The 121,896-nt window shown below is 37.6% G+C and overlaps 3 protein-coding genes across 4 annotated transcripts in view; all 3 read left to right on the forward strand.

Moving 5' to 3' along the window:
* Window positions 1–35,413, forward strand: part of LOC145978153 (uncharacterized) — an 86,942-nt gene extending 51,529 nt beyond the window's left edge. The window contains exons 16-31 of the mRNA XM_083110593.1: window positions 3,587–3,692; window positions 4,746–4,820; window positions 7,784–7,865; window positions 8,722–9,040; window positions 9,683–9,926; window positions 10,730–10,935; window positions 11,868–12,041; window positions 14,416–14,612; window positions 16,169–16,364; window positions 17,024–17,221; window positions 18,342–18,489; window positions 19,861–20,017; window positions 23,977–24,147; window positions 26,736–26,934; window positions 30,281–30,386; window positions 35,053–35,413. Coding sequence (XP_082966719.1) covers window positions 3,587–3,692; window positions 4,746–4,820; window positions 7,784–7,865; window positions 8,722–9,040; window positions 9,683–9,926; window positions 10,730–10,935; window positions 11,868–12,041; window positions 14,416–14,612; window positions 16,169–16,364; window positions 17,024–17,221; window positions 18,342–18,489; window positions 19,861–20,017; window positions 23,977–24,147; window positions 26,736–26,934; window positions 30,281–30,386; window positions 35,053–35,152 — 2,678 coding nt within the window. The 3' untranslated portion in view covers window positions 35,153–35,413. The remainder of the gene's footprint in view (window positions 1–3,586; window positions 3,693–4,745; window positions 4,821–7,783; window positions 7,866–8,721; window positions 9,041–9,682; window positions 9,927–10,729; window positions 10,936–11,867; window positions 12,042–14,415; window positions 14,613–16,168; window positions 16,365–17,023; window positions 17,222–18,341; window positions 18,490–19,860; window positions 20,018–23,976; window positions 24,148–26,735; window positions 26,935–30,280; window positions 30,387–35,052) is intronic.
* Window positions 35,414–40,509: 5,096 nt separating this feature from the next.
* On the forward strand, window positions 40,510–111,716 carry Pxd (Peroxidase). 2 transcript variants are annotated; one of them, XM_083111069.1, is made up of 14 exons: window positions 40,510–40,693; window positions 75,380–75,568; window positions 78,014–78,284; window positions 81,110–81,318; window positions 87,750–87,923; window positions 92,335–92,525; window positions 94,605–94,803; window positions 96,614–96,811; window positions 101,784–101,931; window positions 104,811–104,961; window positions 106,237–106,407; window positions 107,340–107,538; window positions 109,302–109,407; window positions 111,529–111,716. In XM_083111069.1, the coding sequence occupies exons 2-14, from the start codon at window positions 75,400–75,402 to the stop codon at window positions 111,614–111,616; spliced, it is 2,274 nt and encodes a 757-aa protein (XP_082967195.1). In that variant the 5' UTR covers window positions 40,510–40,693; window positions 75,380–75,399; the 3' UTR covers window positions 111,617–111,716. The 2 variants fall into 2 exon arrangements, with proteins under 2 accessions (XP_082967195.1, XP_082967196.1); XM_083111070.1 differs by lacking the exon at window positions 40,510–40,693 and adding an exon at window positions 65,722–65,981.
* On the forward strand, window positions 47,188–49,314 carry LOC145978155 (uncharacterized). The gene is made up of 2 exons (XM_083110594.1): window positions 47,188–48,013; window positions 48,527–49,314. Exons 1-2 carry the CDS (start codon window positions 47,188–47,190, stop codon window positions 49,312–49,314), a joined length of 1,614 nt encoding a protein of 537 aa, XP_082966720.1.
* Window positions 111,717–121,896: the final 10,180 nt, after the last annotated feature.

Raw genomic sequence — 121,896 nt, forward strand, 5'->3', positions numbered from 1 at the left:
ACTATAGCTTCAATTTTCAACATATCGAGTGATTATTGTTCATTCGTTTTCCTGTTGCGTTACACACAATATGGCGGGCAAATCTTGACTAGCGTTGTCCATGATCACTGGGTGTGCAGTGTTTCCAACCTTCTTCACTGAAAAATACCTACTTTCGTGTTACTGATTTTGTATTTTTTTCCAGGTTCGAAAACCTCACGAACCATTCACGGATAGCCCCACGAACCATGCACGTAGCCCCACAAACCATTCATAAATAGCCCCACGAACCATGCACGGATAGCCCCACAAACCATTCACGGATAGCCCCACGAACCATTCATAAATAGCCCCACGAACCATGCACGGCAAGGTTAGGTTAGGCAAACAGTTAAAATTGTCATCCTCAAAATTGTCATGTTCTTGCAAAAAAACGGCGTGGTTGGAAACACTGACCGGGGGTTACATCATCGAACGCACGAAGCATTTGGTTCACGTAGTAGAAGGATATCAGAGAGACATTAATCTTCAAAAATACATGATTTAACGGCGATATAAATTAAGCGATGGGAAAAAAACACTTCCACGACCTTTCAAAAGTGTACCGAAAGTCAGTTCGGTAAGTAATTGCTCCTGTAAAATTGAAGAAATACGTTTTCCGGATACTGAAATTTTACCACTGCCTTTACTGTACTTAAGAAACATAGCAATCATATGCCAAGATACAGAGTTTCGTTCTAATTGCAGTATTATCGAATCTAGTTGTTTATTTACTTATGGGATGAAATCTTTAATTATATTTTGTTGTGAAACCTAAGGTTTTTCATTATATCCATTACTATCTACAAACTTGCATTTTATACTTCTCACGAAATTTACCTATTCCGTTTCGACAATGAGTTTGAGTTGGTGTTTTAAGTCCACTTTATGCACAGTAAGGCTAATCGGGACTGGACCTACAGTTTAAAGTGGGATCCGAACCACTTGTGCCTCCACCGGGTATCGAACCCGGGACCCCTCGATTACAAGGCAATGACGCTACCACTGCGCCATGGGGGAGGCCCTGTTTTTCGACAATGAATACAACCTGGTTTGGGAAGGGGCTGTGGCTCATTCTGCTCCCCCCTTGGTTGGCGCCATTCCTTAAGCAACCTGTCTTGCTATCGAACCTAGCGTATGCACGTAAGACGCAGACCCTGTGTGGAAATGGTGTTCGCATTAACTTGAATTTTGTCCAACAGGTGGCAGGTCGTACAAAATTATATTTTATATGTTAAAAAATGAATTTTTTCATTTATAACAATGATTTTTAGACGAAATAAGTTTAAAAATTATGATACAGTTACGTATAAATACATTGTTTTTCATTTTGCAAATGTCTGTATCTGTTTAAGATTTCAAGTTATAAAGTGCAAGTCATTAGCCAACTAATATAAATAAATAAATAAATAATTGAAACCCCTGAACAAAAATTATGCATTAATATTGTTTTAATTTTTGGAAGAGAGCACAGTTGATATGTTCTCTACAAAGTAACATAAAAGTGCAAGGAAAATATTGATTGTTTAGTATTCTTGTGCACTTACGTCTGCAATTTTAGAACTTCCATCCTGCTAATAAAATGCAAAGGAGGTCCATTGGTTCAATTTCTTAATGCAGGGTGATTTAAAAATCCCTTAACACCACATATAAAATGTAGAGTTAGGCTGGGTACAATTGGTTATGATAGAAACAAGTTAAGCCTAGGGGGAACCACATTGGTGTTCGCCATATTGAATTCAACTAAACTAAATTAAATTGGAAGGGGTTGATGTGACATATCAAATCAGGCTAGAATTTCCCGAGAAATGCAATAGCGATGTTTTTTCAACCTATCTTTAATCAGGAAAAAATTAAGATTGTGATTGTAACAAATGTAGCCTATAATTTTCCAGGAGTGAGAAAACAGTGCCAGAATGCTCCAAACGCTCCGAGATCATAATGCTGTCGGGGGAGGGAAGTTCACGTGCCATTACAAATGATTTTAATCAACGACACCCCCATCGAGATCCAGTGTCGCATGTGACAGTTGCGCAATGACTCCAAAAGTTCTGGGAGACACGATCAGTTAACGTCGTGTCTACGTTCCACCCCCTCCCCCTTCGAAAATAAATATTTCGTACAAAATCCCTGTTGCGAGAGGATTTTCTTCAAATTGACACAATTCTTCATGGTCTCCATACCTACTAAACATATTACAGCCATACTCAAGCATCGGTGTTGTTATGTTATGTTATGAGTTATTGGAGTGGTGGATACCGTATAATATGCAAATATCGTACACTAAATATATAAATTTATTTTTCACATTAATTTTGGGGGGACGCGTCCCTACCGACCCCCGGTAACGACGCCCGTGATACTCATCTGCTTGTCCAGGGAAGAATCGGGACATGAGTTAGGTCCACTTCAGACGAAAACATTTCCTTTCACATTTTTGCTAGCATAAATGCTTCCAAAAATGTTATAGCAGAGATAGTACTTTAGACGGAAGCATTTCATGCATTCATTTTGCGATTACAATATAAAATACATACAGCACGAAAGGCACGTCGAGTTACGCCATCTATCGTCAGTGCATGGTGCTTACATTTGAAACAACTAAAATATTCTTCCATACGTGTACTGTGTAAGTTACAAAGTATGTATTTAAGCAGTGCCATTGCTTTTGTACCTAATACCGTTTTATACGAAACGTTATTCCTCTCGGTTGAATAGTTATCGGCTTTTAAACATGTGAAGTGATACATTGTTTACATCTCACGCGGCCGCCATTACAGCTGCACTCGTGACCTAGAACTCGCTTCTGATTGGTTATGCTACGGAAATAGGACGGATCCTATCCTATCCTTTACACGGTAGCATTTTGGCACAAATGTTAAGTAATATGCTAAGGAAAATGCTTTCGTCTAAAGCCATTCTTAGACAATGGGCCTAAAGGCACGAATGATCCACTTCGCCTTGTAAACATGTTTATTTCCCCTGTTTTTAGAATTGTGTCGTGACTTTGAAGGTTATATATCCTTTACTATATCTTAAAGACTTATCGTACGTAATAATAAACTTACTTGCGTTATCCAGAATTATCTAATGTATACTTTTTATTTGTGCCAGAGAGTGTGCTGCATTATATATAATGGTAATTTTATAGATCTTGCAAACATCAGAGCGATGGAAAACAAGATGTAACGTAATAAAAAGCAATGCAAAAACGCAAAACAAAATACAGTTCAATTAAACGAAATAATGCACAATGCTGAAAACACCCAAATGCCAACTTATTTTCAGAAAGTGTTGTACCAATTATAATGCGTATTTGACAAGGGTTTGTTGTGGGCCGAAACACGTCCGCTCAATAAAGGTTCGATATTCTATTCTATAATCTAGAGGAAGGTTCTTGGCGAAATATTATGCGCTGGCGTATTGTCGTGTTGAAAAACACGTCTACTCCGATGTAATCACAATTTACATTTTGAAACAAAATCTTTAAGGATTTAATACATATACATTTGAGTGATCATAATATATTTTTTTAATGTTAAATTTTATTTTTGTATTTTCCTTACAGCCCAGCTAGCAGAAATTAAGAGAGTGACCCTATCTAGAGTCCTGTGCGACAACAGCGACAATTTATCGTTAATGCAACCATATGCTTTCAAGAAATTATCGCAATTGTAAGTACATTGTTTAAAACCTCTTTTTTCTGCACAAATTCGTCTAGGTTATTAACATGTAATTGTAACGTATAAATTCAGTTTTTAATATTCTGAAGTTCATATAAATGCACCTTTGAGCCTAAATGAAAATTTTTACTAACCGGTTCGTCCTCTACATATTTTACATTTCTGCATTCTAATTCATTTGCAGTCTTACACAGCAATGAATGTACAGCGTGAGTCAAAAGTCCCAGGACACCCTAATAAGTAGATTTTTATCTTTTGGGTCATCTGAAACAACTTGTGTATGCGGTGAAAATTCGTGATCGGCGTCATCTTGAGCAACCTATCGTGGAGGCCTGTCACAAAATTACTGCAGATACTCTCTTACAAGTGCATGACGACTGGATCAGGGGCATGCGGCTTTGTGTTCAACATTTGATGTGACCAATGTTTTGTTACATAACTTTTGTACCACACCAGATAGGTCCAATATCTTTACGGAAACGAATTCCTGAGAAAATTTCAATGCATTTTGATATGCCGCATGACCACCTTTCCATTAAAAATTTTTGGATCCAAGATGGCGGGCTCCAAGATGGCGGGCTCCAAGATGGCGGCCACATTCCTGTCTTACCTAAAAAAGTTCGCCCTCAGCCCCATTCTTTGCTTGCGACCTCAGATCTTTCATTTGTCCTTCCGTTTTCTACTTATTAGGGTGTCCTTGGACTTTTGACTCACCCAGTACTTTATACAACATCTAGTTCATGCTTCATATTATTAAATTTTTCTTTCTTGCTTTTCAGAACTACATAGTAGTTTAGGGCCAGGAGTTATACTAACTAATTATGAACAACTCGGTTAGAATACTTTAAAATATAAATCTCTTGAGTGTTTGGCGTTTAAGACACCTTAGTTGTCTAAAATACTTAAAAAGAAAACTCATTCTTCATAATAGGTGGTGCACAAAAATGTATACTTACTTTAAATTATTTGTAACAAATAAACTCTAAACACAGCTTAGAAAGCAGAATGGTTTAAAATTTAATTAATATGGATTTCTTCTTTTAGGACAAACCCATTGGTCCCATGTGAAAGCGACGCCATTCCAAGGGTTAATCTGTTACACTGGCAGGAGACCTTTGTGTTACCAGTCTTCCACTGAACTGCCCTAATGTTTTAAAACGTTTTATACAATTTATTATATCGAAGTAACTGTGAAGATAAAAGAAGTGGTTGTGAAAGCTTTTACAAGTATCTCATAATATAAAACATACGAAACTCTATGGTTCAGTTCTTCAAACAAACAAAGCAATAACACTTCAAAAGAAATTCGAGACACGTTTATGATTTAGCCAGCTTCATATGGATGCATGTGTTCAAGGTATCTAACTGTTTTTTTTTAAAAAAATATATAGTTTATAACGGGCCAGAATAACTATTTTACATGAACGTGTATATTAATTTATTTATAACATAAATATTCTTGCACTGTTTTTAATATTATTGACCAGAGATAGTAACCTTTTGCAATATTCTGTATCTGTTTGTGGAGAGGTATTTGAGCGTTGTTTAATTGAAAATAATTGTATTCGTATATTTTTCTCAGCTGTCTGCAAATATCAAAAATATGATAAATACTCGGATTTACAGTATAGTGCCCCCTGTTACTATAACGAACAAATAGTGTATTTTCCATACAATAGCTACAATAAAAGTAAGTGAATCAAGTGATGGAATTATTGAATGTTTAAAAATCTTAGGCATAACTGTTTCTAATAACGTATACTGTTCGTATTTCTTATTGTCGTAAATGCAATTTTTGTATGCACAATTTGTACTTGTTTCGTAACAATGTTTAACAATTTGTAGGGGACAGATATTTACATGTGAAAATACTCGTTAAAGTGAAATTGTGCCAGGGTGGTGTACAATAAAGCAGATATATCCAAGTTCAGTCAGATATTACTTAACGACTTGCTAGAATTATGAATACACAAAATTGTAATTGAAGTCTGAATAATAACCTTGAAGACATTAACGGGCATACTCTATTCAGATTGAGAATCCTCATATTTAAACGTAGAAAAATTATAATAAACTGTATTTTAGTTTAAACTTGAACAAAAGACTGAACCCACAGTTAGCGGACTAGTTTTGTCGAATACAATTCCTTTATTGGTAGATCTGTACCTTCACATGTGACGTAATTATTGATTTCCGTTCCTTTAATTTGCACAAAATGGATATGAAATGCAATCACAGTTTACTTATTAGCAGACTGGAAATAATTGGGTAGTTGAGGTATACATATTCAGTTGCGCATAAGGGGTGATACAAAGATGGCGGATATGCGCGTTCCGAACTGAATCTTCAGGAAGACTGACTGTATGCGAAATAATTTTCACCTATAGGACTGTATTTACAATAGCCAGCGAATTCAATTTAATAATGTGGATAGATTACTAAGATATTTTCACGAATTACACAACTCTTCGGAAGTTCTGAAACGTAACTACACCAGAGAGTTATCCTAACCTTATTATTTTAATAACACTATAGTAAATAGATTTAACACAGTTAAGTTAACAAGAATAGTATTATCTCACTAGCCAACTTGTACGTAACAGCAGCAATACAAATCCTGCCATCTACAGTGTATAAAATAAAATATTCAAGAGAGATTACCCAAGTTGGAGTTTTCGGCTTCAAGTTGGGCCAATGTTAAAAAGCCTCCATTTGTAGTCTGCTAATTTGAAATCAAACAAGGAATCACTTGACAGGTTCAGTTTCAACGTAACAGTGTTACGGAGCAACGAACTTTATTTCCAGTCCATTATTGCTGTAGCTATTAAGTCAACAATGGTCTTTTACAAAACATAATAACCTATCAATAGAATTTTTCACAAACTAAACCATAACGGCAAAATGATAATATATAATTTCATTGTCAAATTTCTACCAGTTAAATGAACGTAACGTTTAGAAAATTAAGCTTCTAAAAGCTTCTACAGCCACTTTAAAGATGTCTATATCATTAAGTTCCAATTTCAAGTATCACATGTTCACAGTGGCGCGATTGGGTGTCAAAACTGGAGGAAAAGAGGACAATTTACTTTCTCTTAGTACACAAGGCTTAGTATTAAGGGTCCATAGTACGGGGCAAATATGAGGGTTACTGGCCCCTCACGTCCCGTAATCGCCGCCACTGTAGATCTATACAACTACATTGTTACACGAAATGTCAACATACAAAGATTGATGAAATAACTTATGTAAATTTTGTATTTTGAAACAAAATTAAAAGTTATAATTTTATATGTTGTAGTTTTTTTTATAAATTATTATTAATGCAATAACTTTGGTACAAGTATATCAAATCAATTCCTAACGACATACAGGTGATGTGATTGTAGCACAGATAAATAGTTTTCTTGTATAGGAAGTAATAATTATTTATATTAGGAACTCATTTTCAACTTCAATTTGTTCGTCATGATCTTCTCTTGACATGACATCGTACCTCTACGAAAATTTGGTCAATAGATGGCAGCACAATATTAGCGTTCTCTTTTTCTGAATCAATTGCGAACTAAATGCAAAGAGAAGCTCCGTATAATAAGACAAAAGGCATAGATCCACTTTCGAATAATGGACCCGTTTATTTGTTCACAAACGACTCGCAAATGGTTATTAAACGCTTCTAACAACATAAGTGCACGACTTCAATCACACCTCTTTTTATGACCAATCAGAGAGATCTTTGTACAAGGTGCAATATAAGTGTACAATTTCAAGCGTACAGAGAGAACCCATTCATTCATCTTCGCACTTACGACGTGCAAACTAGATCCCGCTTTACTATTAACTCATTGTTTTGAACTGTCTCTAGAAAGTTAATGATATTTTCCTCTACTTTGTGTACGAGACAAATGATGAACTAACGCGTCGACGTTAGTAAGGCTATGAAAAAAGATATGTTCCTGCTGCCAAGTTGAACGACACGAGTTCTGCTAAATCAAAGAACGTAACGCAAGGGATAAGTTGCGTTGAATCAAGCAAGAATTTCTGGTTCCAATTGTATGAGGGAAGTTCTGTTAAACCACAAGAGTTTCTGTTTCCAACTACAAGGGTTTAATTCTACTTCTGCTGAAGCAGTCTATAACTGTTTTATGTTGCCAAGTACAAAGGGTAAGTTATATTAAACCAACACACAAACGTGCATCCTCAAAGTACAAGAGTTAAGGAGTGTAAGTTAAATTGAAGCAAGCGACAAGAATATCTGTATTTGAATTATTATTTTTAATAATAGTGACTAGAGATAATATTATATCTAATTATTTTTACCCTTGTTTAAAAATTGGTTAATAATATAGGAAGTTCTGAATATGTATGTTCATAAGGTGTACGAGATAAGCTGTTGAACCAAACAAGAGTTTCTGCTGACAAGTGCAGTTGGAAAATTCAATTGAACAAGACAAGCATTTCTGCTACCAAGTGTACGAGGTAAGTTGTTGAACCCAACAAGAGTTTCTGCTGACAACAGTAAGAGAACAGTTCAGTTTAGACAGCCAACAAAAATATGGACAGTGTGTTTACAAACACTGCTGTCTTCTTAATGTAAGAATCAAAAGTTAGCAAATATTAACCACGACTTGGAAATATTATACAGTGGAGAGAATTTTTTGAGTTGTGAATCATTAAAAAGATAAACGCTTCCAAGAGCTAACGCTACTTTAACTTTTGAAAAGATTCAAAACATACTAAAAATTACATTTTCGTATACGGCTAGATTTATTTTCATTATTATTAGGACAATTTTATAAAAGTCAACGATAGCATGCATTACGATTTTTTAATTCTCACTATTACTTTCTAATATTTCAACACAGTTGCATTTTCTGTAAATATCAATAATTAATTTCTTCTTTTTCTAATACTGATTTTCTTTATACCAGTCTCTTTTAATTAAAGTAAATGTGAAGCGGTGGTAAATGTAGTGCATACACTTGTTTTCCGTGTGCAGTAATTTTGTATCTTCTTACAGAGATTCATCGTGATGATAAGAACAACGCTTGCTCTTTTCATTTTGTTAATAACATCACTAATCCATAGCTCAGATAAGCATAATCCCAATAGCACTTACACGAATAGAACCGGATTTCTATTATGGCTTCACAACCACATCAGCAATATCATTAACACAAGCCAAAGCACAGATTGCATCAGTGCAGGAGGGTATTCAGGTCAATGTGTGAAGCTGACCAAATGTAATTTCACGTATTTGGAGTTGGTACCACTGTTGAGTTCGCCTTGTACATTTTCTTCAACTGGCAGAGGATTTTGCTGTCCGCTACACAAACTAAGTAAGTATTTTTACTTCATGTATATTCATTAGTTGCTATTTATAACTTAAATGAAATATAGAGCATTTACATTTAGACTATAAGACGATAGGGTATAGAATATGTAAATCTCGTTGGTTGTGTTTAAACTACCTACGAAAAGATACAGGAAACGTTATTTAAGCTGACAGATTAATAACAGATTTCAGTTTAGTGTTGAAAATTGTCAAATAGAAATTTTTGTGTAAGTATTTTCTCAAGATTTTTTAAAGAACTTAGCGTCTGTAGTTTTTGTGCATATACTAAGTAAGCGTTCAAACTTTTGTGTACCTTAATCAGAATTAAATTAAAATATGGAATTTTTTATTTATTAACTTGCTTTTCGTGTAATTTCTCAAAGTAGTATTTACAATAGGATTTTCTAAAGTTCTAAATGTCTTTTAATGCGTATATTCTCAGGAGAGCTAAATATTATGTTAAAATGCTTGCATGATTTCTCACTTAGGTTGGAACTTTTTGTGTATTTTCTATATGTAGTACACAAAAGAATTTACCTTTTTAATTTTGACTTTTATGTAGACTATGTAATCTAAAGTAAGAATTTACTTAGTGAACTGTTAAAAATTGTCAATTTTTGTGCACATTTCTTCTTAATCTTCTTAGTAAATCCTTCCAATGAGAATCTTACTGACGACACTGAACAGCTGAGGGAAGCAATCACATTCGCAGAAGAACAAATGCGTCAAATCTCTGCTCTGGAGGAGTTCTTGGTAACGAATGGGACATTCGTGCCCATCCAGGAAACAGATGGAGGGAACGTGCTCCTCTTCCAGGGCGATCCAAAAACTGGAAATTTGAGCTGGAAGAGCTGGATTTTGATCGAGGCTTCTCACCATTTATCCCAGAGGTATGACATTGTTTATGGTGTCGTGTAATGGTAATGTATATAGGCTACATACTGGTCATACTGAATTTGAAATTTGGTACAAATTTCAGCTAATTCTGATATTCTTACCTATTCGTATTAATACCTACACCTGTCCAAGTTCCTTGAAGACTTACACATTAATGCTACAGAATCTCGTAGATACATTGGAGATATGGAATTACTTTACAACATCTTGAAAGAAGAGTTAAGATGCAGCATCCCACTTCACAAGAACTTTCCCTCAGAGAGCTTGGACATAAAGTATGGATCAAGAAAACCTCCACACTGCAACTCACAGACTCCCATACAACGTTCCTTATTCCATAGGAAATGCTAAAGAATATGTTTAACATAATCTCAAACCACATACATATATCTTCATCTGTTATTCTTCTTTTATCACGAACCTACAACAAATTATACACAAGTAATGATATTGCAAACAGCTTTGTTTAATCTTGATACTGTTTTTGTTTTCTTAACACTACCCTACTGTTATTACTTCCTTCAGGTTTAAAATAGCTTATGCTGTTCTCGAAATTACGTTAAATAAATAAATATTTGAGCTCTGCACCATTTTTAAGTTATTCAGTTTTGTAAACAATATGCTATTGAAAGTTGAAGAAAGACTTTGCTAATTGAGCTAAATACAAACAAATATATCAGATATTCAGGTATAATTGATTAGCAAATTATACATCCATAACAAAAAAATAATGAAAATTATGAAAAAAAAACCTGTTCTCTCTATTTTAATATAACTGTTGGTCTTATTTTCACAGATCTGTCTCAGAATTGGCTAATGCCAATGTTATGAAACGGGGTCTAAGTGCGACATCTGCCGGACACTTGTGCCCAACTGAGCCCGTCTGCAACTCATCTGCTACATACCGTTCTGTTGATGGATCCTGCAACAATCTTCATCATCCTATGTGGGGACAGTCGAGGACTGTGATGCAGAGGTTGTTACCAGCTAGTTATTCCGATAGTAAGAGCATCATCATTATGCTAAGTCCATACTTATGTTTAAGGGTGTGCGGGATCCCGAAAAGTCGAGAAATACCGAATGGTCATTTTAAAAAATCGTTATTTCTCGACGATTTCTGCATTGCAAATGTCTGGAACGTATCGGAAATTGTTAGTTTTGTACCAGAAATGCAAAAACAATCATTCATAGTGAAAATGACGTGTAGAACTCGAGATTTCCAGAGCTTCGGAAAAATTTTAACATTTCCCGTCTCGAAATTGCGAATTTTTTCCGTCCCGAATGTCGGGATTTAAAAAATTTCCCGTCCCGATCCCGTCCCAACCCAAAAAAATCTGTTCCGCACACCCCTACTTATGTTATCATAGGCTAATAGAACTGGATTTACCTGTTCCGGGATTCCACGATTGCAAGGCGAGAGCGTTGACCATATGTTGTCAAGACAACTCACAATGAAAGTAATCCTTAGTAATGCCAATTATTATCACAACTTTTTCATTGTTAACAACTATTATTGAATAATATTAGCTATTATTAGTAGATAATATTCATGCTTTGCTCACAAATATATCAATATATTGTTGAATTGTTGTTTTAAGTCCACTTTATGCACAGAAAGGCTAATCGGGACTGGACCTACAGTTTAATGTAGAATCCGAACCACTATGCCATGTGCCTCCACCAGGTATCGAACCCGGGATCCCTTGATTATATATATCAATATATTAGAAGCTAATGCTATGTACTTAATTTCTCATTTTTTCTGTTCTAATTACTCACAATTGCTTATCATTATTTATGACTTACAACGTATGATATACAATAGATCAGATAATAGTATTATCAGAAAAAAATACATTAGTGTAATGATACTAATGTATTTGTGTGAACACGATGATCATCATGATACCAATGTATTTTTGCTCTTAAACCAGGAATCTTTTCTCCCAGAGTGAGTAAAGATGGCGGCCTTCTTCCAAGCGCTCGACTGATCAGCATGAAGATAGTTTCTGATCAAAATAGACCAGCAACCGTTGAAACCCTCGCATTGATGCAGTGGGGACAGTTCATTGGCCACGACATAATCCAGAGTCCTGTTTACAGAATGGGTGAGCTTCTAATCCAATCTAACCGTTGATTCACGATACAATTGAATTTACACTCTACTTTATTATTATTATTTTTTTCAAGTATTGAGGTCTTGCAAGAATAAAATAATAAATGTAAACTCCGTACCAGCTAACTGTAGACCAGGCGAACGAGAACAAGTCTCTGCGCAAGTAGTGGCGCAAGACGGCTTCACCAATGAAAAGTGAGAGAAACGGATTGTGTAATGGGCGACGGGAGTTACCCGATTTCCTCGAGAAAATCTGCAAGCGTTGCAAACTTTTGAACCGTACGGTTGGCAACGCTGAGCTTTCACCATTCGATTTTTCTCCTCCTCCTCTGCCGATATGCGCGGCCCTGTTCTACAACTAGCTGGGACAGGGTATAGCAAGTCATGAAATAACTCGCATGATAACGTAGTTTTTACTTTAGCCGTAGATGCCTCTGGCCATTGCTATCTGGTGGTGCCATCTAGCGCAATCTTTGTGAACTACCTCTAGGATCTACACGACCAGCCCAGCGTGCATTGAAATATAGTATGAGGAAAAAACAGTTAGTGTCAAAGTTTAAGTCCACTTTATGCACAGATAAATCCAGATTAAATTGGAATCCGAATTACTGTTATATGTACCTGCACGGGAGGTGGTCATTAAATATACGGTGACAGTGTAATCGCTGCACCCTCAAAGTAATGTCAGACGGCCAAATACGTTATTTTTTACAAAATTCCAAATATCTGTCTTTTTCATTCTGTGCTTCTTTTCACAGCATTGAAGACAGACCAATGATTTTGTCCACACAACACAACATCTCTGTAATTCCCCAAATTTTTCGCAATACCCCATTAAATTTTTCACAAAGGCCTAGCCATTTTGACACTAAATTGACCCGTATCCTCCTAAAACGACTTTACATCCCCAGATCGAAAATCCTGGATATACCCCTGATGCGGACTTCTATTCGGGTGGTTCACATTCAAATCCCGTCTTCGTCCATCCTATGCTTTTTTTCTGTGGTTTTTCCCAGTCATTCCTGGCAAATACTAGTGCAATACCGTCTGTTAAGGCTCTGGATTCTTTTTCGTACTTCCCTGTTACGCTTCTTCTATTGTCCTCTCCCTCCCTCCCCTTCTTTTGGCTCTATTTATGTTCATTGTTGGATATCCAGTTATGGATCATTTCTAGCTATGTATTAGATATCCAGAAACGGATGTATTTTGGATATCCAGTTTTGGACAAGATCTAGGTATGTTTTGGATATCCAAAATTGGATGTGTTTTGGATGCCCCGTTTTGGACAAGATCTAGATATGTGTTGGATATCCAGAAATAGATGTATTTTGGATATCCAGTTTTTGACAAGATCTAGATATGTTTTGGATATCCCAAATTGGATGTGTTTCGGATTCCCCGTTTTGGTCAAGATCTAGATATGATTTGGATATCGAAAATTGGATGTGTTTTGGATGCCCCGTTTTGGACAAAATCTAGATATGTTTTGGATATCCAAAATTGGATGTGTTTTGGATATCCCGTTTTGGACAAGATCTGGAGACGTATTTGATATTTGGAATTGGACAACGTTTCTGACTGCCAGTTCTATACATGTTTGGGCTATGTATTAGATATCTAGAATTGGTCGAGTTTCAGATATCCAGCCGGACCCTGTGACCGAGTGGTGAGCACCTCGCGCTGCGACGCCAAGGATCCCGGGTTCGAATCCCGTTAAGGTTTGGTTGTTTGTGAATGTCCATTCATCAATTTCATCATTTCATCACTCATCACCATCTTCGTAAATTAGCCAAGAGGCACAAAACGCGAAGTAAAATAAACTAAGTCAATCAATCAATCAATTCAGATATCCAGTTATGGATATCCCCTAGACGTCCAATGGATATCCAGAATTGAATATCCAGAAATTGATATCTAATGGATATCTATAATATCCATGGATCTGATCTGGACATTGTGGCTATCCAATGGATATCCCTTGGTGATTTGTGCTGTATGGGTAAACTAATGATAGAAAGAAGTGACATTTCTTAAATCAACCGAAGTACCCTCACCGGCAATAAAAGTGGAACACCTAGATCCTGAAATAAAAACTTCCCTGCAAGGCCTAACTCTCCTACAACGATGAGTGAATTTTAATAGCAAATTTTCAATGACAAGTTCTACCACCGCCATAGAGATAGGCAACACACATAACGCCTTGCAGGGAAGCGAGCGTTTCAGGATAAAGGTGTCGCATTTTTACTGCCGGTGACCGTACGAGAAGCAATGTGAACAGTTCCTGGGCAAAGGTCTGAAAATTTGTTTCTGGCGGGTGGTGTTGCTCACACAAACTCTTAAACGGTCGATCTTATTCCTGCTTCCAGGTCGGAACCAAAGTGGTATCACGTGCTGCACGATGGATGGGAAAAAGCTTCGGCCACAGCAACAGCATCCGGCCTGCTTCCCCATCTCTATTCCCAAGGGAGACCCCTTCTATTCCCAGTTTGTTCAGCGCTGCATGAACTTCGTGCGTTCAATGACAGGCATCACAGACGAATGCATCCTTGGGCCAGCTGAGAAGGTTGCGCCTTTTTCTTATCTTTCTATTCTCTCAAACATTTGAATATTCCATGTTTAGTGCCTGTTTACATGACGTCATCACTAGTAGGCCACATCAGCAACACAGTCACAAATATGTGTTAAATTTAATGTAATGTTAGTACTTACATAGCGAGCGTATGTGTGTGTGTGTGTGGATGTAGTGAAATAGTTTATATATAATGTTATCGCATTGCAACCAGTGATGTGCCGTAGACTATAAGTTTACGTCTACATGCGTTGCCTACACGTAATCTACACGTAGAGTACATTGGGTTGTAGTTTACATAGACTACGTAGACAATCTAAAGTGCATTAAACTTAATTTTCAAGGGTTTCATGAAAGAAAAGTGAAATTTTCAACTATACTGGTTCCTAACGAAATGAAAAGAATCTTATTTACAACAAAATTTCTCTTCTCTTGTATTATCAACTATGGAAGAAGATAAATAGTATGCAAAAAACAATAACAGATGGCAGTCGTGAGGCAAGAGTGGTATTTTTCCCATAAAACACTAGAATATTTCCTATATTAGGTTTCTTCCTAGGTGAGAAATTGTTCGAATTTGGAAGAAAGAGTATGAAAAGTTCTTCTCACACATCAGCAACTGACACGCAGTATAATTTTATTTCAATTCCACGGCGCCCTTTTCTAAGTTATCACCTTTCGCCATGTTGTTTACATAGATTACGTAATCTACGTGTATAAAGTAGTCTACGTGTAGAAGGTAGACTATCGTTGTTTACGCGTAGACGCACATCACTGATTGCAACACATGACTTACCGGTGATGACGTAACATGTAGACAAATAATCTGTACTGGCCTTCTTATAAGAAGGTTGTGTTCGAGCTCAATAAGACTAAGACCAAGATCTTATTTGTGAAACTACCCAATACCAAGTTTTCTCACGAAATTGATAAGAACCTTTTTTGGCCGATTTAAAAATCTGAAAATTAACAACTGCACTGTATTTAAATTTCATCACGATTGGACCCCCAAGATTTTGTTTCTTATAAAATTTCAAAGAAAGCGGTCGTTTTTAAAACACACAAAAAACGACACTTTTTTGTTCTCACGAGAATAAAAAATTGAATTCATACTCGCAAAAAAATGTTTACCATAGTTTAACGCATAATCGAAAAAGTAAATTTTGATGTAACTCGTTTTTACGTAGGTCTACTGGTTAATTTTTATTTAGAATCCAAACTCAAGTATACATAATTTCTAACCCTATAGTAGATAGGGTCTACTACAGTGAAATCCCGATTTTACGTTAGCGCTCTCCACCCGCCATTATACATTCAATCTTCATTTCCCCAAAATAGCAAATGTTACAAAATTTTCCCCCATTTTACATTTAAATTTTTTTTTAACGTAAAACCGAGTTTCCACTGTATACATTTCAGACTGAAATAACAACAACAAAAAAACAAGGAAGAAATGAAAGAGAAAAGTCAAATGCATGAAGCGTTAGAATTATAATTGTTGTAAATACTGAGGGACCCACGTCACCAATTCTCCGCATATTTCCAAGCAGATAAATCAAGCCACGTCCTGGCTCGACGCGTCCATGTTGTACGGCAGCAATGATGAGGTTGCTGATAGACTTCGGCAGTTCTCTGGCGGCCGCCTTCTGATGAAGGCGAAAGACAACAGGGAATTCCTCCAGCATGTCCAAACTCCAAAGAGCTCCTGTCGTGTGACGTCAGATAAAGAGCCATGCTTTGCCTCAGGTAAGCATCAATGATGGAAATACATTTTTGGAGACGTTAGAAACATTTGTCACAAAAACAACAATGTCTAATGAAATTTGTATCGTACACAAAGTAACTATTCTACTGACAGTTAAGCAACATTTTTCCTTACAGTTTCTGTGCAATGAAATATGAAACTTAACACTGTTGATTAAACATAATTACCCTTAAAATACTTTCCCAGATTTGTAGCTGTAAGTGAACAATTTTGTGTCACGGGTGGAACAGACGAAACACTGCTTCTTCACATAATAAGAACATATGATCATTTGTGTGAATTGTCAAATGATGAAAAATAAATTATTTAAGACAAAGATAGAAGGAAATTGACCTTTGAATATTCTAATGGGGTTGGGGGAAATTTAACAGTTAAAGGAAAAATTACTTGTTTTTTGGTGTCACGGGTGGGACACAATAGAAAACAAAGGTGAATCAAAGAGTTAAAATAAACGAATAATATGTAAAATGTACTTTCTAACTTAATTATGTGTAATACTTGCAAATGAGAAGCCTAGATCGTTCACTCACAAGATAGAATAAAGTTACAGCGTTGCATTTAATTATATATATATATATATATATATATATATATATATATATATATATATATATATTCTTATTTGTTTCTATTTGAAAAGGCGATAGCAGAGTGAACGTCATTCCAACATTAGCAGCGCTGCACACTGTATGGTCCAGGGAGCACAACAGGGTAGCGTCTGGGCTGTCCAATCAGAATCCAGAATGGGATGACGAGAGACTGTACCAAGAATCTAGAAGAATTGTCATAGCAGAAATACAGCATATCACCTACAAGGAGTGGCTGCCATTGATTTTGGGCAAGCCATCGTTTAATGATTCAACATTGATGTTATTCACTGAATATTACTTCTATATCTTTCTTAGAGTCAAAGTTGAAATTTATTTTGTAAAAGTTAAAGCTGTCCCTTGTGCCGCCCCACTCGTTCTCGATATTGGTTATAGAAGAGGTGATGTGATCAGCACCACTCGCCGGCTTCCTTTCCTCCCCCAAGCTTCCCATATAGAGGCCCAGAGCAGCTTTGTTGAGATAATTCACACCTGAAATGGATGTAGAGGTAAAAAATATTACTTTATATTAGTTACCAGGAATTTTCACTCCATTTATAGTAATACTGTAAAACAGAATTATTGCAATTCAGCAAAAGAGTTTCAGAAATAATTGGCTCTTGGGGTTTGCTTCCAATTCTGTGTAACATAATTGTTTTTTTCTAATTGTATGAAGTGAAAAATTCAAAAGATTGTGCACTAAATATTTTGCTGCATGAAGCCTTCTCCCTCCTCCAAGAATGAATGCTGGTTGCTAAAAAAAAAAAAAATCCAATTTCTTCTTATAGTTGCTTATTGAAGAGATTCATACCATCCTGATTTACTTTCCAGATCCAGCGTGGATCATGTTTGAGGTAAAAGTTAATTTCCTTTCGGTTTGGACTAGCTAACTTAGTCCGTTCACCCTGTGGCATCATAAACGAGTGTATGCGTTATAATTGGATGATTTTTCATTAATTAAGAGTTATTGAAGCACCTAATGGTACTGACCTTCAAATAAAAAGACTCTTGAATTCAATTCAATTCATAAAATAAATATAAAATAAGCAAATATAAAATAAGTATGCAGAATTACAGTCGTGTATAGTAAAGGTTAACACTAGCACAAATAATATAATATCTGAGAAGTTCAGAAAGAAACAAGCAATAAATATATCTTTCAATTTTGTTATTTACAGAGACAAGTTATAATGTCTGTAACGTTTATTAAGAGATCCCAGTATTATATACAAGTGAAAAGACAGTGCTGCCATCTGTAATATGTATCTTCCAACATTGTTTTCAACTATGACGTCAGTGTTATACACACTTCAATTCGCAGAGTTATTTGTTATGCACGTGCCATTCTGATGATGTATTTAATATGTTTAGGTAATGCCTACGTTAAAGACTTAGAGATTCTACCCCGAGAACAAGGATATTCAAATGACTACGATGGTGGAATGAATCCCAAAATCATTAGTTCTTTTGCCGCAGCTGCCTATAGGTTTGGACATTCTCTTATACAAGGAACAATTAAGTGAGTACACAATTGGTCTAGGTTAAAATTAAGATCTATTTGTGTATCAGTGTGTTACGAAAAATTGTGGAGATTTGGTCATTGTTATACAGCTTCTCTGTTTAAATTATATGAAATTAATATAAGTTTAGTTAAAAATATAAAAATACAATCTATAATAATTACTTTTATAAGTATTTATTTTTAAATGCGTAGTTGTGAGTGCCTAATGATATATTTATATATTGTCAAATGTCACTTGCTTTATGTTGTATCCATTGATATGTACGATATTGAAATGACTACATTTAGCTGTGTATGGTTGAAGGTGGCTCAATGCCCTTAATGAACTGAACTTTCGAAACAAATACATACAGTAAAAAAGATGGAATTTATGGAATTTGCTTAAGATATGAGAGTGAGAGTGTAGAAGGGGGTAAACGAGGATGCAACTAGTTTTTGTGCCCGGCAATTTTTATGCTACAAAATGGAGACCAGATGAAACTTAAAGCACTTTATAAGTGGGACCTAGGACAAACGGAAACATCTCACTAGGGCACTTATTTTTTCAAAGTAAACATTTCCATGTATTTTTTATGTTCCTTAAATCCTATTTATTAAGATATGTAAATTTTATATGGTCCCTCTTTCTTTTGGTTTCTGAATAAAGACTATAAGTGAAAGAGAATGGATCAGACAGAGAGAAAGGGAAAGGTGAGAAGAGATACAGTGACTGAGAAAGAAAGAGAGAGGGATAATCAATCAACGAAGGAAGAAAAGAGAGAAGCAATCAATGAAGAAAGAGAATCAATCAACAAGGAAGAAGAGAGAGAATCGAGAGAGAGAGAGAGAGAGAGAGAGAGAGTGTGTGTGTGTGTGTGTGTGTGTGTGTACGTCAGTGAACGAAGAAACGAAGAAAGAAAATGAGAGAATCAATCAACGAAGAAAGAAAGAGAAAGATAATCAATCAACGAAAAAAGAAAGAGAAAGATAATCAATCAACGAAGAAAGAAAGAGAAAGAGAATCAATCAATAAAGAAGGAAAGAGATAGGGAATCAAACTACGAACAAAGAAAGAGAAAGAGAATCAATCAACGAAGAAAGAAAAAGAGAGAGAGAATCAATAAACAAAGAAAGAAAGAATGAAGAATAGAGAGAAACAGGGACGAACAAACTACAAGTAAAGAGAAAAGGAAAGAAAATCAATTTCTTCCATTTTTATAGAGAACATAAAGTTATCACTAAGGTAAATGTGTCTATTGTTGCTACTTACTGTTTGTTACTACGTTGCGCATTTTTATTTGTTTGTTTCAATAACAGTCGAAGAGGTCCAAGCAAATATGTTTTTCATTATTATTATTATTTGACAATAATGCATGAACTCTCCCTTAGTTTGTTGAGCGAAACCAGGGATACGAACGGCACACTTCAACTTCTAAATGAATTTAACAAACCTGGAGTTCTGGAACACACTGGAAACTTCGATTCCATCATTCGAGGTCTTGTGACACAGAGCAGTCAGAAATCTGACAACTTCTTTGCTAAAGATGTGAGTACACAAGTGTTTATATTATTTATGCTCACATATCATATTCTGAAACGTAACACTAGGTGTCACGGCGTATGGATAATCTTAACCATTTCTCTTTTGAATTAATTTGATAAGCACCAGGAAACTTTGAACTCAAATAATTTGTGTAATTGATATAAAGATAAAACTAGGTTCAAAAGGATGGCATTATGTTTTATTGTGCAAGTTAATTCTTGAAATTACTAAACTTTCGTAGCTATTGATATGTTTTACATATTAATTCTGGACAACTAGTTCCTGATACCATATAACTTTAGTTGTTACACGAGTTTTTTTATAGTTTTACAAAATATACCCAATAGGAGGATTATTATAAAGAAAAATATTAAATATCAATTTTAAACATTGTTTAGTTTAATTCTTCTTCATGGTGTAAAAAACTAGGTAAATATGTACTTTTGTAGTCCAAATATAGCCTCAAGAAAATATTCCTACCACTTACCTCTCTACTATTCTAATGAACCTTTTACATAGGTAGCTTCACTGAGATTACTTAATAAACGAGTATAGGTTTCGAAAAAAGAAAGATTACAAAGTTTTTGATACATGTTGCATTTATCTATACAGGGTGGCTCAATAAATCACTTAACACCCCCAGTACAAGGCCACTGCAGCGCGCAACATGGAAATGGTGATGACCAATCGTTATCAGGCCAAGGGGGAACCACATTGACGCCACCCACACGGTCGGCGGCCATCTTGATGTCCGCCATCTTGAATTCAACTTCAGAATTTTAAATGGGAAGGGGGTCGTGCGACATATCAAAATGGGCTAGAATTTCACGAGAAATGCAATGGTGAAGGTTGTTTCGACGTATCTTTAACCAGTAAAAAGTTATGACTGAATTCTTGTACCAATTTGCTCCTTTTCGAGGTGTTAGAAAAATGCCTTAAAATTTGTTTAGCGCTTCGGTAATGCATCGAGATCAAAGTGACATCTATGGAGAGACGTTCGCATGCCATTGCACATTATTTTAATCGGATACATCCATGAAGAGCTGTGCATTATGAATGGTTGTCGCGAACAATTTACAGTGTGACGCTTCCATTGAATTAAAAGTCCTTCACAGTGACAAGGCTAATGTTGATGTTCATAAGGAAGTTCATAAACAGAATATTCGATGATTTTTATCTGATAACACATTTTCGACAGATCAAAGCTGAATGGTTAGTGTTGGTAAATTAATGGTGTGGCGTGCTGTGTGGAACACGATTGGTTAGTCAATTTTTCATCAACGGAACCTTAAATGCTTAGGGCTACTTGGATTTGTTAAATAAACAGTTTTTTTCATCCTTGCTTATGGAAAAAGGTACTTTTTACAGAGTTTTTTTCAATAGGGAAGAACACCAGAACACTTATGGGAACGTTATGAACCAGTTTTTGTCCAAAGTTAGTTATCAGATGACAAGGGTCACATATTCTGTTTATGAACTTCCTTATGAACATCAACATTAGCCTTGTCACTGTGAAGGACTTTTAATTCAATGGAAGCGTCACACTGTAAATTGTTCGCGACAACCATTCATAATGCACAGCTCTTCATGGATGTATCCGATTAAAGTAATGTGCAATGGCATGCGAACGTCTCTCCATAGACGTCACTTTGATCTCGATGCATTACCGAAGCGCTAAACAAATTTTAAGGCATTTTTCTAACACCTCGAAAAGGAGCAAATTGGTACAAGAATTCAGTCATAACTTTTTACTGGTTAAAGATACGTCGAAACAACCTTCACCATTGCATTTCTCGTAAAATTCTAGCCCATTTTGATATGTCGCACGACCCCCTTCCCATTTAAAATTCTGAAGTTGAATTCAAGATGGCGGACATCAAGATGGCCGCCGACCGTGTGGGTGCGTCAATGTGGTTCCCTCTTGGCCTGATAACGATTGGTCATCACCATTTCCATGTTGCGCTCTGCAGTGGCCTTGTACTGGGGGTGTTAAGTGACTTATTGAGCCACCCTGTATAATGAATTTCAAATCCCCTTTGTATTTCATAATTGTTACTCTAATTAAGTGTTTGACCGAGAGAGTTACTTCAGCCTAGTTGATTGGTCGTCACAGAATGTTGACGTACCTAAATCTATACATCTTGGGATTTCCTGATAATTACGATGGGTTTTTGATTTTGTTTAAAGTATAAAGTAAGAAGTATAAATTAATGTTGGGAAAACGTGATATATTGTGTTTGAAATGTAACATTTACCACATAAACAAGTATAACAGGCGTGTTAAAAAGAGAAATACAGATACTGAAATTCTTTAAAACTTGGATTGGTTTTAATTTAGCAATGGACAATGAATAATTTAACATACCTTGAGTGGTATCTTGTGTATGTTAATGTTTTTTTTATCAGCAGTGTGTTTTGGTAAAGGAAGGTCTTATATTATTACCAATCTTGAAGTTCCCTAAGGATATCATGGGAAAGCAAATGCCCCATTTTGAAAATATCCTTGCGCTCTCTACTTGAACTGTTAAAATCTTTTGCTGATAGAATGTACAAGTAGGAACCTTATCTGAGCATGTTACTACGTCATATGCGTTCTTTTGCATCTACAAATGCAAACATTAAGCACGATCATACGTGAAATTCGACACTTTAGTTACAGTCATTAAAAACACATTAGCACCCCCTTTTTGACGTATATCTCGACAGCCGCAAGTCTTAAAAGTGTCTTCCTTAACGTCTTGGTTCTGATGGTCGTGGGATCAATACCCAGAGATTCGAAAACAACTTGATATCCAAGTCTAGCCGGTTTGAATGTGTCTTATATAACACAACGGATTATTACAGTGGCACAACTCTTAAAGTTGAAATGGTTGTGTATCATGTAGCGTATTTTGGGTAATACGGAGAGATGGATATTGACTGTTACTTTTCGGATACAATACATTCTGCACAACGTGCACCCAAATCATCAATGCTGGAATCAAGAAAAAAACATAAAAAATTAACAAAAAAATCCAAGATGATATAGTTTGGCATATTAAGAAACTGGCATAATTTTCAGCTCTTCCAAATTTTCTGATTTTTTATCAATTATTTATTTTATGTTATATTTTTCCTTATTGTTATTGCATTTTATTTCAGTTTCTCTGTTTTGTGTATCCTTCTTTCATTTCCTATGAGTTCTATTCAATCTTTTCATTGCATTTCTTTAATGTTCTACTATTTATTTCAGTTTCTCTCTTTAATTTCACTTCTCTTGTGTACGCTTCTTGTATTTAATTTAATTTTCACAATTTCCCTATTATTTCCATTTCACACTTTCCTCTCTCTTTCCATTTAATTTGTTTTCCGTTATTTCATGTATTTCTCACCCATTTTTTACTCTAAAGGTTGGTCCAAAAAAGGTAACCGAAAATAAAACCGTTTTTATGTGATCGGTTACCTTTTTGGGCCACCCTGTATAATTGACCAGGTTTCACAATCTTCTCTTCAACACTACTCTGTCTATCGCTTCAAATTACATAAGTTCAATTGATCTAGTATCGAAAGACACTCGTCTTAGATTTGAGATAATGAATTCATCCATTATACAGGGTGGTGCAAAAGTAAGTTGGCAGTAGTGTTGTTATTTTGTTATAGTTTGGAAGGTTTCTCTTCACTTCTCGCATACCGTCTCTGCATTTTCATATTTCCAGCATTTCTTCAGGATCCACATTCTGTCCTGGACAGTCAGGTTGCCGCCATTACGAATCACCAACCTGTAAAATACAAAAGAAAGATTGTCAACTTACTTTTGCACCACCCTCTATATTCTTATGCTCAAGATTTGTGTAAAAGTACAAAAAAAATCACTACTATCATGTCGGACAGGCTTCTACAACGAGAAAGTTGTATACACACTTTATTAAAGTAGATGGATGATACATATTAGATATTTTGAGACGTATTTTCTTTACTTGAAGGTCACCAACCACTTATTCGAGGGCGACAAACCTTTTGGTTTGGACCTCCTTAGTATGAACATTCAGAGAGGGCGCGACCACGGCCTGCCACCTTACAACGACTACAGAGAATTATGCGGTTTGCCCAGAGCCTCAAACTTCGAAAACTTGACTACAGAAATACCAGTACATGTAAGTATGCAAGTTTGTATGTGTAATAATCGCGAAGCGAGTCAATTTGTTATTTATGTCACTTAGCACTCCATACACATATGTTGGTGTCTCTTTATATCTATCGAGATGGGAAACTTCATAACAGTTTTTTTTTAAAAAATATTGTTCAATTAGTTATCCTAGCTACTGATGCACTTTTGTGCATTAACCGTGTATTTTTTTACACGTTTTTTTCTGATTTTCTCAGTGCATTTTTAGTGTATCGCAGCTGGTAAAAGCACTTTAGTGTATTTCTGTATGTATTTTGATGCATCAAAATTGCGTCATCATGAGGTTTATGCTCTTTAATGTATTACTGGAGTCCACATGCTTGTCATTTGACACATTTCGGGATCTGTGATGATATAACTACATCCTTCAGTTGTACTTCTGTACTTATTGTTTTCTTATGCACCTCTTAAGGATATATGTGGAGGTTTGACGGGAAATTGTGTAATTTATTTCCTCTCATTAAAATGGTAATCTACCTCTGGATCTTTTTTCTTCAATATAACCTTGAAGAATTAATTTTTCTAGATCAGTTTCACCATGACGTACCCAGTGTGCGTGTAAACGGAGGGGGTGCCGGGGAATTTCCCACAAAAGAAAGCCCGGCAAAATAAGATTATCTTTTTTTTTCCCAGGAATGTTTTAATTCCCTTCAAGAAAAATAAAATTGAAAGCATGTAGTATACCATTTCTTAACTAGGTAACAGAAACGCTTCCATTAATGACCCAGTCATCAAAGAGTTCTCTGCCTTATTGTGGATTAAAGGACACCATTCTTAAACTGATCCAAAAACACAACAAGCTGTTTTTCACTTATGTTTTCGTGGCATAGTGCTCATATTTTACATGTATTAAAGTGTTCACAGGAAACTTGTATGGAGGTTAGGTGGACGTTAAGTTTAGGTTAGGTGGACGTTAAGTTTAGGTTAGGTGGACGTTAAGTTTAGGTTAGGTGGACGTTAAGTTTAGGTTAGTTGGACGTTAAGTTTAGGTTAGGTGGACGTTAAGTTTAGGTTAGGTGGACGTTAAGTCTAGGTTAGGTGGACGTTAAGTCTAGGTTAGGTGGACGTTAAGTTTAGGTTAGGTGGACGTTAAGTTTAGGTTAGGTGAACGTTAAGTTTAGGTTAGGTGGACGTTAAGTTTAGGTTAGGTGGACGTTAAGTTTAGGTTAGATGGACGTTAAGTTTGAACTTGTCAATGGAAATTTGGTCAAGTCTTCGTGTTACTATAGTAGATAGCTCATTTTGTGTAGGAGTTGGAGTATTCTTGGAATCAGCGGCGGCGATTGGGTTCCAAAACTAGGGGGCGCAAGGTTCCAAAACTAAAGGGGGCAAGGTGTCAAAACGGGGGGAGGACAGTTTACTTTCCCTTGGTAGATAAGGTTTAACATAGTGCGGGGGCAAAAGCAGGAAAAATTGGGGGGCAATTGCCCCCCTTGCCCCCCTAAAGCCGCCACTGCTTGGAATGTAAATATACTGTTTCTAAATTACGTGTAAATGTTATCATAAGATTTAATCAAATACGTTAGAACCTAGGTACCAGGTGGTTATAATTAAAGTGACGGTGTTCAGAGTGGTACAGCACGGGCTGTAATGAGAGTAGCAGTCTGAAACTTCGTAGATATGCTAATGAAGCAATGCGCTCGCGAATTATGAAAAAAAATAAAAGTTCCAATTCTCGCCACCAGGGTAAAAAATGGCGCTGTAAGCAATCAAAACGTGGAATTTTCCGAAACTCTGACGTCAAAGTCGGTGACATTGCCTAACCATTGTGTGAGCTCCCTGGTTGTTGTTGGTGACGCTTGTTGCTTTTTCCTTTAGTAATGTTCATGTAATTCGAATAGTGAAATTGTAGCGATATTTTATTACAAAGGGTATTGTTTTCTGCGATTTAGAGTGTTTTTCCTGTAACTATACCAAGTTTTGACTGCTTACAGCGCCATTTTTTACCCTGGTGGCGAGAATTGGAACTTTTTTTTTTTTTTATAATTCGCGAGCGCATTGCTGAATTAGCATATTTACGAAGTTTCAGACTGCTACTCTCATTACAGCCCGTGCTGTACCACTCTGAACACCGTCACTTTAATTATAACCACCTGGTACTTAAAACTGAGAGATAATAGTTAAGTTTACTGACTGGTAAACACAAATTTGCACCGCCCCCAAGAAAACTAACCCCCGAAGAAATCACAAATATATCACTGAATTGGCACCCCCTTCAAAGCAAGAAGATTAATTCGTATAGAGGGCGCACCATTCATACCCATCGTATGGACGCCAGGGGTCCAGGCTTCGAATCCCGACATGAGAATGGGCGTGTCGACACATGTGGCCATTTTGCAGCCTTCAGTGTGTACTGGGAAATATCCCTTTATCTAAAATATTTGCCTGAGAGTTCAACACTTGAGAAAGTTTAAAAGGGCAAACTTAAACAAGGAAATAAAATAAATCAAATTATCAATAAATAATGTTCCTTGTAGAATGTATTCATTTATTCAATTTTGCTTGTCTTTATCTTCTACTTTTTAAATTGGCTGTTAACCTCTTCTGGTTATCCAGATCGTGAATAAGGTGAAGAGGCTGTACAGAGACGTCGAGGACATTGATCTTTACATAGCAGGAGTTTGCGAGCGGCCGACAGATGGTGCTGTCATCGGCAAAACGTTCAGGTACATCGTTGGGGAACAATTTAGGAGGCTGAAGATTGGAGATCGATTTTTCTACGAGCTAGGAGAACAGGTTCATTCATTTTCAGAAGGTAAGCTTTCTCTAGCAGTTTCTAGGGAGATTATCTTCATTTCTAGTGGGCGAAACTCACAATTAATTGTCAATTGGCAAAGATTAAATAGGGATTTCCAACTTTAAGTTTAGAATTAAGCTGTCATATAATATATTGGGTATTATTAACATAGAGCATTTAATTGCCTCCGTTAAAGTCTAGAAGAAAACGATCACCCTTAGAAACGTCCAATAAAGACAATATGTCGTACATACAGAAAACTAAATGCACCAAATCTATTTGATGAACCAGAAACGCATCGATTGATGCACTAGAATGTGGTTTTCTGGTCTCTTCCAAGAATCAGGTTTAATGTTTGATGCATTTATATATACCGTTTGTAAAGATAACGCCAAAGTTCATCGTATGATGCAGGTGAGTATTTCTTTATATGCCGAGCTGACTTTAACGCGTTTTGTATGCACCTTCCTGTAAGTTTCTTGATGATGAACTTAGGGCCGGTTTTTTCAATGTGCGGTCAATGTTCGGGTTGGGCAAATAACTTGAAGTTACAGCAATTTTGGGTTTTTCCATTTGCGGTCAGCTCTTCAACTGGAGGTTAAATGGCACTGAACTTGATCCTTGCATCATCTGGAGGTCAGCGAGATGACTCGTAGTTGGGAATAAACATGCCTGGTTCATCGGAAGACGATCTCCACCAGACAGTTCCTCAGGCAACGAGAAATAATTCAATAAAAAATTACATTAGTTCAAAAATAAACTTGTTGTGCTTGGCAGAATTGAAATGTAGTGCGCAGTAACAGGTAAAACAAAGGAAGTGGTCGTTAGACTGGTGACATCTTTTCTATCGTGAAGAACACAGTTGATTACGCAGTGGTGCGTAGCTAGCACAGGTGAGACGTACGATGATATTATGTACATGATTGGGTCGTGCTGTTAGATTGGGACGAAAGCACAGAAAAACCACTAGGTTATCATTAAATTCAGTGTTGAACTCGACAAATCTAGGCGTAAGTTTCCATTCTTCACCGTCTTCGCGTTGTGGTGCGACGAAAGAGGTCTGTAATGGTGTAACAACTTGGATCCTCCATCATAATAACGCGCGAGCGCACAGGTTTCTCTAGGTGACTGAATACCTAATCCAGTATAACACATCGATCCTTTCTCAGCCTTCGTACTCACCGGACTTTGTTCCAGCTCATTGTTACCTGTCTCAGAAACATTATCAAGAGGCGTAGGTTCATATATTTGCAAGAGATGGTTCTTTATGAAAGATTGCATTTCGTGTGAAATAAATGTTAGCACAAAGGTTCGGTTTCATTTAAATTATATCACGTATAACGATCTTCCCTTTTCCTCTAACCTCGGAAGGGACGTAGAATAAATCGTCAGTTATTATATATGTAAATAGTGATCGCCTCCCCTGTAATGTCTAAAATTCAATTCTCACCCCGGAAATGTTTAACAATTAACGCTAATTAACCTTCAATTATGAGCTTCATCTTTTTAAGTAGTGATTTGCTTTGATTAATGATTGAGTGAACATTGTTCTATATCCACTTTATGCTCAGATCAATAGGGACTGGACCTACAATTTAAAGTGGGATGCGAGCTACTGTTTAATGTGCGTCCACCATGTATTGAACTCGGTACCCCCTTGATTACAAGGCGACCACGGTAACATGTTTGAGTTGTAACTTACTTGCAGTGGCGGACTTCGGTTCCAAAACCGGGGGGGCAAATACAGTATATTTCCCTTAGTAGATAAGGTTTAGCATAGTGCGGGGGCAAAAGTGGCGAAAAGTGGGGGGCAACTGCCCCCCCCTCGTCCCCCTAATCGCCTCCACTGGTTACTTGTGAATTGTACAGCCAATAATGAGAATGGTCAGGAATTTCTAAAATTTCTCTGGGTATAGTTGATTGATTGAATTAGGTTAATTTACGTCCCTTTTCATCCGCTTCTGGCTAATCGCGACGATGAGGATTGAATGATGATATAATAAAACGGGTGAAGGAACAATCACAAAGATCATCCATGCCCAGACCGGGAATTAGCGCTTTGTGCTAACCCCTCTGCCACGGAAGTAGGCTGGCTCTCTGTGTGTACTGATTTGCTTAGGCACTTGTGACTTATCTCGACAATGGATGATTTGTGTACATTTTTGATTCGTTTGAGTAAAATTTGTAACTTGTGTGTGTAGTTTTGTGAATCTATGCCCGTTTCGCCTTTTCCCGTTTCGCCTTTTCCCGTTTCGCCTTACGACTTATCAGCACATACAAACAGGTTGATCTTCAGTGGTTAATTTAAGGCGAAAGAGGACTTCCAATTTCGCCTCAAATTGACCACTGGGGATCAACCTGTTTTTATGCGCTGGCGAAATAGGCCAAGGCGAAACGGGAAAACACGCACGAGGTTTGTGAAAGTTCTGTTCAATTCTAACCATCTTTGGTCAGTTGTGATGTGTTTACTCACAAGGGAGGTTATCTAAGTGTCCCCCTTCGATTTCCATGAAACTTGGTAGGTGCATAGAGGGGCCCAACTTGGTAGGTGCATAGAGGGGCCCAAAGGCAGAAATAAGTGTTTTTTTTTGTTTCGGCTAGAAAACTGTTTTAGGGGACAAACCCCCCTCAAATGTCAAGATTAGGAGAAATTGAAGTGGGGATCTGACCCCGAAACCACGTAAATATGGCATAGGAAGAACACGCACATATACGTAATTGGAACATACACAGCACAGAGCTGTGTTTGCCAGTGGTATGCACTTCATATCTCAAGTGTCCCACTTGTGTGTCTGCCAGTACTATTAGCACGGAACTTCAACCGCCATCGTCCCTCACGAAAGCACTTGCGTTTGGTACCGACAATCCTACAGTTCTGTGCTGTGTGTGTTCCAATTATACGCGTATGTGCGTGTTCTTCCTGTGTCATATTTACGTGGTTTCGGGGTCAGATTCCCACTTCAATTTCTCCTAATCTTGACATTTGAGGGGGGTTTTGCCCCCTAAAACATTTTTTTTTAGCTGAAACACAAAAACACGTATTTCTTCCTTTGGGCCCCTCTATACACTTGCCAAGTTTCAGGGAAATCGGAGGGGGACACTTAGATAACCTCCCCTTTCAGTGCTGAATTGATTTGGTAGTTGTAAATCGTATGACATGTTTGGACAATTGTAACCCATTGTGAGTTATTTTGTAAAACCTGAATGTTCATTTCATAAGTGTAGTAAATTACATGGACAGCCAGAATCATATTGGTATCAATCGAGCATTTTTAGTTTTGGGGAATTGTTTGTAAATATACATTAATCTGGAGTTTCAATCTATGATATAATGATGAAGAGTTCCTCTTCAATTGTTTAACAGATCAACTTGGTGAACTCAAGAAGGTGACATTGTCGAGGGTCCTCTGTGATAATAGCGATGACTTGAAGTTTATCCAGCCAGCAGCATTCCAGAAACCCAGCCCTCGGTGAGTTTAGTCTAAGATATTTTTAGTAGCGTGGATGGGGATAGAGAGAGAGAGAGAGAGAGAGAGAGAGAGAGAGAGAGAGAGAGAGAGAAAGAGAGAGAAACAAGGGAGAGGCAATTTGCCTGTTCATAAAGCGAACATAGAGAAAAAGGAGTGGTAGTTAGACATATATATGTACACAGAGATAAAGCGAGAAAGAAGATATACACCTAGATAGAAGTAGATATACAGAGAAGGGAGATAGAAATGTAATAAGAGATGGATATCGAAGACAGCATTAAAGAGGGAGACAGAAATTAGGCAAGGACGCACGCACAAATGCAGAGGATGAGGAGAAGAGATGAAAGCAACTTGAATCAGGAAGAAGCTTACATGCAAGAGGCGCGAGAGAAAGATGCACTGAGAAAAGATAGAGACAGATAAAGATAGACGCGCAGGAAAATGTAAAGTAGGGAATGGGACAGAGAGATTAACCTGGTGTAATGAATAGAAAGTTTACATAAACGAAACAGAAAAGAAAGATACAAGAGAGAAATGCAGACAGCAAAAAGTAGATTAATATCAAAGAGAAGAAAACATGTTAGCATCAATTAAAGGACAAGAAGAAAGCGAGAAGATAAAGAGGAAGACGTACTAAGAAAGAGAGAGAGAGAGAGAATTAAGAGAAGGGGAGAGAGAGATAAGTAAGGGAAGGATAGAGAGAGAGAGAGAGAGAAAAGTAAGAGAAGGAGAGAGAGATAAGTAAGGGAAGAAGAGAGAGAGAGAAAGAGAGAAGTAAGAGAAGGATAGAGAGAGAGAAGTAAGAGAAGTAGAGTATATCTTCTTTCTCGCTTTATCTCTGTGTACATATATATGTCTAACTACCAGTCCTTTTTCTCTATGTTCGCTTTATGAACAGGCAAATTGCCTCTCCCTTGTAAGTAAGGGAAGGAGAGAGACAGAAGTAAGAGAAGGAGAGAGAGAAGTAAGGGAAGGAGAGAGAGAAGTAAGAGAAGGAGAGAGAGAGAGAGAAAGAGAGAAGTAAGAGAAGGAGAGAGAGAAAAGTAAGGGAAGGAGAGAGAGAGGGAAAGAGAGAATTAAGAGAAGGATAGAGAGAGAGAGAAGTAAGAGAAGGAGAGAGAGAGAAAGAGAGAAGTAAGTGAAGGAGAGAGATAGAGAGAAGTAAGGGAAGGAGAGAGAGAGAAGTAAGAGAAGGATAGAGAGAGAGAAGTAAGAGAAGGAGAAAGATAGAAGTAAGGGAAGGAGAGAGAGAAGTAAGGGAAGGAGAGAGAGAGAGAAGTAAGATAAGGAGAGAGAGAGAAGTAAGGGAAGGAGAGAGAGAGAAAGAGAGAAGTAAGAGAAGGAGAGAGAGAAGTAAGGGAAGGAGAGAGAGAGAGAAAGAGAGAAATAAAAGAAGGATAGAGAGAGAGAAGTAAGAGAAGGAGAGAGAGAGAGAAGTAAGAGAAGGAGAGAGAGAGAAAGAGGGAAGTAAGAGAAAGAGAGAGAGAGAAGTAAGGGAAGGAGAGAGAGAGAAAGAGAGAAATAAGAGAAGGATAGAGAGAGAGAGAAGTAAGAGAAGGAGAGAGTGAGAAGTAAGGGAAGGAGAGAAATAGAGAGAAGTAAGGGAAGGAGAGAGAGAGAAGTAAGAGAAGGAGAGAGAGAGAAGTAAGAGAAGGAGAGAGAGAGAGAAGTAAGAGAAGGAGAGAGAAGTTAGGGAAGAAGAGAGAGAGAAGTAAGAGAAGGAGAGATACAGAGAGAGAGAGAAAGAGAGAAGTAAGGGAAGGAGAGAGAGAGAAGTAAGAGAGGGAGAGAGAGAGAGGGAGTATGATTAGAATCTGTAACATTGTATGAATGAATGGTTAGGTAAGGAAGAATAATTTTTCGATATAGTTCCATTTATCTTTTTGACGTCCCTTTCCTGCCATTTTCGGTTAGTCGCTACGATGAGGATGACTGATGCAATGGTGAAGGAACAAACAATATTAAGCCCATGCCTGATCAGGGTTTGAACCCAGAACTTGTGGGTTCGTAAAGCGTTACGCTGCCCACTCCTCCAACGCATTTAGTCTTTACGAAGATGAGAAAGAATGAATGATGAAATTGTACTTCAACATTCGACGTAAGTATGAATTTGATCTTATAGTGGGTTCTGGTTTAGAGTGGCGATGTGTGACGACATGTCTGGTTCGACTACTATTTGTCCTATCATCCACATCAATCATCCACGATAACCCAGTTTACTTAAGGTAAAAGCGAGTGAACAAAAGTTAACAATTTCAATAGGTAGAAATGCTTAATGGTTCAACATGAACTCGTGCATTTGCCCCCAGTCATGCAACGCAAATGCAGGAAGTTAAGGCATACCGTTCCCTCCTACGAAACAATGATTAATCACGTTATAGAAATGCGTGACTTGAAATTTAACAATAATCATTGAAATGTTAACAGAATCGACCTATACCAGTTCTCGAAATCTCTACGCCTCAGACACGTAAAAGTATTCTCGAATACCAAAAATAGTCATTTTAAAAAGTTCATAACATTTCTTTTCCAAAAATGAGCATTAAAGTTTCATTGCGTTTTGGAATAACAGTTGATAAAAAAATTACATTCTTAGACGTAATAGATAATAATCATAATAGTGAAAAAAGTGTCTGCAATTATTCGTCCTACAATTACTGCAATCTTAAGAAATACTAGGAAAGATGAAAATATAGTGCAAATAATTGAACAGCGACATCTTTGTTACACAAACGAATAAAACTTCATGCACAAAAACTTCATTCCCATTAATCCCTTGTTTCACCTGTTTATATGCATAGCCTATCCCTCGTTAAACAATGTGTTTTTCTTTATCACAGCTGTATGAATACTTGCAAGCATTTATAGGACAAACTATTTTCAATCAACAGACCCTTTTACGCAGGAGATATTGCATCAGCACAAGTAACTATTTTGTGCTACAGGAGTACATATATTATTCTCCACTCATGACGTCACTGATCCGAGATACGTAACAAAACGTTAAACTTAAACTTTAACAAAGGCTTCAGGACTCCTTTAGCAAAGAACTCTGATATACCCTTAGACCTTATATTTTTCACTTCGAATACTGTATTAAATTACGCAAAAAGAGCATCTCTACGATATTTATAAATGTTATTGATATTGTATTACTAGAATCGCTACAATTCATTTCCAAATAAAGCTAAGTTACTTTGAATTCTTAACATCTTAAAATAATGTTTCCAATCTTTCAAAAAATTCAACAAATAATATTATTTTTATGTTGTGTAACATATTAGGCTATATGTTTGTAAATTTCAACTTGATGTTTTAGTCAACCTTTTCCAGATCTTTAGCAACGTCTGCCCAACGCTACATCCTTGTAATAAAGGGTTCCTGGGTTGGAATCTAATTTTAAACTGTAGGCCCAGTCCCGGCTAACCTATTTAAGAATCAAATGTACTTGAAACAGATGTTTAGCAACAATGTAATAGGAATTAATAAGAATAACAGTAAAATAGTCACATATATTAATGATCGAACGAAACTCGTAAGGGCAAAGTATCTGCGGTTGCTCAAAATTTTGAACTTTTAAGATTCATTTTAATACTCCATTTTATTTTGATGCATTAAAATGCATCGTATCAGAAATTTCAATGAACTACGAACCAAGACAAACAACTACATGCACGGTTGCTTCATTTAATGCATTCGAATAGCATAAATTAAATTTGACGTTTTTCAATTTGCTTGCGTAATTAGTTTACAGAGCTAGGAGATAGAGGTGTAAGGAGTGACCCTTTCAAAATACACCCAAATGTAAACCTCTCTAGCACGGACTGCGTTTTGCAGACTTGCGAGTCTCTGGCGTCGGGACTCACAGCCAATATAATCCTTTGTGGCCCTTTTCTTCGGGCTGTCTAAAGGTGTTTGTGATTGTCCTTTCATTAATTTCATGTCGATCACTTTTCACCCTCATCTTCTCGATTAGGCAAAAGGGGCATCAAAGTGAAGTAAATAAAGCAAATACAAAATGCAATGTTTGTTTGTTCTGTCACCCATTTAATCAATTCATCATGCATCAACATCATAACAATAACACGAAAAGATAGAACATAGATTATACATGATATTAGAGTAGTACGTGCTACCATGGATGTCTGAATGCAAAGCACCAGGTGTTCATTATTAAATTTCCCCTACTCAGAGCCATCTGTAGCCTGTTCGAAGCATTAGATTGCGCTGAAACTTGGTATAGAGGTTATAGAGACCATGAGGAAGCGAATGCTGACGGGGATAAAAATAGTTCAAATTTTCACCACCAGGTGGAAATGTGCGCTGGAATCTGGTGCAGACTGAACAACATTCCTGGAAAAAAATCGTGCAACCATTCATCATGCTATCTTACGCTTCCAAAGGGGCATTCACGTTGACGGTGCGCATATCGAACGCTTCCGTGCTGACATAAACTAAAAATAAAGTTTTGCATGTTCGACTTCTATTTCAGCGCCATATTTCCATCTGGTGGCGAAAATTTGAACTACTTTTTTTACGTCGGCATTCGCTTCCCTATGGTCTCTATAACCTCTACACCAAGTTTCAGCGCAATCCGATGTTTAGAACGCGCCCCAGAGCGGTCTAAGAGAGGGAAGACATGATAATATCAGTGATCTCTTTACAGGAATCTGCTAGATTCTTGCAAGAATGAAACCATCCCGTCCCTCAACTTCGTCCATTGGAAGGAAAAGAAAGAGCAACAGCCCACAAAACCACAGAAATGACCTAGAACGACGTTGAGGTCAACCATCGCAGTTGAAGATCGTCTGTATAGAGGGAAAAAGCGATTTAGAAACTTTCCACAGTCTTCTCGTGTCGCTCAAGCATGACAACATACACTCACAATTCTTCACTCTTGTTGGAACATTGTGTCACGTTGGTACATTTTTATGGAGTATTTCCAAATTATAATTTCAATGTTTATCCAGCATTGTTTCTGAGGGTCTTTTGTGATTTGTTAAGTGGTTTTAACATTAAATGTTCCACAATAATTTCTTGGATTTTCTTAATCGTTGAAGTCATGATGAAATATGATGCAGAAATGGTATTTTATCAATCAAAATTAGTCTCCAAACATTCTCTTAGTAACCGAATGTCTTCACCACTTCTTGAAAGAACACAATTGCGTAGCATACTAGAAGTGAGGTCATACCGTAAGAAAAGTATTACGCAGTGCCTTCATTCCGATATTGTGCCGCTTGAACGCGGCACGTGTAGCGACTGCAAGCACACCTCTTCCTATTTCCTTTTCCGCTCTATACTTCTTTCTCTGTCTATTTCCTTCTCTCTTTTTCTTCCTGTCACCGATCCCCGTGGCGGAGTGGTTAGCACAGGGCGCTACAACGCCAGGGTTCCCGGGTTTGAATCCCGGCCTGGGCATGAGTGTTTGTGAGTGTCCCTTGGTGAATTTCATTGTATCATTACTCATCACGTCTTCGCGTTAGCCAAAAATGGCAGAAAAGCGAAGTGAAGTAAAACAAATCAATCAATCTTCCTGTTTCTCTCTGTCTGTAATTATTTCTTTCTCTTTAAACTCCTTTTCTTGCTACATCTTTTCCTCTCTTTCCTTGTTTCTCGTTTATCTATTTCTTTCTTCTCTCCTTCATGCTTTCTTTCCTTGTTTCTTTATCCTCTCTTTCCTCATTTTTCTGTTTATCTATTTATTTATTTCTTTCTTTGCATGTCTCTCTTTCTCTCCTTATATATTTCATCATGTCTTCCTCTGTCTATATTTATTTCTATTTCTTTTAAACTCTCTTTCTTGTTTTTTTCTTTTTTCTCTATGTTCATTTCTTCCTTGTCTATCGATTTCTTCCTTTGTATCTCTTTTTTTCTCTCTTTCCTACTTTCTTCTTGTCTTCCACTATATGTATTTATTTCTGTCTCTTTTAAGATCTCTTTCTTGATATTTGCTTCTTCTCAATTTCCTTCTCTCTGCGTTTTCTTTCTTTCTTTCTTTCTTTGTATCTCTTTCTCTTTTCTTCCTGTATTTCTCCATCTGTATTTATTTTTATCTCTTTCATACTCTCTTTATATTTATTTTTATCTCCTTCCTTCTATCTCTGCGTACCTATTCCTTTCTCCCATTTTATCTCTACTTTCCTATCTCTATGTGTGATTTTTGCTGAAAGTTTCTCATGTAGAATGATAGGGTAGATAGAGTCGTGGGATAGAGCCAGTCCTCACCCATCCATCTCACTCTTAATTTCTCATAAGATTTTTCTTTCTCATGTTTCTATTGCTATTTGATTGTCACTCAAATGCTATCGCCAAAGGCAGATTTCTTAAATCAAATCCTGATTTGAAACGGTTTCTTCCTCCTCTCAGTTCATTTTATGCACATATAGGCTAATCGAGGCTGGCGCTACAGTTAGAGGTGAGATCCAAATTAGTGGGAATTACACTTCTACTTGAATCCCATGCGATGCTCCCTTGAAACACAAGGTGGCAGGGTTTCTTACTTCACTACTATCGTATCTTCCTTTGTATGGCGTTACACACACAATTTATGCCATTTGGAATCAAATTCGTAAATTCATACGTTTTATACATATACTTCTCTATCATACAATACAATCAACAAGAATATAAACCGAAATTATGGCCGATTTAGCCCATGACTGCATTCTTAACTTTCTAATATACAAAACTACCTAGTCATCATCAGAAATAAATTTGTAAACTGAAAGAAACTTTGGTAACTTGTCATTGACATATTAACATATATGTGGTCAATAAACGTGGTATTCACATATGCTACAACAACTGAGACCCCACAGAATCCTTCCCAAGCATGTGTTTCATGCTGCCATGACATACAGGGTGATTGATTCAAATCACTTCCTTGATTGAATTATATTGAACAAATTTACATGACAATGTTTTCATATGCTCTTCACGTGTTTACCTGCCCCATGTAGCCTGTACAACAAGTGTCATTGCAGCAAAGTTTTCTCCTTTAAGAAAATTTTCTATTTCCCATATAGTGTTAACATTTCTTGAATCACCCCATGTAACCAGGCGGTTTTAGATTCGAGTCTTTGGAGTGTGAGTAATTCACTTTGCGAATCTTTCCTATCGTAATAATGCTTACTTTATGCATTTTTAAAAGCTTAACGCTCTACATGTCTTGTATCAAGTTCCTTGGTGCATTCATATCTCGACTTGCCGTCCACGTTAAGGACAACATGATTCGTAAAAGTTTCTCAGGAGCATTCTTATTAAACAATCAAGTTAATACTTGATACATGTTCGTACTTGCACAGCCTTGATCTACTTTGTGGATCTTTGCGACAGTTTTAATTAGTCTCGTAGTTAATAAACAATAATTATAAGCCTCTGCTGCTCGAAAGGCCGAATATATCCCATGACCTTCACGTAATACCAAAGTTACTGCTTTGTTCTCAGTTATTTAGGAGAGGTACTAACTCAATTGTCTATGAACACGCTTGTAATCTAAACTATAACAATTGCAAGAATAGTTGCTCCAACAGGGCCTCCACCCCGGGAGCCGAACCCGGGTCTTCAGTCAGATGCCTTACCGACTTTATAAAAATATTATCATTTGAACTATTAGTTTTCATGCGCTTCATATCTTATTCAATTCATTCATCTTTACAACAACAAACACGCACGTTCTGTCTTACTGGATGAGATAGCTCTACAATTAGGATTGTACACTGTATAATAAAAGTAAAGTTTTCCCCTGTACTGTCATGCACACAGAACACAAATATATTGACAGAGCTCATACCACGTGCCTGCAAGACAGACCAATAAAAACGTTTTGAGTTTATTTATCCATCCGTACCAGTTTTGTGCCTCAGCATTCCATTAAACGTGACCATTGTGTTTCAAATAGGAACAATAATTTATGATAACCAATATATTACTGGAATTTCATAATTTGCTCAGGTTTGAGGCTGTTATAGAAGGAAACTAGGAAAATAACATGTTTCTTCCTAACCTAACCTAAACTATTTATCACTAACCAAGCTCTTAATTTCCACCGATGTTAATTTTTAATTGGTTATTTCTTTCCCATTTTAGGAATGCGAGCTTAATCTTGCGATATAAATCTATTCTTGTTCCTACATCATATTCCTTTATTGTACTGTGGCTCCATCTTTACTTCTCCTGCAGAACAATTCAGCATTTGATAGGCCTATATAAACTTGCATCTATCCATTCTCACAATAGCTCTAAGAGAATCAACTCCTCAATATGATCCTATTTATGCGTCTATAACCAGCATCAGAATCTTCTATGTCGTCATTTATGGAACGTAACAAGTGAAAGTCGCAACTCAAAGCAAGAGATCTCCCTATATCCTTCCGGTTTGACAGTCGTATGTAAGAAATCTTAAGGAATTAACTGCAAAATCACACAGTTATCTGGCTCGAGAGAGTAAAGAAAGAACATTAAAAGCGTCGGTTGGACGGAAATAAGAAGACGCTTGCTTTCTCGAGGTATATTCATGCGTTACATAATGCGTGTGACACAAGAGGGGTTTCTTGCTTATTTAATGAGCGTGTGTGTGTGAATGCCCGAGACTTGGATCTCTTTTAACTGCTTTCTGAGGAAGCTAAGGTCCTCGGAATGTAGGGTAATTAAAGGAAGAACGAAATTCGTAACTGGGAGGGATGGTAGCAGCGGAGCCTGGTGTTCACACACACGCGCGAACTCCCCCCTACCTCCCACACCTACTCAGGAAGGAAACTTAGTCATGACCATGTGTTCCCACATTGATGTGTTGCTTTTGAGCACCATTTTCCTTTCGTTGCGGGATTTTTTGGCACTGTATTAGTAATAAATAGATAAAAATCCCTTTCGTGTACGTGTACTGTCATTGGTATGTGTAAAATGAAACAGAATGTATTTAAACGTGATGCCTAAGAAGGAGAAAGGCACAGTGAGTGTGAGAGAGGAAGAAATACATAGAAAGAGAGAGAGAGAGAAGTGACCAGGAAGAGAGAGAACGAAAGGCAAGGGGAGAGAAAATAGAGAGAGAATGAGGGAACATACGAGAGAGAGAGAGAGAGAGAGAGAGAGAGAGAGAGAGAGAACATGAAATAAAAAGAGAGAAGAACAAGCTGCAAAAGGGTAGCTAAAGAGTAAGAAATACGTAAGAGGCATGTAAAGAATGCATCAGAAAGAGGCTTACAGAGTGAAAGACAAAGGAAGAATCAATGAGAACAATATGTGGAGTGGTAGAGAATGAGAAAGAATTAAGGGAAATACAGAAAAGGATACTGAAGAAAGAAATAGGTAACGGGAACAGAGGAAAAATGAACTTAAAATGTAGAATAAAGGAAGAGAGAGAAAGCAAAAAAAAGAAGAAAGAGGAATAGGCAAAAAATTAAAGAGGTGTAAGGAACAGATGCATGCATGAAACAATAAGGAGAGAGACAGAGACAGAAATAAAGAGAAAATGATAGGAAAAGGAGAAGATAAAGAGAAACGGAAAATAAAGGAGATATAGAGGACAAAGGAAGCAATGAACGAAGAGAAGTAGAATAAAAAAAAGAAAGAGGGGAATATAGAAAGGAAAGAGGGAGGAACGGAAAATGAAAATGAGAGAGCAAGGAAGATAGAAGAGATATAGGGAACATATGAAGAATATAGAAAATGAATAAAGATATGTAGAAACATGATAGAGAAATTCAGTGACAACCCTGATTGACAAGCCAGCCCAGTCCATCTGTCACTGGCTCCCCCCGAGATAATATTCCCGTCCCCTCTGCCTCCCAACCTGGCCAAAATTTTCTGCTGACGCCAGTGCTGCGAATAAATAAGGAGAAGACGAAGGCGGAAAAAAAAGCGCCCACAAACAAAACAATATCGGCAAACAAGTGGAACAGCATTGCAGATCCTAGCTCTACCATTTCGATCCACAGGCGTGAACGCTTGAACCAGAAAAAACGTATTATCTGCACGAATTTCGATTTCCTACCGCAAGAACATGGAGTGGGGGAGAAACAGAAGCGCGAAAAAAAACACCCAGTGCAAAGCGGTAGCACGGTAGTGGGAGATATGAGCCGAGGAAAAAAAAAACACTGCTCACCAACGAAATACTTTCACCTTCATTTACCCACTCGACCGTGAGGTCGCAAGCACGAAGCAGCCAGATACAACTAAGCGCCCCAAATGTGTACGGGTGGTTGAACAGTGGATATAGTTGCTAGTGGTTATCCCCAGATGCCATTAAACCAGTAAATTAATTAGGAGACGAAATTTTCACGCCTTTGGTGCTCACAAGAATTGAGGTAGGTAATGCATTGTTAGCAATTTTTGTACTTTTTTTTAATTTGTCACGATTGTTGAGTTTATCATGCTGTGATTGTTGAATTCCTGAGTATATCGGCATTATCTCATTAACAATGTAGCTGTGAACTCGATAATAATTGTTCTATTGTTGAGAATGTCACGTTCTCTTGCCATTGTGCAAAATTGATTCAATTTTGTGATGACAACCAATGTGATTGTGAACTGACGAGGCTGTGGTTGCTGAGCACGTTACGTACTCTACTCCTCGCCTTAAGAGGCTCTGGGTTCGAGTAATGGCATGCTTGCCAATTGGGTTGCGTTTGTTCTTACATCAAATTTGACCTAATCATTATTCATTTCCAACATCGAATGTCACGATCTATTGAATTGGCTTATTTTAAGTTGTTTCCTGGCACTTTTAACTAATCGCGACGATGAGGATGATTGATGATATGCTGAAATTGGCAAGGGACACGTACGGACACCCATGCCCAGGTCGGGATTTGAATTAGTGACCTCTGTGCTAACCACTCCGCCACGGAGGTATGCACAAATCACGACTAACTTAAACCGGAAAAGCAACAGCAACGATGGATGCACTTCCCATACAGCACAAATCTCCCAGGGACATCCATTGGTTATCCACAATGTCCAGATCAGATCCATGGATATTATGCATATCCATTGAATGTCCATTAGATATGCATTTCTGGATATCCATTGGACGTCTTAGGATATCCAGAACTGGACATCTAAAACGACAAATTCTTGATATCTAATACACAGCCTAAACGTGTGTAGAACTGGTTGTAAGAAACATTGTCCAATTCCAAATATCCAATACGTCTCCAGATCTTGTCCAAAACGGGATATCCAAAACACATCCAATTCTGGATATCCAAAACATATCCAGATCTTGTCCAAAACTTGATATCCAAAATACATACAATGCTGGATATCTAATACATGTCTAGAAATGATCCAGAACTTGTTATCCAACAATGAACATAAATAGGATATGTTTCGAATATTAGAAAATGGTAGGTGTGTGCGGGATCCCGAAAAGTCGGGACCGGGATCGGGGAAAAAATTTCCGTCCCAATCCCGACTTTGGGAAATGAATTCCGGACTTTTCGGGATCCCGAGCAGTCGGGAAATACCGAATGGTAATTTTTAAAAGTCGTTAATTCGTTTTCTGCACTGTAAATGTCTGGAACTTATCGAAAATTGTTCGTTTTTGTACCAGAAATGCGAAAACAATCACTTAAAGTGAAAATGACGTGTAGAATTCGAGATTTACAGATCTTCGGGAAATTTTGAACATTTCCCATCCCGAAAATTTCCCGGCTTTGTCGGGAAATTGCGAATTCTTCCCGTCCCTAATGTCGGGATTTAAAAAATGTCCCGTTCCGACCCGAAAAATTCTGTCCCGCACACCCCTAGAAAATTGTCATAGTATTCCCGTTGTGTATAGTTTTTTATACTTTATCTTGCAATTGAAATTGCATTGAAGCATTAGCGTTTCTAAACTTATTTTATTGTTATATTTAGTGATTTAATATTTTTCTTCTTAGAATCAGAAAATTTCGATTAAGTCTTACTAAACGCTACAATACAATCGAGACTCAAATCGAATAAATCCTACTTAGCTCAACCGGGGAAAACCGTTCCTTATATACGTATATATATTTAGCATAGAAAGTAGCAATGCACATCATTTTGAGTTCGTGTGTTTTACGCCTGAGGCCTGAGTGAATCAGAAGCTTGTGACTGTTGTTGGTGAGCGTCTTGTCATTTGCTACTATCAGCGATTGAAACTTTTTAAAATCTTAGAATCAGAAACGCTACAATACACTGCATACAAGAATCGGGCCAATGCTCGCTTATAGCATCACAAATCTCCAAGGAATATACCCAGATAGCACACAAGCTTGCGGAAAGCTTACGATAGTAAGCTTGAAGTAATTATGTGGTACTTAGCGTGGTTGGGTACATTTTTAAAAAATATAACAATAGACACACCCATTTGATATAACAATAGAAATACAGTATGTAACATTCTTATTCGTACACACGGATTTTCAAAGAAAATGCTTTAATATCTGAAAGGAAATACACTCTCTTGAAATTGTTTCTTTACAATTCAATAACTAATATCATTAGGAACATAAAATCTTACCCAAATTCTTTAACCAATGACAATAATAAATTAAGTGAATCTGAAAGAGAAACATGCCATTTTTTGTACAACTATTCTATTCGTACACTTAATAACATAAAAGGAAAAAGTATATTCAGAGCATTTTGACTGACAGTTCCAATACTTTGATGCGTTTTAATTACTGCTTGACACCTGTTCTTCATAGAATGAACCAGTTTGCGACATGTTTCAGAGCTTATTTTATTCCACTCGGCTTGCACAACAGTTTTCAACTCTTGTTTGGACTTGACGCCTGCTTTATGGACTCGCCTCTTCAAAATTGCCCATAAATGTTGAATGGAATTTAAGTCTGGACTTTGAGCTGGTGTTTGTAGTAGTTTGGGCACATTCCGTATTAGCCAATTTATGTTAACTCGCGCCTTATGCTTACTGTCATTGTCTTGTTGGAATCTGTAGATAGGCGGCATGTCCAGTTTTTGGGCACTCTGCTTTACATTGTTCTTCAATATGTCCAAATAGACATATGCATCCATGATACCATCAATAAACTGGATGGTACCAACCCTTTGGACGACATACAGCCCCAAATCATTAATGACCCACCACCGTGTTTAACTGTTGGAACTGTGTTAATGTGATCATTGTCTTTATTTGATTTTCTCCAGACCCTATTTATCCCATCTGACCCGTATATATTAATCTTGGGGTCGTCTGACCATATGACACTATCCCAAAATTCCTGGTCCTTGTGGATGTGCTCTTTCGCGAATGAAAGTCTATTCCTGCGATTCACCTTATTTACATACGGCCTATTTCGTGGTATTCTGCCATGATATCCATGCTTCCACAAGGCACGTCGGACAGTTTGATCGGACATCATCTTGCCAGCAACATTTTCTACTAACGGTCGTAACTGAGGAACACTTAGTCGGGGGTTTTTTCGCACTCTTTTTAAAATAAAGCGTTCATCACGTTTATTCAACCGTCTCTCATTTGGTTTTCTCGGCACATTCTGTTTTGAACCATCCTCTCTAAATTTGTTTACTATGTATTGAACTGAGGAGAGTGATTTATTGACTGTTTGTCCAATTTTTCATAACGAATAACCTCTAAGGGCCAAATTTATAATATCTTTCAGATCGGAACTAAGTTCCTTCACCTTGCCCATTTCGAACACGCTGATAGATAGACGATAGGCCTACAACAATACCTACGCCAGCATTCCGCTTGACGCGGAGCGCACCTGCATGTTCAAACTTGTTACGAAGTTGCAAACTGCACGAAATCGCCCGAATAGCGGTGCCGCTGTATGCGAGGAAGATTGAAACTTTTGCCTGTACGAATAACAATGTTGCATGAAACAGCGTGTTTTTCTCTTTTCACACAAATTATATGCTCTTATATGCACTTTGAACATACATTTTTATTGACATTTGTTGGTGAAACCTTCATTAACATTAATTTCCAGGTATATATGAAAATGATTATATTTACTAGTAGATATGACATTTTTTTCTCTCGGAAATTCTATGTGTACGAATAACAATGTTACATACTGTACTCATTAGACATAAACAATAATGACAAAATGAAATAAAAACCGAAATACAGTGTCATGAAGTGGAATGTGGACACATTATGATGATGTTACCTGCAGTCGCTAGATGGCACTCGCAAAATATATAAAATAAACTTAAGTTTTCGTAACACAAATAATGGTATATTTGATTATAAATATAATAAAAAAATGTGTTTTAATACTCTTCGAAAGATGTGTGAACCTTAAGCTAGAAGGATGAGAAGAAAATGTAATGCAATGACTAAAATGAATCTCCCATGACCAACCCTTCTGTTTCATGACTATATAATTAGGAGCTATGTGTGGTGGAGAAAAACTTTTGAGATACAGATTATTCTAACTCTGCTATGCTTTATCGGCGTGCATTACTGTGAACGGTGTAGCACACGCATCGGGAGGCTTTGCACGCTCAGGGCATTCAGGGTCAATCAGAGGCACGTAGCGGCGCTGTAGGAATATCTGACTACCATTTCATTTTTTGGGTTGATAGTTCAAATCAACCCTTTCTACGAGTGCGGTGAAGTCGTGGTCACCGCCAAAAATAATCTTCCAAGGCAACGCTTTTGCTCTGCAGTGGCACTCATACGAACTGGTCTTTATAAGAGATAGGAGGGCATTGAATGTTCCTTCTTGTCCCACCCCTCGGAGTGGTGACATAGAAACGCAGGTTCCTAGACCTCTTTTATAACGTCTACGAACTACTGCAATGTCAGCCAGACACAAGAACCTTCCCTTTAGCCCTTTAGAGGGATGGAGCACCTCAAAGCCAGTTCAGCAGGCAAAATGACGCAGTCTACGCGTATCAATTACCGACCAGCGAATTTTCTGGTTCCTTGGGAAAACAAGGAGTTGCATTATCGCAACCTACACCCACCACAGATAAGGCAGCCCTCACATTCGAGGAATCTTCCAACCAACCTTCAGCAGAATTTACACTTGTTGGCCGGCATCGCCGCCAAAGGTCACTTGGACAGTCTCGCCCAACTATATGAAGGGAGACATCCAACAAAACTACAAAAAACCATGCCGTTATCAACTCACGTCCCAACTTCAAATACATTTGCACCCCTGGCACAAGATTCCTCAGGTGACATGGAGATCCCCCAAGAAGTGAAAACGCAACCACCTCCAACAACTCAACCTAAGAAAGTCCCAAGGCCTCCACCTATTTCCGTTTTCGGAATTAAGGAATCTTACGCCTTCACCTCTACTATAAGCAAGACGCTTAGTCAACCTCCTCACATACAGCACAATAGAGAGAAGGTCACCTTCCAAGTATCAACCAGGGCAGATTATGATAAAATAATGGCATTTTGCGACCAGACCAAACGAGAATATGCCACCGGCATCGTTCGCAGTGAACGGCCTGTGAAGGTGGTAATACGAAAACTACCCATCGATACCTGTCTGGGCGACCTGGAGCAGAACCTGAAAGACAAGAACTATACACCTATATCAGTTCACCAAATGTCTCGCAGAAAGAAGGACTCAAATAAACGAGTGTTGATGCCACTCTTTGTGGTGTCGCTTTCAAGAAACTCCACTACTCACAAAAATATACAAAGAAGAATATCTTCTTGACTACAGAATTAAAGTACAGGTATACAAACCACCCACCACACTGCAGTGTTATCGCTGTCAGCGAATGGGACATGGTCAAACCCAATGTAAAGCACTGCCCCGCTGCCTCAAATGCGGACAGGGACACTTGACAAGGGCTTGTCTCAAAACAGACACCACTACCCCAGCCAAATGTGCCAACTGCCAAGGTGATCACCCCGCAAATTTCAGAGGATGTCCAGTGTTCAAAGCATACACGGACGCTCAAACTTCCACCAACAAGAAGACCCAAAAATCTCCCCCAATCATCACTTCTCAACAAACACCTGCAACTTCTGCAGAAACCACTTCTTCACAACAAACCTCGACAACATACGCAGGCGCAGCCTCTCCGTCCAGACACACCCCAACCAAAACCATCACCAAGGAGCCCCCCTCCACAACAAATATATCAGAATCGACTTGGGATGACACATAAGCTTCAGATATTAAACTCATTTTTGAATTCTTCAAAGGAACGAATCTAAGCAAAATAATACCACATGTTAAAAGAGGTATTGCTCGTCTTACCTCTGCTACGGACACAGCCACAAAAGCAGCCGCATATATCGATACCATTGCCGAAATGATTGACGATGGCTGTTTCTAGTCTGTCGAAAATTCACCACTCACTTACCATCATGGCGTGGAACGCCGATGGGTTAAGAGGGCAGAGACATACCCTCATCCACTTTCTTCAACAAGACAAAGTAGACGTAGCACTGATCAGTGAAACACACTTCTCCCACACAGTCAAAGGCTGGAAATTGCCCAACTATCTCATATACCGACTGGATAGAATTGGAAGGCCGAGAGGCGGATTATTATTAGTAGTAAAAAGGGACTTTCCATCTCAGCAAGTACATGTACCGCCTTTGTACGGTCTAGAAGCGCTAGCTGAGCGCATTCTAACTCCCGGAGATTCACTCATTCTCATGGCTGGATACAGATCTCCTGTTGCGGGACTTGTACCAGATGATTATGACAACATAAGTAAACTAGGCAATAAAGTGGTTCTTGCCGGAGATCTCAATGCCAAGCATACATCTTGGCATTCACGGTATCCCAATAATGCAGGTGACCTACTGCATGACTACATACTTTGATCCACCTTCACTATACAAGCACCCCGGGAACCCACTCACTATCCGAAGATGGGTGGCAGACCTGACGTGCTAGACGTAGTCATGAGTAAAGGGGTGCCACTCCTCACAGACCCGTACGTAATCTCTGCTTTGGATTCAGACCACGATCCTGTCATGTTCCAAGTCTCCCACCGTACTCTTACTCAAGGAGTACCACCCCTTCTAAGAAGCGAGACAAATTGGGACAAATTCAGAGGGAATGTGAACTCACTTCTCGATCTTCATGATAGGCCTCAGACACCCCAGCAAATCGATCAGTCAGTATCACATCTCACCCACTCTCTGCTCAAAGCTGAGGCAGAAAGCACAGAAGTAACACAACTACACCGATCGTCACAAATGACAGGCAGTCTTCGTCTCCAAATGTACATTCAGTTAAAACGGTGGGCGAGACGAAGGTGGCAACACACTAGGAGTCCCACATATAAAACTCTTTGGAACTCTCTCTGCTCCAAGGTGAAAACCCTCATTCAAAAAGAAACTGCACATCACTGGAATGACACACTTAGCGGCCTTTCAGTGAATGATCAGCGTATATGGAAATATACCAGGGCATTTCTTCGTCCCAAGGACTCATCACACACCAGAGTCATAGAAGGATCAACCGGAATGTTACATGAACCACAAGATCAGGTTGAAGTCTTTGCAAATGCTCTCGAAGAACAATTCACTCCAAATGCAGATCCATCAGATGAGCATACAATCGCACATGTAAAAAGGGCGATACACACCTTTACCACCAGAGAAATGGAGCACATGCCAAAGCTGACGTCACCTCGAGAGGTAGAACGCCAAATCCGAAGACTGCCTAAAAACAAGGCTTCCGGGCCAGATGGTATACGACCCGAACTGCTGCGACATCCCACTCGCAAATTACGTGTATACATTACATACATATTCAATGCCATCCTACAACTAGGCTACTTTCCCACTGCATGGAAGAAGGCAAAGGTAATAACATTGCCCAAACCTGGAAAGAGTACTCTCAAACCGGAGAATTATAGGCCAATAAGTCTCCTTTCACACCTTGGGAAACTCTTCGAAAGAGTATTTCTCTCAAGACTCATGACACACGTAGAAACCTCCTCGCTCCTACCACACCACCAATTTGGTTTTAGAGCTTATCACAGTACCACCTCTCAGCTGGTCCGTGTGGTAGACTACTTCACAACGGCATTCAATAGAAAACAGTTCGCAATAGGGGTTTACCTAGATATAAGCAAGGCTTTTGACTGAGTCTGGCACTCTGGTCTCATATATAAACTATTACGGCAAGGTTTTCCGGATTGCTATGTCCGACTCCTCCAATCTTACCTGAGCAAACGCAGTTTCTTTGTCTCCTTCTCAGGTGCAAAGTCCCAAACCCGGCTCATATTAGCAGGTGTACCTCAAGGAGCAGTACTCTCTCCACTATTGTACACGCTATATACAGCAGATGTCCCAACTTCAGAGAGATGTTTCCAAGCCACATACGCTGACGACACCGCATTCTTTGCAGCCAGTCGTCGAATAGCCTTATGCTACCGCTACCTTCAACAAGAACTCGATGAGTTCCAAGCGTGGGCTCGCAAATGGCGTCTGAAGGTGAACACCGGGAAAAGTGTATGTGTCATCCACACAAAAAGAAGAAAGTATGAACTCAGACAACTTTCATACTACGGACAAGCAGTGCCACATGAAGACAAAGTCAAATATCTAGGGGTCACCCTAGATCGAGGACTCACGTTTGCCTCTCACATCCAAGATGTGGCCAACAGAGGACTACGAAAAGTATTTGCACTTTTCGTTATGTTCGCATGTCCGGAACTCACACTACAGACGAGGCTACATCTACTCCAGATGTACATCATTCCAACATTGATTTACGCGGGCCCAGCCTGGCAGCATGCCGCCTATTCACATCTTAAACGATTGGAACGGGTGCAAAGCAAAGCAGCTCGGATCATCTCAGGCCACGACATGTATACACGCAGCACCCAAGTTTTGGAGGATCTGGAATTAACTCCAGTGATCCAGCAGCTTCGAGACGCTCACCAAAAATTCTGGCAAACCCTGCCGAGACATACAAATCCGGAAATAGAACATATGGGAACAGCGAATCCCTTCAGACACATATATGCAATGCCACGGCCATGAAACATAATTTCCATATGAAGCATTCCTTGTGTTACGACAGTTGCACACACAAGATCCACGTATAGCCACAGGCACTTTTCATTAATCCCACACACACTTCATTTATACAATTTTCATAGAGTCAAGGGCCAAAACAGCTCGACACTCAACTTCAAAACGTCAGATTTATGCCATGCCATGCCATGCCATGGTGGAGAAAAACAGACAAAACTTCACTGATCAGTGATCGGTTAGTTCGTATGAACTTTCCAGCCTGATTATTACCAGTGCGTAGTTAGAGATCGGTTAGTTAATTGAACGCTCCAGCCTAATTATTATCTACTTTTGTGGGAGTAGAAAAAGGTTTATTATCCATTTTGCCTTGACTCATATCACTCAACATTTCGCTAGGTGCCTTGGCTTGCCGCGAGTTGATAGCTTCCTGGAGATGAGGCCTTGCTCGAAAAGGTTTTATACGGTGGAGGAAAACTGACACACGTACTCAGAGTTTGTTTAGTGCATATAAACTTTCCAGCTTGCTCATTAACAGTGCGTAATTACAGATCGTTTAGTTCATTGAACTATCCAACTTGACTAGTGTCCTATTTTAAGTGGGAGCAAGAAAATTAACAACAAACATGGTGATTGACTGTTGCATGCATCCTTTCATATCGAAATAATATCCAGATGAGGTTCATACAATATCCAAAGTACGTTCAAAAAAGTCTAGTCCAGATTACGTGTCACTTGATTCCAAAAGTGATCCGAAAATGTCCAAAACATATCCTTTCTGGATATCTTTTGGATATCACGTATGCGGACAAATGGATATCCAGCACATATCCAGTGGATGTCAATTGGACATTCCTGGATATCTATTGGATATCCAGAACTTCCGACACAAATATCCAATAGATATCCAGTGGATATATTTTGGACATTTGTGTGCTGTGTGGGATAGTGTTTCGGATCCCGCTTTAAACTTTAGCTCCAGTCCCGATTAGCCTGTCTGCGAATCAAGTGGACTTAGAACGTAACAAATCTTTGAATAGCAACTAGTACACGTTAACGACAATCGGTGTATTTCGGTTTACATCGAGTTTTTGCTTCACTAGGGTAACTGCGACGATGGGGATGAATAGTAAAGTAATGAAACAGATAATGGGACAAACACAAATAACATATCCCTGCTTTACCCATGATTGGAACTTTAGACTGTCACGTATACAAACTGTCACGTACACAAATTGCATTGTTGTTTTCTGAGGTAGAGGATCATAAATGGCAGCATGCAAAAAGAACGAAGCTTATATTTGATGATGCATAAAGCAGTTTAGAAAGTGGACTAGAGATGGCAGCATTCAAGAAAACGGTTACCATTGTAAAAAGGAAAAAGGGAAAGCACTGATGTGGTGAAATAATGATTGTAGATATTAATAATAATTATAATGAAATAAATAAATGAACTTGGCAAGACCACTTGTCTTGTGGCTTATTTGGCTAAGAATTCGATGTATCAGATGTAAGGAAGATATGCAAAAATGTGCATATGTAGAAGATATTAAAAAATATGAGCTGTTGAGTCAAGTAGCGTAAATTTTAGAGGCTACTACTATTTAAGAGGAGATCAACCAAAACGAGAGAGAAATCAAGATTGGATGAACTTCAAGAGAGATTGGTGTGAATATGAAAAAGGGGGAAAGTCCTTCCTGCATGGTTCCTTTTCCTTATTCTGTTTCTTTCTCGCATCTCTTCTGTCCTGCTCTTTTCTTTTTCCTTCTCTCACTGTCTCTCTTTCTCTTTCTGTTTCTTTCCCTCTTCTTTTCTCTGTGTATCTCACTCTCTCTTTTTTATGTAGTTTTTTCCTCTTTCTCCTTTCTCTCTGCATCCCTTTATTCCTCTCTGCTCCTCTCTGTGTTGTTTCTTTCTTTCTTCCTTCTTTTTCTGTACATCTCTTTCTATCTTCCGTCTGTCCTCTCATTCTGTCCCGATCTCTTTCTATTCTCCTTTTCTCTCTGAACGTCTGTTTTTTTGTTGCTTTCCTTGTCTCTCTTTTCTGTTGTTTCTTTCCCTCTGCTCTGTCTCTGTGCATCTCTCTCTCATTTCTGTAGTTTATTTTCCTCTTCCTTCTTTCTCTCTATATTTTCTGTAGTTTTTTCCTCTTCTCTCTGCAACTCTCTCTTTCTATCTTCCGTCCGTCCTCTCATTCTATCCCGCTTTCTCTCAATCCCAATTCTCTCTTTCTGTCCCTCTTTCTGCAATTGCCTCCCTCCCACTCTTTGTTCTCCCATTCTTTCTCATTATTTCTAGATCCTTGTTTACCTCTGGGCTTTCCAATAGTAGTATTGCTGTTGCAATCGAAGGCCCTTGGGCTAAATTCTTGGTGAAGGAAAATTGCACAGTGTTCGGATTGCACTTTAAACTGTAGGTTCAGTCCCGTTTAGGTTGAGCAACAGTAGACTACAAACTAACTTTTACTTTCTCATCTTTTTCTATATTTGTGTCTCTCTCTCTCGTTCTTTTCTTCCTCTCGATCTACCATTTTCCCTCAATTTTCTTCTCTTCCCCTTCCTTCTCTGTATACCTGACTTCGTTTTCCTCTCCTTTTTGTATATTTTACCTTCCTTCGCTTCTTTTCTCTCCATCATTGGTATCAAATTTCAGAAAATGATGCTGTAGAACCTATCATAGCTTCTTTCAATTCAACACCCCACAGGCTATATTTGACGATTTAATGGTCGCGACATCAAGCGGAAGAAAAAGAAAAGTGGTACAAATATCTCTCATTGTTGCTTCGTCGCGGTTGAACAACTCTCCACTCTAAAAACCCTTGAACACTCTCTACGATCCCGGAAAATCAGAAAACCAACCATAAAATTTCGAGAAAGGAATGCGAGCCGTTCAATACAGGCCGCAGACCCAACCCACATGATTAGATCTTTAATATCTCGCGGGTTTCTTTTCCTGAAAAAAAAATTGCTAAGTGTAGGAAATAACCATCTTCCCGGATGATAATCGTAAGCGAAATGAAAAACTCCATTCCCCGATACAAGTTTCCTTTTGCTTTTTCAAGCGTTTAGATTAAAATATAGGTACTGCTAGTGCACATTTCATAATGCATACAATAAAGTAAATGGTTCATTTGAAAATGGAATGCGGTAAGCAATAATATTAGCCTTTGAAGCTCCGAGATACGAAGGTTCTGAATTCGAGTCATGTTCTCCCATCTGTTCCATTTAATCATTATTCTAAATTGGTAGAACAAAATTAGAAAACAAAATCATTCTCTGCCTCTGTAATTTAGTTTTCAATTTGCAATGTTATTTATTTTGCGGAATTTTAGTACCTTATTTTGCTGACGTCAAGCGGGATCCGAATTACGGATGGCCAAATACGGATATTTTTTCCCCGGATTTTCGGATATTTTTCTGACGGAAAAATATTTTCGGATATTTTTTCGGTTAGAAAATTATCGGATAATTTTCTATCCGGATATCGGATATTATGATATTCTAATTATCCGGATATTCGGATTATCCGAAATATCCGGATATTTGAATATGTGTATTTTTCGAATACTTTTATAGTTTATCCGTTTTACAAGCTATCCACATATTATTTTATTCGTAATTTGTTTACTGTATCCGGATATTCGAATTATCCGTTAAAACCAAAACGGATATCGGATAATTTGTAGCTATCTCTAATCCGCATCACTGTGTGACTCCACCGGGTATATACATGTATTTTGCTTTGTGTTCTGCTACCTGAGCTAATCAATGATAATGAATGATGAATAGATTAACTATAACTCACAAATATAATTAAAACGGGGGCGGGGGGACCCGAAGTAAGCCCGCCTCCACCCGCATACTTTCGAGGGTATGCGCTTATAGACCTGGTTCCTTAGAATATACCAGGACGTCAGTTGCGTGAATTTTTTAGGTTTCCCCCGACTTTACAATTCTTGTTTATTTGGTTCAAATTTACAATACATAATATAATATATACATAGTAAACAATACAGTATATATAGATGATACAAATATTGTTAGTTTTTTACATAATGAATTGTGGTTGATCTCGCTATTCTGGGGACCAAAACGTGATATTACCTTCGTTTGTCATTTGTTCAGTTTGTATCTGCGACGGCCTATTTTATTACGAGTATTTAATTTAGAGCTGGAAAACCGAAGCCGATTAATGTTAATTCTGCGAACTAGAACCAGCAGGGTATAGAATCTCATAAAGATACACCAGTGATGTGCGTCTACGCGTAAACAACGATAGTCTACATTCTACAAGTAGACTATTTTATACACGTAGATTACGTAATTTATTTAAACAACATGGCGAAAGCTGATATCTTAGCAAATGGCGCCGTGGAATTAAAATAAAATTATACTGCATATCAGTTGCTAATGTGTGAAGAGAACTTTCCATACCCTTTCTTCCAAATTCGAACAATTTCTCACCTAAGAAGAAACTTAATATCTGAAATATTCTAGTGTTTTATGGGGAAAAGACCACTCTTGCCTCACGACTGCCATCTGTTGTTGTTTTTTGCATACTATTTATCTTTCATAGTTGATGATAGAAGAGAAGATAAATTTTGTTGTAAGTAAGATTCTATTCATTTCGTTAGGGACCGATATAGTTGAAAATGTCACTTTCTTTTCATGAAACCCATGAAAATTAATTTTAATGCACTTTAGATTATCTACGTAATCTATGTAAACTACAACCCAATGTAATCTACGCGTAGATTACGTGTAGACAACGCATGTAGACGTAAACTTATAGTCTACGGCACATCACTGAGATACACTCAATATCCAGTCTGGGACACAAACCTGAGTCGATCGAAAGTCAACACTCTCGACCTTAGAGGTGGCAATCTTTAATCTATTGATCAACAGTGTTATATTTTTTCTAAATAAAAGATATCCATGAAACATACTTTAAAACGCGAATTCTATACAGACTGATTTTTCTTGTAATAATATTTCGCACAAAAATCTGACTGTAAATGAATAACTTCCACCGATATCCGTGGTGGAGCGGTCACAGGTTCAAATACCGACCTGGCCATGGGTGTTATTGCTAAGCGTTCCTTCATCAATTCATCATATCAGTCATCCTCATTTTCGCGATTACCCAAAACTGGCAGAAAAGCGATGCAAAATAAACACAAATCAATAAAATGCATAACTTACGGAATGCACACGAAATTTTAAATAATTTTTTTATTGTGCCGCTAGAACTCGATCCGTATAGCGGCTAGAATCACGCCAATTTCCGGCGAGACGTGCTTTTTTGGCAGTAAAAGCTAATCGATTTATACACGGAGTCCTTATTTACATTTTGAATTCTGCAATGTAATGCAAGAAAGATATTTAAATTTAAGAGCTTAACATTCATTTTGGTAGACCAGAAGGTGGGCCGTATCCCTTCCGTCCTGACCTCGGCGTTACTAGCAACGTGACGTCAGGGGCAGTGAGACGCGGGAATATCTTCTAAGGTCGGGAAGTCACATTTAATATACCCATAAATACCATACAAAAATGCATATTTGGAATAAATTAGTATTAGTCGAGATTTCACTTTGACGTAAAAGGGGGCATCCGCCCCTCCTCTGGCACCGTAACTGCTCAATACTAATTTGACTTCGGTCAGTACATACTAGCGGAAAGCGTTTATTGTCCAATCACACTTTTCTTCACACAATTTCAAGATCTCAGTCAAATCTAGACCAATCACTGTTCTTTCCACAGTATTTTTTCCCCATTCTTTTTCTTCTTTTTGAATTGCATTACGTGATGTTCGACGACTTTCTTCCAAGAGTGGCGCTTCAGTCTGCGCTGAAACGTGGCGAATCGAAATTGTTTCCTTTCGAACCTGCTTTTACCTGACCTCGTTCTAATTTATGCTGGCATGAATGTGTAATGTTTATTTTTTGCATTTAATTGCAAATTTTTGTGTTCTTGTATCATTATTAATCAACATTTAATTTATTATAGTGAAGGCGGTAGTGTCGGCGCCTTGTAACCAAGGGGTCCTTGGGTTCGATACTCGGTGGATCACTTTAAACTGTAGGTCCAGTTCAGATTAGCCTTACGCACAAAGTGGACTTAAAATACACACTCAACCAATATATATAATGATTATAGTGGATTCAGCCTTAAAAGAATGGATGCTTTCGAGACTATAGGAAACTTGACTCAGACTCGTCTTTCGTGAATTTTCTCGTTCTAAGTCTCGTGTCCTCGTCTCGTCTCAAATCTGCAAAGAAATATTAAAAGAAACTAAAAACGTTGCAAAGAAAGAAAGAGGAGAGAGAGAGAGATGGAAGTAAAAGAAAAAAAGAGAGGAGAAGATAGGAAAGGGCTCTTTATCTTTTCCCTTTCGTCCTCGGGGGGGGGGGGAGAGGTAGGTAGGAGGGATTCATCTCTTTTCCTTCTCTCTCTCTCGCCTTATTCATCTTCTCTCTCTCTCTCTTTAAATATCAGTATCCATAATCCAACCCTTAGTCAGACGTCCACGCCTCGTAAGTATGTACGAAAAGATAAGAGTAAAACATTTTTGATAGAGGTGAAGTTTCTGACTAATTTTTGTTGATAGATTATTATGCTAAATTACATAGACGTAACTTGGTGGGGGCACATGCCCCCCCCCCCCCAATTTTCAGGTTTTTTAAAATTTACAAGTTAGGGGACCTGAGGAGCAAAGTAATAAAGTAATTTGTGATTTCGCAAATGTCACAGTTATTTACAAAAATATCCTTGACGCTGTTTTATGGGATGGAAAACTTCTCGAGACTCTTCCCCCAAAAGTTTAGCTCCAGGTTTGATTCTGCCCCCTCAAAATTAGGCCCCGGATTCTACCCCTCTCAAAATTAATTCCAGTTTGATTCTGCCCCCCTCAAAATTAGGGCCAGTTTGATTCTGTCTCCTCAAAATTACTGCCAGTTTGATTCTGTCCCCTCAAAGGTAAGTCCAGTATAATTCTGCTCCCTCAAAATTAGGCCCAGTTTGATTCTGTCTCCTGAAAATTAGGCCAGTTTGATTCTGTCCCCTCAAAAGGAAGTCCAGTATAATTCTGTCCCACAAAATTAGGGCCAGTTTGATTCTGTCTCTTCAAAACTAGGCCCAGTTTGATTCTGTCTCCTCAAAACTAGGCCCAGTTTGATTCTGTCCACTCAAAGTTAAGTCCAGTATAATTCTGCTCCCTCAAAATTAGGGCCAGTTTCATTCTGTCTCCACAAAATTAGGCCCAGTTTGATTCTGTCCCCTCAAAAGGAAGTAGAGTATAATTCCGTTCCCCCAAAATTAGGCCAGTTTGATTCTGTCCCCTCAAAAGTAAGTCCAATATATTTCTGTCCCCTCAAAATTAGGGCCAGTTTGATTCTGTCCCCTCAAAAGTAAGACCAGTATAATTCTGTCCCCTCAAAATTAGGAAAATTTTGATTCTGTCCCCTCAAAATTAGGCCCAGTTAGATTCTGTCCCCTCAAAAGTAAGTCCAGTATAATTCTGTCCCTTCAAAATTAGGACCAGTTTGATTCTGTACCCTCAAAATTAGGCCCAGTTTGATTCTGTACCCTCAAAATTAGGCCAGTATAATTCTGTCTCCTCAAAATTAGGGCCAGTTTGATTCTGCTCCCTGAAAATTAGGCCAGTTTGCTTCTGTCTCCTCAAAATTAGGCCCAGTTTGATTCTGTCCCCTCAAAAGTAAGCCCAGTATAATTCTGTCCCATCAAAATTAGGTCCAGTTTGATTCTGTCCTCTCAAAATTAGACCCAGTTTGATTCTGTCTCCTCAAAATTGGGTCCAGTTTGATTCTGTCCCCTCAAAGTAAGGTCCAGTTTGATTCTGTCCCTTCAAAGTTAGGTCAAGTTTGATTCTGTCTCCTCAAAATTAGGTCCAATTTCATTCTGCCCCATCAAAATTAGGTCGAGTTTGATTCTGTCCTTTCAAAATTAGGCCCAGTTTGATTCTGTCCCTCAAAGTTAGGTCCAGTTTGATTCTGTCCCCTCAAAATTAGGTCCAATTTCATTCTGCCCCCTCAAAATTAGGTCCCAAGTTAAGCCCATGCTAAATTACATAACCTAATAAACAGCCGATGACAATATACGCATATCCTAATGTAAAACCTTTTCTTACTGAGACCTTGAATATAAAAGTGCTTCTATCTCAAAAGTAAGATTTAGCATATTCGTGCTTGTGGCATTGTTGTGGTGATGTATCGATCGTACGGTACTATTTTTATTTCAGTTTATAATTTTTCTAATTTAACGTCACTCTTGCTACTCTTGATCAAGTAGATGAGCATTTATGATAAGATGAAATTGATTCAACACAGGAGACTATGATCAATACTTCAGTTTGGTACATGAATAATCAAAAACTCAATATCCTGAACAAGGCAGACATTTATTTTATTATAAAACATAAACTAAACGTAACGTTTCAACCTTCTAGCAAGGTCTTCTTCAGACTCTGCACCAAGTATAAATGTAACAAGGTACAAAAGGGACGATATATATACACACAAAAATAACTCCCCTCCAGACTATTAGAAAGTTGTTCTGGAACATTCTAGCAGGTGGCTTTCTCTTGCCAACTGTACTTTCACCTGAAAGAGAATGTGGTTGTACTCTTTATCTCACGCTCTTTTTCCTTCATCCTTCTTCCTTCTTCTCTTCTCTTTCTCTCTTGTCCTTTCCACTCCTTCTAACAACCTCTTCCATTGTTTGTTTATCTTCGGTCACTCATTCCAGTTCATTGTGTCTTCTTCACCTTTCTTCTCTATTTCCTTGGCCTCCTTCCATTTTCTCACTAGTATTCTCTTCTCCCTTCCTATCTGTTTAGCCTCATCTTACTCTATGTCATGTCCTGTTTCTCTATTGTGTTTAAATATCGCATTTTTCTCTCTCTCTCTTAAGTCGTACATCATCCTTGGTCATATCTTGGTGAGCATATTGAGTTTTTCATATCATGGAAACAAGGCTTAATGGTGTTATAAGAGTATAAGCTTGTAACGCCATGATACACTTTCTCTCATTTTTAATTTATTTCCTTTAATAACAAATAAAAATGTCATAAATGAACGTGTTGTCGTTCTTATATATTTCACCTGATTTCCAGTAAGTGCTAGTGTAATTCGACATCGATTTGCATCGATGTTTCATGTAAATAATTTTGGTTTCTATAGGGCTGCACCGAGTGCCGCGCACGGGACATTTTTAGGTTCTCTGGATGACGGAGGGTTAAGCCTAAAACGAAGCAGCGATATTATCAGTACTACATAATGAATCCTTAACAGAACTTTGAATGTAACAAGTTTTGACCAAATTGTATCGACGTCTATTTCTATTGTACTGACTGACTGTTAACAATTTAAAGTGTATAACATTATCTATCCATCCGATGTATAACAGAAAGTACCCCTTGCACGTTAATCGGATATTTCCATTCCTAAGTTTAAAGGCGTCGTTTCATAATAAGAAGCATTTAAAAATACAAAAAATTATATCATAGGGAGATTACAGATCGAAGCGACACCTGCCGCTTGGGAACGAACCAATTAGCAGCCACGTTAGCAGCAGTGATGTGCAGTAGAATATAAGTTTACGTCTACATGCGTTGTCTACACGTAATCTGCGCGTAGATTACATTGGATTGTAGTTTACATAGACTACGTAGACAATCTAAATTGCATTAAAATTAATTTTCAAGGCTTTCATGAAAGGAAAGTGACATTTTCAACTATATTGGTTCCTAACGAACTGAAAACAATCCTATTTACAACAAAATTTCTCTTCTCTTCTATCATCAACTATGGAAGAAGATAAATAGTATGCAAAAAACAACAGATGGCAGTCGTGAGCCAAGAGTGGTTTTTTCCCATAAAACACTAGAATATTTCATACATTAGGTTTCTCCTAGGTGGGAAATTGTTCAAATGTGGAAGAAAGAATATGAAAAGTTATTCTTACACATCAGCAACTGATACGCAGTATAATTTTCTTTTAATTCCTCGGCGCCCTTTGCTAAGTTATCACCTTTCGCCATGTTGTTTACATAGATTACGTAATTTACGTGTATAAAATTGTCTACGTGTAGAATGTAGACTATCGTTGTTTACGCGTAGACGCACATCACTGGTTAACAGTCACAATCCTGCGTTCGACTGGTGAAATTCTCAACACAGAAGTGTCGCTTGTCGCTTCGATGTGAATTCAGCCATAATCATAAATTGTCTTGAACAATTTCAATGCAAAATTACACATTTCTCTTAACATATAACGAAATTTTGGGGTAAATTCCCGTGAAAAACGACACTGAAGTGATCTGAAATGAATAGTTTCACTAAGCCAATTTCTAAAAGTAGCGTAAAATTTCTTACGGTTTCATTAGAAATAACATTACAATGCAAGATTTTAAAGAGCTTTCACAGCAGCATAAAAACCATTTGTCACGATGACTATAAGGGTTAGGTTGATGTAAGAAATGTTCTGCTGTTTAAAGTTCCAAAAAAATCGATGTAAAATTTTCCGTGGGGATTTTGGACAGGCGTTGATTGTTTGTATGCTTCCTGTCTCTCCATTGTTATTCTCATTCCACGTTTCTCCCCTGCTTTCCTCTATTTAAGTTACTTTCTTCTTCTTTTCAGTTTCTTGTTCTCTTTCCTCTTTTCTACCTTTTTCCTTTGCACTCCTTCTCGCTTCTTTCCATCCCTTCTCTCCACATCTTTCATCTTCCGTCTTCTCCTTTCAACATTTGCACCCTGTCTCCTTCTTTCCATTATTCCTTCTTCGTTTCACTGTAAAACTACACAAAATATGGCGGATGCTATCAGCAGGGAAACAGAACATGATCCAAAGGATGAAGACGAGGAGCTTCCAGAGCCACGTACATTGTTATTGTTAGATGAGACAATTGATGTTGCTATACACCAACGAGAGGATTCTTTTTTTGGAAATATCATTAATATTTTGGAAGGAAAAGAAGACGAGGGGGGCAACGGTATTACTAGGAATTGGTGCGAATATTGGTTGAAAGTGATATTTATTCAGCTCCAATGTAAATATGTGTGATTCCAGCAGTCACATTTTTAGGCCTGAACAGTACTAAATTCAAATAAGTCATTAGGACCAGTTTAATAGATCGAGATAAGAGTAATGGATATACCTTCTTGCATTGATAAATGTAATGTGCAGGAATGACTATAGTACTATGTTGAAGTCAGGCATGCACAGACCCTCTGATTAGGGGGGGGGGGGGGGCAAAGCCTTGATGAAAGTTCAGTCGGGAAAGAAAAACCTCCTTTTTTCTCACTGTATAGGACAGACCAGTGCTTCCCAAAGTGTGCGCAGTGGCACCCTGGAACGTCATGGCTAGCTTACAAGCGCGCTGCGAAATGTTCCAATATTTTCACTGAAATGATATGATTGCTCCAAATATGTGCTTATTTAGTACATTTTACACCAAATGTTTTTCAATTTGAAATATGTGTTTATCTTTTTCAAAGAAAGTGGGAAGAATTGGTATCAGTACTTTATATATATATATATATATATATATATATATATATATATATATATATATATATATATATATATGTATATATAATATATATATATATATATATGTATATGTATATATATATATATATATATTTATATTTTTTTATTATTTTTTTTATTTATTTATTATATGTAAATAATAAATATTTATATTGTGTTATAGTTGTGATGTGTTTGTGTGTGTCTTGTGTAGTAGTTGTGATGTGTTTGTGTGTGTCTTGTGTAGTAGTTATGCTGTCTAATGTGTTTGTCTTCGTCTTGTGTAGTAATTGTGCTGTCTAATATGTTTGTGTTTGTCTTGTGTAGTAGTTCCTCCATTCATATCGGGGGTTAGGCGTAGAGCTGACAACTCTACACTGTAAAAAGACATGTCAAGAAACAGAAATATAAGGCCATGGATGTTCCCAAGGTAAAATATTCCGGAGGTAAAATAGTCCCCCGTTCGGATCTCCGGGTGGGGACTACTTTGGGAGGTCCCTGGACTAAGGATAAGGTCTACGTTAGGAATAAGGATATTAAATTAGGCACCTGGAATGTTCTGAGCCTTTACCGGCCTGGGGCATTTCAGTGTACAGTTAATGAGATAGTCAAGTATAAATTAGATGTAGTAGCTGTCCAGGAAGTTAGGTGGCCAGGAGAAGGGAATTGTAAAACTAAAAATTATACTTTTTTCTATGGTGGTACTGAAAATCATAATTTTGGAACAGGCTTTTTCATAAATAATAGAATTATCTCGGCTCTTAAAACAGTAGAATTTATTAATGATAGGATATCATATGCAGTTTTACAGGGTAGGTGGTGTAAAATTATTTTAATAAACATACATGCACCAACGGAAGATAAAGATGATAATACTAAAGATGATTTTTATACAGAGTTAGAACAGGTCTTTGATAAATTTTCTCAGTATGATATGAAAATTCTGTTAGGTGACTGTAATGCACAGATTGGCAAAGAAGAGACATTTAAACCCACGATTGGTAAAGAAAGTCTTCATGAATTAAGTAATGATAATGGTATAAGATTGATTACTTTTGCAACCTCAAAGAATTTAATTGTGAAAAGTACCACTTTTAAACATAAAGATATCCATAAATATACCTGGTCTTCTCCAGATGGTAAAACTCATAATCAGATAGATCATATTCTTATTGATAAGAGAAGACATACTAGTATAATTGACGTTCGTACACATAGAGGTGCTGACTGTGCCAGTGACCATTATTTAGTAATTGCTAAATTAAGAGAAAGACTCTCAGTGATAAATCATAAGCAACAAAATCTAAAAGTTATAAAATTTGATACAGGAAAGTTTGCTGATGAAAGAATTAAGAAAGATTACCAAATTAAACTGTCAAATAGATTTGATGTTTTGCAGGATTTAAATGATGATGAAAATATAAATGAAACAGACGTAAATAAGAATTGGGAGCACATACGTAATGCAATAGAATCAGCAGCTAAAGAAAGTATAGGATACCATAAACCAAGAAAAAGTAAGCCATGGTTTGATAATGAATGTCATAATCTAATAGAAATAAGAAATCAGGCTAGACTTAGGTGGTTAAATAACTCGGATGATACAAATCTAAGCAATTATAATAGAATAAAGCGAGAAGTTAACCGCACGTTTAGAAGTAAAAAAAGAGATTACTTGAAAAGCAAAATTAACGAAATTGAAACAAACAGCAAAAATAAAAATATCAGAGATTTATATAAAGGTGTAAATGAATTTAGAAAGGGGTGGCAACCTAAAGTAAACTTGATAAAAGATAAAGACGGTGATTTTCTAGCTGACCCAAGCGATATTCTAAATAGATGGAAGAACTACTTTAATGACCTTTTAAATGTCCATGTAGGAGATAAATCAGAAGTAAATGAAGTACACACAGCAGAACCTTTAGTTCCAGAACCTAACTTGACTGAAGTTAAAGATGCTATTAAAAGGCTTAAGAATAACAAAGCACCTGGCATTGATTTAATACCAGCCGAGTTAATTAAATATGGTGGAAATTCATTAATATGTCAAATTCATAAATTAATTTGTTTAATATGGAATAAAGAAGAAATCCCTCAACAGTGGAAAGAATCCATAATTGTTCCTGTGTTTAAAAAAGGTGATAAAATGAACTGCAATAATTACCGTGGAATTTCTCTACTCTCAACAACATACAAAATATTGTCTAACATTCTTTTAACGAGACTAACCCCATATGCTAATGAAATTATAGGTGATTATCAATGTGGATTTAAACGTAACAGATCAACTACAGATCAAATTTTTCACATCAGACAGACACTTGAAAAAAAGTGGGAATATAATCAAAATGTCCATCAGCTATTCATTGATTTCAAAAAAGCATATGATTCGGTCAAAAGAGATAAATTATATAATATATTAGTAGAGTTTGGAATACCTAAGAAGCTTGTTAGTATGATAAAAATATGCACCAGTGAAACAGAAAGTAAAATTCGTGTGGGTAATAATATGTCTGACAAATTTATAATTCATGATGGGTTAAAACAAGGAGATGCATTATCTCCATTGCTCTTTAATTTTGCCTTAGAATATGCTGTAAGGAAGGTAAAAGAAACTAAAGAAGGACTAAAATTAAATGGTGTGACTCAGCTGTTAGCATATGCAGATGATGTAGACTTACTGGGGGATGATATAAATACGATTAAGAATAATGCTAAAATATTTTTCAAAACTGCTAAAGAGATAGGTTTGGAAGTTAACAAAGAGAAAACTAAATATATGCTTACAGGCCGAAACCAAGTGTTAGGTAATAATCAAAATCTAATTATTGATAACAACTCGTTTGAACCAGTTTCCAAATTCAAATACTTAGGAGTAATATTAACAAATGAAAATTATATTAAAGAGGAAATAAAAAGTAGGCTTAATTCAGGAAATGCATGTTACTTCTCTCTTCATAAACTTTTGTCTTCTCGTTTAATATCTAAGAAACTAAAAGTTAAAATATACAAAACAGTAATTTTGCCTGTAGTATTATATGGGTGTGAAACTTGGTCCCTTACATTAAAAGAGGAACATAAATTGAGAGTATTTGAAAATAAGATCCTTAGGAAAATCTTTGGACCTAAAAGGGATGAGGAGACAGGTGAGTGGAGAAGGTTACATAATTTAGAACTACATAATTTGTATTCATGTCCAGATATTATTAGAATAATTAAATCAAGAAGACTTAGGTGGGCAGGCCATGTGGCACGAATGGGAGAGGAAAGAGGAGTTTACAAGGTTCTTGTTGGGAAACCTGATGGTAAGAGACCTGTAGGAAGGCCAAGACGAAGATGGAGGGACAACGTTGAGATGGACCTAAAGGAAATCGGTAGGGATGGAAAAGAGTATATAGATCTTGCTCAAGATAGGGACAGATGGAAGGCCTGTGTTGCTGCAGCCATGAACCTTCGGGTTTAAGAAGGCTAGAGAGTTAGTTAGTTAGTTAGTTCGTTTCACTCGTTTTCTTCAATTTACACTCCAAACTTCTTCTTCCAAATCGTTTCCTCTTCCTTCATGCTCTAATTTCCACACATAGTATTTTACTACATTAACTCCCCGTCTTCATTTCACATGTGTTCTCTGGTAGCCTGTCCTCCTCCATCCTTTTCATACACCGACAACACTTCCTTCGTGCTCTATTCTGCTTTCTATTTTCCATCCTATAATTTTCCTGATATCTCGTCATGTCTCCTATAATACTACTAAGAAACCTCATACCTGCCTATTTCTTGTACCCTTACTCAATCTTCAGGGGTCCCGGGTCCAAATCCCGGCCTGGGCATGGATGTTTGTGTATGTCCATTCATCAATTTCATCATATCATCACTCATCCTCATCTTCTAAAATAGCCAAAAGTGGCACAAGAAGCGAAGTAAAATAAAGCAAATCAAATCAAAAAGTCTCCATCTTGTTTTCCTCATTACTTCCGTTTATATTCATTTTGTAGCATAATGCATATTACGGAGAACTTGTTTACACTTTAGTACACTTCTTTGCTACATATCAGATCAATAATGTTTTTGCAAAAGTTTGTATCTCGGAAATTCATGACCCTGGTCACTTATCGAAGTGTATGAATTAAGGAGCACAGACGAGGAAATGAAAAAGAATGGACCTTCGCCTTTAGTTGATTAGGCCAGTATTCGAACCCGGGACCCCTGGCGTAGTAGCGCGATGTGCTAACCACTCCTCCACGGGGGCCGACGGACCTTCGCCTTTAGGAATGCCAGAGCCCTTATCCAACAACATATCTTCCATGATTTCGTCATTATTAACATTCAACGTAAGGAAAAGTTCATTGCCCAACTTCTTTCAAACACATTAAAACCAAGAGAATATGTGCACTGATCCGTAGCTCATATGTTATACACAGAATACAAGAGATATGCACAGAATACACGAAAGAGAATGTGTGCGTGTATACAAAGGCTTATTTGCTTCATGCACACGAACGAAACTTGGAATTCTGTAAAAGAAAAACAAAACACTATCGCAACCCAAGCAGCAACGCCACGGCGATATGTACATTTTTATCACAAACACCTAACACTATGATTAAGATAGCGTCTCACGGATTTGGCTGAATGAACCTGAACAAAACATTACATTCGCATTGAAGAGGATTGTGCACAATGGAATAATTAGAGATGAATAGATCGAATTGAATCGTGGTACATCTTATAACAAATTAGTTGATAATTGGTTTGAATCGTTAATGGTGTGAAAGAGTAAGACGTGTTCGAAAGAGAAAGCAAGTCACACTGGGGGAAACTTTAAAATCAGATTCTTAATACCATACATGGTCAGTTAAGTTCAACGTTGTGCCACGAGTTGTCGTGTTCATATTATGGATTTGTGTGCAAGGGCAAGCTTATAGTTTGTGTATGGAGTGAGTCAGTGGGACTATTTCAGTTGAAGCGACTGTGTGAGCATGTTCATAACTTTCTTGTGCATACTATTGTGACTGGATCTACTGAGTTGCTGCGAGGACTCTTTGTGTACTTGTAATACATAACTAATTGTTACTAAAAACATTTGAAGTTAGAAGAAAGGTATTGCTGAAGTCAGCTGGACATTTGGTGAGTGAAGATATAGTTTTTTGTACGGTAATATCTTATATTAAAACATTAGATGAGATAAGCAAGGTAAAGTTCCCCGTGCATATAGCACCATGACATGAAGGCACATTTAGATGTGGGGGTAGGGTTCCACATATTCTCGGTCTCGGCTACTTTGGAGGTGATGTGATCAGCACCACGCAGCGACTGCCTTTATCCTTTGAGGCTTGGTGAGGCCTAGAGTCGCTTTATGCGGGAACAAGGCCGGAAAAATTCCGACCTTAGATCAGCCACCATAGGAATCGAACCAGGGTCTTCCTCGTGGCAGTCAGACGCCTTACCGGCTATATCACCACGGTTCCTTGCATTCCTTGCAAGAGATTATTTGTTTAAATGGCTATATTGTGAAAATAACTCTAACGACACAGGTTAAGGCTGCATTTAGAACAAGAAATTTGACTTTTAATTTGTGTATGATACATTAGTGGCGGATTGCTCATCGTAACGCTCCAAGAAGCAAGATGTTCCAGGTTCGAATCCTTCGTGGATTGATTTTGTTTATTTTACTTCGCTTTTGGCTAATTACGAAGATGGGGATGAGTGATGATATGATGAAATTGATGACCGGACTCTCAGAAACATCCATGCCCAGGCCGGGGTTCGACACCGGGACTCCTGGCGTCGTAGCACGTTCTGCTAACCACTCCGCCACGTAGATCTGTATTGGTGTTTGTGAGTGTCCATTCATCAATTTCATCATATCTTCACTCATCCCCATATTCGTAATTCGCCAAACAGAGACACCAAAAGCGAAGTAAAATAAACTAAAACAGTACTATACAATGCAATTATCAATAATTCTTATCATCACAATTAACCAAATAAATAGACAAGTGTAAAATAACCGAAGTGGAGCCAAATTCTCATTTTTGTGAAAGTAGTCAGTGTTGAATGAAATGTTCATAACATTGAAACAGCCTCATTACGTTGTACAAGATACATGGTACTATCTAAACCTTTGAAGGTAATGCTTTCCCTGAACTTTGACCATAAACCTTGGTCGTTGCGGTTGCATCATGGGAAACATTTATGAGACCTCTTTCCCAGATGCCATTTCAACGTCTACACACCCGTTCGTGTGCATTTCTTCAAGGTTGGAGATCCGTTTTTTTTCTCAAGTCCTGGTGTTAATAGCCGACATAATTCTCTTGTAGTTTCTATCAACTCCGTAGATGGCAATCACATAAATTGAACGTGTGTGACATACAGAAACGGCGTATTTAAAATTCTTCTTCCATCCTAATGAATTCAATAAATGAACGTTTACACATGGAAAGAGCACACAACCGTAAAAACCATGTTTTGACCTGGACTTTATTCATGCATTTCTTGTGAATTTTGTCTCTACTAGAGCTATAAACAAATTATTATTTAAATAAACTTCACTTTGATGTTAAAGAACAAAATGCTGAGCAAAGGTAAGAAATTCCTCGTAAACCCCTACTTGTCGATCTCAGGTAGTTACGCTTCGCTACTTTTCAAGATTTTTTGTTTTTATTTGTTTCTTTATTTCTTCTCAAAGTCTTTGTTTGTCTTTTCACCTATTTATCTCCCCCCTCTCCTTTTCTTTTCCTGTTTTCTCTATTCCAATCCCTCTTTTTCCTCTATGTTATTACTTTCTCTCTCTCGCTCACTTCTTTCCATTTCTCCCTCTTTCTCTATCACGTCTATCTCTGCTTTCCCTTTCTCCTTGTCTATTTAACTGGCCTCCGTGACGTAGTGGTTAGGTTAGCACAACGCGCTACGTCGCCAGGGATTCCGGATTCGAATCACGGTCTACGCAAGTGTGTTCTTTGTGAGTTTTCCTTCATCAATTTCATCATTCCATCACTCATCCTCACCTTCGCGATCAATCATCTAAACCAATCAATCTTGTATCACTTTGTGTGGGTTTGATATCAACTTTAGTATAACCAATTCTGAAAATTTTCCAAGTAGATTATTTTGGGTGAGAATAACAGCGACAATGAACAACTACAGCTATCTCACAATTCCGAGAAGGAAGGTGAACAAAAATTGCCCAGCATGTTCTTTTCAAATGTGTATTGTTACCCTCATGAGATTGGTTTACATCAACCACAAGAATCCATCAAGATCACCACAAAATATCACGCGTTATTATTGAGTGAAAAAAGAAACTGTACAGTATTGCTCAAGAGTACATTTTTCTGTTTCCTAACGATCACCCTTTCTGTAATTTTACTCTCGTTTTAAACACAAAACCACGGAATTACTTTTAACGTGAGTAATGTGCTTCACTTTCACTATTCTGGACAAAATGTTATATCCATACACGTACACTTCCTGCTGTTACCCACACATTTTGGCCCTTATTACACATATATAAATCTATTCGCAGTTATTATCCTTACTTTGTGCATATGTATAAGCGTGGTAACTGGACTGTGGCATAATTTGAGGTTTTCCAGTTTTCTTGCAATTTCTGCCAACAAAAGTTGAGCGAGAGAATGGGAAATGGTGGAGAAATAATATTTTTAATGAGAGAAACAAGGTGCTGCCATCTAGCGTATTCATAAATCTGACATGAAAATGCATATTTGGAGTATACATTCATTAAACTGCCAAGTTTATATCGTTTATTTTCATTAATTTATTATATTTTGAATTGGAAATAATGCGCAACAAAACAATGGACCTATACTAGAAATAAACAATATCAAAATAATACAAAGCCCAAATTTATATTTTATTTTATAATTAAATTCTTCAAATTTTAATTACGTGAATAAAACACACTTTTCACTTTCTATTCAAACCAGTATCGCCGTCACTGAATGGCAGTGATGTGCCGTAGACTATAAGTTTACGTCTACATGCGTTGTCTACACGTAATCTACGCGTAGATTACATTGGTTCGTAGTTTACATAGACTACGTAAACAATCTAAAGTGCATTAAAATTAATTTTCAAGGGTTTCATGATAGGAAAATTACATTTTCAACTATATTGGTTCCTAACGAAATCACAAGAACCCTATTTACAACAAAATTTCTCATCTCTTCTATTGTCAACTGTGGATAAAGATAAATAGTATGCAAAAAACAATAACAGATGGCAGTCGTGAGCCAAGAGTGGTCTTTTCCCTATAAAACACTAGAATTTTTCCTATATTAGGTTAATTCCTAGGTGAAAAATTGTTCAAATTTGGAAGAAAAAGCATGAAGAGTTAGCTTCACATATCAGCAGCTGATACGCAGTATAATTTTCTTTTAATTCCACGCCGCCCTTTGCTAAGTTATAACCTTTCGCCATGTTGTTTACATATATTACGTAATCTACGTGTATAAAATAGTCTACGTGTAGAATGTAGACTATCGTTGTTTACGCGTAGATGCACGTCACTGCTGAATGGTACCATTTTCTTTGCATTACTATCAATTGGTTAAACTACAATACAAAATATTAAACTCTTGCTCGTTTTACTTTGTTTCACATACAATCTTACATCATGCATCACTAACAGAACAAATGTCATTAGTTTAAGAACAATATATACCCATCCGTCCCCAACACACACACATCAGTCTAGTTACAATAGTAGTGAAGAGGCGTTTTACTTCCCCGAAATCGGTGTTGTTGCACCAATAAATGAACACTATATTTAGAACACTACAATAACCAAGGTTTCCCACAAGGCAGGGGGGGGGGGTAACGGCATGAACAGCGCATAAAAATTTGGGGGGGGGAGATTTTTCCCTTAAAATAACATAAAATCCAACATGTATGTATTTTTCTTAAATACAGGTTGTACATAAAGTCCGGTACCACTTTCAAAAATGTATTATAAAGAATTAGAATTAATAAGTGATAGGGTATATTAGTTGAACGAGTAAATATATATATGAAAAAATTTACACCTTAGCACGTTGCTGCAATATGTGAGATGTGGTGTGTGTGTGTGGGGGATAGTATAGTTGGTTGAAAGTCAGTTTTGCTACAAGTTTATGTGCTAGTTGCACCATATAATCCGTTAGATGGAAAAGGGAAGAATATAGGTGGGTGGTCAGGAGAAGAAAGATGGTCAGTAAAGCTAAAAAAGTTACTCTCAGTAATAAGATAGTGGACAGGCTGTTGTAATTAAATACTTTCTGGGGACTATGACATGATCTGAGGCTGAAAGGGGGGAGTATCATTAATATTGGGGGTGATAATACCTGTGATAATAATCTACACGTGTGCTGGCGTAGGGTTAGTGAACATGTGGATATATTTGTTTTGGTTATTCTTGAAGCATCAACACCTTCCATTGGTTAGATTAGGTTGTTACATGTTCTCTAACCCAACGAAAAAGGCCGTGTTCTCCAACCCCCAATTCGCTAACTCGTATTAGTGACAAAGCCGACAATGCGTATCCAATAATAACTCTGGCACTTGTACTTCGTAATTGTGAGTCGGTAGGGAAGACAATGTGTAATCAATTATTAAAAAAAGAGTTGCGGAAGGAAATTGTGCCTTGACACGTGCGTGCATACAGCGTGTAGATTAACAACTAATGTATCTCACATGGCATTTATAATTTCCTGCGTACACGCGGTGGAAACCTTGCCGAGCATAATATTTTATGCGTAAGGTGTGAAGCGATGCGTATCTCGTGTGCTTGTGCAAGATTTACTTAGCTTTCCTCTTCTCCTAGTCGCACAATTGTTATGTAAGCATATATACTGCTGGCGTATGAGACTTCCGTTTCCAAATGTGTCAATTCCAGTACTCAGAGATTTAGGCTACTAACGGAATGTTTCCGTTTGATGTACATAGGGCTGAGCCGATATCAGCGCTATCGGTAAGTATCGGTTGAAAATTTTCCACCTATACCTTTGTTTTCGAGTCGCTAAAAGAGCGCCCAAGAGTAACATTTGTCTCTTTTCTAAGATTCGCAATGCCAGCACAAGAAGTTCTGCATATAGATTTTCCAAGAAATGCTGGACAAACCCCTACACTCCTGGGAAGCATATGATTGACAAGATCAAAGGCATGAGTAGTCAAATCTGCACCCAAACTTCACGAATGCATGTAAATACCTTGGCAGAAATTTATTTTATTATAAAACATAAACTAAACGTAACGTTTCAACCTTCTAGCAAGGTCTTCTTCAGACTCTGCACCAAGTACAAATGTAACAAGGTACAAAACAGGACGATATACACAAACATTACTTCCCTCCAGACTATTAGGAAGTTGTTCTGGAACATTCTGGCAGGTGGCTTTCCCTTGTCAACTGCACTTTCACCTGAATGTGGTTGGACTATTTATCTCACGCTCTTTTTCCTTCCTTCTTCTCTCCTCCTTCTAACACCTTCTTCCATTCTTTGTTTATCTTCAGTCCCCCATTCCAGTTCATTGTGTCTTCTTCACCTTTCTTCTCTATTCCTTGTCCTCCTTTCATTTTCTCACCAGTATTCTCTTCTTCCTTCCTATCTGCTTAGCCTCATCCCACTCTATGTCATGTCCTGTTTCTCTCGTGTGTTTAAATATCGCATTTCTCTCTCTCTCTCTTAAGTCGTACATCATCCCTATGTTGTTTCAACCTGTCTTTCAGCCTCTTTTTCGTTTCTCCTATGTACGCACTCTGACACTGAATTTTTCATATCATGGAAACAAGGCTTAATGGTGTTGTAAATACCTTGTAAAGGCTCTGTGGATATAAAAAAAAAACATTCCAAATTCCCGCTCGCACACTCACTATACTCTGTCCCAGCTAACTGTAGAGCAAGGGAACGAAACAAGTCTCTGCGCAAGTAGTGACGCGAGACTGCTCCACCAATAAAGATCCGAGAGAAAACGGCGTTGCGTGAAGGAGAGGAAAATGACTGCAGTTACCAGTCTTTGAGCAGCGTGTACAGCTTCGCGCTGGCCACTCGATTTGCCCCGCTACTCTGACCCTATACGCGGCCATGCTCCACAGTTAGCTGGGATAGTGTATAGGTAAGAAAGGTGCATTTCTAGCATTGGTACCATGTTGGGCTGTTTCCGGGCCAGATGAATGCGGAGTTCTTGGGAAAGACAGGTGAAGGTTGTTGTGGAATTTTGTTTCATCTACATTCAAGCGGGGAGCAGTGTTGCCACATAAAGGGAAATTTCCCTTTATGAAGGGAAATTCGAACAAATTTTAAACGAAATGGGATGAAAAATACCAAAACTCCATGGCAATTTTAAGACACCAAACTCAAAAATAGTACAGATTAGTGCAGATTATGTACTATTTATTACTATTATTTATAAAGGTTTTTAGTGAAGGGAAAACTGAGTGCAAAAAGGGAAATTTTGCTCCTTGGAAAGGGAAACTATGCCCTCAGATTGTGGCAACACTGGCGGGGAGAGTGTTGATTCGACAATTTCTTCTTGTGCTTATTCTTGAGTAGCAATTAGTTAATAGGTTAACAAATGTTATTGTTAAGTTTAGTTACTGTTCTGGGGTCCAGAACAGGAAGGTTTTTATAGTTAAAGAAAATAGGGATTTTGGGGGATTGAATTATGATAGGAGTGTCATTAGGGGACGGGCTGGTTTGCTGGGATTTAGTTGATGCTAGTGTGTGCCGTTGAAGCCTATTCTGGTGTTCAGAATAGGTTTCCGTTATTGCCGATTGGGTGAAATGAATGGACAATCACAAACCCACATAAACGACACAGCACTTGCCCCACACAGGCGTAGTGGTATCGTCGTCGCCTGTAATCAAGGGGTCCCGGGTTTGATACCCAGTGGAGGCGCATAGTGTTTCGGATCTGACATGAAACTGTAGGTCCAGTCCCGATTAGCCTTATGTATCAAGCGGACTTAAAACGCCAACTCAATCAACGAGCACAACGGAGATTATGCTCACTGAGACTCCAGCCGCCAGAACATCGTTAGTCTGTAAAATGCAGTCAAGGGTGTACTACATGGAAGAGAGGTTGACATTTGGGCGCCTTCCGAAAGTGTTACCCCCCGCCCACACACACACACAAAACTTGCAATCAACCTAGCTACGTCCATGGAAACGAAAGAAGATATTGGTGAACTTTGAATGGACGATTATCCCAAATTGGTCAGAACTCTAGAGCGAATGAGTACCTGCAATGTTTACCCTTCGTAGTTTTGTCTCGGAGCGGCGACGACCTCAAAGGGTTGCGTAAGACGTCACCGAGAAACCCAGAACAAGCGGAAGACCTAAATCGCACACCATGGCTAAAGACTTTATGCAAAGGGAGCAGTCAAGTTTGAAGGTGACGTGTCTCGTAGTGTCACCAGTGATTGCTTTCACCCCGGTAGCAAGGAGATAGTTGGTGTCTTTTCTGATTCAATGAACATTTGGTCTTTAAACGGTCAATTTGAATGGTCAAAGTATCTGCTTTCTATGCGGGATTCATTCATGGTATGGCTAACCCTTTGGGGTATCTGAGATTCAGATTCACTTTGCACCCATACAGTCGTACACCCAACGGCAAAGATAACAATTCAAATTGTCCCTCACAATTTTCATTCTCTTTTATTCTACACCCTATGTTGTTTCAAGGCATGGGATTCTGTTGATGGGAACTACAGTGGGATCCATGAGTATTACCGTGCAAATTGTCCCATCACCATGTTCGTTCACTTTACTTGGCTCCGGTATCCCTTTCTACACCCTCGATTTCAGGCACATTTCAAATATTTTCGTGAAAATATTTAGTTCCTCATAACGAACAGTGTTTGCAAATAGCGCGGAAGTTAATTTTTTAGATCTGCGTGCTACAAAACTTACGTTTTTTATAAAATTAAAATTCCTTGCGTAACGTCAAAAATGTTTTTCAGAGCTTCTATAATGGCGGATGATGGATTCATGTCACAGGCGCACGTTTGAAATTTTTTTCTCTTTCTTCTTATGATTGACTTGTGCAATGGGAACATTTGCTATTGCGATATGTTATTTGTGTGATACATTGGCAGATTGGACATTTCAGACATGGATTTTATTTATGCGACTTCAGAAATTGGAATTATTTCTTTCTTTTTGGCAACTGCAGGCCTTAAAGGGGAGGGTTGTATTTTATAAATGACTTGTGGGATGGGATAATTTGCGACTTCTTAGTTTTATAATGGGAAGGGAGTGGAGGGTGGTATTCTGTGGAAAAGGACAACAAGGACTTTCAACGTAGGAGTTACTTCATTTTTTGGACTTACAAATTTAACTTCGACACGCAATTCAGTGCCTGGCCTTGGTAAAAAGAGGTAAGTTACCTTCTTAGGTTTAATTTTAGCCTTGATTTTTGGTATCTTCATGTGTCAATGCGGAAAACAGTGAGAAATAGTGTTGCGGGCAAGGTGACTCCGGCCAATTTCTAACATGCCTTCAAAGGGACTCTATAGAGAAAGGCGGGGCCGCGGTAGCGGTAGGGTGCGATAGGTCAATTACCCCAGGGGCAGAGCCCGGAATCGGTGGGAAATTTGGACTCGAACAATTTCAAACGACAATATCTCAACTTCAAACGGCTGTACGTTTGTAAATACAGTAGAGCGTCGATTATCCCAACGTCGGTCAACCGAACGACCGCTTAACCGAACTGTGTACTCGCTCACTTTCAGATATCTGTAATGAAAAAAGTACGTGACTTAGCTGCTCGTAAGCGTGTAGGCTTGCTTAGACAGACCAAAATAAAGGATTTTTTTAAACGTTAATTTTGTGTACTGTGTGTATTGTTCATGCAAAATGCGTATGTAATATGTACATATTTTTGTTTAATAAACTGTACCACATACTATATATTCCTACTAAAGTTGCCTTTGTACGTTACTTTGTAATACATACTTAAAGAGATGCCTGTTTTTATGAATAAATTTACTGTACAGTACTTCTTTTTGGCAAATAAACATGTACAGTTCGATTATCCGAACAAACCAGTTTTCCGAACACCCATGTCCCCCAGTTACTTCGGATAATCGACGCTCTACTGTACTTGTTTCCACGCTCCAAATGTTTGTTCTTCATAATTAGCATCATATAATCTTCATAAGAAAAAAACCTTCCGAAATCGAGGGTGTAGAATGGGATACCGGACCCCTTTATTTGATCCAATAAGAGCTTCAAGAATTGAAAGAAAATTCAAAACAAGCTGTTGACAACTTCTGCACCAGCATACATAAAAATCCATCACTTAAAAACACATTAGGATGTAAGAGAAAAATTAATGAAAATAGCCATGGACAATTTGCACGGCAATACTCATGGATTCCACTGTACAACCCCTCTACTATCGGTTTCCTTACGGAATTCGTGGCTGCTATAACTGAGAAATTATAAACCATTTAGTATACAAATCATTAAGATCAATTTTCTCTCCGCTGTCTGCTTTGTTATTAATGCCACTTCGTCTTGTCTTTGCAGAAACAAGAAAGAAGGAGATAATGCTGTCGATTCCATGCCTTGTTCTGGCGACACTGGCCTCAGTGACTGCTGTAGCTTATGACGACAACCTCATTCGGTTGCTGCAGCTGATGAGCAGTTGCCAGGCAAACCTGTATTCCAGGTCAGAACAGGCACAGCTGTACTGCTCGAAGTACTCGCCACAAACAGGTAAATAATTCAAATTCAATTGTTTTCATGTATTTTCCTGTTGACTATGATTACAAATTAGTTGCAATCCCCCGTATTGGTCATCTTTCCTGTATTTTCTTTTAGTCTTTTCAGATGTTTCACTGAAACCAGAATTCAATTTCAGATTTCAGTATTGTGATCTGTAACAAGTCACAAAGGACTTTGTTTAATATGGGGCATTTCACATCAAAGTACCTCTGAATCTCAATTTTTAAAATTAAATGCAATGCTGTTACTTCATCTTATCTTGTGATGTATTATACATTATGAAGTTAGAAAGTAGTAGGTATTATGCATATTGCTCGTTTATTTTAGCTTTTTGATTTTCTTGTGTTTTGTATTGTGCCCAGTGATGTGCCGTAAACTATAAGTTTACGTCTACGTGCGTTGTCTACACGTAGTCTACGCGTAGATTACATTGGGTTGTAGTTTACATAAACTACGTACACAATCTAAAGTGCATTTGCAAGGGTTTCATGAAAGGAAAGTTACATTTTCAACTATATTGGTTCCTAACGAAATGAAAAGAATCATATTTACAACAAAATTTCTCTTATCTTCTATTTTCAACCATGGAAGAAGATAAATAGTATGCAAAAAACAACAACAGATGGCAGTCGTGAGGCAAGAGTGGTCTTTTTCCCATAAAACACTAGAATTTTTCCTATATTAGGTTTCTTCCTAAGTGAGAAATTGTTTGAACTTGGAAGGAAGAGCATGAAAAGTTCTCCACACACATCAGCAACTGATACGCAGTGTAATTTTGTTTTACTTCCATGCCGCCCTTTGCTGAGTTATCACCTTTCGCCATGTTGTTTACATAGATTACGTCATCTGCGTGTATAAAATAGTCTACGTGTAGAATGTAGACTATCGTTGTTTACGCGTAGACGCACATCACTGATTGTGCCCCATCCGTGACACCAAGAAACAATTAATTTCTGTTACATTTCTCCCCCATCCTAAATAATTTCATATTCCATTGCACAGAAACTGTAAAGAAACTTTTGATTAACTATCAGTAGAATACTTACTCTTAGAAAATATAGTCCGCTTGCCTCACCTGTGACAATGGAATGTCCCACATACAAAACTTCAGAGTATGGCATACGTATAAAAGTAATCCTAATTTTAATAAAATATTTTAAATTCATAAAATATTTCAAGATGAGGATATATCTAGGAAGATGAACGCAATAACCTTGACTCCATTACGTTGTTCCGTACCTATCCCAACTTAACAGTAACATCATTGTGTGATAAGCAGAGGGACTTAACTCCAATTTATGTATTTTTAGGAATAGGCTTGACTCTTAAAAAGAAGATAATTGAAGATACATGACTCAACCTTACCGCTAAGGATCAGAAGTGGAGATATGTCCTGACTCCAAAGGATCTTATTTAAACAAAACTGAAAATTGCATTTCTGGAGTTACGTTCCTGTGCTTCTAATACGCTGCTTATATGAAATTATTAGCATTTAATAATTGCAGTGCTTTACTGTTGAAGGCTATTATTCATTATAATGTATAACCTTATTGTAAGTATCAATCATGAGCTGTTATAATATGGAACACTGTTACATTAAACAAGCTCACAGAAAAGAATTTCAGCAAGTATGAAAAAATACAAAAAAATGGAATGATAAAAGATCCAGTACACATAAATTTACTTTTAGGTTTGAACATATTAACAATTAATTAGTAAATAGTGACCTCTATAGTTTAGAAATAGACAAATTTTGCGAGGAAAAGTAAATAATCTCTGATTTAACAACATTTTATTATTTTTATCATTGTCAGACAACTATATTAATGTTTATTTTTATAAATTTGTTGTGCTTTATTACAAATCATATTTTTTCTTTGTATTGATGCATTTATTGATTTTCTGTCGTAAATGGTTACGTCATAATAGCTGAGTAATGTTGTTTCATTATTTTTGACTTACTCTGTATGTATGAAGGGCGTAGTCGTCCCTATGCAAGCATGCACGTATCTTCAAAAACTATGGTTACTGGCGTACACAGTATCTTTTCGGGAGGGGCTGGAATTTTAAAGATGGCTAAAACATAGTTCCTTTCTAGGGGGACGGTATACGCAATAAGATATTTCGTATATTTAAAACTTTTATCTATAAAAAATGACAATCGGGGGTGCATTTTATCACTCTGGATATTACCACGTTCTTAACTGCTTTTCTTTGAAAATGTTGATTATTCTCAAAATTTTGGAGGGGGCTCCAGCCGCATCAGCCCCCTCTGCGTACACCAGTGACTATGGATAATGAATAATGTGCGCTGCGACAATTACAGGGTGGCTATAGAGCAGTTACCATCTCTAGAAATCTTCCTTAAATGTACTTTTGGTTAATGATCTTCTGCAAAATCGCATTCTTTTAAATCTTCGAACTGTTTTGCTACAGATATCCTTCAACCAATTTTTGCCGATGTAGCGCTGTCGTACTCCGATCTCGTTGGAGCTGTGAAGAATGCCTTCGGATTGGCACAGCAGGCGCAGCAGAAGAACGACGAGCTGGTGGCTCTGGGAATCAACCTGGTTCCTCCCCAACCGGGAGCCAGCCAATTCGGCTCCTATTTCAACTTCCACACCTTCGCACCACAAGCCAACAATGCCTCAGATCCAAGAATACTCATCAACATGGCGCAAGAGGTGGTGAGGATCTTGAATACCAAGTAAGTCACATTGCATATCTGGGAGTATGTAGGCGCAACTTAGGGGGGTTTAAGAGGGTATAACCCCCCCCCTTCTGGGATTTTTCTTGTAAATTTGGGAATGCTAACTAGACCACCTTGTAAAAATCGAGACGAGAGGGAAACATAGTGGGCCAACGCCCCTCCCCTCCAAAATACTATTTTATCCCAAATGAAAATTTTTTGCATGGTATTTGTTTATACCTATATACAGGGTGATTCACAAGTTCGGCCCATAGGATAACTCTGTTATTAGTGCACATAGTGAATAATGGGAAGATGGGAAAGTTGTTGTTAATATGTGTCGTTTCAATCTGAAGTGCTAAGAGTGCTGTAGATTGGTATCATCAGTGGGTATAATTGTTGTAAATGTTGTTAGAAATGTTATTATTATTGTTTTTGGTTAGTTCAGGCTCTGTGACTGAGTTATTAAATTAGTGAGAGTGTTACGAGATTGTTACTTCAAATTGTTTGCTGCCTATAGGTATGAAATTTACATAAATAAGGTTTCATAGAATAATAACTTAATTACATCTTTCTATGCAATTATCATAGATATGTTTTGAACGAAGTAGGATGTTGATGTATTATAAAAATATCTTGTTCTCGCTGACTCAACTCATAGCCCAAACTCATAGAAGCCTGCAAGTGTAGGGATATCTTCCGAAATTCAATCTCTAAGGGAAAAAGAGTGTTAAACTTTTTTTTAAGTTTTGATACGTTCCCAGGCCAAAGCGCAAGACTACTGTCGGATAAAAAAAACTATAGATACTCGAGTTTGGACACTCCAATTTAAAATTAACCAGGAGACCTACTTAAAAACGGGCTACATCAATATTTAGTTTATTCAATTCTGCGTTAATCTATTCTAACCAATTTTTTTCGAGTACGCCTTGTATTTTCTGCCGTCGTGAGAACAAAAGAAGTGCCGTTTTTTTAGTTTTCCAAGCGATCGCTCTATGAAATTCTATAAATACGTAAAAACGTGTTGTTAGATTGTGATAAAATTTTAGTATGGTGTAGGCAAAAAGGTTTTAAACACAATTCTCAATTTTCAGATTTTGCAAACTGTTTTAATTAGGGAGTGGAAGTTGATGAAATGTCATCTTTTTTCTGACATCTCGGACACGATGCCCATTAAATATACACAATATTACAATTCGTCTAAAACCCAAAAAAGATAATTTGAAAGTTCATTTTTTACATTTTTTTGCCAATTTTCTGGTTTTAGATCATTTTCCCCGATTTTCGGCATTTTCTCGTTATTTTTCGCTATATTCGGTGTAATGTTTCGTCATATTTTATCACTTCTTTCATTTTGGTAATATTCTTGAGTCTTTTCACCAAGGTGAACATAGGCCTATATAGATCTCGCAAGATTGCAGTTTACAAGCACAGATGCGGGAATTAATGCATTTTACACGAATTCATTCAGTGTATACGACTTTTTCATTAAATTGTTTAAAAAAGATTCGGTTGTTTCCATTGGAAATCCTCGTTGCATATTTTGATTGAATGTGCATGTGGTATCATTTGGTGCCTCTTTTTTTTTAAAAAAAGATTGCATTTTGTTTAATTTCCTTTTCATTTCAATTTTTAACCTGAAACTAACAAATTTAATGGTCATTTTTTGCATATTTTACGTCATTTTTCCCCATTTTTTAGGACATTCTATAGGTCATATACCTACATTTTTTAGGTCATCAACTTCCGCTACGAAGTTATAATCGATTTTGCAGAGAGAACTTTTTCTTAGTATTGTGTAGTCCTGCAAATGCAATATTGGTCTTGTTTTGAAGATCTTTGCATACGTACGTTTTTAAAACGCATCATTATTGTCAATTCACATTGCGAAACAGATTTTATTCAACGGAGTAAAGATATATATGTGAAACGTGGCAACACTGCACGCAGCGATGTCCTTTGAACCGTGGAAAGTGGGGGCTGTCAATGAGGAAGCAGTGGTAAGTGCTGGCGCATCCCTCATCCATCTACAATAATAAGCACATACCCTCGAATGTATGTGGGTGGGGGAGGGATTACTTCGGGGATCCCTCCGTTTTTTGTTGACATTTCACCTTTAAACTGGTGCATCGTAGACATTGCTAACTAGTACAGAAATCCTGAACACACTCCTCAGATTGAAGAAATGTAATTTTTTGGGTAATTTTTTAAAATTTCTTATTTTAAGGTAATTTTTTGAAAACGTTTGCGTCATTTTAGGTCATTTTTTAAAATTTTGCGTAATTTTTAGGTCACTTTTTAAAATTTTGCGTCATTTTTAGGTCATTTTTTAAAATTTTGCGTCATTTTTAGGTCATTTTTTAAAATTTTGCGTCATTTTTAGGTCATTTTTTAAAATTTTGCGTCATTTTTAGGTCATTTTTTAAAATTTTGCGTCATTTTTAGGTCATTTTTTAAAATTTTGCGTCATTGCATGCTGAAACGTAAGAAGTTCGACAATTTCTGTTTTGTGCGAATGTTATCTTGCGGTACTTACTCTGTGTTTAACTACCAGCGCAACAAAGCCTGTCTGAAAATCGCGAAATGCAACATTGTCGAGTTTCTCATTCACAGTCCGTACAACACACCAAGGTGAAGAAGCAATTGTTAAATTGTTTGTCTTGGAATAACTATTTTCAATAAGCAGATTGAGTTTTTGGGTCATTTTTCAAAGATTTTATGTCATTTTACAGGTTTTTTGTTGTAATATTTTTAAAGGTCATTTTTCAAACATTTTGAGGTCATCAAAATCCGGGCATGACTATAAAAAACAATAAAATTATCATTGTATTTCTCTCACACAGGTCCTTCCAGCACCCACAAGTAGCGCAAGCGTACTTAAGGAACCTGAAGTACAGTGTGGAGAATATTAGCACTTGTATGCCGAGGCCCCTTTGCACAGGATACAACAAGTACAGGACTTTTGACGGTTCCTGTAACAATCTGAAGAATCCTTTGTGGGGCGTTTTGGGCACACCGTTTGAGAGACTTCTGCCAGCAAGATATAGTGATGGTAAGTTAGCTTTCTCTAATGATTTTGCAGTAGCATAGTTTATAAAATGTTTTCTTTATCAACCTTTTCAAAAAATTGATTGTTTTATTTCGATACTTTCCCCTGTCTTGTTTCTCTTTCTCCAACTTTCACTTTTTCTTGTAAAACCCTTTTTCAACTCGTTTACATTTCTCCTCTCCTTTCTTCTATCTTTCTTTTTATTCCTCTACCTGCCTTGCTTGATATGTCTCTTTCAATTATCATTCTCTTTCCATTCTCGTTTGCAACTCTCCATTTTTCTCTGTTCTTTATTTTTCATTCCTTTCTATATATCTCTCTCTTCTAATCTCTCTTTTTATCCTTTGCACTTCTTGTTACTACCTTTCTCATTCACTTTTTCCTCTCTCTCTCTCTCTCTTGGTCTCTTTTCTGTCTTTCAATGTCTAATCCTTCTCCCTGTCTTGTTATATCTATCTTTCAATTACTCTTTGTCTCAAATTCTCTCATATTCCATACTCTTTGCAGCAGGTTTTCTGCATTGTCTCCATTTCTATTTCATTCTTACGATATGTTTGTCATAACTACGAGCTGGATGATTATGCATTTTGCATACTTGAACAGTTAATAAATGCATATGCAAATGCATATATGAATCATATATATAAACTTCTTGCATATATTAGAGCCAACAACAACTTCTAAAATTGTATTTTACGAATTGTCATCTAAAAGAACTTGATACTTTCTTCAGTCACTGCGGCCCCCCCCCCCCTTACTTTTACAAAACAAGCAGGTGGGAATTTTTTTCGCCGTCCTCGCGTAAACCCTCTTCTTGAGAGACAAACAACAGCAATGCAAATCTTGAAATATTGTCCAATTGTATCGTGTTCAGTAGAATGAGTATTTCTTTCTGAATATAAAATTATTCGGTAAAACTATCATATGCCGGAAATCGTTCTAACTCGTTCATTCTCTACTCTTTTACATTCGTACTTACCTATTCTGCATTGCGAAACATTGTTTAACAAGAGATTTCGCTTTTTTTTTAACGAAATTAGTATCTATTGTCTATATCGAGTAGTTATTGTTCGTTCTTTTCTCGCTTCCTGAACACGCAAAATGGCGGGCAAATCTTGACTAGCGTTGTGTTTCAAACGGCAAAGCAGTGTTTCAACCTTCTTAACAGAAAAATTCCAGCATTGTCCCGAAAACCATTCCCGCATAGCCCCAAAAACCATTCACGCATAGCCCCAAAAACCATTCGGGATAGTATGACCATCCACGAATTGCCCCAAAAACCATTCCCGCATAGGCCCAACAACCATTCACGTATAGCCCCAAAAACCATTCTGGATCGTATAACCATCCACGAATAGCCCCAAAAAACCATTCACGATAGCCCCACGCACCATCACGGTAAGGTTAGGTTGCTTTAGGTTGGGCAATATAGTGAAAAAAACTGTGCGTTTGGAAACACTTGCCGGGGATTACGTCATCAGATGCTCGCAACATCCGGTTCAAGTACATGGATGGAAATGCAAGCAACAGCTTTCGTGCATTATTATAGAAAAATACATGAATTAGCGGCCAAATACATTGAAAAATGCGAGAAAACACTTCCACGACCTTCCGAAATTACACAGAAACTCAATTCCGTAAGTACTTTCTCCTGTAAATTTGAAGAAATCCATTTCCCGCATATGACATTTTTACAAATTATTCTGGCAGAAAGCAGAAGTTTCAAGGTTGAAAATTAGAGTTATCATATCGTAATCAAGCGCAATCATGATCTATAACTAATGTTAATTTTTTCATTGATAATACAGCAGTGTAAAGTAAACAAGAGTGTGTGGAAGAATTCAGAACTGCGTGTATTTTTATTACATGCATTAAAAAAAGTAAGGTGTTTTCTCTAACGTGCATATTTATTTGCATACTTTGGACGTTTTGAGTGCATATTTTAGGCATTTCTAGTTCACAACTATCCTAGTCATAGTCTTAAACGCAGGCTTCAATTGTTTAAACGAATTTTCTCTTGTAATTCCCAATGTTAATGCATTATTAATAAGGACGAGTCAAGCTGATCATCCTGTCCAATTATTTATGGAGGGCAATGAAAAATACCTTGAATGAAAACTTCAAAAGATATAGAATAAGTATTGAGGGAAATAAATAGTTGTACCAGATAAAAAAGAAAAATTCATGCTTTGTTGAAAGTTGGAAACAGGATAGGGCGTAAGTGATTCTTTGCATTTAAGCTTCCACATGTTGTCAACATACATATCAACAACTGTACTTGTGCAAGGTTGAATTTGACTATTTCACCCTTCCCTTTAAACTCCAAGTTCGGATAAATCACAAATGCACATCTATTTTCTGTATTACTCACCACATTTTCTCCCTCGTTATGACCCAGTGGTATATCTAGTATATTGGAATCAAAAGAACAAACCAGCTCATCCAATTTTGCACTCCTTCTCATCCTTATTTTATTACCTTCTCTTTCGCCCATTTCCGTCGAATGTTACTCTTTTTTCATGAATTTAAACTGAAAACCACACAACTGCATTCTTTAATTCTGCCCTTTTGGCTAATCGCGACGATGAGGAGTGATGATATGATGAAATTCATGAATGGACACTCACATGTCCTTGCCCAGGCCGGGATTATAAACCCGGGGCCCCTGAACCACTCCGCCATGGTGGCCGGCTGACTTTTCATTTACTCATAAACCCCAACTTAGAGCAAGAGATTTTAAAAACCCATACGTCTAATAATACCTACCGCGCTAGGTAGCAGTCAGTGTAGGTCTAAATACGCCCCTGCTGGTGTGGGAAGTATGACTTCTTATTCAGTAATCCATGTTATTTTGTCATTGCTTCAATATGTGAAGTTCTTTATTGAAAAGAGGGCATAACCCTACCAAGCCTCCCCTGCGAACGCCACTGAACGAAAGAACCAACTATCTACAGGTAGATTAGTTTCATAAGATCTCGAACTGACCGCAAGGGTTTAGCCGGCGAGCCTACAAGCAGTTCACAGCGTGGGAAGGGGGGTTAGCGATAGGTGTTAACTTGAGATGACGTCAGCGGTTCGCATGCTGATTGGATGATTCTGTTGTTGAGGCTCGCTTCCAAGCTTCAAATTCAGAACAGCCAGAGATATAATGAAAATAATCTTACTCTACCAGGCTTTCTTCTTCGCCACTCGTTGTTACATTTCAACGCACATTGCGTAGGTTGTGACGTCACGTTACTAAGGAAACAAGCACGTTATGTTTCTGCGCCTCCCGACAACTTTCGCTTTTTGTTCCGTCTAATTGTTCTCACAATACTTACTGTTAATTTCCGTTCTACATCTGCACTTGTTATGAACGCAGCAAAATTTATAATTGCGTTGTGAAATTTTCTCATGCGTGAGAATCGTTCGCACTCTTTGGGACGAGTCATTGACAATTTCAGCAAGGCTTCTTGTTGATGCCTGCCATGGGTTGTGTGGCACCACCAAGACTTCCTGATGGCATAGTGGTAACGTCGATCCTTGTAATCAAGGGGTCCCGGGTTCGAATCCCGGCCTGGAATGTTTGTGAGTGTTCATTCATCAATTTCATCATATCATAACTCATCACCATCTTCGCAATTAGCAAAATAAAGCAACCCAATCAATCGATCACACATTTGATCAGATAGCTACTTTGAACTGTTGGTCTAGTCCCGATTAGCCTCTAAGTGCATGAAATAGACTTTGAAATGAACTCAAACCAAATTAAGCCCAGGTTACCCATTGAAGACCTTGGTGCGGTTACGTCCAATTTATTCATCCAGGTTTAAAATACAGAATAATCGTCGTTAGGGTGTACTGGGGTAACATTCCCTGAAGGCACTGAAATTTAAACCTCTGTTCCACGTAGTATACACCCTGCAATGTATTGCGCAGGTTAACGAAGTTCTGCCACCAGAACCCACGGCCAGTATAATCTTATGTTGAGATTTGTTTTGTCTCGTTCATGTAAGTTTGTCTCTTCACTAATCTTACAAGTAGAGAACAGATTTGTATTACATATTCTATTCCTTCCACATACCTTGAACAGGAAAATGTCAACGAATTATATAACTGACATGGCTGCATAAGTTTTATGTTACATATTTTTACATATTTGCCAGGATATTACATATTTTACATATTTGCTAATTTACTTTACATAAAACAACATATTTTGGTACCTTCTTGCAATCTTCATCCTTTTCCCTCTCTGAAACATGATGAAGAGAATTTGTAGCTCATGTGATGTCATATTCTCTAATCAGTGAGGTGCATAGTGCTTATAGTCACCTAAAATTGACTGCCAAGTCGAAACACAGGCTGAGGACCCCCCCCCCATCTCCCAAATAAACTGGAACGGGTATTTATCGAAAGATGCTGGAGTTTCCCTCCTCTGAGTTTATCTACCTTCTGAAATTCGCACCTGTGACTTTTGAAAGATCCTTTTCAACTTACAAGAACACGTCAGTGTATGACAGCTGAAAACATGGAAACATTCCTAGTGCTTCGCTCTGTAACAAAACGTAAGTACGTCCTGTATCCATTAATTCTTCTTAAATCTGCCCCTAGATTTACATATTCTACAATAATTTTCGTTGTGGAAAGTAATTATTAGTTCACAACATAAAAAAAGGTAAAGGTAAAGTGTTCCCCTGTGCATAGCACCACGCCATGAAGGCGTATAGGGGGTGTGGGGGTGATGTGATCAGCATCACGCCCCTGACCGCCTTTACCCCCCAGGGTTTCCCCCAGGTACCCATGTTATTCGACGCTGGGTGGGCGCCGGGGCCGCTTTCACCGTTAGAAAAGTTCCCGGATTTGAACCGGCCAATTGGTTTCTTAAATATTTGCACGCTGCTGTGCTTTTTTCAGTTTATAAATTTGATGTAACTTTTAATTTCAACAACTTTTGTCCTTAAAATTATGTTGAATAAAAATAAAATAAATATCTAGCAGAATTCTTGAAATTGCTTGTATACTCTATTATTATTAATATTACATATTCTTTCATACTACATGTTTAGCTACATGTCCTTTTGATAATACATACATTATTGGCCAAATTATTGGACTCATTGTAAAGGAGAAGCACATATCCCTGTTTTGAGAGTATTCTAACTAAATATATTTAACGATTGTTATAACTTTTTATGAGATTACACTGTTTGTCTGCTTCGATATATCTTGTTTCCCACAATCCTTTCTGTTACTGTGTCCCAAAAATAGATGGCAGCACGAGTCTTTGTATATTCGGAAAAAGGCCTGGAGCAATACGTACATTGTTTACCGTGTTATTTATGCCATTTTTTTGGTTATAAAAAAGAAAATAATATTAATTCTGGTGTTGTAAGGGTTTGTTTTATTTGTATCTTCGGAGCAACGCGTAATATCACAAACCACATGGTTTGAAGTTTAGAAAAAAGATTGAAAGGGAATTGTACAGAAACTAGGATTAAAATGGGTTCAAAGAGACCCAAAGGTGAGGCCATACGAAGTAATGATAATACTTGCAGTGTGTATAATAATGCAATGTGTATCACAAAACATTAAATCTGTCAAATTTCCATACATAAAGTGAGTTAATCTGTGTTTCATTTTTTCAACTAATGAGTCCAATAATATGGTCAATACTGTATTTAGGTACATATTTTATCAATTATTTTAAAATATTTATCTACATATTTTGTACTTTGGTATTACATAAAAATCCGGGGTCTACTTATAATCAGTTATCATTGTCGAGATTAGTGAAAAGTGGCAGAAAATGGCGTAAAAAAGAAACAAAAACAATGAGTTGTTATTGCGTGAGCTTTTCGTGTTGTTTTCAATTGAATTCAGAGGTGTAGCCACTGGCACCCAAATGGTAACTCCCACGCGTAAAAGGTGGAATAAATGAAAGTAGAATAGAGAGAGAAACAAAGAAAAATATAAAACGATGAAAGAAAGAGATTAAAAGAGAAACAAAGAGAACGAAAGTGAGAAAGAGGTAGATAAACAGAGCAAGAAAGAAACGGGTGAAGAAAGGATAAAGAAAATAGGAAATAGAGGAGGAGAGAAGGATACAATGGAAGAGAGCAAGAAGAGAATAAACTGAAATAAATTCTCTTGGGAAGTCATTGACACAAATTCTGTATTTTCCATCGCAATTTCGACGTGTGAAAAATCCACATTCTTATTGTAAATTGGTGTAATATTTATGATATTCCTACGAGTACCAGTTTCAACATTGAGCAACATTAGCATAGTGCAAGGGCAAAAGTAACGAAAAGGGGGGTGGGGCAACTGCCCCCCCTAATCACCGCCAAATGATAAACTTGATAATGACACAAGAGATGCAACTCCGTGCTGTCCTCTGTGAGAGAAATACACACATTTTATTTGGACAAATATTGTTTTCTTTTATTCTACAGGTGTATACAATCCTCCACTCTCTGTGTCTGGGAAACAACTGCCTAACGCCAGGCAACTCCGGACCACACTCTTTCCTGCCATAGACGTTCCCGATCCTTATTGGACGTTGGCTGTGATGCAGTGGGGCCAGATCGTGGTCCATGATATCTCTCTCACTATGAGTCAGCAGAATCGTAAGTATATGGATATTTTTACTCTCTCCGTACCTGTAGTGTACGTACAGTTTAATTTTTATTAATGTTAGCTCCTGTATAAACTTCTTGTAACGTCCTTCAGTTGGACACTAGTCGTTACAAAGTTAGTTCGCAGCTCCTTGCGTCAGGAATATGAGACTCTTTGTAACTCATCAGGGCTTGCTGGCTAACAAGTAACACAACACCAATATCTGAAATTAGACACTGTGGTACGTATGTTCACACATACATATACATTTTTATATTATACAGGGTGTCATTTTAATGGCGCTCACGGACCAAGAAAACGTATAGACGACATCAAAACAAACAACTTTTCTCAGTAACATTTTTCTCGTTGGTGCATCGTTTCGGCGCTACAGTCGTTCAAAAGAGCCCGCTTTGCCGCCTGAATGCTGGCAACCACACACAGCATTTGATTGCATTTGTGACGTCATATCCCGTCCTGAAGCGATGCGTTCCAGGGTTGCCAGGAACACACATATTCTGTGAAAAGTGACATAGCTACAATCAGCCACATTATGTACCGTAAAACAAAACGAGAAAACACGTTCTGTAACCTAACAGGAAGTAAACAAACGATACGAAAAATGGTAGAAATAAAATAGAATTCAAGTGGAAGTGGTCATATCGAATTTTGTATCAGCTTGCATGTCAAATATTTGCAAATCTAGTTACCAAGTTGGCATCTACAGTTTAGTTTATCCACTTCGTCCTTCTGATACTAGTTGTCTGTGACACACTGAACAGATGGCAAAATAGAAATGAAAGAACTGAAAATTCCAAAGGTAAGCAACAGATAATACTGTATAATGTAAATTCAGGGCATTATGAGGCAAGTGACAAAAATGGTTGAAAAAACAGGGATATAAGTAGTAGTAATAAAAGTTCTCCGACGACTGTGTTTATCTATGCACCGGATACACATGTAATAGTTTGCAACTCTGAACAGGGCAGTATATTCGCTACTGATTCATAATTAGATTGTTGTACGTGTTTTAGCTGTAATGTAACAACGTGAACCTCGGATACTTCCGTTATCAGCACAAAAGTACCACACGGCATCTGGACACAAACCTGTAGATATCAACCTTGCAACGGGATTTACAAATATAATTGACTTGTAGCTAGGCGTAAACAGCCACATGTAAGTTGCAAGTCCAATAACATTTATTGTTGTTGATATTTGACATGTAGACTGAGACAAAATCCGATATTGACACTTCATTTTGAATACGTTTTTTACCATTTCTCACATCGTTGGTTCACTTTCCCCTTCCCCTGAGATGGATGCTGATCTTCTGGCTGGTAGGCTATGATGTTCGGTCTTCTGGACGCGTTTCTCGCTTTGTTTTACAGCTAATGATGTGGTTGGTAGTTTTGTCATTTTTCACAAAATTTGCGTGTTACTTGCAACACTGCCGTGCGCTGTTTCGCCGCAGGAAATTACGTCACAAATACGATCAAATGTTCTGTTGGGTTGCCAGCATCCAGGCGGAAAAACGGTCATTTTTGAACGGCTGTAGCGTCGAATTTACCCAACAACGAGAAAAATGTTACGGAGAAAATATGTTTGTTTTGATGTCCTCTATACGAATCTGTGGTCCGTAGGCGCCATTAAAATGACACCCTGTATAAGTTTACAAGCCGCATACACCTAGATAAGCCGTTTCTTCAGGCTAACCACTTCAAGCCAGAAATGATGAAAATATCAATTCTCATAACATTTCATAACACTAACAAATAAATCACTAGAACATTCAAAACTAACGTTGTGCATTTCATTCGCATATCGCGTGGGTTTAATTACATCATTAGTTTTCCTCACTTTCAACTTATCGGCAAGAAGGAAAACGCGAAAACCGAAAACTAATCTTGGATTCTCACCATTACCGTTGTTGATTCTACCCCTTCGCCTGTTTTCCAACTCAGTTCGTCGTCAGATAAAAACATTCAGGCGGGTTCATTCACTTCCTCTGCTGAGATGGAAAAGTGACGTCAACATTTACAGATGATGACGCATTTCAAAACATATGTACAAGTTCCGTCAACAACTTTACCAGTCTAAATATACAGAGCATTCCCTGACATTCGCTACGAGACTCGGCAGCAAGCGGTCCGGCATCAGCGCTTGTCTTTTCCGGTGAACGGGGTCCGCGACAGTTGCACGCTACAGTCTGTTTTTTTTTCGCTCTCCCTGCCTTCGCTCTCTTTCCCTGTCTGTTGACGTTGCAGACTGACGCCAGTATAATCCTCCCTCGGAAGTTGTGTTGTGTCGTGTCCGTGTGTTGAAGATTGTGGCTTAATATGACACCACAAAAGTTTACATTACAACAAAGGATTTATCTTGTCGAGTGTTACTTCGGAAAGAGGAAGTGCGACGACGTTTTGCAACGAAATTTCCTGGCGTTCCCGTTCCACATAGGACCACTTCATTAAACCTCGAAGAAAAATTGGAAATCGAACAAATAAAGTATACAAAGACAATCCGCACAGCATCCGTGAGTAAAAAGAGAGTATTGTACGAGAATTACAGTAGACGAACTTGCACGTGTAAATGCTAATTTCCTTGGGAGATGCCAGGAATGTGTTGCAGTAGAGGGACACCATTTTCAACACCTTCTGTAGTCAACGTTAGTACACAATATGAAAACTGTAATTTTAATAGCCTAATCTACCGACTGTCGCGGACCCGTTCACCGTGATAGACAAGCGCTGATGCAGGGCCGCTTGCCGCCGAGTCTCGTAGCGAATGTCAGGGAATGCTCTGTAGTTGTCTGTGATATTCTGAACATTATTTTGAAATAACAAACATTTAAAACTTTTAACATTCTACAAATATAAAACCTTAAACACTCAGGTTCGTTATATTTTGTAGCATATGCATGCTGAAGAAAGACGAAGAAATACAAAATTTTCTATAAAACCATTTATTTCTTTTCCACTTCTGATTTCAGGCTAGGAAGTTGATAACAAATCAAATCATCTTTCTTTTTAAGCCTTTAAAACATAGCTATACTTGATATCAGTCCGTTTCCCTTCAGTTAGAATAAGAAAACCGTTTTCATTTCGCATTTTTTTGGGCATATTTTGCTCTTAGGTCATTTTCAGTATTTTTTGGTCATTTTTGTTGCATTTGCTTCATTTATGAGGTTAATTTTTCTTTCCCACCGTTTAAATGCATTTTCTGGCATAACTTACATATTTAAATTTTCTGACATAGTCTTTTGTTAAGCTCGCCATTAGTTGAAACTATGGTCAATGCAAGAGCACAATATAATTTTTAACTGAAATGTTTGGCAACGGAATAAATCATTAATTGTGATATATTTTTCTTCCACCAAACTTTATGTGAAGCCTGCTTTGAGGTGTGAATAAAGCAGCATTAAAGCTTTTATTTTATGCTGTGTACACTAGATGGCAGTGCAACTCAAATGTAAAATAAACATAAGCTTTAGTAACATAAATAAGGATAACTTTTATTGTAATTAGTAAAAAATTAGTCACAATATTTAAAAAAAAAAAATTATAATCTAATTTACGTGAAACACAACTGTTTTTTCAGATGCTGACCAACTATTGTATCATGCAAGATCCACTCTGAAAGGTGGTGAATGACATACAGAAAAACCTTGCTGCGTATTTTACGTAACTTTGAAGTAAAGAAAACTACATTAGGACATAATTTCTTTTCCCCTTTTGCTTCAGAAGTTGGAACCACCAAACCATGGATTTTATCGAATTATTCAACTCTTGTACTTTATGAGAAAATCAAGCTTTGATTTTAAGAACAATAATTATTTCTAGGTGATTTTTGAGCCATTTTACTAGATTATTTCAATGTGTGGTTTTGTAGTCACAGGCACTTCTGGGTTGAATGACTTCCAATGAGATCATTACAACTCGGAAGCTACCGTGACTGTATTCAACGCTCACATTCACAATTGCATTTTTGAAACAGTGTCCAAGACATTACAACAACCGAATTTTCTATTTGCAAGAAAATAAAAATATACTCAACAACTATAAGGTTTAAATATTAACATTAGAAAATAACATACTGGAAAGTATTGATTAGAAAACTAGAACATATGTATGTAATAGTGTGTGCAAATTACAAATAGAAACAAAAATACATGTGTGGTGTACATGGAAAGCAACCAATTATACTCACATTTAGATGGCAGTAACATTTTAAGGCATTTCAAATAAATCTCCAATGTATAGTAAAAATCATAGTTTCTTCACTTCAACATCTTAATTATAATGTAGTCTACTTTTCTCATATGAAAATTATTTCAGATTGTAATGCATATGGTGACATCTAGTAGGCAATATGTAAGTAGTGACCATACAGCTTGGCTATTCAAGATCTTGTTTTCTATTTCAGCTCAAGGTCCAATCAGATGTTGTGCTCAAGATTTAGTTGTGCACCCAGTGAAATATCTACACCCAGAATGCTTTCCTATCTTAATCCCAGCCGACGACCCCTTCTACTCGAAGTTTGGTCGGCGTTGCATGAATTTTGTTCGAGCCCAGGGCGTTACAAATAGAGACTGCAAATTAGGCCCAGCTGAGCAGGTAACTCTCTCTCTTTTCGCGCGTGTGTGTGTGTCTGTGTTTGTACATGTATGTGTTCGTTGAGACCCCGTTTCGACGCTACGATTCACAAAGAAACTTAGTCTTTTTCTTTCAGGTATGCAACCACGCCTCACAAATTCGTGAAATGATACTGACATTTTTTTTTCTCACGGATAACATATCAGAATGCTATGGTAACATTATCATGTCAACAGCACGAAGTCACTGTGCTTATCCCTTTCCATTAAAAATAATGCATGCATAACCTGTATTTCTCTTCGCATTAAAATAGGTCTTTATGCATTTTGTCAAATCTCCAAAGATCTTACTTTGGTTGAATGAGCACAGTCTGTCCAGGGGATACTAATCGCTTTGTTGTTTTCCGAGAGAGAAATGTATATACCTGGCAACCCTGAATTTGTGTCGCGTTGTTGTAGGGAGATTTCACACCGAAACGACAGCCTTCGAAGCCGCTACGGTGTGAAACGTTGCTGTTGATTGGCTCGTTCCCAAGCTTCATGTGTCGCTTGTCACTTCGGTCTGAAATCTTCCGTACACATACAGCACTAAATAACCTTTTTCCAGAGTTCGTGGCGTCCAAATGAGGTCTCGACGAACAATACGTTAGAGACAAAATTGTTTCCCTTTTTCTTGATAACTTGCTGTGAAAGTTTGTTCATGTTATATGGTGGCATACTGTATGTATGAAATAGACGAGAAATATGAATGCTGAGTCATATTGAGTGTCTATTGATAATAATCCGTGTGTGCTGCAAAGCTTGAGGCCCTGAGTTCGAATCCAGGCTACAACATTCCATCATGTAGCTTATCGTTCATACTCATCCTCGGGATTGAACCAAAATTTCAAGAAAAGCGACTAGAATAACTGAGAACAGTATACAGGGTGGGCCAGAAGACAGTAGGCAATGGAAATTTGCTGTAGTTTTTGTAATATTTAAGCAATCTGAATGAAACTTTCTGTGCATATGCATTATAGAATAGGATTATATTTGTGCATACGAATTGCGCAATACGATGATGTTTTGTTATATTTTCAACTACTTCACCGTCCAGAAGCGAACGCAGATTGCTGCACGCTACGAGGTGTGGACTTCGGTGATTGCTGTGCAGATATGGTGGCGTACAGTAAAGGGTAGAAATGCAACTATCCGGCCGGAGACAAGAACTGTAATGTGACCACAGGCTCGGTTGCACAGCAATAACTGAATTCCACACCTCATAGCGTGCCGCAATCTGCGCTCGCTTCTGGACTGTCAGGTGGTTGGTCATCTTACTGAAAATATAACAGAACATCTTCGTATTGTGAAATTCGTATGCACAAATGTAATCCTATTCCATAATGCATATGCACAGAAAGTTTCATTCAGATTGCTTAAATATTACAAAAACTACAGCAAATTTTCAATGCTTATTTTCTTCTGGCCCATCCTGTATATATGGAGACACTGGTGCTGTATAATCTTGCTGTATAGGTCTGGACAAATTTAAAACGCCCTACAAGTTGTGTGGCTACCACATGCCCCGTCAATGTTGCCAATCCTTGTAATGACACCCAAGTGGACATGTAGCCATACACCTTATAAAGATTAAGGAAAAATGAGGTACTAGTTTCTTTAAGAATGTCCGGAAGCACGATCTTATTTAGAGAGAGGGTCCAGGGGGTTCGGACCCACCTGAATGAATTAGCAAGTACATAAATTAAATAATGAAAATGTACTTGTTCAGCATTTGTTGTATAATCGATTATTATTATTTTAGGGCCTCCCTGGTGGCGTAGTGGTAACGTCACCGCTACAAATCGAATCAAAATCAAATCGATGCTTATTTATTTCCTTTGAACTTACCTGAAATATATAAAATATTAATCAGGAACTATAGTTTTCTGAGACATTGGTTCGAACCGCCTCCGAAATATATTTATAGATTCGTGCCTGTCCGGAAGTATACATGTTCTTGAACAACTAAACGATATACACAATTACAATCAAATAAGGACGTCTTGACGCTTGCATGGAGGAATTAACGCCGATAATAATTACTATATTCTTTCTCTTTCAGATGAATGGCGCAACACACTATATCGACGCGTCAACAATATACGGCAACAATGAAACCCAAGCTAATGGACTGAGGGAGTTCAACAAAGGACGTCTCCTTGTATCTTTTCTCAAGAAGAACCGCCAGTTCCCGCCATTTTCAGAAACTCCGAACGACACATGTGCCATACAGAGCTCCAATGACCTCTGCTTCAGGGCAGGTACGTACTGGTCCAGGGGCGTGCCGGAGGCTAATTTCAGGAGGGAGGTTTGTCAAAGCTTCCACGCTTCAGTGCAATCTCTTTGTTCCCTTACCACCCTTTACTTCCATACAGAAGTGTGTATAGTTGCACTGTTACGATTATTTTTGATTCTCTTTCGCGTCTCTTGTCTATCACGTTTCTCAAGTATTCAAACCAGGCCAGGGCCATCCACAGGAAGAGTCACCCCCAACAGTAATAAATAACATTATTTACTTACTTGTCCTTTCGTATTTTTCTCTTTTTCCACTTCTATTTCTATTTCTAAATGGTCAATATTTTCTCCGATCTTTCTTCATTGTTTCTTCTTCATTGTTTTATTTCTCATTTTCTACTTCCCTCTTTTCGTATATTCCTCTTTCCTCTTCTACTTCTCTTTCTAAATGTTCAATTTTTTCCGCGGTCTTTCTTTCTTGTTTCTTCTTCATTGTTTTATTTCTCATTTTCTACGTCCCTCTTCTACATTGTTTTATTTCTCATTTTCTACGTCCCACTTTTCGTATTTTTTACTTTTTCCTCTTCTATTTCTTTCTTTCTTTCTTTTTTGTTTCTTCTTCATTGTTTTATTTCTCATTTTCTACGTCCCTTTCCTATTTTTCTCTTTTTCCTATTCTATTTCCTTCTCCTTCTTGTTTCTTCTTCATTGTTTTATTTCTCATTTTCTACTTCCCTCCTTTCGTATTTTTCTCATTTTCCTATTCTATTTGTCTTTCTAAATGTTCAATTTTTTCTCCGATCTTTCTTCATTGTTTCATTTCTCATTTTTTACGTCCCTCCTTTTTGCTTGTCTTACATTTTCCCGCTTATATTTTTAACCCTTCTTAGCACTGTTTTCTCTCTCTCTCTCTCTCTCTCTCTCTCCCTATCTTCTCTCTATCACATCTTTTTCTTTCTTCAGTTGTTTCTCTCTTCTCTTCTCTCACTTATTCTGTATGTAATTTATTTTACTTCTCTTGGCCTTGACCTCTCTTTCTCTAAACGTGACGTCACAGTAACTTCAGTATATCCCGGTGCAGAACAAAATATTTTGATATGGACATTTTCTCCTTAAGAATTTTTATGCACGAGGTCCACTAATTTTGTTCCTCTGTAATTGAGTTTGTGTTTTAAGTCCACTTTATGTACAGTAAGGCTAATCGGGACTGAACCTACAGTTTAAAGTGGGATCCGAGCCTCCACCGGGTATCGAACCCGGGACCCCTTGATTACAAGGCGGCGACATCGCGGGCTGTTCCTCTGTAAGTTTTGTTCTTTCTGTTCTTCTGTCTTGGGGCCTTCCCGATGGCGCAGTGCTAATGTCGTCGCCTTGTAATCAAGGGGTCCCGGGTTCGATACCCGGTGGAGGCACAAGTGGTTCCGGTGCACATTTAAACTGTAGGTGTGCATAAAGTGGACTTAAAAACAACAAATCAATCAATGCTCTTCTGCCGTTTCTTTTCACAACTGAAATGTTGCTTTTCTTTGCACTGGGTGTGATACATGATTTTGTCATTTGGCTCTTCCGACCATTCAATAGTTATTTTGCCCACCTCTTCCATATCGTCCGTAAATATCACCCCTTTTGTGTGATCCTCTTTCTACATCAAGTCAATGGCTGTCATAAATAATAATTGTAGTCAAGCACATTGCTTTAAACAATTCTCTTTTCCAAATCACCCCCCTGTCACGTATGGTGTCTTGATAGAACAAATAGAGCATAATAATTTCACCAAGGTTTGTTCATTCATATATTGGCCAGTCAAGTTTTCTTCAATAGCATAATTTCTTCCAGGCGACATCAGAATCAACCAAAACCCAGGTCTTACAGTTCTCCACGTTATACTCCTGAGGGAACACAACAGGGTCGCTGGGGAACTTTTCAAATTCAACCCTCAATGGAGCGACGAGAAACTCTACCAGGAAACCAGAAGAATACTGATTGCAGAAATCCAGCACATAACGTACAAAGAGTGGTTGCCCATCATTCTAGGTATGTGAACTGCAGCACTTTCTTGATAATGTTTTCTTAATTTGATTCATTTGATAATCGAACCAGTGCCAAGATCACGAACGTGCTAAATCTTTGAAATAACAGCATATTCAATGCTCTGAGAAAGAAGTGTTTACATTTGGATAAATTTTGGGTAACAGTCTGATATAGTGAAAACACATTTCTTCAAATTTACAGGAGAAAAGACGGGAAACTACTCACGAAATTGAGTTCCTGTGAACTTTTGGAAGCTGGGAATAGTGTGTTTTTCATTTGTGCAACTTATTCGGCCGGTAAATAATGTAATTTTCGACATTAATGTATCTCCGTTGCCCGATCGCTCGTGCCACCATTACCGTCGACTACGTGAATCAAATGTTCCGTGCGTTTGATTATGTAACCCCCTGTCAGTGTTCAAGCGGTAGTTTTACAAGATGACGTGTGAGTCTTTTTTTTTTTCAATTTAATTTTACGTTTACATAACCTAACCTTCAGCCTATAAACAATCTGTGAATAGTTTGTGCGGCATTTTTCGGTTCATAAGTTTGGAAACACTGCATATCAGCTGACGATAGACAACGTGAGTCAAGATTTGCCCGCCATATTGTTTGTAACGAAAGCGAATTAGCAACGACCAATAAATATTTGTAATGTGAAAAATTACACTTTTTTCAGTGAAAAAAACATAATCCCAAGTTGAAAAATGTTCCACTATGCATATAAGGTAAGTACAAATGTAAATAATTCGGAAATAAACGAGTGAAATGTGTTTTCATTATATCAGACTGTTGCCAAATTTTGTCCTTGATAAATTAAGTGCTCCTCATAGGTCATATGAGTTAGCATAAGATTCTATCAACAGAAAGCTGCAAGAAGAAAAGAAAACTGCACAAAATGTGTGAAAAGAAATCAAATTTGTACATTTGTGGTTTTTGACATTGATGCGATGATATGAAGTTAAAAATAAATCTCCCTTCTATCTTACAAATACTTGACCAATAAAAGAGTTCTTGTTCATGTTAAATGACTACACTCCTTTCTGAACAGCATCAATTTATTTTTGACATTTTACGGCAATAACAATACGAGAAGTACATCCTTAAGAAATCAATTAGTTTCAGTTTTTCATATGTATTTTTATCTAAAAAAATACTCAATAGAAACGAATTTCTCCTTCCATCTGCCACTAAGGTTAATGATCCTGCTTGTCCTAATTTTATCGATATTATAGGTTAGAAACATTTGAATGTGCACACCATCTAGTGTCGAAATATGAAACTACTTGGCTATAGTCTGTTGAAATTGCAATAAGTGGAACATCTATTTTGTGGATTTTACTCATATTTAATTAAAATGAAATCCATTTCCTTATTAATATTAACAATAACTATAACAAAACTTGAAAATTACATAAAGAATATATTATTTTCTCTCGCAAGCATGTTTCTGGAGCGTTCAGTTTCACTCTTTACTTTTGTTCTAGGATCATATTGCTGAAATTCTACACTGGGATCACTTACAGGGTTTTTGGCCATTCCTATGTGTCTGCTATTATAGATACTGTGCAAATTAAGCTTTTTGCTTTGGGGATGGGGGCCCACTCAGTGGCGTATTTGTGATTTTGGGAAGTAGGTTCATTTGGTATAAAAATTTACGTATGTTACCTGTGTAAGCTAAATTATCGCCTTCGTTTCTAAGTACCTTAGAGGGCTTCCCCAATGCCGCAGTGGTAGCGTCGTCGCCTTATAATCAAGGGGTCCCGGGTTTGATACACGGTGGAGGCACAAGTGGTTCGGATCCCACTTTAAACTGTAGATCCAGTTCCGATTAGCCTTACTGTGCATAAAGTGGACTTAAAACACAAACTCAACTATAAGTACCTTAGAACATTGGTTCTAACCTAGATCATTAAATTTTACGATAACATTTACAAGTAATCTAGAAACCCTTATATTTACATTCTAAGAAAATCCAAAACTAATACACAAAAGAAGTCGCTACGGAACTAGTAATACCGACATTTTTATTATCAAGTTCAAACTTATGGACCATCTAACCTAGCTACAAGTTTCTTGTGAACACTATAATACATGTAAGATATAGTCGACGCGCTAGCTTCGTTAACGACCGTCTGGTTTTGGAGTCCACGGAGCGCGCCCACCAGCTGCAACAATCACATTCAACGCACAGTGTTTCCACACATCTACTTTACGACACCTTGTCTCTCTCCCACGGTCTCCACATTGAAGTTGCAAACTACGGCAATAGCAGCGGCGTCTCCTGAATGCATGCGGTGCATGCTGCGCATGCGTCAATTGTGGGGAAAAGGACAGCTTGCTCTGCGACGACATTAATGAGCATTTCTACATTCTTATTTCTTCATATATGAGAAGTACTTATTTTAGACGAGAGCGCTCAACTACGCTTATATTACATTTCTTGGATTTGAAGTGAAGGAGAGTAATAATTCTTTTCCCACAATTGACATACGCGTCACTTCTTAATTCCTTCTTACTGCTGAAGTTGGAATTTTGCTTATCTTTTCTGATACTCAGGGACAGTGGCGGCGATTGTATTCCAAAACTGGTGGGGGGGGGGCAAGGACAGTTCACTTTCCCTTGGTACATAAGGTTTACCATAGTAAGGGGTGAAAGTGGCAAAAAAGTGGAGGGGCAACTGCCCTCCCCCTAATCGTCGCCACTGCTCAGGGAGCAATAATATGCATACTGTGCCTTTGAATCAGTCTCTTTATCTTGTTACTTGTCTGCTTGGCTGTAGATGGCTCTCTTAGTTCTGGTTGGTAGATATCCATCCAGTTTCATTGTATCCATTCCTATTCTTGTCTGAATGTTGCCGGAATTTGAACAAAAACTCCTGGTTATTAACGGATAGTGGACTGTATGATTTATGGTCTAGGTATTTCCCAGTGTTTGTTAGATTTGGTAAATTTCTCGTATCGGACAAACGGCTGAAATTTGCTAGTTCATTTAATTTGTATATTCGTACTTACGTATACTGCATTGAGAAACATTGCTGAAGGTGGCATTTCGCTTATTTCACGGAAATAAGCTCTATTTGCGACATATCGAGTAAGTTTTCTTCGTTTCTTTTTTCCTTCGGTAACACGCAAAATGGCGGTCACAGTTTCACTACCGTACTCAGCATGCAGTGTTTCCACCCCACTGCACCCAAAAATACCTACGTAACCCCAGAAACCACATTGACGTATAGCCCCACGAACCATTCATACATAGCCCCACGAACCATTTTCGGTAAGGTTAGTTTAGGTAGGGTCACTATAGGTTACAATAGTTAAAAATTGGTTTAAAAAATATGCGTAGCCCCACACACCATTGACGCATAGCCCCACGAACCATTGACGCATAGCCCCACGAACCATTGACACATAGCCCCACGAACCAATGACACATAGCCCCACAAACCATTTGCGGAAACGTACCTTCTTCAGTTACAAAAACACGTGTTTGGAAACACTGACCGGGATTGACTGGGATTACGTCATCACACACAGGCTACATCCACCTGGAAGTAAATGGATGCAAGAGCTTTCGTGCATCGGTCACACATTTATATCGAAAAATAGATGATTTACCGGCAAAATTCAATGAACGATGCGAGAAAACACTTCCCCGAACTTCCACAAGTCTAAAGAAACTGCATTCGGTAAGTAATTTCTCCTGTAAATTTGAAGAAATCCGTTTGTCCGATACGAGAAATTTACCGTTAGATTTAGATAAACAGCCGTTGGTGGACAATGGATAATATTAATATTGCCTGAAGGAACCATTACCACTAACATTCAGAGAATTTTAATGTGGACCAAACCTCCTACCGATGACGTCACACTTCTAAAAAAGCAGGGCAAGTGAATGGATCAGCCTGTATATTCCTGAGAATGAAGTTCTCGACAACGTAGCGATCTGAAGTGGTTCTTGCGTTTTTGGCGGTACGCGGGTGAAACAGAGTTGAAACAAATATAAATAAACTTTAGTGTTCTGTATTTCGTGGTAACTGGAAAATGTTAATTGTTATTGTACTTGTGTTTTTGATGTGGTATAAAAGCTGTTGTATCGTCTCTTCAGGCGTCAGCTGGCTGAACTAAAGAAAATTATATGAACGTGTAAATTGTAGGTAAACTTATATACGAGGGATAAACTTAAAGTTAAGGTTAATTACGTCTTGCGTTATTTCCACTTCTCGGAAAGGCTCAAGGCAGGAAGACGGAGTAATTTCCCAGTAGGGGACTGGTGTAAGCATATTTTTTTTTGGGGGGGGGGTGTATTTGAATCTTTTCGCTCTATTAAAAATGTACTCTAAGACAAAAATGGTAATGGGGGTAGCCTAATTTTAAGGAGAGGTGCATTTACACCTTTCGTTTATTTCGAGTTCTGTACAGATTTTTTCAAAATTTCTGAAGGGGCTGTAGCGTACGTCAGTGCAGTATGGTGAGGGTAAGTCACAAGTAACATTAAAATACTTAAGTATTTCTTGATAATAAGCTGGATAGGCACTGTAAACTATGCAATGGTCAGTTACGTAATCACCATACACAGGGTTGTTATGGGTCTAGGAATTTTAAATAAATTCAATTCCGGCCCAGGAGAGAAAATCAGTAAGCGTAAATTCGTTCTGGACCGTAAAGGACCTTTTTATCTGTAAAGTATTTCAATTCGGTCCAGGAACTTTTTTTCGGATCCATTTAAATTCGGTCCAGGAACCTTTTTTCAATTAAACAATACGCAACTTGGACCGAATTTAAATTGTGCTAGAAAAAAGGTTCCGGTCCCAATAGAACCCATTAGAATTTATGGGTTTTTGGACTTTTGACAACCCTGCCCATACATGTATTTGAGAGCGTAAATAATAATCCATGGCAGGCATGGAAATTTGCCTCCGTTGCCATGGATACTTAGGTATCGCCGTTCTCCACAAATTTCACTGTTTCTTTCAGGTGACGACTACATGGAGAAGCATAGCCTATTCCCTCAACACACCGGCCACAGTTATGACTACGATGAACACGTGAATCCATCCAACTTGCTTGAATTCTCAGCAGGAGCGGGCCGAAACATTCATTCGATGATTCAAGGATTTATGGGGTAATGATTTCTGCTTGTCAATAATGGCTTATTCGTTTCACGCATTTCATGTAGACTCTAAATATGTGCACAAATGAAATAATTACTAGTGCTTTTTTCGGTTTTAAATTAAAATGTACTAGGAAACCTCAAAACTTTATTTTTTTTACGGTTTTCATATACCGGGTGATCCGTTTGAGATGTCAGAAAAGTGAACCTTTATACACAAGAGATTAATGTACGTATCTGTGAGCAGTTTGTTGTAATATAAGCAGTGAATGAGTGGAGGTTTACAGCAGGAGCGTATATTCTAGGCTAGTTAAGCTATCTGCGAAGCCTAGAGAAAAAATACTGAAAAAACATGATCAGAAATTGTAAATATGATTATATTCATTTCAATGAGAGGATGGTGGTGATTCTGGAGTTGGCAACCTTTTTTTTTATTTCGAGTTGGCAACCTGTTTTTTTTTCGAGTTGGCAACCTGATTTTTTCGAGTTGGCAACCTGATTTTTTTACGAGTTGGCAACCTGATTTTTTTACGAGTTGGCAACCTGATTTCTTACGAGTTGGCAACCTGATTCTTTACGAGTTGGCAACCTGATTCTTTACGAGTTGGCAACCTGATTTCTTACGAGTTGGCAACCTGGTTGCCCCTTGCATGGCAAAGTGACTTCTTGAAGAAAACGATTGAATGGGTGTGTCTAACAAATTACACACGGAGTTTACGCGAGCCTATTCTTCTCCCTTCCTCCAAAGCCTAGGACCACGTGACATACTGAGATAGCCCAGATCACTGGATTCAGCACGCGCCACTGGTTTACAGATCTCAGCCACATGGCGGCGCTAATGTGCATGGTAACAAAGGTGGTGGTCACGTCACAACAGCGCACACAGTATGTCGTATGGTATGCAAAATTCTCGAGTATTACATGCATGCTCCTGCCGCCACGCAGCTAAAGACTGTAAACCTCCACTCACTCGAAACTTACATCCTTTGTGCTTATATTACAACAAACTGCTCACAGATATCTACATTAACCTCTTGTGTACAAAGGTTTACTTTCCTGACATCTCAAACGAATGGTACGCCGTACGCGTAGAAACAAAAATGTGTGTATTGGCACAGTAACACATTAAAGTGTATAAACTTATAATGATTCACTTTTGGTTAATAAAAAATACACATAGAAATGCATCAAGAAGTATATTTATCAGCTGATGTCTCGTGCGATGCATTAAAATGCATAAATTGAGCAGGTCAGGCGCGATTATTTTAAAAATATACCCAAATTACACATTTAACTGTGTTTATTTAACTTTAATTTGATGCATTTCAATTTCTGTGTGTGTTTTACCAAATAGAGATCAATTCAAGTTGTTTTACTGGAACAACAATCGTAAAAACTTTAAAACAAACACAACCTACTTTTTTTAAACAAAAAAAAATACTTGTAATTATGAGGACCTCTATTTGTACAAAAGCAATGTCCCTTCATATTCTTAATGTTTTTAAATGTGCTTCTTCAAGAAAAACATTGACCTAGCCTTTTCATATTCGAGAAAAACAGAAAAACGTTGGTTGTTAGGAGGAAGATATTATAAGTGGATATAATTACATATTAAACGCATATCATGCTCACAGTAAAGCGCGAAATAATGATGTTATTTTACGTGAATTTATGATGATACAGCAAGTAAAAAAATACCGCGAAAATCGGCCCATTGGCGGTTTCTTGGTTATCTAGGCCACAGTCCGCTAATTCTTTTCAAGTAGGTATCTCCCCACAAATATGATAGTGTAACAAGAATTTCAACGAAGTTTGTTTGTTAACAATTAGAGAAAGCTACATTGTTAGACATGTACATATTGTTTAAATGTAGAATCAATGTATATCTTGGAAAAAGATACAGTTTCTGGTATCTAAACGTTAAGAATATAGCAAAAATTTACTACAAAATGAACATTATTTATTATACACAAAACAAAGTCCATGACACGGGACAGGTATGAAGGATTTTCTTTGCAATTATAATTTTAACGAAAATGCCACCCATTTTCCAAAAATAAGCCTCTGTTTTTATATAAAATACTAATATTTAGGTGTCATTTAAATGAAATGTCCGCCATCTCAATCTCCATCCACTGCAAGACCGAAGTAATGTAAACAAAACCACGTGATTTATGAGAAAAGGTCACTTTTGTTAGGGTTAGTTCTGGTGTTATATTGTCCACAAACAGCTGCTATTCGAACAACCAATATGATTTGTTATTCGTGTACAATAGCTTCGTTCTTATAACTCGAACAGTATATTAAAATATCTGTCTTTTGACTGACTGACTATATGTTTTCTATATGTAGCTATGTTTTTATTACTAAATGTAGGCCTATGTGTTTTCTATACGCCATGGTAGATCTCAAGTCATTACGTAAGGATACGATCTTGTTCTAAATTCTAAATTGTGCAAGAATTATTCAACCTATAAATTATTTAACATAACTTTCTTCCCACGATTATACACTTATTGGAAGAAAATTGCACAAACAGATCAAGAAGCCTCAAGTACATGTTGTGCCATCTATTAGTAAAAGTTTACATCTTAGATCCTCTGAGTTTCATTCAAATTACAGCTCTCGCCACGAAAACAGTCCAGTCAAGGTCAGAGCTTCCCCTTGCCTCTTTCGTCGGTTGAAATTATTACTCATTGGCAACACTGTATGTGGGTGGTGTGACCTTGATTGGACTGTTTTCATGTCGAGAGCTTCTAGGGCAGCTTGGAATTGTGACGTTTCAACTGAAACATCTGATAGAATGCAGGAAGTCCTGTAATCCTGGCAATCCTGTTCTTCAAATGTTATGTTTTATTGTATGTTTTTAATCTAATTTTGAACTTTTGCAGGTTGTTTGATAAACTGAGAAACCACGTGAACGCTGTACGATTGAGTGACTTTCTAAACAGGCCAACAGTTCTAGGATATGGCTATGACGGACTACTGAGAGGATTGGCAACGCAGAGCAGTCAAGAGAATGATAAGTTCTTCTCAAAAGAGGTAGGTTGTAGACAGTGGCGGCGATTGGGTTCGAAAACGGGGAGGGGGGCAACGAGCAATGACAGTTTACTTTCTCTTGGTAGATATGGTTAGCATAGTCCGGGGGCAAAAGTGGCAAAGGGGGGGGGGGCAATCACCCCCCACGCCCCCTAATATCCGCCACTGGTTGTAGATGATCTTATGACTATGTGCTGTCCATAAAACTGAAATCAAGTTAAATTTTATGCTCTTTAAGGACCTAGTAAGTGCAATTTGAACAAAAGTAAAGTTTAGGTTCAAATCCATGTTTGCACATTTGAACGGATCGGACTCAAACGCGAGCTCAAAGAAGAACCACTGAAATGTCCCCCCTTCCCCTGGATCCAGGCTTTGAAATAGATTCACCTTAATTGCAAAGCACTACTAGAAATTACACATTTATGATATTATACCGTTCAAATTTACCTGTTAATTGACAGGATGGGGAACAATCGTTATTTTCTTGAGCTCCAGTGCATTCATGTAATCTCTCTGCGCTGTGGCTAGAGTCAGAAGTTTACAGTATTCAATATTAAACACATACTCATATATGCTATAGGTATACAACACTGTAGCACAGCATTTACATATAAGAAAACAACTTTCGAATTTAAATGAATTGAATTTCTGTGCACTAGGGTTCTGCAGAAAGAGGATTTCGCTCTAGCGCGAAATAGTTCATACGGATGACGCTAGATAGCATATGGAATTGAGTGCTTCGTGAAAGAAGAAAAGATACAAAAGAGTTGTGTATGGAACAAGGGTTGCTGTTTTATTTGTAAATATTAAATAAATAGAACTGCAAATTAGAATAATGAGAACATTGTTCCAAGTGGAAGAGTAAAAAGGACGATTTCTTTCCAAGGAGGGCGCCAAATTTTATTCTCGCCTCGGGAACAGAAACCTCATAGCTCTCGTACGGAGACAACACACTTGTTGCTCAATCTTATGTTACAGCAACAAGATGGTGCTAAAAACGTTATGATCATATATTTCCATAAGACATTTCTAGACGCTCCCCATATGTTTGTAGCATATTACTGATTTGATTAGCTATTAGAATCTTTCAAAAACAGGAAAAAAAATGAATATAAACCTGTAAATACTATCATTAGTTACGATAATTTGTTACTTTTCAATGTACTTAGTTTCATTAGTCCACATGAATAGTTGCTGTGCACTAAAATGAAGTAATTAATATACTGTTCCATCATTCATTTTACATTGTTGTAGTAATTAACGATTTCGATCTTTCAGATAACAGATTTCTTGTTCAGAGGCCTATTGCCTAGTGGAAGCGATCTGGAGGCAATTGACATACAGCGAGGCAGAGACCTTGGTGTCCCTAGCTACAACGCCATAAGGCAATTGTGCGGGCTTAAAACAGCGACAAATTTCAAGCATTTCGAAGATGCCATTCCTTCAAAGGTAACTGTGAAAATTTTATCTAATACGGCAAATTTTTGGTGCAATATGAGATTTCAAATTTACTCATTTATTTGGAGGTGAATGGACAAGGGGCCTGGCTACACTTTTGAACATTAATGTGGGTTGCGCAAGTAGTTCTAAGTTTTGCCTCGGGTGTCTCTGTCCTTGTTTGTTCAGTAGTGTCATCTACCGCTGTGTTTGAGAACTAAGTGAGATAGCAGCAAGTTTTTAGCTGTTTGTACGATTTTTTTTCTGTTGTAAGTTATTTGCTGTATTTTTGTTTCATTAAAAGAGGAACATAAATTAAGAGTATTTGAAAATAAAACCTTAGAAATATATTTGGACCTAAAAGGGAGGAGGAGACAGATGAGTGGAGAAGGTTATATAATTTAGAACTTCATAATTTGTATTCATACCCAGATATTATTGGAACAATTAAATCAAGAAGACTTAGATGGGCAGACCATGTGGCACGAATGGGAAATGGAAGGAAAGTTTACAGGATTCTTGTTGGGTAACCTGATGGTAAGAGACCTGTAGGAAGACCAAGATGGAGGTATAATGTTGAGATGGACCTAAAGGAAATCGGTAAGGATGGAAAAGTTTGGATTGATCTTGCCCAAGATAGGGACAGATGGAAGGCTTGTGTTGGTGAAGCCATACACCATCGGGTTTAAGATGCTAGAGAGTTAGTTATTGTTTAATTTATATATAAATCAAGGCAAGACTTTTGCAAACTAGGACATGATCGTAAGATATCGATTTTCTGCAGTATGTTGTATACGATGCCATCATTATCTGCATTCAGTGTCCTTTTTTAAAAACTAAAACTTGTCTAAAGATGGTTGTTAATGTTTTTCAACATTTCTTTGCTTGTGGAATTAGGATAAACTTGACACGGCGGCTGATACATTGTATTTCTATATTTTCAGCTTGTTCGACTGTTAGAAAAATTGTATAATCACCCAGATGATGTGGATTTCTTTGTTGGGGGCACGCTGGAGTACCACGTGCACGACTCCTTGCTAGGACCAACGTTTCAGTGTATCATAGGTGAACAGTTCGTGAGGTTAAAAAGAGGTGACAGGTATTTCTACGAAGTTGGCAGCGAATCACATTCTTTCACTCATGGTAAGTGTTGCAAACTTTGATTTATTAAGAGTAGTCCATACTTAAGTTAGAACGTGCTTTAATTGATCATCTGATAATGAACCAGGTAGAGGAATTTACTTCCTTTCTTTCTGTTTCCGTAAATTTGCTGCTTCTTTTATTCCCCTTTAGTTAATCGCAATGATGGAGATGATAATTGAACTGGTAAAAATGCATAATGGGTCAAAGACATGCTTTAACCAGTGTTCGAACCTGGACCCCAGATATCACAGCCCGTTTCCATAGCGAAAGAAACTTGTAAATTAGGACATGTCTTGTTCTAAATGCAGTTAGAGAGTTTCTAAAGGCCGCCATTGTGTATTCAGATGATGAAGTAAATTCTTTAATCACTTTGTAGCAGGAGGTCCGAGCGTCGATTCCCCGATGAGGCACAATTTAATGGTTCTTATCCGAATATAAACGGTAAAACTACTGCCGAGTAAGTCTGTGCATAAAGGGAAACTACCTTAGCTAAGGTTTTGATATACAGAATGTTACAAGCTGGTATTAGCACCTTTAAGATATACATTTTTACTGGTCTGCCTTTATAAAAGAAGGTGCAGGCTTCTTCCCATTCAAACAAAAGAAGAAAATGTGGCAACAAAAATAATCGGAGATGAAAAAAAAATGTATATAACTTTTAAAACATTAAATTTTCTTCCTTGGAAGCAAGTCCATTTTAAAGAACCCAATTTCTAGTGTGAAAGAGTAGTGTTCATGTGGCTATCCAAAGAAGTCACGACTCCCTTGTTTTTGTCTTTATAATCATTGTAGCTTGTTATTTTAATATTTGTTTTCCATCAATGTCTTCACTTTTGTCTCCAGACATCTTCCTTATGTTTCAAATCATTCCGGTTCGTAGACCCCTTTTCTGTAATTGTCATAATTCATTTCAAGTTACAAAAACGCAGGAAGCTTACTATTTTTGTTGTTAATAACATAAATTGCTTTCAATTTCAGTCGTACAGAATAATCGAAGTAAATACTTCAATAGAACGAAAAAAAATCAGTGTAAAATGTCGGAACCAGATTTTGTTTTCATATTATGCCATTTAATCCAAAAAAGAAATGGATCCACAGTTCCCAAAATTGCAAAAAAATAGTTTTATGAGAGGTGTCACAAAATTAAATTTATGAGTATAATTTTCCCTTAAATTTTTAAGTTTTTTCTTGAATAACTATGCATTTCAGTACACTAAGTCCATGAAATGTCAAAAATGTAAGAAGAACAGTTTTACTGAACATTCACTTATCTGCTGATCGAGTAGCACAGTCTTCTTAAGAATGTAATGACAACAATGCAATTGAAATTAACATTTGTTTATTAGTTTATAATAGTTAATATTCATCCTATACAAGTTTTATCAATGACCTGACCACCCCTACAAACATTTCTGGCGTCTCATATGTTTTCCTCCTCTCCTTTCTTTTCCTCTCTCACTTCCTTTACACTCTACTGCTTCTACTTCCTGGTAGTACATTGTTTCTTCGATATTGTATTTCTTTTCTCCTTCATCTCATGTCTTTCACGTTGTAAATGTACCCTGCTCTTTTATCTCGTACCATTTATCTCCACTTATCTAAAAATATACGTTACCTCTCTTATTCCCGTTCCTTTCCATTTGTAATTCATCTTTCTCCTTTGTTTCCCTTTTATCTCTTCTGTAAAATACAGATATTTTCACTTATCTTAAATATTACTTAAATATGCAGGCCATCTTGAAATTTCCTATCATCTTTTTCAGAACAATTGGAGGAAATACGAAAGACAAGTCTGTCAAGATTATTCTGTGACAATGGAGATCACGTGAAGTTGATTCAACCGAAAAGTTTCCTTAAAATAACTGATCTGTAAGTATTTTTGTTATATACTGTAATGTTCTTTTAATTGAATGGGGAAAGGGCTTGTTTTTTTGTACCACTTCCCATAATATTAGTTCCATAGCTCATTGAATGATACGTGTGTTGATTTAAAAGCCACTACAATATTATTTGTTATTATTATTATTTAGTTCGTGGTACAATGTTTGATCCATCTTCCTGTGCCTATTTACACATCTGTTGCCTTTAATGTCATTCTAGTCTCTATCTGTAAGTGTGGTTTTTTTAATCGTTTTTTGAATCCCTTTTATCCATGTAATTTGTGGTCCTCCTCTTTTTTGCAAGAGTCCAATCTAGTGTTTCCTTTGGCAGTGCGTTTTTGCCATCCTCTTCATATTTCCAAACCATTTCAACTATCTCGATTTAACAACAAAAAACTCCATTAAATGCTGCATGTTCATATTTTCACTAATCATTGCAGCTAGGATATTTATAGCCTAAACAACATCAAAATATGCAAAATAAAAAATGATCTACATTTAAAAAGAAGCACTATAATTGAAAAAATATGCCCTTACAACTGAACTGTTTCAAACATCAATATTTAACACATGTTTTTCTATTTTCACATAATATTTTCAATACACTCCATGAGCCCTGAGTTGCAATGTACAATGAATACTTTCTGTAAATACATAAATAATTACTTTATTTCCATTAAAAAGGTGGCTTTCACCACTTTTCATGAAGTTAAGTGGGACGTATAATTGTAAAAAATTCAAGAACTTGAGTGAACATGTTAGTAAGAACGAGTCAACTTCGAAAATAGCTGTGTGTTTCTTGAAAAAGCGAAAATATGCTGAATATGACCGAAAATCTATCAAAATATGCTTTATCTCTTAGAAATGGCCAAATATGCCCTTAAAAAGCAACTTAATTTAATAAGTTTCTTCATAATATGAATTTCTATATATATTTATGGAACACATCATGCTTACCAAAAAAAAAAAAAAAAACATGGTAAGTCATGGAAATCCTACCCCTGCTAATCTGTTCTTGCAAAACCCTTCAAATATCCATTTCTGTTGACCATTATTTCAGTCCAGTATCTCTCCCTACACACTTCTACTCAATACCTGCCCGACCCTGTGGCCGAATGGTTAGCACATCGCGCTGCGACGCCAAGGGTCCCGGGTTCGAATCCCGGTTGGGCTTGGTTGTTTGTGAATGTCCATTCATCAATTTCATCATTTCATCACTCATCCCCATCTTCGCAAATTAGCCAAGAGGCACAAAACGCGAAGTAAAATAAACTAAATCAATCAATCAATTCTACTCAATACCTAGGTATCTTACACTGACATTTGGTTTCCAACAGACTAAAGTCAACCATTACACCACTAGTCTTGAATTTGTATATATATATATATATATATTTAAGATAGATAGTGTTTTGTTTACTTTGTGATAAGATTCACCTCTTAGCTCTCCGTCTGTACACATACATTTTTGTTGCATTTACATGATTTGTACACATGGGTGAGACATACCTTTTATATTCAGTCCTGGAATTGTCATAATTGAATATAAAATATGAAAAATGTGCAGGAATACTGTTCAAATAACAACGATATTATATTTACCATAAGGTACAAATTACTTTTTATTAATAAATAATTAAACAACAAAAATGTAATTTCACATATATTTTTGTTACTTGGTTTGTAGGGTCAGACAGACCCTGCCATCTTTGGATTGTCATAAATGAAAATAACAATGTTAATGCTGAACATAAGGTACAAATTACCTTTTATTCATTAATAATTAAAGAGATTTCAGTGAACAAAACATTCTAACTTACTCTGTGCACCAGTGTCTGACAGACCCCATGTGAGATGCGACAGATAGTTGAATGAATCACACTGCTTCCATTTTAAGCTGAAGAATGCAGCACTTCCGCCTGTAAACACATCTGACTCGAGTTTACACATAAGCAACAATGACCTGCATCGTATGTTGCGCATGCGCGCAGAAAGATATTAACGGTACAGGGTCAGGAAGACCCTGGTGTACAGACGGACGGTTGGCTTTACATGAGTCCTTGTGGATATTACCTATACTGAAAATTATATACTAAAATTTGCATTACAGAAACCGCCTTGTGTCTTGCCAGAACATCCCCAGGATGGATCTAAGCGCGTGGTCGGACCACACATGGTCATATTACGGGAAGAAATGAAATCTCTGATTTTTACTAGAGACAAGAACATTTGTTGGATAATATACATGTTCATGTGTAATGTTGTGTATTATATTGTTGGACAGAAGTTACTTTTGTAAAAAAAATATATATAAATAAAAATTATGAGAACTACTTTAATTCATTTATTTTTTTTATCGAATCCACTCTTTAAGTACCACAGTAACAAATTGAAAAAAAAAGGTTTGGCTGAGTGCTTAAATGCTTGTTAACCACCATATGAGTCGTGAAATAGAGAAAAAAGTAAAAAGTAAAAGTAAAGTGTTCCCCTGTGCATAGCACCACGCCATGAAGGCGTATAGGGGGTGTGGGGGTAACGCCCCACACTTTCTTGATCCGGTCGTGAGTGGGGGTGATGTGATCAGCATCACGCCCCTGACCGCCTTTACCCCCCAGGGTTTCCCCCAGGTACCCATCTCTGATTTTTACTAGAGACAAGAACATTTGTTGGATAATATACATGTTCATGTGTAATGTTGTGTATTATATTGTTGGACAGAAGTTACTTTTGTAAAAAAAATATATATAAATAAAAATTATGAGAACTACTTTAATTCATTTATTTTTTTAATAGAGAATGTAAAATATTTCAAGATAATCAACTATAAGATGGTTCGTCCTCAAAGTCGCTATTTAACTAAATAGAAAGGGTACGTACAGATTTTTTTAAAAAAATTGTAGATTTCAGGAAAATTAAAGGAAACTTCCATTAGCAGAGCAGGGTTCGAATCCAGATCACTGACATTACAGTCGGCCAACTTAGATCTATTGCAAGCATACACGAATTCATTTAGGGATTACGAAAGGGGAATTTCAATTGCCTAGCTAAACACGTGTTAGCCTAATTGTCAAAACTTCATGTTACTTTTTCACAGAAACTATTTGGTACAGAGGCGTGGCGTGTATGTAACCGGTGTTATCGCAGGTAACAGCAAAATGTAAAGAAATGTAAAAGTTTTTTCTCAATAAAATAACAACATTGTTAAATAAGTTAACCGACAGCGTTGCAGTTGAGTGCAGCCGACAAAAGCGAAGAGAGAGGCCATTCCACTACCCTCAAGAGGCAACAAGAGGAAAGGGCGCCCGCCAATGCAAGGGAACAGCGGGGAAAGACTTGGAGGCAAGTGTGCTGGGGGTTATTCATATGCCTGTTTAAGGGCCCTGTTGCCGCTGCGTCTTACCGGAGCAGCAAGTGTTGTCACATTGGGTTTCCAGAAAAGAGCAAAATCCCGCCTAAAACGGGGATACTATTTCTCTGAAGCAACAAGAGCTAGAGTGCAAAGCCAAAGTTGGATTTAACTACAACTGAGACCGTTTAGTAATAGACGAAAAGATAAATACGTACTTAATGGGATTCCTGATTTGGACAAACCTTGCTCCAAAAAACTAAGTTGGCAACAGTAGTACGTACATCTGGACTTCCTCCCACCACCGCTGGAGGAGGGGAATTCTGTCATTTGCTCAACGCAGAAACGTCAAACTGACCGGAATGTGTGGTGGTTCTTCCCCTTTCCACCTCTTTGCAAAGAAACAGAGATGGTTGACAAGGCTCGACTACTATTCACTGGATTTTCGCGGTAACTCTCTCATGAGTGGTAGTTCTTTCTAGGAGTGATTGTGGCTAAATAAATCATTGAGCGGATTGAAAAAAAAAGAGAGAGAACAAAAATCCAGATCAAAGGCATGTTTTTTTTGGGGGGGGGGCGGTAACACTTTTGAAAAGTCACGCCACGCCACTGAGAAGATGAAATTTTAACAATATAGTCACCGAGTATTCGTTATTACTTTACTACAGGTTTTTCTATCATTGTGGCGATATTCATATCATTTAAATAATGAATGTAAACAATTGAAAATCAATTGTAACATGCAATAATACAGTGACCTCTGTAGTTCAATATAAACCTTTGAAAAACTCAATATGCTGACCAAGGCAGAAATTTATTTTATTATAAAAAATAAACTAAACGTAACGTTTCAACCTTATAACAAGGTCTTCTTCAGACTCTGCACTAAGTACAAATGTAACACGGTACAAAACAGGACGATATATAAACATAAACATTACTCCCCTCCAGACTAAAGAGTCCAACCACACTAAATGGATGAAAATATGTTTAGCCTTGTAGGTGAAAGTACAGTTGACAAGGGAATGCCACCTGTTAGAATGTTCCAGAACAACTTTCTAATAGTCTGGAGTGGAGTAATGTTTGTGTGTATATATATCGTCCTGTTTTGTACCTTGTTACATTTGTACTTGGTGCAGAGTCTGAAGAAGACCTTGCTGGAAGGTTGAAACGTTACGTTTAGTTTATGTTTTATAATAAAATAAATTTCTGCCTTGGTCAGCATATCATGGAAACAAGGCTTAATTGTGTTATAAACCTTTGGTAAATTTACTATCATTGAAATACTATGCTGCCGGCCCACGTTGCGGGGTGGTTAGAACATCGTGCTACGGCGCCAGGGGTCCCTGGTTCGAATCCTGGCCTGGCCATGGTCATCAATCATGTTTGCAAATTAGTCAAAAGGGGCACAAAAGACGAATTAAAACATAGCAAATCAATCAATTAAATGCTATGCTATTGAAACGGCCTGTTACAACAACGTCGACAATCACAGGCTGAAAAATGAAAAAGAATATCCATTTTCACACTTATTATTATTCATTTGAAAGTTCAGTGGTCGAAAAAAATCTCTTGGTCTTAGTAGACAAAAGCTTCTCATAATTACTATTTCCGTTATTAAACCACAACATTATCACTTTATAAATTTCACAAAGCTCCTTCATAAATCGGTTTGTATTTGTTTTTCTTGTGGGTGCGATTTCGATTGCTACAGGAATCATCTCGTTGTGTAGTGTAGACCGGGGTGAGTTGACCATGTTCCTATGTTTATATATTTGCTTTTCTCAAAAATTAATCAACTATTGATGAAATGCTATGAGTAATACCTATAGTTTCCTCGACCACTATGAATTTTTATTTCACCAGTCTCGGAAAACGTGTTGTTGTTGCATATCCTTTCGAAAAGCTTCAGTATTGTCAATTCACCTCGTACATGGGTAAGTTGACTATGTGTGCGGGATCAGTTGATAATATCTGTAATTCTATCCCGAATATTGTTTGAAATATTTTATTTCAAACAATATACCGCCTTAAAAATTACAGATTACAAAAATGTTATCTAATGAACAGTTTAATATGAAACACAAATGTTCAAAATGTTTAAAAAAAAACGATTACAGGAAGTATTTAGTCAATATTTATTCATTTTTTTATATCTAAGAAACAAATGCAAATTGGTATCCTATTATTATAATCTAACATATATATACAAATAAGGTGTCTATATGCTGAGCTATTTTTGATGAAACAATTAACTGAAGAACAGTTTTTTCAATAGGCCTACAGTTATAATGAATCGTCAGAGTCGCAGTTTTTACAAAGACAGAATTTTCCTCTTCCCCTTGTTTACGTGGACTTTCATTATGTGATGTATCAACCACTACATTTGCTAAAATTTTAGTACACGTAATTCTAAAACCCGTGCAATGTGAAAAACAAATTCCTTACTTATCCTCATTTTTGTAACACAGATATTATTTTCATTATTATGGGTACTTTCTACATTTTTTTTGGAGGACACATTAGCAGCTGGCCGGGCACCCCTGGTAACCCCCGTTCGCACGCCTGTGATTGCAAGAAAACTTGCATTTGCCCTACCGAAAAGGGCGAAACATACGACCTTTAATCATACGTTCTAATACTGCATCTCTTGTTACATAAAGAAGAGCCATCTATTCACTGGCGGTTTCAGGATTCGTGAACAAGAGGTACGATAAGCAAAACAGCGCCCCCCCCCCCCCCGTATGCATACAGAATGAAAATCGATCACACAGTTTCACACAGTATTTTATATATTACAATACCTTTAGCAATTGATGTGACTAATGTACAATTTACTGTAAAATCGAAAGAAGTGCAAAAGCAAACCTATTTTTGCGTAAGTGCGTCACCTAATTTTGTTTACATTGAATTTAAAATTTCTTGCTTTTCCGTTGATGCATTGATAATTTTGTACAATAAAATTTGCTTTTTGATTTCTCTTCTAGTAGAATGTATTATACTAATTTTATATGTAGTATCTCTTTGACGATTTTTTATAAGTTTAATAATACAGTATAATTAACGTAAGAACGTTTTGGAATATACAGCACTAGCCCATATTATACAGGCATATTTTTCTATAGGCGTATGTTTCTGACGAAACTATTAACATTTAATTATTAATATTTAATAATTAAATAATATAATTAATGCCTCTATATTGTTAATGTCTTTTTGTATTTGTTATAATAAAACCTAGTACATGATACGAGTTTCCAAATTCAAATACTTAGGACTAATATTAACAAATGAAAATTATATTAAAGAGGAAATAAAAAGTAGGCATAATTCAGGAAATGCATGTTACTTCTCTCTTCATAAACTTTTGTCTTTTCGTTTAATATCTAAGAAACTAAAAGTTAAAATATACAAAACAGTAATTTTGCCTGTAGTATTATATGGGTGTGAAACTTGGTCCATTACATTGAAAGAGGAACATAAATTGAGAGTATTTGAAAATAAGATCCTTAGGAAAATCTTTAGACCTAAAAGGGATGAGGAGACAGGTGAGTGGAGAAGGTTACATAATTTAGAACTACATAATTTGTATTCATGTCCAGATATTATTAGAATAATTAAATCAAGAAGACTTAGATGGGCAGGCCATGTGGCACGAATGGGAGAGGTAAGAGGAGTTTACAGGATTCTTGTTGGGAAACCTGATGGTAAGAGACCTGTAGGAAGGCCAAGACGAAGATGGAGGGACAACGTTGAGATGGACCTAAGGGAAATCGGTAGGGATGGAAAAGAGTATATAGAACTTCCTCAAGATAGGGAAAGATGGAAGGCCTGTGTTGCTGCAGCCATGAACCTTCGGGTTTAAGAAGGCTAGGGAGTTAGTTATTACATACAATATTTTTTCAATAGTATGTGTTTCTTTGGGGGACAATAAAAGAGAATTTTTTCTTGCTTTTAGAATCATTAAGATGACCGGAAGTTTGAGAAATGGGTGAAACTATAGAATTAGGTACGACTACTTGACTAAAATACTCGCCCAAAACATGATTTGGTTAATTTTTTCCCTCAGGGGCGTTTCGTTTTGTTGTTGTTAGCCGTACCTAATACTATACGTAGTTTTACCAAGAAATGTCCAATTCTTGCAGCAATATTTTATTGTGATTTTAAAACAAAAAGCCAGGGAAGGAGCAAAGACAAAGACAACACTAAACCTGACATAACTAATGTTATAGAAAATTCAATTGTCAATATCTCTAGTTTCGAAACTCGAATCGCAAAAAAATTTATCACTATGATACTGTTCGGGAAAAGTGTACAAAAATGATTGGCTAGAAGTAGGCTGCTGTTTCTGAATGATTTCAATAACTCACCTGATTTCGAACGTTCAGAAAATTATTCATGAAAGTAGACTGACGCAAGGTAGCCTTTTCCCGTTCTCTCTGCCTTTTCGTATTTTCTGCCCCTGACAGTTTTTTCTTTGCTGTACTCATTTTCATTGGATGCGAAAACGGAAAACTTGTTAAGACCGTACTCTTCTAACGCATGCGATTCACTCACTGCCAGACCACAACTGAGTATCCGAAGGGAAAATGTTTATCGTGCTGCTTATTGTTGCGGATTATTAAAATGTTCATAAACGTCCAGCAGCCCTTCCGAACAGCCGCCTGCCGCGTTCTGAAGCAGTGAACGGAAAAACAAACGCCGACAAGTGAATTCGTAAAAGTGAGAATGGATCTTATAAGGGATTGTTGACGTTAGAGGACAGGTTCCGCGCGAATGTTGACAGTTGATTGAAGCAGCAAACAAAAGGAACGATGTTTTGGCATTTTTCCCTCTTGCATATCTCCAAAGTGTTTCAGTCGGAACTTTGCAACGTGGAAGTTGCATAGCAACAAATATGCGCAAGAACAATAACAAGTTTACCCCAAAAGGATGCATTCAGTAAATATAATCCGGCTACGTTCTGCCTTCATGTCGCCCTGGCGTCCGTGAAACAACAGGGGGACGGCTGTACCATCGTACCCTCCTTGGAGCAGCCAGTGCATCTATTAATGCCTATTACTGCTGTCTCATTTGTCCAAAACTGCATTTTACCTCTATCGGATATTAACAATTTCCAGTACAACGTAATCGTTGATACGAAAGAAGTGCTGGTAAGCTACATTTGCTGTGAACTGCCGTACTCCATCGAAACCGGTTTTCAGCAGTGATGATCGCAGTCACTGTTGCAAATTTAGCTCTTTTGGGACCAGATCTAGCTCTTTTGCACACTCATTTGGCTCCCAAAATTTCGAAATACTCCCAAGGAGATTTTTAGCTTCACGAGGAAAAATTCAGCTCTCAATCTATAATAATTAGTAATATAATAATAACCCATAGCTCTACAGCCCGTGAGGGCCTTGGCTTACCTACTGACTGCTGGTCTCCCTCCCACACTGTTCCTCCGTCACCTGTTGTAGCGTGGAGATCTGCAACCAGTATTGGAGTGTCGGGGGATCAGCCCGACGAACCCCCAGCCGTTGCAGGTCTTCTCGATCGGGTTACGCTCACTCACTCGGAGCTTCCCAATTTCCTCACGATGGTGGGTTGCCACCGGCCCTATACGTAGGCCGAATAAATTCCGACCAGAGCCGGATTCGAACCTACGCCGTCCCGCAGCGAACGATCTCAAGACGAGTGAACGCCTTAACCCGCTCGAATAATAATTAGTACGATAGTTAATAAATTCGTATTCATGATATGTAAGAGCTGCGAGCTTCCAAAGTAAGAATTATATATTGTGTCTGACGTAAGTAAGCTAGCTCTGACAAAACATTTGCTTATTGGCGTGCCCAAAGGGGGTTAGTGGGGGTCATACCCTTCTTTTGGCCCAGTATTCCTAAAAAAAAAAAAGAATGTCAAACTCTGGAAAAGATGGCAAAATGAGAACTGACAACTAAAAAAGTAGACATACTCCCCCTCGAAAATTCTGAGCACGCCTTTTCTTATTGGGGAGGTCTTCCAGTAACGGAATTCGGCTTCTCCTATGGCGCCACAACTAAGTCCAGAACCCAGAGACCAAGAATAATTGATAATTCAATGCAATTGTGCCCTGAATATTCATTTTACACATGCTCTTTAGAGGTATATTGTCTATGTTGCCACCCCCACCCACCTGCGTCACCAGGCACAATTTTCTAGCGCCGTGGCTTGAAGATGATATAATACTGAGTTCTAAGAATAATTTATTTTCGATTTCATACGACCATAGGTGGATTATGAAGGGGGTGGTATCACCCGTTGAAAACTAAGAATAAATTGTCATCTCTCTAAAATTAATGCTAATTATAATATCCCTGATACACAAAATTACCTTAGGAGCCAGTTTATTGCGACTTCGGGCCTCCCCGATGGCGCAGTGGTAACGTCGTCGCCTTGTAATCAAGGGGTCCCGGGTTCTATTCCCGGTGGAGGCACATAGTGGTTCGGATCCCACTTTAAACTGTAGGTCCAGTCCCGAATAGCCTTACTGTACATAAAGTGGACTTAAAACAACAAATCAATCCAATTATCGCGACTTCGAATATCTAGCTCTTTCAAAATCTTCTTTTTTTAAGTTGCATTTAAGGTGCAATTTAGCTTCTTTATGTGGATCCGGTTTGGCAACACTGCAGTACCACCTGCCACCATCGTTCGATATTAGCGTATTTCTCTTGTTTGTTTGTTTGTTGAAGTGCATTAGATCAATACCTTGACTGTTACTAGTGTAGTTTGCAAGTGACAATAGTGTTTTCCTTTCTAGAAGAAACACGGAACTTTCCATTCTGTTGCTTTTGAAACGAATTCGCCATAGGTTGTTTGCCGAAACTTCGCAGAAGTACAAGGTAAGTGATTGCACTCCTTTGTAGACGGATTTAATACAAAACTGTCGGTCATACAGCTATTAGTTTACTTAATATAGTTTAGTAAACATCCGTGCTGACAATCTTACTGTGTGTTGAGCTGTGACAAGCTAGGGATTGTGTTAAGAAGTTCATTTTCAGGTGTCTTGAAATAACTTGTTGCTTTACTCAATAGAGGGCGATAGTGTTGCCGTGATATTAATTGACGTATTAGGAAGGATCTTCTATTATGAGAATTACACGAAATTTTAAACCTTTCTGGTGTAAAATCTTCTGTTATTGAGGGAAGAAGACAAAGTACTTCCATTACATTATCTACGTGGAAGTATGTTCACGTGGCATTTTACTTGAGAGCAAGCTTTGCTATTCTGAAGTATGTACACTTCGCAACATCTTATTTGACCGCCCTGAAAAATTTCAAAGTCCGGAATTCGTAAATTTTCGCAGCATAGCGCTTCAGAGCCAACTAAGAGTAGCCAACTTTGCAACATTTCTTCTTCCTGAATGAAAACGCTCGTGATTTTTTTTTCATTCTTTCACATTCCATAAAGTAAAGATACCCTAAATCAGTAATAAAATATATGAGTAGACAAAAAATGTGAAGTGGAAATACGAATGTTGAAAATATTTGAAGATTCTTCGTTCTGAATTTGAAAATATAAAAATGTATGTGCATTGTGAAACACTGAACAGGTTCTCATCCACCTGGAAAGAATTGCGGTCACATTTGAATGCAAGAAGGCAAATTTATGATGATTTTATGCGAAATGTTTAGTAAAGATACCTTGCACAACACCAACGATGCTGCAAAGTGTTTCTTTTCATTGGTTCTTGGCGAAAAATGGTTCGAAACTCCGGCACAATGTTGCTTCAACTGAGATTAACGTGTTTCACTGAGCTTTCTGTTAGGAATCAGTACTTTCGTTTTTTACTGTTTTCGTCAAGATCAAAACATCGTAGGTTCAAATCCCACCCTTTCCTTATAATTGTTCCTTTTTATTTACCGAGTACGAAGTGTTCTAATAACGTAATATAATATGATATTACTCTAAATATTTATGCGATGCATGCTCAGTGGCGGCGATTGGGTTTCAAAACTGATGGGGCAAGGTGAGGGAGGGGGAGGGCAAGGACAGTTTCTTTCCCTTGGTAGATAATGTTTAGCATAGTGCTGGGTCATCTGCCCCTCCTCACTCCATAATCGTCGCCACAAGTAATGCTTCTACTAATGTTTTTAATCTTTCAGTGATTGGCAGGATTTTAGGAAATACTTTTCCTTTCATTCAGCTGTTATAATAATAATATAATAATCCTTTGCGCAACAGCCCTGAAGGGCCTTGGCTTACCCACCGACTGCCGGTCACCCTCCCACGCTTTCATTCGTCACCTATAAGCGTGGAGATCTGCAACCAGTATTGGAATAGTCGGGAGGGGGGGGGGGGTCTGCCCGACGCATCCCCAGCCGTTATAGTAGGTTTCAGGGACCGGATTACGCTCACTCATTCGAAACTCCCCAATTTCCTCACGATGGTGGGTTGCCGCCGACCCTATACCTAGGCCGAATAAATTCCGACCAGAGCCGGATTCGAACCTACGCCGTCTCGCTGCGAACGATATCAAGACGAGTGAACGCCTTAACCCGCTCAGCTGTTATAAGTTAACACATATTAAGAACTTACATGTCAACTTTCTGCATCCGGAAATGCTGGACATAAATCGCATAAATATCAACGGAAATAAGAAACGTAGATAAACATTCTCGTCCAAAGCCGTTTACTTCCCGAAAAAGATTTTGCAAAGAAGTAGGTTTGAACCCATGACCTTCCATTCCATAAGCAAACGATCGCCCTACACCACACGGTTCACGTTATTTTATGCACTCGGTTCGGATCCCACTTTAAACTGTAGGTCCAGTCCCGATTAGCCTTACTATGCATAAAGTTGACTTAAAACACCAAATCAACCAATTCATCTCCTTTCAGAGTGGGCCTTCTATGATACTGTAGTCGGCCAGCATCCGAAAATACAGTTCTGTTTCGCGTACACCAGAGTGTAATTGCATTTAATACTGTGACTAATTTTACTTTAAAACTACAGATTAAAGCGATAATAGTGTCCAGAAAAAGAACCTCAAAGTAGATCTTCACACAAAGTATTTTAATCCATTGCCAAACATTTCAGTTAAGAATAATATTATGCTTTTCCATTGACCGTATTTTCGATTCATGGTGAATTTGCTAAAAGGACCAAG

This window comes from Lepisma saccharinum, chromosome 24 (assembly GCF_977018435.1).
Source record: "Lepisma saccharinum chromosome 24, izLepSacc3.1, whole genome shotgun sequence".
Lineage (NCBI taxonomy): Eukaryota > Metazoa > Arthropoda > Insecta > Zygentoma > Lepismatidae > Lepisma > Lepisma saccharinum.

What these genes read in the sequence shown, in the direction of transcription:
- Pxd (XM_083111069.1), top strand. Translation starts at nt 75,400, where the DNA reads ATGCTGTCGATTCCATGCCTTGTTCTGGCGACACTGGCCTCAGTGACT. An exon ending in CACTATGAGTCAGCAGAATC is followed by an intron (nt 87,924 to 92,334) that starts GTAAGTATATGG and finishes TTTCTATTTCAG; the next exon opens with CTCAAGGTCCAATCAGATGT. An exon ending in TTCCTTAAAATAACTGATCT is followed by an intron (nt 109,408 to 111,528) that starts GTAAGTATTTTT and finishes TTTGCATTACAG; the next exon opens with AAACCGCCTTGTGTCTTGCC.
- LOC145978155 (XM_083110594.1), top strand. Translation starts at nt 47,188, where the DNA reads ATGGGTGGCAGACCTGACGTGCTAGACGTAGTCATGAGTAAAGGGGTG. An exon ending in CAAGGCTTCCGGGCCAGATG is followed by an intron (nt 48,014 to 48,526) that starts GTATACGACCCG and finishes TCTCCTTCTCAG; the next exon opens with GTGCAAAGTCCCAAACCCGG.